Here is a 121,896-nt window from a genome sequence, read left to right on the forward strand (position 1 = left end):
AGCCAGAAGAGCCAGGAGCATGTGTCCTTTGGACCCAGGGTCCCTGTGCTGAAAAGTTCCTAGGCCAGGGAGGATTAATGACAAGGACCTTCCTCCAGTGCTGACTGAGAGAGAAAGCCTTCGCCTGGAGCTGACACCCTGAATTCAGATCTAGCCTCCTAGATTTTGAGAGAATAAATTTCTGTTTGTTAAAGCCATCCACTTGTGGTATTTCTGTTATAGCAACACCAGATAACCAAGACACTTGGTTTTAATATGTAATTGCACTTTGTTGTATGGTAGATAGTAACACTGCATGAATTTCCCTTCCTTCCTTCTTTGATTCTTTTTGCCTTTGCCTGTATTTTTTACCTGCTTTTAAGAACAGACTCATATTACTATTTATGCCCAGTAGGGTAGATAACACTGCCCTAGAGCTAGTGCCAGGTTTCAGGAGATACCAGGAATATATTCTAGCTTGTCTTTGCAAGAACTTAACTTCTCTTTATTTTGATGTACCAAATTGTTTGAGGACAAGCAAATGTACATTTTTAGGGAAACAAATGGTGGCCATTGATAACACTGCTCAACATTTGTCTGGGATAATATCTAAATTATGTATACCAAAACGTATCAAAAATATATCATGTAACACTAGACATAAGGCAAATATTGAGTGGAGGAACAAACTGAATAACAAAATTGACTGAAGAAGAAATGTTAGCATCAGGAGTTGCTAATGATCAGTTCTCTACTCTCATGGTACTTTGTTTATGCTTATTTTATGACCTACTTGAAGTCCTTGGGTGGCACCAACAGTTAACATGCTCAGCTGCTAACTGAAATGTTGGCAGTTCAAGTCTACCCAGAGGGGCTGTGGTGCAATGGGTTTCTCTTATGTTGCCTTTCAGGCCATAGTCTACCAACTGACGTGTTAGTTTGCTACCTACCTAAAAAAAAAAAAAAAGTGGCTTGCAATTCACCCAATAGGATTGGTCGGTTTATGATCCACCTAAGGGACAGGTCAGTTTACTACCCTGCTGGGAAAGCCATGCCTTTAAATTGACAAGGAGTTTTCTATATAAGCAGCCGATCTCACAGAGATTTTCTGAGGACCTCATGATCCACAAGAGCCTGGAAAGGAGCGTGTCCTTTGGACCCAGAACCCTTGCACTGAGAATCTCCTAGACCCAAATAGAAGAGCTGCGATACAGTGAAAGGCTGTAACATTGAGATGATAATACTGCAGGCTCTCTCTCTTTGTCTCTCTCTTGCCTGGCCAATTCTTACTCACCCTTCATGTATCAGACAGTTTTTGGTTTCCAGCAAAAACAAATCAATAGCTGTACTGCCACCACCATGTCTCTAATGATCCCTGAGACGTTCAAGCACATTTTGCAAGTGCTCAACACCAACTTTGACGAATGGCAGAAAATAGTTTTTGCCATCACCGTCGCTAAAGGTGTGAGGTAAAAATATGCCCATATGGTGTTGAGGAGAGAAGATATCAACCTCACCAAGAGGGCTGGAGAGCTCATTGAGGATGAGGTGGAACATGTGATCACCATTATGTAAAATCCATGCCAAGATTCCAGACCAGCAACTAAACAGACAGAAGGACGTGAAGGATGGAAAACACAGTTAGGTTATAGCCAATGGTCTGGACAATAAGCTCCATAAAGCCATGGAGTGACTGAAAAAGATTCGAGCCCACAAAGGGCTATGCCAGTTCTGAGGCCTTCGTGTCTAAGGCCAGCACACCAAGATCATTGGCCTCCATGGCCACACCATGAGTATGTTCAAGAAGAAATAAGTCTGTATCCTTGTCTATTAATACATAGTTTAAACATCTAAAAATATAAATTAACAAAAATGTAAAAGAGTTTTTATTGGGAGGATATTGGGGATAGACAAAATCAATAAGAGGTTAGACTAGTCTTAAAAAATAAGCAGGAACCAAGGATGTCCCTCCAATTTAGGAGGGCAGGACAGCAGCAATAGACTATTCTACAGCTATGGGCTTGACTATGACCTCCAACACTCCCCAAGTTCTTGAGACTTCATTTGCTTATGATGCAGAGTCTCAGGTGAGACCATGCAGTTGGCTGAGCCTAAGTCACGCACCTGTTTTCTGACTGCATTGGGCCAGGAAAGAGTAGATTTGGCCCTGAGGCTTCTGTCTGGCCAATATTACCCATCAAGACAACATACCACAGTTAATACCCCAAAGGAGATCCAGATACTAGAAAAAATATATATCCATTGTATTAAATACTCAGCTCTAGACTTGTGGTTAGCCTTGTCACCTTCTCAGGGTCTCTATTTTAAGCATGTCTAATCTTGCCGTGTGTCTTAGTTAACTAGTGTTGCTATAACAGAAATACCATGAGTAGATGGCTTTAACAAACAGAAATTTATTCTCTCACAGTCTAGTAAGCTAGAAGTCTGAATTCAGAGCACCAGCTCCAGGGGAAGGCTTTGTCTCTTGGTCAGCTCTGGAGGAAGGTCCTTGTCATCAATCATCCCATGGTCTAGGAGACTCTCTGTACAGGGACTCCAGGTCCAAAGGAGGAGCTCTGCTCCTGGCACTACTGTCTTGCTGGTATGAGGCCCCCATGTCTCTCTACTCTCTTCTTTCTTTTATATCTCAAACTATATTGACTTAAGACACAACTTAATCTTGTAGATTGAGTCCCGCTTCATTAACATAATTGCCTCTAATCTTGCCTTATCAACATCATAGAGGTAGGATTTACAACACATAGGAAAATCACATCAGATGACCAAATGGTGGACAATCACACAATACTGGGAATCATGGGCTAGCCAAGTTGACACACATTTCAGAGGGACCCAATTCAATCCATACCACCATGTGATACCTTAGGGCCCCAAATTTTCCCCCTTGCATGACTCCCTTATTTATTTAATAGCTGGCTTCCCTTTATAGACTGAAGCTCTTTGCAAATAGAAACAATCCATCCACAAAACCACTGGCTCTATTTTAAGAATAAATCCAACTACTTCTCACTACCTCCATTACTATCAACCTAATCTTGACTATGCAATACATTTGATCTTGCCTCCTCACTTTCACTCTTGGTCCTATGTAGTCTGTCTCCATATAGTTATTCTTTTAATATGTAAATCAGATCACATTCCTCCTCTGCTCAAAAGCCCCCAGTAGTTTTCTACCATAGTCAGAATAAAATTCAAAATTCTTCCTGTCAGAAAGGGCTACATGAACTAGAGACTACATCATCCTGAGACCAGAAGAACTAGATGGTGCCCAGCCATAACCGATGACTGCCCTGACAGGGAACACAACAGAGAACCCCTGAGGGAGCAGGAGAACAGTGGGATGCAGATCCTAAATTCTCATAAAAAGACCAGACAATGGGTTGGAGAGAGATGCTGATGAGGAGTGAGCTACTTGCACCATGTGGACACTTGAGACTATGTTGGCATCTCCTGTCTGGAGGGGAGATGGGAGGGTAGAGGGGGTGAGAAACTGACAAAATAGTCATGAAAGGAGAGACTGGAAGGAGGGAGCGGGCTGACTTATTAGGGAGAGAGTAAATGGGAGTATGTAGTAAAGTGTATGTAAGTTTATATGTGAGAGACTGACTTGATTTGTAAACTTTCACTTAAAGCACAATAAAAATTATTTAAAAAAAAAAAAAAAGACATTATGTATTACTAAGCCAGAGTTCCACAGATGCCCAGGTAAACCTACTGCCATTGAGTCGATTCCAGCTCATAATGACCCCACAGGACAGAGTAGAACTGCTCCATAGGGTTTCCAAGGCTGTAAATCTTTATGGAAGCAGACTGCCTTTTTTCTTCCACATAGCATCTGGTGGGTTTGAACCGTCGAACATTCCAGTTAGCAGCTGAGTGCTTAACCACTGTGCTACCAGGACTCTTTAGATGCCTCATAAACCAAAACAAACCCATTGCCATCGAGTGGGCTCTGACACATGGCAACCCTATAGGACAGAGTAGAACTGCCCCACAGGATTTCCAAGGAGCTGCTGGTGGATTCGAACTGCTGACCTTCTGGTTAGCAGCCAAGCTCTTAACCACTGCACTACCAGGGCTCCAGAAGTTGCTAAAAATCAAAACCAAACTCATTGCCATAGAGTCGATTTCAACTCATAGTGACCCTGTAGGACAGAGTAGAACTGCCCCATAGGGTTTCCAAGGCTGTAATCTTTATGAAGCAGACTGCCACACCTTCCTCCCGTGAAGTGGCTGGTGGATTTGAGCCACCAACCTTAAGGTTAGCAGCCGAGAGCTTTAACTACTATACCACCAGGGCTCCTTAGATGCCTTGCATTAGTTGCTAAATAAACGTGAATTTGAAATGACTCTGCCTAAAAGGAGGACTCAATGCTTAGAGGGCACTGAGCTTCTCCTACGGATGATGGTATTAATCTGGGTATGGATAACGATGATAGTTGAACAATGTGATCAACATAATTAATGTCACTGATCTGTACATCTGAAGATTGCGGAAATGTCAAATGCTTTGTTATATATATATTTACTGCAATAAAATAAAATAAATAAAAAATAAATTTTTCCTGTCACCTAAAAGGCCATACATGATCTGGCCCTTCTTCAGCTCCATTTTCCATCTCTTTCTCACATACTGTGTATTTTTTTATTTTCCACTTTAAAAAACAACCTATATGTTTTATGTGACATGCTAAATTAAAAGGCTATTAGATCTGGGAATTTTACATATAGCAAAGTAAAAGAACCTTTGGTGTAAATGAAACGAAAACATCTCAGCTTCATTTTATATTTTGCTATAAAAAGACTAAATATTATGTAATGTATTGAGCTACGTTAGCAAATGGACTGTGATTAATTGTGAGGGAAATCTCAATCATCAACCGCAACCACAATCACAGCCTTTATAGTATAAATTGTGGCTACTTTCAGAAGATGACTTGCACTTTAACTCCCTCCTCTTGCCTCTACTATAATCCTAACATGTCAAGGAAATTCACAGGTCATTGTTAGATTTTTTTTTGTAAGGATTCTCTAGATCCTACTGGCAGACAAATATGTTTTTTCTCCCCATCTTTCAAAAAATCCCTCTCTTCGTAATAAAATCTATTAAGAAAACATTCTGCATCCCACTTTGGAAAGTGGCATCTGGGGCCTTAAACGCTAGTAAGCGGCCATATAAGATGCATCAATTGTTCTTAACCCACCTGGAGCAAAGGAAAATGAAGAACACCAAAGACACAAGGTAATTATGAGCCCAAGAGACAGAAAGGGCCACATAAACCAGAGACTACATCAGCCTGACACCAGAAGAACTAGACGGTGCCTGGCTACAACCGATGACTGCCCTGACAGGGAACACAACAGAGAACCCCTGAGGCAGCAGGAGAGCAGTGGGATGCAGACCCCAAATTCTCCTAAAAAGACCAGACTTAATGGTCTGACTGAGACTAGAAGGACTCCAGAGGTCATGGTCCCCAGACTTTCTGTTAGCCCAAGACAGAAACCATTCCCAAAGCCAAATCTTCAGACAGGGATTGGACTAGTTTATGGGATAAAAAATGATACTAGTGAAGAGTGAGCTCCTTGGATCAAGTAGACACATGAGACTATGGGGGCAGCTCCTGTCTGGAGAAGAGATGAGAGGGCAGAGCGGGGCAGAAACTGGCCGAATGGACATGAAAATAGAGAGTGGAGGGAAGGAATGTGCTGTCTCATTAGAGGGGGAGCAACTAGGAGTATAAAAAAAAAAAAAAAAAAAGGAGTATAGCAAGGTGCATATAAGCTTTTGTATGAGAGACTGACTTGGCTTGTAAACTTTCACTTAAAGCACAATTAAAAAACAAACAAACAAACAAACAAAAAACCCTCTCTTGACTCCATTATTCCCTCCAGACTCTGCCTACAGTAAAAATCCTATACTCATTGTTTCCAATTTCTTTCCTCCCATTCTCTCTTTTACATATTACACTCATGTACGTACTCAAACCAATCCTTCAAAACTGCTAACCTCAGGTCACCAAATAATTTGCACTTTGTTAAGGCCAATGGTCGTTTCTCAGTTCTCATCTTACTCAACTTACGAGGTCTTGTCCAGTTAGTCACTTTCTCCACCTTGAGTCACTTGCTTTTCTTATCTTCCAGGACACCATTCTCTTCTAGTTCTTCTCCCATTTTTCTGGCTGTTTTTTCTCAGTCTCTTTTTCAGATTCCTCCCAATTTCTCTGACCTATAAATGTTGGGGTGCCCCCAGCACCCAGCTCAGTCCTTGGTCCTCTTTTTTGTCTACACTCATTCACTTGGAGATCCTCACTGAGTCTCATGGCTTTAAATGCCATCTATATTTAGACGACTCCCAAATTTCTATCTTCAGCCTGGACCTTTTTTCCAAATTCCAGACTTGTATACCCAGCTGTCTGCTTGACATCATCGTTTAGATTGATAATACACATTTATGAATCTGAAACTGATCTCTTGATAGCCTCTCTTCCTAACAGCATCTCCTGCCTTTTTCCCCATCTCAGTTAATGGCAACGTTGTTCTTCTAGTTCCTCGGGTAAACAAACCTTGGTTTGACTTTGTCTCATCTCAGTCGACCTTATGTAAATCCTGTCAGTTCCACCTTCAAAATAATTGGATCACTTCTCACAAACCCCACTGTCATCACCATGGTCCAGACCACTACTATCAGATGATTCTAGTAGCCTCCTAGGTGTTTTCCCCACATCTGTCCTTGTCTCCCATAGCCTGTTCTCAACACAGCAACCAGTGTTTCTGTCAAAATACAAGTCAGATCACGTCAATCCCCTATTGAAAACCCTCCAATGACTTCTTGTCTCATTCAGAGTAAAAGCCAAAGTTCCTTATAATGGCCCCCAAAGCCCTAGATGATCTTGGCTGCCTGTTACCTGATTTCCTACTATTCTGCCTCTTTTCTTTACCCCAGCTATGCTGGCCAGACATTATGTATCAGATAAGAGGAACTGAGGATTTTTTATCTGTAAAGGTCTGTTGATATCGATGTGGTGGTAAGGTTTTAGGGGACAGGAGGCATTCTGTAGTTCTATAATTAGGTCTTAGTTGTTTTATTTTTTTTAATAATATTTTATTTTGTTTTCAATGAAGGTTTACTCAACAGTTTACGTTCCCATTCAACAATTTCTACACAAATTGTTTAATGACATTGGTTACATTCTTCCCAATGTGTGAATATTCTCATTATTTCCATTCTGGTTGTTCTGTTTCCATTAATCAAGTTTCACTGCCCCTTACCTTCCCGTCTTTGTTTTAAAGTAATTGTGGATTGTTTGATCTCATACAGATGATTTTTTAAAGGAGCACCGTACTTATGGGTGATTTTCTTTATTTTGTGAGCCGGTCTGTTATTTAGCTAAAAGATGTCTTCAGGGGCTAATATTGTTTCAAGGTTTAAAGAGTATACCAGGGAAATAGCCTCAAGGAGTCCTCCAATCTCAACCAGTCCAGAAAGTTTGGATTTTTAAAGAATATAAGGTTCTATTCCACATTTTTCTCCCATTCTATTAGGATCCATTGTGGCTCTAATCAGAATGGTTGGTAGCCAGACGCCATCTTGTTCTTCTGATCTTATGGCACATGAGACAATGATTCATGTAGACTACCAGTCCTGTAGACTAGTTTCTTCTTTCAGTCTTTGGTTTTCTTCTTTTTCTTTTGCTCTGGGTAAGTAGAGACCAATAGTTGTATTTTAGATGGCTTCTCACAAGATTTTACACCTCAAACACTGCTCACCAAACTAGGATGTAGAACATAAACTTTACGAACTATATTACACCAATTAACTGAGTTGTCCCACAAGACTATGGTCCTAAGCCTTCAAACCTAGAAAACCAATCCATAGGTGTTTGGTTATGTTTAAGAAGTATCTGTATCTGTGACCCCTATGTGCTTTATTATATTTATGAATATAAATGCATACACACATACACATATATATGCATACACCTGTAGGGTTACTATGAGTCAGAATTGACTTGACGGCAACAGGTTTGGTTTTTTTTTTTTTATATACACACATACTCACGTATACATAGCTACACACATACGTGCCTACATACATACATACATATATTCCCACACATATATTTTTTGGTCGTTCTTGCTGTTGTCGCAACATTATATATGCCATAGCAATTATGAAAAGGTCCTTTTTCCTTCTGTACATCTTAGAGATATCATTTGCCTTTGCAAAACTGTGCATACTTCACCCTCATTTGGTCTTACCTTTCCCATCACCAGAAATTACTGGAGTCTAATTTTTTTTTTTTAGTATCTAGAGAGTGAATCTTCCTCTCTCCCCCACCCTCCCTCCCTGGTAACCATTAATGAACATTAGTTTCTGTATATTTATCTATTTATGTCACTTTATAAAAGTAAGAGCACACAATTTTTTTGTGCAGGTATGTGATTGACTTGTTTTGCTCAGTACAATGCCCTCCAGGTTCATCCATGTTGTAAGATGTTTTGGGAACTCGTTTTGTTTTTCTTCATCACTGTGTAGTATCCCATTGTATGTATTACCACATTTTACTTACACATTTCATCCATTGATGGACACTCAGGTTGTTTCCATATTTTTGCTGTTGTGAATAGTGCTGCAATGAACATATGTGCACATATGTCTGTATCTCTTCTATTAGATCCCTAGGATATATAACTAGGAGTGGAATTGCTGGGTCATATGGCAACCCTACCTCTAGCTTTTTGAGGAATTGCCAGACTGTTTTCCACAAAGACTGTACCATTTTGCATTCCCACCAGCAGCACATTAGGATTCCAATTTCTCTATATCCCTCTCCAATACTTATTTTTCTTTTTGATCTTATCCATTCTAATGGGAGTGAAATGGTATCTCATTGTGGCTTTGATTTGCATTTCTCTCATAGCTAATGACATTAAGCACCTTTTCGTGTGTCTGTTGGCCATTCGAATATCCTCTTTGACGAAGTGTCTGTTCATGTCCAATTTTTGATTGGGTTATTTTTCTTTTTGTTAAGTTGTAGAAGTTTTCTATATATTTTAGATATTAGACACTCTAATATCTAAAATATTTAGTGTTCCCAAAGATTTTTTCCCCAGCCGGTAGGTTGTCTCTTTACTAGGTCTCAGTTTTTTAGTGAGCCTGTACCCCTGGGTTGTGCTTGTCAGCTTTTTATTTCCTACCCCTGGGTGAGACTTTGAAACTAAAGTGGTCGAGATATTTCCTTTCTCCATATCCAGTGCTAGAGGGTGCCATACTTGAGTATTTCTCTTCCGCTATGTTGAAGAATAGGAGGGAGCTCAAGTGGGACAACTCTTCTCACCCCCGTGGAAGGCTATTTAGAGCTGAGTATTTCCCCTCCTCCAATTTGATTAAAACCCCAAAACCAAACCCGTTGCTGTGAGTCAATTCCAACTCATACTGACCCTAAAGGACAGGGTGGAACTGCCCCGTAGGGTTTCCAAGGAGCTGCTGATGGATTTGAACTCCTGACCTTCAGGTTAGCAGCTGTGCTCTTAACCACTGTGCCACCAGGGCTCCCCAATTTATTTAGGCTCTAATAAAACCCTCATTGGGTATCCACTGTCATTGAGTCAATTCTGACTCATAGCAATATAGGGCAGGGTAAAACTGCCCTATAGGGTTTCCAAGACTAAATCTTTACAGAAGCAGACTGCTACATCTTTTTCCCATGGTGCAGCTGGTGGGTTCGAACTGCCAACTTTTGGATTAGCAGCTGAGCACTTAACCACTGTGCCACCAAGGCTCTTCTCCTTGTTCAGTAGGCTCTGATAAAACAGTTTTCCTTGAATGCAGGCCATTGTCAAGGAGAACAGAGCACTATTTCAAAATAGTTACTTTTCTCTTCCTCCTGCTGGAAGCATGAGGGGATTTTTCTCCAAGCTTTACAGTGAAAAACTGGTGGGGGCTACTGGAGGTGAAACTCACAAAGATGTGCGGGCCTCCCCAAGGTTAGGCCTCTAGGAGTTTTTATCTCTCAAGGGAGTCCACACGAAGTCTCTAACAGTTAGTTAATTATTACTTATGTATTCCTACCCAACATTGGGTCCAGTAGCAGGGTAGTCTCTACTCCCCGCAAGTGGTGATTCTCCTTATTAGTCTGTATCTCCAGCTTTCAAAGTAGCGGTTAGACCTATAATCTCAATTCTCTGATGGATCAAAGAAGGGTTTTTGATTTTCAGATTTTTTTGTTATTGTTGTAAGGGCTCTGGGGATGACTTCCAAGCTCCATACATGGCAGACTGAACAAGCAACTTAATTTTCATTGAGGCTTTTTCTGACTCTGTATGCGTATAAAAATATCAAAAAAACAATCCAGAGTGCCTTCAGATACTACAAAAGAAAGATCTTTGCTGGAAACCTGAAGAAGAAAGAATCCAATGTTATTAGTCATTTTCTTATCCCTTCCTAGGTCACTACCAGTGATTCCTACAATATAATACTAATAATGTTTACTCTAACATGGTATTACGATTATAAAAGCTACCTTTACATAATAACCTTAACTCTCTGAGGAGTCAAGAGCTGAGAAATATTTTTAGAGGGCATTATCTGCAAAAAGATTTTTTCTTATGGCTACTGAGAATGCCATGTTAGCAAAATTTGACTGAGAGAAACAAATTTTGAAGGATGCTCTATAAGGACCTGAAGACCTGAAAAGTCCAAATGATTCTGCCAGCGAGAGAGAAAAGGAAAGTTATGGTGAAAAAGACAGTTGCAGATTAATAGCATTTATATTAAAAGGATTTAAACAAACCAAACCATACTCTTCTATTGGTACACATAAATGATAATGGTGATTGTAGCAAGTGCACGGGGGAGCAGTCTCTCAGAAAGATGGTGGATTTCACGTTTTCTGTATTCTTTGATTCTATGACTTGAGAACATACTTAAGTATTCATGGAATAAAAAGATACAGAGAAAGACTTTCCACATGATTATAGAAGAAATGCAAAATGAGTCGAATAATTAGCTTTAAACATCTTTGAAAGGGGTTTTAAGGAATCAGTTTGGAAAGCTGTTGAAATGTATATGTGCTTTGCAGGCCATTTTTAACTAATCATTGTGCTTTGTATAAATTATCTCATTTAAGTTTCCACAAGAATGAGGCAGATAATATTATTTCCTCTTTACAAATGGTAAACTGAGGCTCAGGAAAGTATCTGACTTCCAAAGATCGCATAAATATAAAGGGAGTTAAATTTAAGAATTAGAACTCAGTTCTTTCTCCAAAATTCATGCTCTTTCCATGGGATCAAATTGCCTTGAGTAATTTTGCCAGTTTTCTTCTGTGACTACCTACCAGGACTTCTTTTCATTTTTAAGAATTTTAATTATTTTCTTATTTTAAAGCTATTATTCTATTACAAACAAATAATTCTATTATTATTTGATTCTTTTAGGTCAAACCAAATGTATTTAACAAATGTTCTACACATTCATTGTAGAATATTTGTAGAATAAAAAAAGCTAAAGAAGTGTAATAGTTAATTTTACCCGCCAACTTGGCTAGGTTCTGGTGCTGACTTGTTTAGTTACACACTTGTCTAGATGTTGTTATGAAGTACCTACATGTGATTAAATATTTGGCTATTTGGCCTTAAGTAAAGCGGATTACCCTCCATAATGTGAGCAGGCCTCCTCCAATCAGCTGAAGGCCTCAAGAGAAAAAAAGATTTCCTGAGGGAGTATTCTGCCTCGAGATTATAAATAGACATCTTGCCTGAATCCCACTCATTTCCCCACATCCTGACCTATGGGTTTTGAGACACAACACTGATAGAATCTCCAGGCTACGGACTGAGCTTCAGATCTGGGGACACAAGACTGCCAAAACTTCCAGCCTGTCACCTGACTTTATAGGTTTTAGACTTGCCAGCCCCCATAATTGTGTGGGCTAATTTCTCAAAAATAAATCTGTCTATCTGCTTGCCTGCCTGCCTACCTGCCTGCTCTGACTAAAAAAAAGAAGGAAACAAAAAGTGTACACGATCATACCATTCGGAGGTAACCATTTTGTCTCTTCAAGGTCTCATTGTACATATTGTTTTGTAATCATCTTTCAAAACTTAACCATTCAACTGGCATTAATTGAATGCCTGAAATGCATTATCACATAACAACACAGTGTGTAGATTTTCTCATCATTAAACATCTTCTCTGGTCATACTTCTACCACTCATCTGTCAGCTTGATGTAATGTGGTGGCTTACATGTTGCTGTGATGTTGGAAGCTATGCCACCAGTATTTCAAATACCAGCAGGGTCACCGATGTTGGACAGGTTTCAGTGGAGTTTCCAGGCTAAGACAGACTGAGAAGAAAGGCCTGGTGATATACTTCAAAAAATTAACCATGAAAATCTGTTGGATCACAACAGAATATTGTCTGATATAGTGCTTGAAGATTAAGCTCCCTGGGTTGGAAGACACTGTACAATAACTGCAATAATAAACTCAAACATACTAATAATCATGAAGACAACACAAGACTGGGCAACATTTCAGTCTGTTATACATAAGGTCACCATGAGTCAGAGCTGACTCAACATCAGCTAACAACAGCAATAATGATTATACTTATTACATCGTAGAATTCTAAGATCTCCATCCTTTTGCTTATTTAATGGAGGATATGAGCTGATATTTTTGCATTAAATGAAAAACTCCAAAAAATTATGGTTTTATTCATTGTGTTATAATAGTCACCATCTGTCATAACATAATGCTATTTGTTTTATCTGCTTTGAAGCCATTTCCTAGCGGGATTGTATATGCCAGGGTTGGCAACCTATGGCCTGTGTGCCAAATCTTGTGCACTGCCTTTTTTTTGAAATTTATAAAAATACTATGTTTTATATAAACACAGCCAAGTCATATGGTTAATTATTGTCTATGGTTTTTGTATGTGTGTGTGTTTGTGTGTGTGCTACAAGAGCAGCTTTGTTGGTTCACAGAGGCAGCTTAGCCCCAAAAGCCTAAAATATTGATTATCTGTTGTCGTTGTTAGATGCCTACAAATCACCATATTTTTGTTACTACAGAGGTGAATCCAAATGGAATTTTCAGGTCTGGAGGATAATAGCAGATGCCAAAATCAGAATCTATCTAAAACCAAAAACCAAACCTGATGCCATCGAGTCGATTTTGACTCATAGCAACCTTATAAGACAGACTGTAACTGCCCCATATGGTTTCCAAGGAGTGCCTGGTAGATTCCAACTGCTGACCTTTTGGTTAGCAGCTGTAGCTCTTAACCACTGTGCCACCAGTGTTTCCCTATAGATATAAAAAAAAAATAAAAAATAAATTTTAGGCTCCCCAAAATCCATGAAATCAACAAAAAGTGCAAATAATATCATACATGACTCAGCCTTCAGCATTACTAGGAGACAGGTAATAACTCAAATGTTAAATTACCTGTATAATGAGACATAAACACCAAATTCCAGCAAAGCTCCTCCAAGGCTGTGGGTGCTAAGAATGAGGAGAGGGAGGCTTAAGCAACTCCATGTAAAAGAAAATATGGGAGCAAAGGACTTAAACAAGTCATAGACAAAAATCACCCCAGCAAGAAACTGTCAAAAGATGTGTCTGCCAAAGCAACGTTGAAGAAGAACAGAGTAGGTGGCCTCACACTTACCAATCTCAAAACATAATATACAGCTACATCAAATGAAATGGGCTGGTACTGGTTCAATGATAGACACACAGACCAGTGGAATAGAAGCGAGAGCCCAGAAATAAATCCATCCATCTTTGGACAATTGATTTTCAACAAGGGGTCAAAATCCATTCAATGAAGAAGAAACAATCTCTTCAACAAATGATGCTGGAAAAACTGGATATCCACATGCAGAAATATGAAACAGGACCCATACCTCAGATCATACAGAAAAAGTAACTCAAAATGGATCAGAGAACTAAATGTTAACGCCAGAACTATAAAGTTCTTGGAAGAAAACATAGGGACAAAACTATGGGACCTAGTTTTTTTTTTTTTTTAAGATAGATTATCGAACACAACTACAAATGCATGAACAGTAGAAGGCAAATTAGATAACTGGGACATCATAAAATTAAGTATTTATGCTCATTTAAGGACCTTATCAACAGAGTAAAAAGACAACCTACAAACTGGGAAAAAATAAGGGTCTGTGACGGTTAAAGTTATGTGTCAACTTGGCTGGACCAGGATTCTCAGTGGTTTGGCAGTTCTGATGCAGTTTGGCAGCTATTTAATGATGTAGTCACTCCCCATAATGAGATCTGCTATAATGTAATCAATTCCACGATGAAATCTGCTATGAGAAACAATCAGTTGAAAGAAAGCTTCCTTGGGAGTGTGACCTGCATCCAATATATGTGCACTTCCTGGCAAGGCTAGCTGGCATTTGCTTATTCAGGATCCTGCAGCTGGCTCCTGTTCATCGGACCTCTGGTTTTGGGGACTTGAGCTAACAGCTTACCTGCCAACCTTGGGATTCCTCAGCCTCTGCAGCCTGTGAGCCAGTGGCCTGCTATTTGACCTGCTGATAATGGGTTCACCAGCCCCTGCAGCTATGTGAGTCAGGAGAAGCCTCCAGCCTGATTCATGGACTTGGAACTTTCTAGCCTCTACAACCGCATGGCCGTTTCTTTGATATAAATCTCTTTCTCTCTCTCTCTGTATATATGTTCTGCCTAATAGTGACCCCATGTACAACAGAATGAAACACTGCCTCGTCCTGTGCCATCCTCACAGTCGCTGTAATGCCTGAGCGCATCATTGCCACCACTGTGTCAATCTATTTCATTGAGGGTCTTCCTCTTCTTTGCTGACCCTCCAAGCATGAGGGACTGATCCCTCCAGATAACACATCCAATGCATGTGAGACATAGTCTCACCATCCTTGCTTGTCTAGAGAACCCAGCCTAAGACAGGGTCTAATTTTCAAAATAAATATAAAACTTCTAGAACTTATTAACAAAAAGGCAAATAACCCAATTTAAAAAAAGGATGAAAGACATGAACAGACACTTCACCAAAGAGGACATTCAAGCAGCCAAAAAACGCATGAAAAGATGTTCTCTGTCATTAGCCATTCCAACCAAAACCAAAAACTCACCATCATCAAGTCAATTTTGACTCATAGTGAACTTTAAAAAAACTACAGAGAGATACCATTTCATTTCTGCTACAATGGCATTGATAAAAACAAAAAAACAAAAACAGAAAACACCAAATGTTGGCAAGGATTTGGGGAGATTGGAAACTTTATCCACTGCCAGTGAGAATGTAAATTGTATAACTACTATGGAAAACAGTGTGGCAATTCCTTAGAAAATTAAAAATAGAATTATTTCAAAAACCAAACCTGTTGCCATTGGGTCAATTCTGTTTTACAGCTACCCTATAGGATGAAGTAAAACCGTTCCAAAGCTGTAATCTTTATGGAATCAGACTGGCATATCTATCTCCTGTGGAGTGGCTGGTGGGTTCAAACTGCCAACCTTTCAGTTAGCAGCCAAGCACTTAACCACTGTGCCACCAGGGCTCCTTAGAACTACCTTATGATCCAGCAATTCCACTTCTAGGTGTATATCCTATAGATATAATAGAAGAGACAAAAACAGACATATGCACACCTATATTCATTGCAGCGCTATTCACAATAGCAAAAAGATGGAAGTAAACTAAGTGCCCACCAATGGATGAATCGGTAAACAAAATGTGGTACATACATACAGTGGAATACTACACAGCCATTATGGAAAATGAGTTCCTGAACATCTTGCAATGTGGATGAACCTGGAGGACATTATGCTGAGAGAAATAATAATCAAACAAGGACAAATATTGTATGATATCATTTTTATAAAATGACAAGAATAGTTCTATATGCAGAAACCAACGTGCATTGGTGGTTACCAGGGTGAAGGGGTGGCGAGGTGGAATCATTCTCTAGATAGAAGTCACTTTTTATATATGGTGATGGGAAAGGTAGCACCAAATTTGGATGAAGTATGCACAGCTTAACTAAGGTAACTGATGCCACTAAGTTGTATACAAGACAAAGGATGTTCTGGAAAATGCTATGTTTATATAATTACAATATTATATAAATTATATATAATTTTATAACAACAATCAAAAATGCATGTGTATGCATACATGTATGTGTATATATATAATAAATAATATAATAAAACAAATAGGAACACAGGTACTGATACTTTTTAGACATAACCAATCACTCATGGGATTGGTTTTCTTGGTTTAAAGACTTAGGGCTGCAGTCTTGTGGGACAATTCCATTGGTCAATTGGCATAATATAGTTCGTAAAGTTTATGTTCTACATCCTAGTTTAGTAATAGCGTCTGGGGCCTTAAAAGCTTGCAAGCTGCCATCTAAGATACAACTATTGGTCTATATTCAAACTGAGCAAAAGAGAAGGAAGGAAACTCAAGATTTGAGAAGGAAATCATCTACAGGACTACTTGTCTGCATAATCATGGCCTCATCTACACTGAGACCAGAAGAAATGGATGGTGTCCAGCTACCACTACCAATCGTTCTGATCAGGGCCACAATAGATGGATCCTGATAGAAATGAAGAAAAATGTGGAAGAGAGCTTCAAATTCTCAAAAAGTCCAGACTTACTGGACGCAATGAGACTGAAGGAGTCCTCGGCCTGAGATACTCCTTAAATTTTGAGTCAAAACTATCCCCTGACGTCTCCTTTTAGCTAAATAGCAGGTTAGCTCACAAGGTAAATATCATCCTTGGGTACTATGCTCCTTAAAAAAAATTATCTATATGAAACCAAATGGTGAACAATTACTGTAAAGCATAGATGAGAAAGTTGGGGGGTACAACTAGAACAGAAATAAGAAGAATGTTGATGCAGTGTGACAAATGTAACCAATGATACAGAACAATATATGTAGAAATTATTGAATGGGAACTTGTTTTGCTGTGCACACTCTCGCCAAAAATACAATAAAATATTTTTAAAAAGAATTGCAAAGAAAAAAAAAAAAAAAAGAATGATCAGGAGGCCAAGGGCAAATACCCAAATAAAAAGTTGTGCTTGAGGGAAAAAAAAAAACAAAACAATATGTCTGGGACTTGATTGTTCATAGCAATAGATACATGGAAGATTCTTGAAATAACTAGGACTGGAGGCAGCAGTCTTAAAGAAGCTTTTCTTTTGAAAGAGAATCATATAAATAGAGACACCCTGATGAAGGTAGAGGAAGAAGTTAAATTAAGAATACTGAAAAATAAAACACGCCAACTTCTCTACTCTCCAACATTACCACAAACTCATTTACTAGGAAACTGTACTTCTATATTCTGGCTGAGTAGAGCATTCATAGTGTCCATAAAATGCCTGGGAAAAGCAAAAAAAAAAAAAAAAAGTAATATTTTTAGCTCATGAAAATTCTTTCCTCAAAACCAATCCACAAGGCAGAACACTGTAATACAGAATTCTACATTGAATTACATATTCGCAAACAAGCATATACAGATATTTTTAAGCCATTTAGAATTATAAATTCAAAAACTAAGAAGAGATATTGAGAAAAAAAAAGGCAGGAAGAAATTCAACAAGAGTTGATTAAACTCTGGAAATTAATTGAATGAAAAGGTATAAGCATCTAAAAACTGAAAAATAAACTCCAAGATGTACAAAGTAGAGGAAACTCAAATAAAAAATTTAATAAGGGATGTCTTAGTTATCTAGTGCTGCTATAACAGGAATACCACAAGCAGGTGGCTTTAACAAAAAGACACTTATTCTCACAATCTAGGAGGCTAGAAGTCTAAACTCAGGGTGCCAGCTCCAGGAGAAGGCTTTCTGTTTCTGACAGTTCTGGGGAAAGTCCTTGTCATCAATCTTCCCCTGGTCTAGGAGCTCATCAGTGCAGGGACTCCTGGGTCCAAAGGTCGTGCTTCATTCTTGGTGCTTCTTTCTTTGTGGTATGAGATCCCTCTCCTCTCTGCTTGCTTCTTGTTTTTGTATCTCAAAAGAGATTGACTCAAAATACAAACTAATCCTATAGGTTGAGTCCTGCCTCATTAACATAATTGCCTCTAATCCTGGCTCACTAACATCATAAAGGTTAGGATTTACAACACATAGGATAATCACATCAGACCACAAAATGGTGAACAATCACACAATATTGGGAATCATGGCCTAGCCAAGTTGACACACATTTTGGGGGACAAAATTCAATTCATAACATTCCACCCTTTGGCCTCAAAAATCCATGTACTTGCCACATATAGAACACATTCACCCCATCATATTATTCCAAAATCATATTATCAACTCCAAGTCTAAAATCTCATCCTGGGGAAAAATTTCTCCTCATCTGTGAAATCTAGAATACAAGTAATCTGCTTCCAATGTACCATGGTAGAACTGACACAAGGTAGACATTTCCATTACAAATGGGAGGAACTGGAGGAAAAGAAGGGATAACAGGCACTAAGCAATTCAGAAGAACACATTACATTAGCTGTCAAGGCTTGAAAATAATCCTCTATTCTCTAGGATCGTTTAGACAATGACCCTGCCCTTCAGACTCTGGGTGTTGGCCACATTCTCCGGATTCTGGGTGCAAGCCCCTCTGCCTGGGCCCACTGGGACAGCAACTGTGCTCCTTCAGATTTGGGTGGTCCCATTCTCCCAGTTCATCTAAGTGGTGACCCTACCCCCTCAGCCCTGGCATGTCCTGTTCTTCTGACCCTTGGGCATGGCAGCCCCACCCCCTCAGCTTTGGGCAGCAGATTCAGCCCCATCCACTGGCACTCATGAGATGCAGCCCCACATTCTGGAACTGAGTTGGTGAAGATCTGACTCTGAAAACTAGGAGGCCATGGCCCCACCTTTTGAGACCCAGTAGGCCATAGTTTCACCCTTTGAGACCCCAGAGGTTGTGGCCCTACACTTTGAGAGTGAGATGCTCTGCTTCCAGTACTCCTTATCTCTTCAGCTTCTGCTTCCTTGTTCGTTGGCTTCTTGGCCCTTCAGCCCTCTTTGGCAGATCCAGCCTCTGCCCTGCTCGAGTAAGTGTTCCAAAGCTCTTTAGCCTCACTAATAAGTGCCTGGAGGACCCCACTCTGCCAGTACACCTTGGCTGGAAGGCACCCAGCTCTCTCACTCCATGTGTCGGTTACCACGTTGTCTCACACTGGTCTCCTGGTTCTGCTCCTGCCATTTCTCTGCTGCTGCTTCTTGCCTTCTGCACTGTCTCTAATGTTACAGTTCTCCTCACTTCCTTCTGAGTTGTCATCAGAATTGTCTTTGACGTCCATAGTTCCACCAACAGTCTCTTCAAGGCAATCTAGGCTTTTACTATTAGGCACTTTAAAATTCTTCCAGCCTCTACCCACTCACAGTTTCAAAACCACTTCCATATTTTAGGTATCTGTTAGAGCAGCACCCCACTCTTGGTACCAGCTCCTATAACAGAAATATCACAAATGGAATGCTTTAACAAAGGAAAATTTATTCTCTCAGAGTCCAGGAGGCTAGAAGTCTGAATCCAGGGGAAGGCTTTCTCTCTGACAGTTCTGGGGGAAAGTCCTTGTCATCAATCTTTCCCTGGTCTAGGAGCTCATCAGCGCAGGGACCCTTGGGTCCAAAGGATGTGCTCTTCTCCTGGAGCTTCTTTCTTTATGGTATGAAGTACCTCTCCCCTCTGCTCAATTCTCATTTTTATATCTCAAAAGGGATTAACTCAAGATACAATCTAATCCTATAGATTGAGTCCTGCCTCATTAGCATAACTGCCCTTAATTCTGCCTCATTAACATCATAAAGGTTAGGATTTACGACACATGGGATAATCACATCAGACCACAAAATGGTGGGCAACCACATAATATTGGGAATCATGGCCTAGCTAAGTTAACATACATTTTTGGGGACCACAATTCAATCCATAACAAGGGAAATTAAAGAAAGTCAGTAAAAACCAAGAGAAAGAAACAGAGATTTAAAAAAAAAGTATATGAAAAGGAATCAGAGAGAATGTGATGGTAATGGAAAACAGGTAAAACGCACACACATACACACACACAGCAAAAATACACATACTTGGAGTCTGAACAAAAAAGCATAAACAATGGAACTGAACTAATGTTTAAAATTATAACTCAGGAATCTCCCCAGAAATGAGAACACTTAAATATAAATATTAAAAGGCCTACCATATACATGCAAAAACTGACCTATTATGATCAACTCTGAGGTACATTTTAGAAAAATTACCAGCTTGTAAAGTCAAAGTAAAAATCCTTAGAATCTGTAGGCATAAGAATCAAATTACATGTAATGTAAGAAAATTAGGCTGACATCAGACAAGAGAAACACACAGGCTTTCAAAAGTTTCAAAGCATAACTTCCTGCCAGAACAAATCCAACCCTCCTTAGGAAAAGGTAACAAAACAAAACAAAACAAAAAACTAATACTCAACAAAGTAACATTCAAAATACTCAACATCCAATTAAAAACTACTAAATATATAAAGAAGCAGGAAAATGTGATTCATAATGAAAGAAATACTGGTCCAATTGCAAAAGACTCAGAAACGATGTGGAATTAGCAGATAAGTCATTCAAAACATCTTTTTAAATAAATATGTTCAAGGATGTAAAGGAAAATATGGAGGTAATGAGGTGAGAAATGGAAGATATAAAAAGAATAAGCCAAATGGGAATTCCAGAGTAGAAAAAGACATCATCTGAAATGAAAAATCTGCTGGGTAGGATTATCAGCAGATTAGACACGGCAGAAGGAAAAGATCAGCATGCCTAAAGACATAGCATTGAAATATCCAAAGAGAATCAAAGGAGAAATAAAAAGAGTGACAGAGAAAAAAAGAATTGCACTTCAGTGACCTCTGGGACAATATCAAATTGTGTAATTGGAATCCCAGGAAAGGGGGAACAGAAAATATTTGAAGAAATAATAGCCACAATATTATCTAATTTGATGAAAACTCGAAGCAGAATCAAAACAAAGAAAACAAGACCAAGTTGTGTCATCATCAAATTGCTAAAAAGTAGTGATATGAGAAACTTTTAAAAGCCATTGGAAAACAAAACCTATTAAGTACAGTGGAAAAAGGTAAGACTAACCAAGGACTATTGTCAGAAACAGTGTAGCCAGAAGATAATGGAATGATATCTTTTATTTGCTGAAAGGAAAACTTTCAATTTAGAATTTTATACCCAGCAAAAGTATCTTTCAAAATCGAGGCAAAATGAAGACTCCTCAGACACACAAATGCCAAGAGAATTTTTTTCCAGGCAAATTTGCACTGACTAAGTATTTGTGGAAGTTCTTTATGCTTAAAGGAAATTATACCAGGTAAATGTCACCCTGCCAAAGAAGGAGAATAAGGAGAAAGAGGAGAAGAAGGCACATAGGAAGAGAAGAAAAAGAAGAGGAAGGAGGAGGAGAAAGAAGATGAGGAGGAAAAAAAAAAAAAGGAAGAGGATGAGAAGAAGAAGCAGAAGCAGAACAAACCCTCTGTTTTTGTAAATAAATAGGCCATGCCCATATGTTTATGTATTGTCTATAGCTGCTTTCACACTACAATAGCAGAGTGGAGTAATTGTGACAGAGACGACATGGCCCATGAAGCCAAAAATATTTACCCTCTGGCCCTTTGCAGGAAATTTTTTGCCAAATCCTGATCTATACACTCCAATTAAAAGACAGATTATCAGACTAGATACAAAGGTCTTATTGGAGGTAGTAAAAATAGTATTATTACTGTGAAAATACTGTAAGTATTTTGTAGGATAAATCAGATAGTTATGTAAATGCTGTTAGGAAACAAGATTTTTAGAGTAAGGAAAAAAAAGACAGTATAAAATCAGAGAAATTAAGTCAAACCCCTGTAATCTTAAATTTAGGAGCCCTGGTAGTGCAGTGGTTAAGCACTAATTTGCTAACCAAAAAGTTGGACGTTCGAACCCACCAGTCACTCAGTGGGAGAAAGATGTGGCAGTCTGCTTCTGTAAAGATTACAGCCTTGGAACCCCTGTGGAGTCAGTTCTACTCCTACAGGGCCACTATGAGTTGGAATCTACTCAAGGGCAATGGGTTTGGTTTTGATAATCTTACATTTGAACTGGAAATGTCAGTATGGATTCAAGATTTTTTTTTCCTCTTGAAAAAATGACCTATTTCCTAGCTCTGTCCTTTGGAAAGACCTACAAGCAATGACAATCCAGTGGCAATGAGTACTTCTGATTGTGGTTTCTAACTATAGCTTCCTACTAAAAAGAATCAGGGAGCAGGAAATGTGTAAGATGAGCCTGGGCCATCTTGTCCCAGAAAGGAAAAAAAAAATTCTCAAAGATAAGAGAGATCACATCTAAAATATATAGGAACCAACTTAAAGAATTTCTCACTAGCTGAAAATGGGACAATTTTAGCATCAAAAAGAATAATGAGTACGATGGATTAAAACATTTCAAAGATATGAAAATCCATGCATTCACAATAATTTTTTTAAAAAGCAATCTCATTAGTTACACCTGGAAGCTGCTAGGGCACCAACTCATTATTCTGAAAATTGATAAATAAAAAGAAACAAACATTGATCCTACCTTTCATCTATAAATTGTATTTCAGGGTAACCGAAGAGTTACCTGAGTTGATACAAAGTTCTTTGAAGTAGAATTCTAGCTAATAAATTGAGAAAGAACGGTAGAATTAGAAATTTGTTATTTTGCAAATTCTAAATGAAATATTAGACCCAGTCACAATCATCAATGGATGTTAAAACAATCAAATGAAAGCTTGATGAGAAATTTTATAATGTAAGGATCAGGCTGGCAGCACCTGAATCCATGAACAATATTTCCTCATTAAAAATGAAACTACCGGACATTCACATTACATCATGATGTGATACAATGGGAAGTATACAGCAACGCCTAGTTTTACCTAAAAAATAGACCCTGGATCTAATATAAATCCTAGATGTAACTACCTACCTACAGAAATAAGAGGAATATCATGAGACAGCTATAAACTAAGTCCAGAATATGGGACATCTTACAATACAAATGACCTAGTTCAATGGTATGAAAAAAAAAAAGGATGGAGTTCTGCAACTGAGTAAAACAAACTTAAGAAGCATTATGACCAAGTGCAATACGCAGGCCTTGTTCAGCTCTGGAATTGAATAAAGTAACTATAACAGAATCTTTGAGACTACAAAATTTTTTTTTACTACTTGCTGGTTGATGGACAGTATTGAGGAAATTTTCTTTATTTTGTTGGGTGTGCTAATGGCATGGTGAATGCGATTTTTTAACAAGTCTTTACTTACACTGAAGCTGGGGTATGCTTGATAATACTTTAGCAAAAAAAAAAAAAAAAAAAACAGGCAGTGAGAGGGAGAGGGAGAATAAGAGTGTGAAAATATCAGTAATTGTTGACATTTATAATTTTTGAATAAATCAGGGTTGAGGTTGATTGTACTTATTTTTTCTATTTTTGTATATGTATAAATTTTTCTGAGTCCCTGGGTAGTGCAAATTGTTAAGCGCTGGACTACTAACAGGTTGGCAGTTCAAACCCACCCAAAGGTGCCTCAGAAGTGAGGCCTAGTGGTCTACTTCCAAAAGGTCACAGCCTTGAAAACCCTAGGGAGCGCAGTTCTACTCTGCACACTTGGAGTTGCCATGAGTTAGAATCAACTCAACGGCAACTAACAACAATAAATTTTTCTACAATGAAAAGTTAGGAGAAAAAATGTTGTAACCATCTCCAGCCTGAGTTGGAATAAATTATTGATTAAAACTACAGTAAAAGTTGATTCAATATTAAGGTAATGTTTGTTTGTTTTTTTAAGTCAGTATAATTATAGTAACACATAATACATAGTGTCCAATGTTTACAAATAATTTAAAAATTCACTATAATGAGTGATGGTTGCAAAGTTTTATGTTATACTTCTTGAGGTGAAATGATAAAATTTTAAGTGGCTTGGTGGGTAATTTTAGAACCATAAACTGATAAAGTTGCATGATAGACAAATTTCCTGAATATACGGAAAGTCTGTTTAATTATTTTCTTTTCCTAAGGAACCAGTCTTAGTAGAAAGTAAAGCCGGGTCCATATACATGTGGAGCACACGGATCATATGTGCATCTGGCAGAACCCCTAGTACAGAAAAGAGCAGGTGCTATTTCCCAATGACACCTACGTGCGCATGTCCCAATACTATAGTTAGAAAATGGCTCAGATTTTTAGTTTCTTTTCCCAGAACTCAAAGATCGTCTTCCTGTTTATCTTGGTGGAATGCCTATGTTACACTTGCGATTTTTCTGTTCTCTGTAACTGATTAAAACAAGACTGTCACACATAGGGAAACGCGAGGTCATTAGTTAACAATCAGATATCTGATTTCCTGAGTAGAATAGATACACTGTTGTAAATTTTAAAAACATTTTTAAAGGAGGAATAGGGTTAGTTCCTAGAAGGTAAATTATGTTCACTAGGCTTTCCTCAAGAGCCAAGACAGTCATTTCTAAATTCATTTCCTTATTTAACTCTGTCCTTTGCATTTTATCTCAGCTTTGCCTTTATCTTTTAATGAGTCCCTGGTCAGTTTGTAGTGGCTACCACTTTATAATTTAAGTAAACACTACCAGAAGAGGAAAAACCAAACCAAACCCATTGCTGTCGAGTCGATTCGGGCTCGTAGAAGGGGAGCCAAATAGGTGGTACATGAACTCTGGTCAAAGTTGGTGTGATGTGAAGATAATAGCACTTTAATTCATCCTTCAGTTTCTGGAACAGTTGATCTTCATTAGGTTAGAGTCAGGAAAAATTTCTTACAATTTGTACTTTGGCAAACCCAAGCCTCTGATACACCTCGGAGTGTTAGGTAACTCATCTGCCACTAATCATAAAACCTGAGGAATTGGAAAGGACACTGATTACTTCACCCTCTATTTCGGTTTCACCTTCTACAGAATGGGCAAAATGATGGTACCTACCTCATACCACTGCTTTGAGGGTTAAATAGGTGGATATTTGTAAAACGTTTAGAAGAGAGATTGGCACGTAATAGTAAGTGCCATATAAGTGTTTACAAAATCTTGTACAACAGTGTGAATCCTTTCTATAACATTTGAATAAGTGGCAACTGCTACAATGCTGATGAATTTCCAGAATCTTGTTAATGAACTTTTTTTTTTAAATCATCGGCTCTTGCACTGCCAGCAGATGGTATGGTGAGACCTCCCTGATTTGGAATTAGTTCCCAAATTCTTGAGCCTGAATAAGTGAAAATTCTGCAATCATGAATCTTAAGAAATACTTGAAATCAATATTGTGTATTTGACTGTTCCATTCATTAAAACTTTGAAAGTATCATATTTAATTAAAAAATTTTGAGATACACCTATTTGTGATTTTGTATACTTAAATGGAACAAAATAAAAACAATAAAGGTGTTTATGTGAATATATATTCTATTCTTTTGAATAGATTTAATAAAAGTATACGAGCACAGAGATGTAAATACGTTTGTTTGCGTGCCATAGACCCAAAGAGCAATTTTAAAAGAAATTTGTGTACTACTTCTAATACCTCCAAATAACTAAATTTAGAACCAAGTGTTTGTGGAGTGTTGCTGAGTAAAGTTTCTGCCCTTGTGAATAGTGAAGAATCACTTATAATTAGTACAGCAAAAGGAGGCCTAAGAAATATTAGATATTACCTGCATTTGAATTATGCTTTTATACCTTCTGTTTATAAAGTTCGCTTTCTTAAACCATTAGATAGCTATAGCACCTTTACATCTTAAAGAAATTTCTGATTTAATTTGCTTGGAATCTTGAATATTGCAAAGGACAGAGCTATCAATTTCTTTTCTTGTGTTCCCATTCCAATCTGTCCATCCCTCTCTTAGGGCACTCTAAACTTTGAGTTGTAATTAGTTTTACATATCCTCCTGCACTGGATTGTGTGCCTCCTAGTGCATCATAACTAATTCAGCTGTGTGACAAGGACAGTCTGGCACATAAACAAACAAACAACCCATTGCCGTTGAGTCAATCCTGACTCATAGCGACCCGATCGGACAGAGTAGAATGGCCCGGTAGAGTTTCCAATGAGTGCATGGTGGATTTGAACTGCCAACCTTTTGGTTAGCAGCCATAGCTCTTAACCCCTACTCACCAGAGTTTCCATCTGGCATATAGTATGCTCTTAATATAGCTATTGAACAGACTAATTAGTTAGTCAGTAAAAAGACACTTTACTGCATTTAATAAAGTTCTAGAAAAATTGGATACACAGATAGATCCGGGTCTTGCTTCTTTAGAGAAAGAATTTCTGGATTTTTAGTTTGGTTGGAATTTGAAGCTGTGACTCTAGTATTTGTTTACCAAAGGACAAGCTAATTGGAATTATTTTCCTCTTTCACCAAATTGGATCCCCAGTTTGCTGTTTATTCATCTAGTGTAACTCAATGAAAGTTTAAAATTTTGTACAGTTGAGGAACAGCTTTTATGTTTTTTAATTCAGGCTGGGTTTCAAAAATATTCTGCCAAGTGGCTTGTAAGAATTTCCTTACGTTCTCCTTTCGACCTACACATTTCAGCTCGTTTGGCAGTCTGGAAGGCTATTTATTACCTCAAGGACTGCAGTCTATTCAGACGGTACACAAGCCTAGCACAGCGTTTTCCACATTAGATGTTGGATAAAGACTGAAAATCTAAATCACAGCCCTTTTTATTGTTGAGATAAATGGCAGGTGTAAAGAAATACGGTTGGCTTATTTTTGCCGAGGTTTTTATGTTGTTTTTGTTTGTCACTATTATCTTAAAAGTTATTAATCTAGTAATGCTCACGAAACACTAAAAACCACTTCTGAGGAGTAGATCCATTACTTTGCATTTAAGCGCCTGAATATGGAAATTGGAATGAGCATTGATTATTTAATTTGGTAACCGAAAAAATTCTCCTCAGGGGTTTTAAACTGTGCAGAATTTCACAGGGCTTAAAAATTGTAAAAGCACATCAAATTTTAGTGCCTTGAAATTAAGTTGAAATGGGGCACAGTGGCTTGGATTAACACCACAGTAGTACTTATTTTTGTTTTTAACCATTTCAGGCCTTTTCGAAACACAGCCTGTGTGGCGTAGCAGAAAAAAACTCAAGTTTTGGAATCTGACAGTCCAATTCCTGGATTCAGTCCCAGTTCTACGTGACCTTGGGCAAGTTACTTTACTTCTCTGAATTTCCGTTTCATCATACGCAAAACGAGGATCGCAATAGCCACCCTGCAACTTTGTCTAGAACTGTGCCTAGAACGTACCCGATAGGCCTAAATAAGCAGCAGCCATCATTACTGTTCGGCCCTGCTCCGCACCCATCTCCCAAACAACCATCTCCCAGCCGGCTTTATTTCCCCCAAGCAGGTGTAGGCACTGTGTGGGGGAGACCGGGCTGCGGACAGGAGGCCCGGCTTTTCGAATCCACCTGGCCTTCCCCTCGGCGTCGCCCGAGCAGGCCAGGGCGAGCGGTCGCAGCTAGCCAGACTCTCGGCTTCGCGGGGGCCGCCAGGGCGGAGCAGGCGGGGGAGGGGAGGTGCGCCGGGTCCCGAGGCCCGGCCCGCCGAGCCTGCGGGCAAGCGGAGGCGGCCGCACAGCGACCAGAGCCGCCGCCCCGCCGCCCGAGCGTGTGCGCGCGGTCGCGCCCGCCTCCTCGCCTTCCCTCCCCTGGTCCCTCCCTCCGCTCCCCCGCCCTTCGCACGCCCGCCCGGGTCGCGGCAGGGCCGTGGTGTACGTGCAAAGCGCGCAGAGCGAGTGGCGCCCGCACGCCCTCGGCTCTCCCGAACAGGCTGGGCCGGGCGGCCGGGACGCAGAGGCGGCAGCGGCGGCCGGTCTCGCGCGCCCGGGCCCACGCGCAATCCGCGCCAAGGTAGCCCTCGGCCGTAAGGCCGCGCTCCCTCAGCCGGCGGCGGCGGCGATGAGGCGCTGAGGCGGCGGCCGCCGGCGCTGCGCGGCCCGGACCGGAGGACTAGGAAGCGGACCGGGCCGAAGCGCGGCGGGGGACGCCGGCCGCCTCCCTGAGGCAAGAGCCGGGCGCGTGCATGGCGCAGTAGCGGCCGCGGCCTCTCACCTCCGCTCCCCCGGCCCTGGGCGAGGCCGTCTGGCTGTTACCCCCTCCTGCTCGGCTGCCGCCGCCGCCGCCATGGCCAATGACAGCGGTGGGCCCGGCGGGCTGAGCCCGAGCGAGCGAGACCGGCAGTACTGCGAGCTCTGTGGGAAGATGGAGAACCTGCTGCGCTGCAGCCGCTGCCGCAGCTCTTTCTACTGCAGCAAAGAACACCAGCGCCAGGACTGGAAGAAGCACAAGCTCGTCTGCCAGGGCAGCGAGGGCACCGCGGAGCCCCGGAGCGCCCACGGCCACGCCGCGGCTCCCCACTATCCCCATCCTAACTCCGCGCCGCCAGCCGCCGCTGCGCCACCTAAGTCCGGCAGGGCTGGGACCAAAGAGGTCAAGAATGCACCGCCGCGTCGGAACGCGACCGCCGCAGAGACTCCAGGCCGGCCAGCTGGAGACGCGACGGCGACCAAGGCAAAACCGGAGTCCGCGGCGGCGTCCCCGCCTCTTGCGGCCCCCGGCAGCCAGGGGCCGGCGGCGGCCGAGGCGGAGCCCGGGAAGGAGGAGCTGCCGGCCCGCTCGCAGCTGTACCAGAAGTCCAACATGTACCCGCCGAGCAACTCCCCCGGCGAGGGGCTGAGCCACGGCGGCGGGCTGCGGCCCAACGGGCAGACGAAGCCGCTGCCGGCGCTGAAGCTGGCGCTGGAGTACATCGTGCCGTGCATGAACAAGCACGGCATCTGTGTCGTGGACGACTTCCTAGGCAAGGAGACCGGCCAGCAGATCGGCGAGGAGGTGCGGGCCCTGCACGACACGGGCAAGTTCACGGACGGGCAGCTGGTCAGCCAGAAGAGCGACTCGTCCAAGGACATCCGTGGAGATAAGATCACCTGGATCGAGGGCAAGGAGCCCGGCTGCGAGACCATAGGGCTGCTCATGAGCAGCATGGACGACCTGATCCGCCACTGTAACGGGAAGCTGGGCAACTACAAAATCAATGGCCGGACGAAAGTAAGTGTGTGCCTAGGGTTTGTGCAGGACGGCCCTTACTCGGCGGGTGGCCGCCTCCCCGCGACGCGGCTGCCTAGGGTCAGGAGCAGCATTTCTGATTTCTCGGTATAAAAGTAATTTCCTTCCTGTGTAGCTGGCTAATCCTCAGCACCCGATGAAGGAAAAGGATATAACCCGTAGACAAGTGTTTCTCTAGTTAACCCCTATCTCTGTGTCCACTTTTTCCATTTACTGTCTGCCTACAAACTTTGCCAGCTGATCGCATGGTTTTCCGATTAAACATAGGCACTACACTCTCCCTTTTACTTTGCTATTTTTTTTTCCTTCCATTGCACTATCAGTCACAAATCAACCTTATTGGAGTTTTAGCTACCCAATGGGGGGTATTAGAGTGCTACCCAAAGCAGGTGCTGCTGTTGATCTGCCTTGTGTTTACATAAGCTCTTAAATTCCCTGTAGTGTTTGACTCATTCATCAGATTCTGATTAAGAGTCAAAGGCTGCGTGTTTAGTTAAGAATCTGCCAAACGACCACAAAAAGGTAAATCTAAAATAAGCATTTAGTGCAAAGACTGCTTATATTCAGGAAGAGCTCGGCAGCACCCCTCCCCCTCTTGTATAGCTCCATCATTCACCCTGTCCCTTTGGTTGAAACCCACTACAAAACCGGGAAAGAAGTATTTCCGTTTCCAGATCGCTCAGGGTAGGTAGGTTACATTTTTAGCATAGGTTTCCTTTATTTGCCTTGTTAATATAATCCCTATGTTGAAAAGTAGCTGTTTTGTAGCTTCCTGGAAAAATACATGCAATTGGAGCAGGAGGACTCCTTTTACCATCTCAATTTAGTGAGATCTTTTTGTTTTCTCTTTACCATTGCAGTTTTCCCTAACAAATTCTTCAGTTCCTACCGAGTCTAGTCCTCCTTCCTCCCTCCCTCTCTCATTATGATAAACACTAAACTTTTCCTCCTTCATGCACTCTCTCTTGCAGATCTTTTCCATTTTACTTCCCAGATCTTGATCTCTTCTTTGTACTCACCTCCTCCACACCCCGCCCTGGTCCACCCTCCTCCACCATCAATCTCTGCCCAATTTTGCAAGTTTTGAGATACTGTCTTGCGAGATTATTGCACATAGGTGTTTATGCATGCAGTCTGATTCTTCCCAGTAGTTCTTTTGTGCGGGGCAGACCATCTAACAGTCACTACGTGTGACTCCCACACTGCCTGAAAGGCTGAGCGTAGGCAGTGAGGAAAGTGCTAAACATGAAAATTTTGTGGGGAAAAAATACAGGGCAAAGTCTCGTTTACATATTGCCACTTCAGTGCTGTATGAAGGCACTTGTCTTAATGTCATGTAGTCTCAAGTAAATGAACAGTTGCTAAATATTCAACTGATAGAAAAAACAGGCCTGATTAAATATCAGCCTTGATGGCCTTTAATAAGATTTTCATTTATATAAAAAATATTTTGTGATGGATCAAATCTGAATATGGTCCTGATCCCTAGAGGTGATGGATCAAATCTGAATATGGTCCTGAACCCTAGAGCAGGAAAGGAACTAGCTTGTGAGAATATTAATAAAGGGCTGTGAAGGCTGACCAAGGTTTATAGTTGGCACATAAGCTTAAGATGGAGCCATGAAGAAGATAATCTCCTAAGTCTTCCTTGATCTTCTTTCCTTAGTTCATTTAGCCTTCCAAGTTAAGCTGAGTCCTCTTCTCTCTCCTATAGGGTCGCTATGAGTCGGAGCCAACTTGATGGTAGTGGGTATCTTCCTGTTTCCACCTGTCCTTCTTAGGGAAGAGACAGCAGTCAGCCTGACTTTACTGGTGTTGCTTCTCATGGAGAGACTGTTAGAAAATAGCCACCTCCTTCCTCAGGAATCCCAGTTGCTGAAGGCAACAGTAGTTAAGGTTTTTAATCACTTGACTACACATATCATCATGTGGTAAGGGGCTAGCAAAAGAAAGGATGAATTTTAAACTCTTGACATTTTAGCTTATGCTTGCATCAGTTTTAGAATGTGAATGGTCTCAGGGAATTCCTTTCATTGTACTACTTTGCTGAATGAATTTTTGGTGATCATGTTTGATTGTGTAATTTAAGTATTCCTAAAGAGACCAGGGAACCTGCTTTGGGAGAGTGAGAAGGCCGTCAAAACACCAGCTACCATATACTGAACAACCATGGCGTGCTAAGGACTGGATTAGCCTGGACACAGACATGATCGCAGTAATCTTAATAATCCTGTGAAGTAGGTAGTATCATTCCTAATTTACATTTGAGGAAATTTTAGCTCAGACTTGGCCGGGATCTTCCCCTTCAGTTAACCTAGCTGGGATTCAAATTTAGGTCATTCAGATAGATATCAAGCCCCATGCGTTTTCCTATCAGGCTAGATACAGGTAGGACGTTAGATGAGAAGATGTAGATTACTTGGCATACTATCAGAACTAAAATTTTGGTACACATATTTTGTTGAGGTGGGTGAATAACATTATCATCGTATGCGAATAATTGTCCTTTATGGATGAGCCGGAAACCCTGGTGGCGTAGTAGTTAAGAGCTACAGCTGCTAACCAAAAGGTCGGCAATTCGAATCCATCAGCTGCTCCTTGGAAACTCTATGGGGAAGCTCTACTCTTTCCTATAGGGTTCCTATGAATCGGAATCAACTCTGGCAATGGGTTTGGTTTTGGTTTTATGGTTGGGCTATATAAACTTTTCTGTTAGGTGACTATGTAATGTTTATTTCAGGTGGTAGTGGTATTAGATGCTGTTGAGTCGGTTCTAACTCACAGCGACCCTGTGTACTACAGAATGAAACACTGCTGGGTCATTTGCCATCCTCACGATTACGTTAAAGCCCACTGTTGGCAGCCACTGTGTCAGTCCATCTCGTTGAGGGCCTTCCCCTTTTTTGCTGACCCTCTGCTTTACTGGTCCCTCCTGATAACGTGTTCAAAGAGTGTAAGACAAAATCTCACTATCATCACTTCTAAGGAGCATTTTGGCTGTACTTCTTCCAAGACAGATTTGTTCATTCTTCTGGCAGTCCATGGTATATTCAGTATTTTTTGCCAACACCATAATTCAGAGGCATCAGTTCTTCAGTCTTCTTTGTTCCTTGTCCAGCTTTCACATGTTTATGAGGCAATTGAAAATACCATGGCTTGGGCCAGATGCACCTTAGTCCTTAAAGTGATGTATTTGCTTTTTAACACTAGAAAGAGGTCTTCTGCTGTAGATTTGCCCAATGCAATATTTCATTTGATTTCTTGACTGCTGCTTCTAAGGGCATTGATTGTGGATCTGACTAAAGTGAAGTCCTTGAAAACTTCAATATTTTCTCCGTTGATCGTGATGTTGCTTATTGGTCCAGTCGTGAGGATTTTTGTATTCTTTATGTTGAGGTTTAATTTGTACTGAAGGCTGTAAGTGCTTGAAGTCCTCTTCACTTTGAGCAAGCAAGGTTGTTTCGTCTGCAGGTTGTTAATGAATCTTCCTCTAATCCTGATGATGTGTTCGTGTTCATATAGTTCAGCTTCCTGGTTTATTTGCTCAGCGTATAGATTGAATAAGCATGGTGGAAGGGTACACACCTTATTTCAGGTTGTTGTTGTTGTTAGGTGCTGTCAAGCCGGTTCCGACTCATAGTGATGCTGTGGGACAGAACAGAACTGCCCCATAGGGTTTCCTAGGCTGTCATCTTTAGGGAAGCAGACGGCTACATCTTTTTGCTGCAGAGTAGACTGGTGGATTCGAACTGCAGACTTTACGGTTAGCAGCCGAGCAGTTAACTACTGCATCACCAGGGCCACTTTATTTTTATTCACCTGAATCATACTCATTTCAGTGTAACTCTTAAGAAATAGTAGAATATGTGCGTCATGTGTGATTGCAGATAAGGTCTTAAGTTAAAACATTTATTATCCTTAACAACATTATAACATTATACAGATTTAAAAAGTTACTTGCCTCAAGGTAGGCACCAAAACCGGTTGCTGTGGGGTTGATTCTGACTCACGGCAAGGCCACGTGTGTCAGAGAACTGTGCTCCAAAGAGTTTTCAACAGCTGATCTATCAGAAGTGGATTGCCAGGACTTTCTTCTGAGGTGCCTCTGGGTAGACTCTAACCTCCAGCCTTTTCAGTTAGTAACCGAGTGCATTAACTGTTTGTACCACTCGGGGACTCCTTAAAGTAGGTAGTTGGTGTATTATCCTTGTATATGGATTAGGAAGGAGTCCTTGGGTGGTGTGTGTGGGCTGTAAGAAATCATAGATGACTTGAGGATAGAGGAAGAAGGGGAATGTAGAGGAGCGAGGATTATGGACAGATGTTGTACTCTTCTGTTGGAGTTTCTTAGCCACTCTGCAGGAAAAAAATTGCCCGTTAAAATAAAAGTGCTGGGATCGAATACATATTATTTTTGGAATTTAATTTGAAAGGTATTCTGTTCAGTTAAAATGTACATAAAGAAAAGGAGTAATAAAATAGTTTGAGACCAATAAACAGCAAATTATATTCCTAAGATTTTTTTTACTGCAATTGCAGTTTTTATTGCAATTAATTAGTCAGCCCTGGCTGATGATGGCTTTTGGAGCAAAAAATAGGATGAAGAAAATCCAGTTGCTTTATTACCAGCTACCGTAGAGGGAGGCTGACAGTCCTCTTAGACGTTAAAAACGAAGCCAAACAAAAATTGCCTAACTACTTCTGCCACGTTCTTTGTGCTATTCGCATCCAAGGTATACAGACTGAAGCAGCTTGTTTAATGGTTTAATGAGTTTATCAGAATTTAAGATCACAGTCAGCTGTTCTGTGTGCCAGAAGGTTGAAAATATTGTAACGGCAGTAGTTCTGTCAGCTATAAAGGAGGTACTTGTGGACTGAAAGGATAGTCTTAATAGGTTGCTATGGAACCAAGTTCAATTTTGTAGGAAGACATTTTGTATAGTGAGTTAGTTTAATTCTAAAGGCATTTTATTTTAAATTTGAAGATTTTTTTCATAATTCAGATTTACAACTCTTTATTAATCTATTGCCTAATATGCCACACAAATCCTACAAAACCTGTTCCAATGGAGGAAGACTTGTTAATGTAGAAGGATAATGACTTTGCTGCTGTTAGATGAGTTGGATCCTGGGTCCTCCACTGGTTCTGTGTCCTTGGACCAGTTGCTTACCCTTTCTGAGCCTCAGTTGCTCCTTTGTAAACTGGTGTTAAAGGATGCCTGTCTTTTCTGTCCCTGGGCTTGCTGTGAGGACTCATGATCATGCTTGTGAGAGCACTTTTGAAGTGGTGAAGCATTATGCAACAATGGTGTTACTATTACTGTCCTCATTTTTTCAGCTTTCTATTTGTCTGATTCCTTATATCAGAGTTCTGTGCTTTCCCGGCCTTTTATTCCGTCTTATAAAATGGAGAAAAAAGACTTAGAAGACCAAAAAAAAAAACCCAAACCTGACTCATAGTGAAGACTTACAGTGCTCACCTATTTTTTGGTCTAACCACCACCTCCCTTCCAGCCCCACCCCATACACGTACCTGCACTTTTTTTTTAAAAAAACAGGAAATTAGTCCCAGAGAAGTTAAGTGATTTGTTCAAGGTCAAAGAGCTGGTTATTGACAAAACTGACAAGACAGTTAATTCAGCTCACCCCTGTGTCTACAGTTCATGCTGCATCTCATAGAAAAATTACGTATTCCTACTTAATTAATTTTGGTATATTTAATGCTGTTTTTGAGGTTATACATGAACATTTGTGACTTCCTTTTACTTCTCCCTTTTACTGCCTTTGTGTTTCTAAGCTTTGGCTTATCTGACATTCTAGTTTACATTTTCCTCCTTTAGATAATCCCTCCCTAATAGATGTTCTTTATTCACCTCCTTTTCTTTCCTCTCAAATTAAAGTCATTTTCCCTGAAAGTAGGCTTACTCTCTTTTGTTTCTTAAGTAGGAACTGTCTTCTCCCTCTGTGTTTTTGATTTACGTATTTTTCTCTGTTTCCCCCACTCTTTTTTCCCCTTTTCAGGCTTGAAATCTTTGTTCCTTTTCTTCCATGTTTTCTGAAGCCTGTGCTGTTCTGGTAGGCCTTTGGATTGATACTCCCAGCTTAGCAGTTATTATTTTAAGTTTTCACTTAGGCCTTTAAAGCTATACCTACTGATTGCCTCAGTCTCTCTTTCATTCTAGCATGGTCTTTATGTATGCATTTTACTACTCTGCTTGCATTCTACCTCCTCTTCCACAGTACCGTTGTTTCCACATTTGAAAGATTATCCATCACTACAGGACTGCATTCAGTTTATTGGGCCATGTTCATGTCTTTGTGTCTTATTACAGCTAAAACCCTTCTGTTGTAAAAAACAAAACAAACAAAAAATTGATAGTGAACCAAAATCTTCCCTCACCACAGTTTGCTTCGCATTTGTATTTCCTAGTCCAAATTCTGAATTGTTCTGCCACCTTTATTGGAATGTTTTGTATTTCATAATTACATTTTTCCAGAACCAAGTCACAATTAGTTTTATTTCTGAAGTACATGGATAGTATCTGTAGTCCCTGTTTGCTCATTGAAATCAACATAAAATTTTCATGAGTTTGGTCCTCATTTCCCTTATTCAGTGTCCCAGATCCAGTTCCTTTACCAAAACACCATATATGTACTCTTGGTTTCTCCTCGCATTCTCTTGAGTCCTATTTTGATAACTTTCACATTCATTCATTTATGGAGATATGTGAAATGAGTACCTTCCATGTGCCAGGTACTGTTTTAGGAGCAAGAGATACTTGAACAACAACAACATAGAAAACCCCTGTTCTTATAGAGTGAAATTCTCCTTGGGGTAGGTGAGGAGTGAGGAGAGAGAGTCAAACAGATACATAAGTAAATGTGTAATATGTTAGGTGGTAAATATTAAGACCAAAATAAAACGGTGTGGTGACAGAGTGACCAGAGGATATACTCTTTTAGATGAAATTGATAAGAGAGTAAGATGGTATTTAGGTAGAGACTCAAATGGAGCAAGGAGGTGAGTTACATGAGTATATGGAAGAAGAGTACTCCAAGTAAATAGCAAATACAAAGGCCCTAACGTGGAATGTGCTTGGTGTCCTGACAGCTAGGAGGCCACTGCAGTTATAGTCGAGTGAATGAGGGAGTGTGATAGGAGATGTGATCAGTTGCATAGTGGGATAGGAAATGAGATCAGTTCATATAAGGCTTTGCTTTAGAAGCCATGGCAAGAACTCTGGGTTTTATCCTGGGTAGTATGGGAGGCCATCGAAGAGTTTGTTTTAAAAGATTACTGTGGCTGCTGCGTGGGAATAGACTATAGGGGAATGAGGGTGTATGCAGGAATAAAAAAATACCAGTTAGGAAATTGTTGCAATAGGTGAGGCACTAGATACTGAAGGCTTAAATTAGAGTTGTAGCTGGGGAGGTGGTAAGAATTAGTTGGACTCTGGATATATTTTGAAGGTAGAGTCAATGAGATGTGCTAATGGATTAGATGTGAGGTGTGAGAGAAAGGAAGGAATCAAAAATGACCCCAAATGGCACCTGGCAACCGTTACTGAACACATTGATCAAAGATTCTCTAGAATTCTGATCAAAGGGGAAAAAATACAGAATAGAATTTCATAGTTTCGTGGACTCCCTGGACAGAGTGGGGAAAAAAATATAGAACAGAATTCAAATTCCCCAAAAAAGACCAGACTTACTGGTCTGACAGAGACTGGAGGAACTCTCCTTTATGGCCTCCAGACACTCTGGTAACCCAGAATTAAAACCATTCCCAAAGCGTACTTTTCAGACAAAGATCAGACAGGCTTGTAAAACAAAAAATAACATGTGAGTAATGTGCTTCTTAGTACAATCAAATATCCAAGACCAAATGGGCAACTCTTGTCCAAAAGCAGGATGAGAAGGCAGGAAGGGATAGCAACTGGATGAATGGGAACCCAGGGTAGAGAGGAAGAGTGTCCTGTCACATTATGGGGACTGCAGCTAATGTCACAAAACTATGTATATACATTTTTGAATGAGAAATTAACTCAGGCTGTAAACTTTAAACTATAGCAAAAAAAAAAAAATTCACAAGGACACCAGACTTTCTGGAGCCATGGAGGCTGGATGAACCCCTGAAACTGTTGCCTTGAGATAATCTAAACCTTAAACCGAAAATATACCCTGAAGTCTTCTTAAAACCGCAACAGTAGTTTAGCTGAACTGGTAAAGAATGTCTGCCTTGAGCATTGTGCTCTTTCAAGATCTATCATTATGGGACCAAACTGACAACAGCAACTAAAAAGATTAGGTAGGAAACTTATGGAGCAATGAGTTTATGTTAATTGGGGTGGGGAGGGACAGTTTGGAAAAGGAGGATGAGAATGGTTGCACAACTTGAAGAATGTAATCAATGTTACTGAATTGTACATGTAGGAACTGTTGAATTGGTATATATTTTGCTGTATACTCAACAACAGCAACAAAATGACCCCAAGATTTTTCTCTTAAGCACTCGGAAGGTTATAATTATTATCTTACCTTGCCCTAACTCTTCTGCTTTTTTTCTCTTGTCCCACTTTTTCAGAGTCTCTATTTATAGCAGATTACTGATGATTATTTCCTAGCCAAAGAGGCAGGAAAAAAATTCTATGCTCCGTATTTCCACATTCTTGCAAATTGGTTGTTCTTGCTGCCACTGCTATTGACCTTATAGCCACATCCTTTCTTCTCCTGGGCTTTATGGCTTCTTTGCACACTATACTGTCATCACCTGCACCCTGGGCTGCCTGTAGGAATTACTGTAAGAACTCTTACAGTCCTTCTCTTGGTGTTGCCAACAAGATGTCTGCTTTCTTGCATGACCTACTTATTTAAGATGGTTTGTGGATATAAAGCCACATGGAAAGAAATATTATTGTTGTTACCGTTGTTACTTGTTATTGATTTGATTCCGAAATTTCAGATTCTGAAACTTAGGGAAGCATTGGAGAAAATTGATGGTTCAGCATGAGACAAGCATAGATTTATATTCAGTGTCAAAACAAAGTCAGAAATAAAACATCTTCACTTAAACACGCTGAAAATAAAACTACTACATAAAAATTGGGAAGGGTGGAATGACCATAAGATATCAAAAATAGTTCCATTGAGTAACAGAGACAAATGAGTATGTGATAGCTTCCTGAAGTAGTAAAGAAGGACAAAGTTAATTATGATTTGCTGTTGTTAACTGCCATTGAGTTGGCCCCCGACTCATGGTGACCTCATGTATTACAAAGTAGACCTGCTCCATAGGGTTTTCTTGACTGTAATCTTCATGGAAACAGGTTGTCAGGCCTTTCTTCTTTGGAGCTGCCGGGTGGGTTTGAACCACCAACCTTTTGATTAGCAGCTGATCACAAACTACTTGTGCCAGCCAGGTTCCTAGAACTGTAGTTTAAGGACCATATTTGATGGTCTGAGAAGATATCAGAGAAATATGAACTCTTTATCCCTTTCATGTGGAGCCTGACCCTGGAATTACAAATGAAAGTACCAACTGTCAAATGGGAACTGATAATATTAATTAGAATATAGTATCCAGGAGTTTTAAGCATAGGAAGCCATGCTTTTGACTCCAAAATGAGGGAGGGTCCAAAAGTATGGGTAAACATTAGGTTATTGTTTATGAGATAGTTTGAAAACATTAAAGCCTCGAAGGTCAAACGTGAGCTATGGAATCCAGGAACCTGTAAGCTCATCCTAATTCAAACAGCCTAATTTTAATACTGATTTTTGTGGTATAAAACCTGATAGGAAACATCAAGTCTAACTAGTATATGGAAAAGAACTAGTCAAGTTTGGGGAATTAAAAGATTGACCATTCATCTGAACTTTTTCTCATCAGTGTTGGTACTTTGAACTCTGATCTATAAGTGGTCACTAGAAACTCTGATTCTATAGTTTTGTCATATAAACCATTATTCTATCTCTAGGAATTTTTAAATTTTCTCTTAGAAGTCTTCTGACTTGCTAGCACTAATCTGAAATCAATTTCTTGAAAATTACTTTTTAATTATAAAGTTTAGCAATTTTTTTTCCCCTTAGACCCGGTCTTGCTGCTTTACCAGCACTGTCAACTACCCACCCTCTAAAATATTTGGCTACTTCTTTATTAGCCTGGGTTCTAGCCTTAGAATTATTTTTCCACATTGTATTTTTCAGAGTTTCCCTTCTTTTCTAAACTTCTAACTGGTTATTTCTTAAAGCTTAGTTGTTAGCTTTCTGCTCATCACTGTCAGAAGACACATGCATGTTGGGAGAACTTGAAAAATCTGTATTTCTAGACTTTTCTTCTCAGCTCGTATTAGGTATCTATTGCCATGTAACAAATTACCCCAAAACTTAGTGGCTGAAAACAATACATACTTATTATCTCACAGTTTCTGTGGCTCAGGAATCTGGGCACAGCCTACCTGGGTCTCCTGCTTTACCATCTCTCACCAGGCTGCAGTTAAGATGTTGCCCTCCTCCGAAGGCTTGGGTGGGAAAGGATCTGCTTCCAAGCTCACTCAGTGGTTATTGGTAGCATTCAGTTCCTCACAGGTTCTTGGACTGAGGGCCTCAATTCTTGCAGTGTGGACCTCTCCAACATGGCAGCTTGCTTCATCGAAGTGTACAAGCCAAGGAGGCCCTAGAAAGTCTATTAGCAAGACAAGTCCCTTTTGTAATCTAATCACGGAAGTGACATTCCATTAGTTTTCCTGTATTCTTTTCAGCCCACACTCAAGGGGAAGGAATTACACAAGGGTGTGAGTACTAGGCAATAAGGATCATTGAGGGCCATTTTAGAATGTTGGCTATCCCACAGCTCAAGTGCTACATTTTCATTTGCCTACTGGACACCTCCATTTCCTTATCTGGATGTATATTCAATCTGTCTACAACAGCACTACAAAATAGACATTTCTGTGATGATGGAAATATTCTGTATCTGCATTATCCAATATTGTAGCTCCCGGTTTCGTGTGGCTATTGAGATTTTGAAATGTGGCTGGTATGACCGAGGAGCTGAATTTTTTTTATCTTATTTAATTTTAATTTCAAATTGAAATTTAAAGTCACACTTGAGGAAGGGTGGTGATCACAGACACATTCTCTGATAGTTCAGGTCTAGAATAGTGAATCCGTAAAGATTTTCTCTATTTCTTATTTCTTCCTTACCCACTAGAAAAGGCTTGCTTCTTTTTACTATCTCTTTCTTGAGTCATATTCATTCTCTTAAACACAGTGGACATCATCAGACTCCTTCATTGTTTTCATTTAGTTTGTTCTTAAGCTGTTTCTTCCATTGCAGTGTCTGCCCCTTAAATGTTGCTGTTCTTTATGGCCTGTGGTTTGTCTTCTCTTTTCTGTCTAGTCTACAATTTTTTCTTCTTGGGTGAGCTCTTGTCCTCGTGGAAACACAGGTTCTTAAGTTCATTTGCCTGTTTTCAAACCCTTGTTTTGCTACTTAATTGCTCCCTGATTTTGGGGAAATTTTCTAACAATACATCAGGTTCCTTGTCAGTATAATAGGAATTAATAATAGTACCTAACTCAATAAGGCTTGAGGACAGATGAGATAATACATGAGAAGTGACCAGCAGATAATTAGTGCTCAATAAGTATTAGCTATAATTATAATAATATTGATAAAAGTAGTAGTGGTAGTAGTAGGAGGTGCAACCATGACTTCAGTATTAGAATTTGTTAATGACCCATTGATCTGTCTCTCACTGTGACACCCTTAGAGGACAAATGGATATCTTCACCTGAATGATCTGGAAATATTGCAAACTCAGCATGATTAAGACTGAAGCTTCCCCTTGGGGAGAGGAGGGATGAGTATTGGGAGCACTATTTGGTTGGAAGGTAGGGGGACAGGTTTAAAATTAGTGCTTCACCTGTCTGTGAACTCCATTTATTTATTCAACAACTGTTCACAGACTGTCTGGTATATGCCAGGATCTGTGCTAGGCATTCAGGATACCATGGTGCCAATGTCAAATTAATTCTCTCTGACCTTCTGGAGTCTTATTTTCTGAGGGGAAGACAACATTGAACCTGTAATTCCAAGTGTGTTGAAAGTTTATGAGATATACAGATGTACAAATGTGATGAGATGTTTATGAGAGGCTGTGGGAGTATATTACCTAACTCATTCAGCAGGCCAGGAAAGATTTCCTTGAAGAAGCAGTCTTTTAGGCTGAAGGGTGAGCTGGAGTAAGTCCATTTAAAGTCTCCAAGTATGGAAAGAGCATGATGTTTTAGAGGAACATACTTTCTCTTATCAGTATGAAAAAAATCAATATGTAAATTTTACTCATTAAAAATTATTTCATGTATGTCACATTTTTTATTGTGGTAAGTATATATGTAACAAAACATGTACCATTTCAACATTTTTCATTTGTACAATTTGTGTCATTATGCTTATCATGTTGTTCAGTCATCACCTCAATCTATTTCCAAATTTTTCCATCACCCTTAACAGAAGCTCAGTGTATCCTACACAGTGAGTCTCCCTTTCCCTCCTGCCTGCCCCTGGTAACCACTAGTGAACTTTCATCTCTAAACATTTGCCTATTCTAGATATTTCATGTAAGTGGGATCATATAATTTTTGTCCTATTGTGACTGACTTTATTCACTCAGCGTGATGTTTTCAAGTTTATTTGTGCTGTAGCATGTATCAGGACTTCATTTGTCTTTATGGCTGTGTAATACTCCATTGTGTGTGTGTAGCAATTTTATCCATTCATGTATTAGTGGACATTTAGTTCATTTCTGCCTTTTGGCTATCGTTAATAGTGTTGCAGTGAGCATTGGTGTACAAGTATCTGTTTGTGTTCCTGCTTTCATTTCTTTAGGATATATACCTAGGAGTAGAATTGCTGGATCATATTGTAATTCTGTGTTTATCTCTTTGAGGAACTGCCAAACTGTAAACTTTTTGAGTTTTTATAACAGTGGTCTCATACAATATTTGTCCTTTTGTGAATGACTTATTTCACTCAGAGTAATACTCTCCAGATTCATCCATGTTGTGAGATGTTTTGCAGATTCATCATTGTTCTTTATCATTGCATGGTATTCCTTTCTGTATATGTACTGTAATTTGTTTACGCGTTCATCTGTTGATGGGCACCTAGGTTGTTTCCATCTTTTTGCTATTGTGAATAATACTTCAGTGAACATGGGTGTGCATATGTCTGTTCCTGTGACAGCACTTCTTTCTCTGGGATATATTTCTAGGAGTGGAGTTACTGGCTTATGTATTTCTATTTCTAGCTTTTTAAAGAAGCACTATATTGTTTTCCATAGTGGTTGTACCATATTACATTTCCACCGGCAGTGTATGAGAGTTCCAGTTTCCCCACAACCTTGCCAGCATTTATTGTTTTCTGAATTTTTAATCAGTGCCATTCTTGCAGGGTGAGATAGTATCTCATCGTGGTTTTGATTTGCATCTCTCTAATGGGTTTTTTTTTTTTTTTTAATGGGTAATGATTGCAGGCATCTTTTCATGTATTTGTTGGTCACTTGAGTGTCCACTTTGGTGAAATATCTGTTCATGTCCTTTGCCCATTTTGTGATTGGGTTGCTTGTCTTTTTATTGTTGAGTTGTTAGAAATTTTCTGTATATTTTAGAGATTAAACCTTTATCAGATATGTTGTTGCCAAAGATTTTCTCCCAGTTTGTAGACTCTGTGTTTACTTTCTTGGAAAAGTCTTTCAATGAGCACGTATATTTAGTTTGTAGGAGGTCCCAGTTACCTAGTTGATCTTCTGGAGTTTGCACATTTTTAGTTATGCTTGATATTCTATTTATACCATAAATTAGGGCACTTAGTTTTGTCCCTATGTTTTCTTTCATGAGCTTTATAGTTTTAGGTTTCACATTAGGTCTTTGATCCATTTTGAGTTAGTTTTTGCATATGGGGTTAGATATGGATCCTGTTTCATTTTTCTGCAAATGGATATCCAGTTTTGCCAGTACAATTTGTTGAAGAGACTATCTTTTCCCTATTTAATGGACTTCGACCCTTTGTTGAAGATAAGGTGTCCAAAGGTGGATGGATTTATTTCTAGATTGAAAATTCTGTTTGTTCATTTAAGTGTCTGTTGTTATACCAGTACCAGGCTGTTTTGACTACCGTAGATGTAGGTTCTGAGACCAGTAATGTGAGGCCTCCTACTTTGTTCTTTTTCACTAATGTTTTAATATCTTGGGACTCTTTCCTTTTGGTGGTTAGCTTTTTAATCTCGTGTCCCTCTAAGTTGTTGGAACTTGGATTGAAATTTCGTTGTATCTGTAAGTTGCTTTGGGTAGTATTGACATTTTCACAATGTTATGGCTTCCTGTCCATGAGTATGGTATGTTTTTCCATTTATGAAGGTTTTTTATGGCTTCTTGCAGTAGTATTTTGTAGTTTTCTTTGTATAAGTCTTTAATACCCCTAGTTAGGTTTATCTTTTGGGAGACTATTATAAATGGTATTGTTTTCCTGATTTCCTTTTTGGAGTTATCTTTGTTAGTGTAGAGGAACCTACCTGATGGTTGTATGTTGATCTTGTACCCTGCCACTTTGCCGAATCCTTCTACTAGTTCCAGTGGCTTTCTGGGATTTTCTGTGTATAGGATCATATTGTTTGCGAATAGGGATAGTTTTATTTCTTCCTTACCAATTTAGATGCCCTTTATTTCCCTTTCTTGTCCTACAGCTCTAGCTAGGACTTCTAGTACAGTGTTAAATAAGAGTGGTGATAAAGGGCATCTTGTCTGGTTCCCATTCTCAGGGGGAATGCTTTCAGTCTCTCTCCACTGAGAATAATGTTGCCTGTTGGTTTTGTGTATATACATTTAAGTTTGTTGAGAAATTTCCCTTCTATTCCTGTTTTGCTGAGACTTTTTATCTGAAAAGAACGTTGGATTTTATCAAATGCCATTTGTGCGTTGATTGACATGATGATGTGATTCTTTTCCTTTGTTTTATTTATGTGGTGGATTCCCTGATGTTATCTTCCCAAAGCACAGATCTGATAATGTCATTTTCCTGCTTATAAATATTTGTTGCCTCCAAAGTCTTGATATGCAAGCTTTTTTTAAAGGACATTTTATTTCCTATCAGAGCCTATTTGTGGGTTTCTGAAACCTGCATTCATTATCTACCTCTGTGGATTTCTACAGTTCTTTCCATGTGGAAAGGTGGCAGGGAGGTTTCTCTAACTTGCTTCTTGCCCCAGTCCCTCTAAGCAGGATTACAGCTCCATCCTATCTGTTGCGGTGGTACTTCTCTCACTGATAGAACACTTTTCACAATGGTGGGTTTCCTTCTTCATTTCTTCTAATTGTGAGCCGCTTGAGGATAGGAATTTGTTCCTGTTGGTATACTCAGCTTTTTGCATTGGACACTCCGTACTATATTTGATTTTTCATTCAAACCTTAATTGAGATTTAATCACTTTATATCTGGATTGTTACACGCTGTTATTTTTTCCGCTTAATTTAGTCTTCTCATTGTACCATCCATATCTATCTTATATAAATTTACCGACACTTAAAGATTTACTCAAAAATGTTCAGAGACTTATTTAAAGGATTCAATGATTCTAAGGCATTTAATCCTTATCAGCTGGCCATCTATCCATTTTTATTTGTCACTGCATTTTGAAATACAACCACTGTTTCAGCCAGACTGTTTTCCTTCTTACTGCTCCTCTCTGCACTTCTGCCAACACATCCATGGTTTCTTTGACTGGCTTATACTCCTACACCCCTACTCAAGCAATTCAAATCTTAAACATCTTTTAGGATGATCTCAAGTACCATCTCCAAATACCTACCCAAACTCTGAACTCCCATTGATCTCTTTTCTTAAAAACTGTATACCTTTTATTCCTGAAGTGTTTTCTCTAGAAAGTTATAAGGGCAGGGGAAATGTTTTGTACTATTCTGTCTTGTGCAAAGTATTTTTGTTATGTATTATTTGTATAGTAACAGTTGTTGAATTGCCCTCAGCTGATATTTTCTTCCTTACCTCACCTCTGCTTCACCACTTTTCCATCTGCCAATTCTAAATTGCAGTAGGATTTTTTCAAAGGCTGTGAGGTTTTGTGTCCCATTGTGGTCACTCCTCCTTTCTGTGTTTACTGTGCTCTTCCTAGTCCCTATTTTCCAGATAAAAATAACCCAGGCCAACATGGCCTAAACTATTTTTAACTCCAAGTTCTGGGAGAAGGATATGTCCTGAAAGTGAAATGAAGTTTTATGGCATTGTCTAGGCCGAAAGTCAGTTGATCAGGCTATGAATTATGGTAGAACTCTGCCCATCCATTAGTCTCAAGGTGACCTGCCTCACTCCCCACCCCACCCCACCATTAATGGCATGAGAATTCCCAGGGATCATGTGTCATTTCAAAATGAAGCAACATAGTAGGCATGATACTTAAAGTGATCTCTTATATCCTACATGACCTAGAAGAGAAAAGCTTGTGGCTAGCAAGCAGACACAAGCTCAATATTGATAACACATGATTGATACGCAAAGTAAAATTTTCAAGAGTCAAAATTTTAAACTTCGAAAATTATTATAGTTTTGAGTTAGTTTTAGAACTGAAATTTATGCAGAATTTGTAATAATATAAAAGGAGGGTTTAAGATTTATGCTTCCAAATGGGGGTATAGATTTTAAAAAATGAGAAATATTTCTGTTTTTAATTGGAAAACGTTTTGGCTTTAACCACATTTCCAGGTTCAAGCAATTATCAACTTGGGAAAGACAGTTGATTTAACTGTGTTAAAAGATGACATTGGTAGTGGAGATGATAGAAAACTGAGGAGTGTAAAGGTATTGCAATTTGGTCTTGGAATGCAGTCAAACATTTTTACCTTCCCACTTAGCTTAATTTCGATATTTAAAATGTATTTTTTACTGCCTGAGGACAGAGTTTTTTAGTTGGTAAGGAAAGTGGCTGAGATTGAAAATTTACCACATACAGTTTATGTATAAAGAATTGTTGTAGATTTGGGTGGTTACAACCCAGTCTTTTGGAATCAAATTTCTTGAATAGAGGAATTAAGGCTGTTTTGGCTAAAAATTATGTGTGATAATAAAATAGTGCCGACACACACACACACACACACACACACACACACACACACACACACACACACAACACAGCTGCTAGTAAGTTTGTTTTCCAAGCAATTATGTAAGCTACTGGCTCGTAATTTTTTTTTTGCTTACAGGCTCCTTTAGGAATCTAATGAAAGCTATGGACCTTTTTTTCCTAAAAAATGAACATATACCCAAAGTTTTGCTTATAATAAAGCCCGTTCATAGACCCTAAGTTAAAAATTCCTATTCTAAAAAGCAAAATGAGGAGTTCTAAAAAACAAAACAAAACAAGAAACATTTTTAACCATTTCATAATCAGGTTATGGTAGAGTGAGGTTTCTGTGAATACTCAGTTGCTATTCTCTTACCTATATCTCTAGAACTAGGCTTTGAGTTTCCCCCCCTCCATGGTGGTAGTCATTTACAGAGTTATAGAATAGAATATAAAATTCATAACTTAATATTATTGGTATGTATAGAGAGACTTCTGAAAGATGTTTGCCTTGTACCATCTGGCTATAGAACAAAACAAAGTTAACTTATTATTTGTTGTTGTTAGTTGCCTCTGAGTGGTTTCTGACTTATGGTGACACCATGTATGCAGAGTAGAACTGCTTCATAGGGTTTTCAAGGCTGTGGTGACCTTTCGGAAGCGGATCTCCAGGCCTGTATCCCAAAGTGCCTCTGGGTAGGTTCGAGCCGTCGACTTTTCAACTAGTAGAGGAGCTAGAGTGCTTAACTGTTGGCACCACCCAGAGACATCAGTTATTTTAGAGAGTATCTTTAATGTATATAAGAACGATTTGTACATATTGCCAGCTTTCAGGGACTGATGGTACTTTGGTGTTACATAGTAACTTTAAGGTTTTTCTTTAACACACACCTACTCTAAGATTCTTGTAGGTGTTTCTTTTGTGTAGAATTCTAGGAAAAGGGAAAACAGTGGTTTAAAAAAAGTGATTACTGACAGAAGCCAGGAATGGGACTAAGACCTGCTAGTATTAGTTTCGATTCCTGTCATCTGTTTATCTTAGCAGTGAGCAAGTCGCTGAGCACCTATGCCAGCCTCTTTATCTATGAAATGGTAATAGTGCTGACCAATGAACACAAGAAATGGTGAATAAATGATTATTGTAAGAAGCTTAGGAAAAAAGTGAGAATATTCTTAGCTCTCAACAGATGCATTTTCAGATTATTAGGGCTTGGCCTCATTGTTGTCGTGTCATTGAGTCAATTTTTGACTCAGATTGACCCCATGCGACAGAGTAGAACTGCCCTATAAAGTTGTTTCCTAGGCTTTAATCTCTACGGAAGCAGATTGTCAGGTCCTTCTCCTGCAGAGGCGTTGGGTGGGTTCGAACTGTCAATCTTTTGGTTAGCAGCTGAGCTCTTACAGCAACTGAGCTCTTAACAGCACTCCATAGGACTTAGCCTTTGTTGCCACTTAAACTATAAACATTTCCTTCTGTGCGTGATGTTGTTTAACATTGGCATCGCAAGTTAAAATTCAATTTTAGGTTCAGAATTCTTGACTTGCCTTTATTGGGATTTTAGAATCTTGATTTAAGTAAAACGAATCTATTTTTGCTTAGGTAGTTGGCACATAGCTTTGGCACTGTGAGAAAGGAAACTCTGGTGAGTTGATAAGGGCATCTTGAACTGAGTTTCAGATAGTTGTGTTACATCATGGGTAATGAAATAACTCGGACTCCGGAATACCTTGATCAAAGAATTCCTTAGCAGAATGAAATCAAATGGCAATAAGTATTTTACTTATAATCATAAATCTAGTACTTAGGCACACCTTTCCTGATTGGTTTAAAGTCAGGAAAGGTGTGCACCAGGGTCGTATTCTTTCACCCTACCTATTCAATCTGTATGCTGAGCAAATAATATGAGAAGCTGGACTATATGAAGAACGGGGCATCAGGATTGGAGGAAGACTCATTAACAGCCCGCGTTATGCAGATGACACAACCTTGCTTGCTGAAAGTGAAGAGGACTTGAAGCACTTAAAATGAAGATCAAAGACCACAGCCTTCAGTATGGATTGCACCTCAACATAATTGCACCTCAACATAAAGAAAACAAAAATCTTCACAGCTGGACCAACGAGCAACATCATGATAAACGGAGAAAAGATTGAAGTTGTCAAGGATTTCATTTTACTTGGATCCACAATCGACAGCCATGGAAGCAGCAGTCAAGAAATCAGAAGACACATTGCATTGGGTAAATCCGCTGCAAAGGACCTCTTTAAAGTGTCGAAGAGCAAAGATGTTACCTTGAAGACTAAGGTGTGCTTGACCCAAGCCATGGTATCTTCAGTCATATCATATGCATATGAAAGCTGGACAGTGAATAAGAAAGACCGAAGAAGAGCTGACGCCTTTGAATTGTGGTGTGGGCGAAGAATATTGAATATACCATGGACTGCCAAAAGAATGAACAAATCTGTCTTAGAAGAAGTACAACCAGAATGCTCCTTAGAAGCAAGGATGGCGAGACTACATCTTCCATAATTTGGACATGTTGTCAGGTGGGATCAGCCCCTGGAGAAGGACATCATGCTTGGCAAAGTACAGGGTCAGCGGAAAAGAGGAAGGCTTTCAGGGAAGTGGATTGACAACAGTGGCTGCAGTGATGAACTCAAGCGTAACAACGATTGTAAGGATGTGCAGGACCGGGCAGTGTTTTGTTCTGTTGTGCATAGGGTCGCTATGAGTTGGTACTGACTTGACGGCACCTAACAACAACAACACAGTATTTAAGCTGCATTTTAAAATTTGGAACCCTTAGACTTTAATTTTTAAAGCTAGCTGTGCATACAAATAAGCAAATACTTGTAAAATGATTGGATCAACTCTCACACAAATGAATTTATACTTATTTTATAGTTCTTAATGATATAAACATAGATTGTTTCATAATTTGTTGATTTTACTTAGCTTTTTTTTTTTTTTTTTTTTAATTTACCATGTGGTCTATAACTTAGCTAATAGGAGGCTTTTAAAATAAAGTCCTGAAAGTTATTTCTTCCTTCCCTAAAAATAGAGAGTGAGGAATTAGGAACTTTGCCTCCTTTTCAGTCATGCTTTATGGTTTCTTTACCCTTAATAGTGTCTTTCTGTGACTATTACCAGTTTGTAGAATTACTTTGGTGTCTGTGCTGTTGAATTTGACTTCTAATAATTGTGCTTATAGTGAAAAATGAAGTTTTAAAAGCTCACGTTTCCTTTGATTTAAGAAATTGCATGTAGGTTCCATACTTTGTATTCATAAAATTGATCACTCTTAACATTTTAAACAGTTTGTCAAAGAGTAATAAATGTGTACTCTATTGAAGTAAAAGGAAGGAGATTTCATGAAGGTTCGAAAACGGTCCTGACTGGGAAAATCTGATCTTACAAAGTGAAAAGAACACCCTGAAGGAGGGGAGGGGAAAAGGGTATATTTTATGATAAAATCAGGAACTAACAGTGCCGAATCGATGATTGGTGCTTGGTGAGGTGAGGTAGTTGGAGGCAGGGTATTTTGAAGTGGAGAACCACAGGGGATTGGTTAAAAAGGATCATTGTAGAAGTAGTGACTGTAGGGGTGTACCGGTGGCCACAAGAGGATTACAAGGTATTTCTTCCCAAGGACATTTGGTTTAAAAAATAGTTAGGGTAATAGTATATTCCTTGAGGGTGGTTGGCTCTAGACATATTTGATAAGCTTAGGGGTGTCAGGACCCTCGCAGAAACATTGTTCCCTTACCCTTGGCTTAACTGTAAAGAAAAACTGTTTCCTAGTTGCAGGCTTTTATGTCTGCATAAAAGTCACTGAATGTTAGAGAAGTTAGCAAGCATTAAGATGGAGTCCAGGCCCAGGCCCAGACTAGCCATTTTAATAGTGTCAAGTGCGTCAGTTTTGGGAGCTCCTACACATTGCCTCCTTTTGATCAAGGATTTTTATGAAAATCCTCTGATCGCTATTTTTAAGAATATTTTCTTCAGCATAGACTGGATAATTATTATTATCCCTTAGGTAGCAGCTTTTTGGTAAGCTTTTAAGACTCTGGATGCTACTGTTCAAGTAGGCAGACATGACCTACCCTCTTTACCATGCGGTGGCTTAACATTCTGCTTCCATGATTTTTAATTGGGAATCTGTGTGGAACAAGGTCAAGGTCATATTTGGGGAACAGCTTGACTTTTTTGAAAGACTAGTGTAAAGTGTTAGGCTTCTCCAGTTTGTTACTGAAATGAATTTCATCTATAAATACAGTTCTCCTCATAGGCGTTATGTTGGTTCTTTGAGCCAAAGTGTTGGACTTAACTTTCATGCAGCATTTGATTGTTTCAATAATTACAACAACAGTAAGTATCATTAGCCCAGTTAGCAGTGTAGATCTAATCCAGGACCCTATCCTGGAAGGCAGCCAACTGAAAATATTTAGGAAGGGATGGGCTATGCATAGGAGGTATTTGAAGCCAGGCAGCATTCTGATGAACTTGTCTGATGCCTTGTTCTATTTATTATGGAAACCCTGGTGGCATAGTGGTTAAGAGCTACTGCTGTTAACCAAAAGGTCAGCAGTACAAATCTACCAGATGCTCCTTGGAAACTCTGTGAGGCAGTTCTGTCCTGTCCTATAGGATCACTATGAGTTGGAATTGACTCGATGGCAACGGGTTTGGGTTTTTTCTTTTCTTTTTTTGCCCAAGTGTAACGAGAAATTTGGTATACGTGCAAACTCCTCCTTGCTTGTTGGACTAGAAGAAAATCAAGGGCAACCCTGTGGTCTATTTTAACGTTAGTTAACAATCCAGGAGAATGCTGTAGTCTAAAAAAAATGTATGGCTTGTTTAAAGGTGATGTTGAGGTTAACAGTAGCATTGGGTATAAAACTATAATCCAGTACAGGGGTTGCTAATGGATCTGAATTTTCATGTCCAGATTTTGGAGTATGATGGCAAATTTGTCAGTCAAATTACTGGCATTAGCCACTGCTTGGGATCATATGACAAAGGCATTTTCATGCCATGTATTAGCAAGAGTCACGATCTATGATAAAAGAATACTTAAGGTTTCATAATGCAAAAATACTAACCAAAAATAATACAATAAGGCAGATACCATAAAAATAATGTCAACAATAAAACAAGTTCTTTCTTCTGTTACTTGCATGGGAAAAACAATATGTTGAAACATGGGATAATACCACAATAATGCAATACAGCAGTTAACAAAAGAATGGCAAATACTATGAAACAAAGTCCAAAACTTCAGTAAGCTGCATAAGGTGATTCTTTTTTTTTAATTGAGCTTTAAGTGAAAGTTTACAATTCAAGTCAGTTTCTCATACAAAAACTTACACACACATTGTTATGTGACCCTAGTTGCTCTCCCTGCAATGTGACAGCACATTCCTTCTCTCCACCCTGTATTTCCCGTGCCCATTCAACCAGCTTCTTCCCCTCTCTGCCTTCTTGTCTCACCTCCAGACAGGAGCTGGCCACATAGTCTCACTCCTCACCAGCATCATTTTATGTCTCATAGTCCAGTCTAATCTTTGTCTGAAGAGTTGGCTTTGGGAATGGTTTTAGTTCTGGGCTAACAGAGAGTCTGGGGTCCATGTCCTCTGGGGTCCCTCCAGTCTCAGTCAGGCCATTAAGTCAGGTCTTTTTTTACTAGAATTTGAGTTCTGCATCCCACTTTTCTCCTCCATCAGGGGTTCTCTGTTGTGTTTCCTGTCAGGGCAGTCATCGGTTCTGGCCAGGTACCATCCCGTTCTTCTAGTCTCAGGCTGATGGTTTATGTGGCCCTTCTTGTCTCTTCGGCTCATTTTTTCCTTGTGTCTTTGGTGTTCTTCATTGTCCTTTGCTCCAGGTGGATTGAGACCAATTGTTGTCTCTTAGATGGCCACTTTGCTAGCTTTTAAGACACCAGATGCCACTAACCAAAGTGGGTGCGTAAGGTGATTCTTAAATAATACAGTATGGTTATTAAAAATGTAACAGTGATAAGGATGACTAATGTCAGAAGGAGAATCATCAATACGCACTATAGTCCTGAATTTACCTTACCAATCAGTTAAGCCAAATTGATAAAACAAAGCAATTTCAAAAGCAGTAAACATCAAGCAAAGTACAGCAAGTTCAAGAGCTTGCATGAGATCTTGTTCCATGATCTTGAGGGAAGCCGTCTACTTTGGATGTCATCTGCGTCTGGCTTTTAGGTCATTTAAAGATCTTTCCTTGTTTGTGCTGCTAACAATAATTTGGCACCTAGAGTCTGCAGTGTATGAACATTTTTCTCTAAAGTAAAAATGTGCAAATATCAACAAGAAAGCTTAACATATGTCTATATTTTGGTATAACAAAATGAGACAATGTACTAAAAATATTTAAAATATATTATCTATTTCCATGACTTGTACTGTCTCTTGTAATTATACTACTCATGGTCAGTCTGAGTTTAATGTCATAAACAGTCTGAAGCTGCTACTGGAAAGTTAACCTTTTAAGTGTTTAATTTCATTTTCTGTGGCAGAATCTGAGTCCTGATATTCATATATTGTTAAATTTTTAATTTTAAATTATCTATAAATTTGTAGTCTGCTTTGCTGCCTTTTATGATCTTATTATTTTCATGGCTGTTTTCTTAGTTCCTTATTTTAGCTGTGTTTTTTGTTTACTTAGACCTTTTTTCTTCATTTACGTAAACCTTCAGCTACTTACATAGACTTTCTACAACTTGTTCTGTACCCTCAAGTTTGGCTTTTATTATCTTTCATGTTCTGGCTTATGAAAGACAAAACTATTTTCTTTTTCTCTGTAAATTTTTTTTCTCATGAAGACTCTCCGTTTCTCTTAAAAAAAAAAAAATACTTATTACTAGTCATTTTTCCTTCTTTCTTGCTGGGCACGCTAAAACTTTTAACTTAGTTCCTAAGGTGGTTAAGTGTTTTTAGTAAATCAGTAAAGTAGAATTTATCTGTAAAGGAAAATTTAAAAATATCCATGATTAACTTATAATAATTCTTAAAAGTGGAAGACTTGATGGGAATTATGAAAGTAATGCAAAGCCAAATAAAGTCAATTTAAAATAAAACTTTTAGATAAAAATAACTTTTTAAAAATTTTTATTGTGCTAAGTGAAAGTTTACAAATCAAGTCAGTCTCTCATACAGAAACTTATATACACCTTGCTATATACTCCTAGTTGCCCTCCCCGTAATGAGACAACACACTCCTCCCCGCTTTCTATTTTCATGTCCATTTGGCCAGCTTCTGACCCCCTCTGCTCTCTCATCTCCTCTCCAGACAGCAACTACCCACATAGTCTTCATGTGTCTACTTGATCCAAGAAGCACACACTTCACCAGTATTATTTTCTTTCCCATAGTCCAGTCCAATCCCTGCCTGAAGAGTTTGCTTTCTATCTTGGACTAACAGAAGATCTGGGGACCATGACCTCCAGGGTCCTTCCAGTCCCAGTCAGACCATTAAGTCTAGTCTTTTTACAAGAATTTAAGATCTGCATCCCACTGCGTTCCTGCTCCCTCAGGGGTTCTCTGTTGTGTTTCCTGTCAGGGCAGTCATCGGTTCTGGCCAAGTACCATCTCGTTCTTCTGGTCTCAAACTGATGTCATCTCTGGTTTATGTGGCCCTTTTTGTCTCCTGGGCTTACAATTACCTTGTGTGCTTGGTGTTCTTCATTCTCCTTTGGTCCAGGTGGGTTGAGACCAATTGATGCCTCTTAGATGGCTGCTTGCTGGCGTTTAAGACCCCAGACAGCACTCTCCAAATTGGGATGCAGAATGTTTTCTTAATAGATTTCATTGTGCCAGTTGACTTACATGTCCCCAGAAACCATGGTCCCCCAACTCCCGCCCCTGCTATGCTGGCGTTCCAAAACATTCAGTTTATTCAGGAAACTTCTTCGCTTTTGGTTTAGTCCAGTTGTGCAGACCTCTCCTGTACTGCGTGTTGTCTTTCCTTTCACCTAAAGTAGTTATCTACTATCTAATTAACGCATACCCCTCTCCCTCCACCCTCCCTACCCCCTCTTGTAACTATCAAAGAATATTTTCTTCTCTGTTTAAGCTATTTCTTGAGTTCTTATAATAGTGGTCTTACACAATATTTGTCCTTTTGCAACTGACTAATTTCACTCAGCATAATGTGTTCCAGATTCCTCCATGTTATGAAATGTTTCACAGATTTGTCACTGTTTTTTATCGATGTGTAGTATTCCATTGTGTGAATATACCATAATTTATTTATCCATTCATCTGTTGATGGGCATCTTGGTTGCTTCCATCTTTTTGCTGTTGTAAACAGTGCTGCAGTGAACATGAGTGTGCATACATCTGTTCATATAAAGGTTCTTCCTTCTCTACGATATATTCCAAGGAGTGAGATTGCTGGATCGTGTGGTAGTTCTATTTCTAGCTTTTTAAGGAAGCACCAAATCAAATTCCAAAGTGGTTGTACCATTTTACATTCCCACCAGCAGTGTATAAGTATTCCAATCTCTCCACAGCCTCTCTAACATTTACTATTTTGTGTTTTTTGGATCAATGCCAGCCTTGTTGGAGTAAGGTAGACTCTCATTGTAGTTTTGATTTGCATTCCTCTAATGGCTAATGATCGTGAGCATGTCCTCATGCATCTGTTAGTTACGTAAATGTCTTCTTTACTGAAGCGCCTGTTCATATGCTTTGCCCATTTCTGAATTGGGTTATTTGTCTTTTTGCAGTTGAGTTTTTGTAGTATCATGTAGATTTTAGAGATCAGACGTTGATCGGAAATGTCATAGCTAAAAACTTTTTCCCAGTCTGTAGACAATCTTTTTACCCTTTTGGTGAAGTCTTTGGATGAGCATAGGTGTTTGATTTTTAGGAGCTCCCAGTTATCTAGTTTCTCTCCTGGTATTTGTGAATTGTTAGTAACGTTCTGTATACTGTTTATGCCATATATTAGGGCTCCTAGCGTTGCCTTTATTTTTTCTTCCATGATCTTTATCATTTTTACATTTAGGTCTTTGATCCATTTTGAGTTCCTTTTTGTGCGTGGAGTGAGATATGGGTCTTGTTTCATTTTTTTGCAGATGGATATCCAGTTATGCCAGCAACGTTTTTTAAACAGACTGTCTTTTACCCATTTAACTGACTTTGGGCCTTTGTCAAATATCAGCTGCTCATATGTGGATGGATTTATGTCTGGATTCTCAATTCTGTTCCATTGGTCTGTGTATCTCTTGTACCAGTACCAGGCTGTTTTGACTACTGTGGCGGTATAATAGGTTCTAAAATCAGGTAGAGTGAGGCCTCCCACTTTGTTCTTCTTTTTCGGTAATGCTTTGCTTTTAGGGGCCTCTTTCCCTTCTATATGAAGTTGGTGATTTGTTTCTACATCTCATTAAAAAATGTCATTGGAATTTGGATCGTAATTGCATTGTATCTATAGATCACATTTGGTAGAATAGATATTTTGACAATGTTAAGCCTTCCTATCCATGAACAAGGTATTTTTTTCCATTTATGTAGGTCTCTTGGTTTCTTACAGTAGTGTCGTGTAGTTTTTATTGTATAAGTCCTTTATGTCTCTGGTAAGATTTATTCCTAAGTATTTTATCTTCTTGGGGCTACTGTAAATGGCATTGATTTGGTGATTTCCTCTTCGATGTTCTTTTTGTTGATGTAGAGGAATCCAACCGATTTTTGTATGTTTATCTTGTATCAAGAGACTCTGCTGAACTCTTCTATCAGTTTCAGTAGTTTTCTTGAGGATTCTTTAGGGTTTTCTGTGTATAAGATCGTGTCATCTGCAAACAGAGATACTTTTACTTCTTCCTTACCAGTCTGGATGCCCTTTATTTCTTTATCTAGCCTAACTGCTCTGGCTAGGACCTCCAGCACAATGTTGAATAAGAGTGGTGATAAAGGGCATCCTTGTCTGATTCCCAGTCTCAAGGGGAATGCTTTCAGACTCTCTCCATTTAGGATGATACGGGCTCTTGGCTTTGTATAAATACCCTTTATTATGTTGAGGAATTTTCCTTCTATTCCTGTTTTGCTGAGAGTTTTTTTATCATGAATGAGTGTTGAACTTTGTTAAATGCCTTTTCTGCATCAATCAATAAGATCATGTGGTTCTTGTCTTTTATTTAATTTATATGAAGGACTACATTAATTGTTTTTTTAATGCTGAACCATCCCTGCATACCTGGTATGAGTCCCACTTGGTCATGGTGAATTATTTTTTTGGTATGTTGTTGAATTCTATTGGCTAGAATTTTGTTGAGGATTTTTGCATCTAAGTTCATGAGGGATATTGGTCTGTAATTTTCTTTTTTGTGGTGTCTTTACTTGGTTTTGGTATCAGGGACATGCTGGCTTCGTAGAATGAGTTTGAGAGTATTCTGTCCTTTTCTATGCTCTGAATTTCCTTTAGTAGTAGTGTTTTTTTTTGTTTGTTTGTTTTTGTTTTAGTGGTGGTGTTAACCTTTGAAAGTTTGGTAGAACTCTGCCGTGAAGCCTTCCAGGCAAGGCCTTCTTTTTTGTTGGGAGTTTTTAAATTACCTTTTCAATCTCTTCTTTTGTTATGGGTCTATTTTGCTGTTCTACCTCTTTTATTTTTACCTCTGTGTTAGTTTAGGTAGGTAGCGTGTTTCTAGAAATTCATCCATTTCGTCTAGGTTTTCAAATTTGTTAAAAAACCAAAAACCAAACCCATTGCCGTCGAGTTGATTCCGACTCATAGCAACCCTGTAGAACAGAGAACTGCCCCACAGAGTTTCCAAGGAATGCTTGGTGGATTTGAACTGCCAACCTCTTAGTTCGCAGCCGTAGCACTTAACCACTACGCCACCAGGGTTTCCACTACAAACCTGTTGCCGTGAAGTCAATATTTCAAATTTGTTAGAATACAGTTTTTTGTAGTAATCTGATGTGATTGTTTTAATTTCAGTTGGGTCTGTTGTAATATCGCCTATCTCATTTTTTATTCAGGTTATTTGCTTTCCTGTTTTTGTCATTTTGGTCAATGGTTTATCAGTTTTGCTAATTTTTTCAAAGAACCAGATTTTTTTCTTGTTAACTCTTTCAGTTGTTTTTCTGTTTTCTATTTCACTTAATTCTGCTCTAAAGTTTTTATTATTTGCTTTCTTCTGGTGCCTGAGGGTTTCTTTTGTTGCTGTTGTGTATTTGCTTGTCAGGATAATTCTTTGGTTTTGACCCTTTTTTTTGTATGTTTGCATTTATTGATATAAATTGACCTCTGAGCACTGCTTTTGCTGTGTCCCAAAGGTTCTGATTAGGAAGTGTTTTCTTTCTCATTGGAGTATATGAACTTCTTTATTCCAAACTTAATGTATTCTATAACCCAGTCATTTTTGAGCCAGGGTATTGTTTAGTTTCCAAGTGTTTGATGTCTTTTCCCTGCTTTTTCTGTTTTTGATTTCTACTTTTATGTCCTTAGGGTCAGAGAAGATGCTTTGTAATATTTAGATGTTTTGGATTCTGGTAAGGTTTGCTTTATGACCTAATATGTGGTCTATTCTAGAGAGTGTTCCATGTGTGCTAGAAGAGAAAGTATACTTGGCTGCTCTTGGGTGGAGTGTTCTGTATATGTCTGTGAGGTCAGGTTGGTTGATTGTGGCATTTAAATCTTCCATGTCTTTATTGAGCTTCTTTCTGGATGTTCTGTCCTTCACCGAAAGTGTCATGTTGAAGTCTTCTACTATAAATGTGGAGCTATCTATCTCACTTTTCAGTGCTGTTAGAGTTTGTTTGATGTATCTTGCAGCCTTGTCATTGGGTACATACATACTATGGTTATATCCTCCTGCTATGTTGTCCCTTTGATCATTATATAGTGTCCTTCCTTATCCTTTGTGATGGATTTAATTTTAAAGTCTATTTTGTCAGAATTTAATGTTGTCGCTCCTGCTCTTTTATGATTGTTGTTTGCTTGATATATTTTTTCCATCCTTTGAGTTTTAGTTTGTTTGTGTCTCTAAGTCTAAGGTGTGTCTCTTGTAGGCAGCATATAGATGGATCATGTTCTTTTATCTGTTCTGCCACTCTCTGTCTCTTTATTGGTGCATTTAGTCTGTTTACATTCAGCGTAATTATGGATAGGTCTGAGTTTAGTGCTGTCATTTTGATGTCTTTTTGTGTGTGTTGTTGACAGTTTCTTTTTCCCACTTAATTTTTTGTGCTAAGTAGTTTATCTTTATATATTGTCTTTTCTTCATATTTGTCGTCGTTGATTTTGTTTCTGCTGAGTCTGTATTTTTTTCCTTGTATTTTATTTTGATATGTAGGATTGTTAGTGTCCTTTGTGTTTACCTTAATATTTACCCCTATTTTCTAAGTTTAAACCTAACTTTTATTTCTTTATTTCTCCTTGTCTTCCTGTGCATATGAAAGATCTATGACTACATTACTTAGTCCCTCTTATTTCATGTTTTCTTCTTTTACATAATGACATCTCTGTTTCCCCGTTTTGTGCATTTTTTTGTCTTGATTTATTTTTGTGATTTCCCTGTCTGGTTGGCATCTGATTGCTCTTTTCTGTGTTCTAGTCTTGGGTTGATATCTGATATTATTGATTTTCTAACCAGAGAACTCCCTTTAGTATTTCTCGTAGTTTCGGTTTGGTTTTTACGAATTACCTAAATTTCTGTTTATCTGGAAATATCCTAATTTTGTCTTCATTTTTTGAGAGACAGTTTTGCTGGATATATGATTCTTGGCTGGCAATTTTTTTCCGTCATTGCTTTATATAAGTCATCCCTTTTCCTTTTTGCATACATGGTTTCTGCCAAGTAGTCTGAGCTTATTCTTTTTTTTTTTTTTTATTAACTTTTATTGAGCTTCAAGTGAACGTTTACAAATCAAGTCAGTCTGTCACATAGAAGTTTACATACATCTTACTCCGTACTCCCACTTGCTCTCCCCCTAATGAGTCAGCCCTTCCAGTCTCTCCTTTCGTGACAATTTTGCCAGCTTCCCACTCTCTCTATCCTGCCATCCCCCCTCCAGACTGGAGATGCCAACACAATCTCAAGTGTCCACCTGATATACTTAGCTCACTCTTCATCAGCATCTCTCTCCCACCCACTGTCCAGTCCCTTTCATGTGTGATGAGTTGTCTTCGGGGATGGTTCCTGTCCTGTGCCAACAGAAGGTCTGGGGACCATGGCCGCCGAGATTCCTCTAGTCTCAGTCAGACCATTAAGTATGGTCTTTTTATGAGAACTTGGGGTCTGCATCCCACTGATCTCCTGCTCCCTCAGGGGTTCTCTGTTGTGCTCCCTGTCAGGGCAGTCATCGATTGTGGCCGGGCACCAACTAGTTCTTTTGATCTCAGGATGATGTAGGTCTCTGGTTCATGTGGCCCTTTCTGTCTCTTGGGCTCTTAGTTGTCGTGTGACCTTGGTGTTCTTCATTCTCCTTTGCTCCAGGTGGGTTGAGACCAATTGATGCATCTTAGATGGCTGCTTGTTAGCATTTAAGACCCCAGACGCCACATTTCAAAGTGGGATGCAGAATGTTTTCATAATAGAATTATTTTGCCTATTGACTTAGAAATCCCCTTAAACCATGGTCCCCAAACCCCCGCCCTTGCTCCGCTGACCTTTGAAGCATTCAGTTTATCCCGGAAACTTCTTTGCTTTTGGTCCAGTCCAATTGAGCTGACCTTCCATGTATTGAGTGTTGTCCTTCCCTTCACCTAAAAAGACACCCTCTCCCTCCCTCCCTCCCGCCCTCCCCACCTCGTAACCACAAAAGTATGTGTTCTTCTCAGTTTATACTATTTCTCAAGATCTTACAATAGTGGTCTTATACAATATTTGTCCTTTAGCCTCTGACTAATTTCGCTCAGCATAATGCCTTCCAGGTTCCTCCATGTTATGAAATGTTTCAGAGATTCATCACTGTTCTTTATCGATGCGTAGTATTCCATTGTGTGAATATACCACAATTTATTTACACATTCATCCGTTGATGGACACCTCGGTTGCTTCCAGCTTTTTGCTATTGTAAACAGAGCTGCAGTAAACATGGGTGTGCATATATCTGTTTGTGTGAAGGCTCTTGTATCTCTAGGGTATATTCTGAGGAGTGGGATTTCTGGGTTGTATGCTAGTTTGGTAGTTCTATTTCTGACTGTTTAAGATAACGCCAGATAGATTTCCAAAGTGGTTGTACCATTTTACATTCCCACCAGCAGTGTATAAGAGTTCCAATCTCTCCACAGCCTCTCCAACATTTATTATTTTGTGTTTTTTGGATTAATGCCAGCCTTGTTGGAGTGAGATGGAATCTCATTGTAGTTTTAATTTGCATTTCTCTAATGGCTAATGATCGAGAGCATTTTCTCATGTATCTGTTAGCTGCCTGAATATCTTCTTTAGTGAAGCGTGTGTTCATATCCTTTGCCCACTTTTTGATTGGGTTGTTTGTCTTTTTGTGGTTGAGTTTTGACAGAATCATGTAGATTTTAGAGATCAGGCACTGGTCGGAGATGTCATAGCTGAAAATTCTTTCCCAGTCTGTAGGTGGTCTTTTTACTCTTTTGGTGAAGTCTTTAGATGAGCATAGGTGTTTGATTTTTAGGAGCTCCCAGTTATCAGGTTTCTCTTCATCATTTTTGGTAATGTTTTGTATTCTGTTTATGCCTTGTACTGGGGCTCCTAGAGTTGTCCCTATTTTTTCTTTGATGATCTTTATCGTTTTAGTCTTTATGTTTAGGTCTTTGATCCACTTGGAGTTAGTTTTTGTGCATGGTGTGAGGTATGGGTCCTGTTTCTTTTTTTTGCAAATGGATATCCAGTTATGCCAGCAGCATTTCTTAAAAAGACTATCTTTTCCCCAATTAACTGACACTGGTCCTTTGTCAAATATCAGCTGCTCATACGTGGATGGATTTATATCTGGGCTCTCAATTCTGTTCCATTGGTCTATGTGCCTGTTGTTGTACCAGTACCAGGCTGTTTTGACTACTGTGGCTGTATAATAGGTTCTGAAATCAGGTAGAGTGAGGCCTCCCACTTCTTCTTCTTTTTCAGTAATGCTTTGCTTATCCGAGGCTTCTTTCCCTTCCATGTGAAATTGGTGATTTGTTTCTCTATCACCTTAAAAAATGACATTGGAATTTGGATCGGAAGTGCGTTATATGTATAGATGGCTTTTGGTAGAATAGACATTTTTACTATGTTAAGTCTTCCTATCCATGAGCAAGGTATGTTTTTCCACTTAAGTATGTCCTTTTGAATTTCTTGTAGTAGAGCTTTGTAGTTTTCTTTGTGTAGGTCTTTTACATCCTTCGTAAGATTTATTCCTAAGTATTTTATCTTCTTGGGGGCTACTGTGAATGGTATTGATTTGGTTATTTCCTCTTCGATGTTCTTTTTGTTGATGTAGAGGAATCCAAGTGATTTTTGTATGTTTATTTTATAACCTGAGACTCTGCCAAACTCTTCTATTAGTTTCAGTAGTTTTCTGGAGGATTCCTTAGGGTTTTCTGTGTATAAGATCATGTCATCTGCAAATAGAGATAATTTTACTTCCTCCTTGCCAATCCAGATGCCCTTTATTTCTTTGTCTAGCCTAATTGCTCTGCCTAGGACCTCTAGGACAATGTTGAATAAGAGCAGTGATAAAGGGCATCCTTGTCTGGTTCCCGTTCTCAAGGGAAATGCTTTCAGGTTCTGTCCATTTAGAGTGATATTGGCTGTTGGCTTTGCATAGATGTCCTTTATTATGTTGAGGAATTTTCCTTCAATTCCTATTTTGGTGAGAGTTTTTATCATAAATGGGTGTTGGACTTTGTCAAATGCCTTTTCTGCATCAATTGATAAGATCATGTGGTTTTTGTCTTTTGTTTTATTTATGTGGTGGATTACATTAATGGTTTTTCTGATATTAAACCAGCCTTGCATACCTGGTATAAATCCCACTTGATCATGGTGAATTATTTTTTTGATATGTTGTTGGATTCTATTGGCTAGAATTTTGTTGAGGATTTTTGCATCTATGTTCATGAGGGATATAGGTCTATAATTTTCTTTTTTTGTAATGTCTTTACCTGGTTTTGGTATCAGGGAGATGGTGGCTTCATAGAATGAGTTGGGTAGTATTCCGTCATTTTCTATGCTTTGAAATACCTTCAGTAGTAGTGGTGTTAACTTTTCTCTGAAAGTTTGGTAGAACTCTGCAGTGAAGCCGTCTGGGCCAGGGTTTTTTTTTGTTGGGAGTTTTTTGATTACCGTTTCAACCTCTTTTTTTGTTATGGGTCTGTTTAGTTGTTCTACTTCTGAATGTGTTAGTTTAGGTAGTTAGTGTTTTTCCAGGAATTCATCCATTTCTTCTAGGTTTGCAAATTTGTTAGAGTACAATTTTTCATAATAATCTGAAATGATTCTTTTAATTTCAGTTGGTTCTGTTGTGATGTGGTCCTTCTCGTTTCTTATTCGGGTTATTTGTTTCCTTTCCTGTATTTCTTTAGTCAGTCTAGCCAATGGTTTATCAATTTTGTTAATTTTTTCAAAGAACCAGCTTTTGGCTTTGTTAATTCTTTCGATTGTTTTTCTGTTCTCTAATGCATTTAGTTCAGCTCTAATTTTTATTATTTGTTTTCTTCTGGTGCCTGTTGGATTCTTTTGTTGCTCACTTTCTATTTGTTCAAGTTGTAGGGACAGTTCTCTGATTTTGGCTCTTTCTTCTTTTTGTATGTGTGCATTTATCGATATAAATTGGCCTGTGAGCACTGCTTTTGCTGTGTCCCAGAGGTTTTGATAGGAAGTATTTTCATTCTCGTTGCATTCTATGAATTTCCTTATTCCCTCCTTGATGTCTTCTATAACCCAGTCTTTTTTCAGGAGGGCATTGTTCAGTTTCCAAGTATTTGATTTCTTTTCCCTAGTTTTTCTGTTATTGATTTCTAGTTTTATTGCCTTGTGGTCTGAGAAGATGCTTTGTAATATTTCGATGTTTTGGATTCTGCCAAGGTTTGTTTTATGACCTAATATGTGGTCTATTCTAGAGAATGTTCCATGTGCGCTAGAAAAAAAAGTATACTTTGCAGCAGTTGGGTGGAGAGTTCTGTGTAAGTCAATGAGGTCAAGTTGGTTGATTGTTGTAATTACATCTTCCATGTCTCTGTTGAGCTTCTTACTGGATGTCCTGTCCTTCTCCGAAAGTGGTGTGTTGAAGTCTCCTACTATAATCGTGAAGGTGTTTATCTCACTTTTCAATTCTGTTAAAATTTGATTTATGTATCTTGCAGCCCTGTCATTGGGTGCATAAATATTTAATATGGTTATGTCTTCCTGATCAATTGTCCCTTTTATCATTATGTAGTGTCCTTCTTTATCCTTTGTGGTGGATTTAAGTCTAAAGTCTATTTTGTCAGAAATTAATATTCCTACTCCTTTTTTGCTCATTGTTTGCTTGATATATTTTTTTCCATCCTTTGAGTTTTAGTTTGTGTCTCTAAGTCTAAGGTGTGTCTCTTGTAGGCAGCATATTGACGGATCGTGTTTCTTTATCCAGTCCGAAACTCTCTGTCTCTTTATTGGTGCATTTAGTCCATTTACATTCAGTGTAATTATAGATAGATAAGTGTTCAGTGTTGTCATTTTGATGCCTTTTTATGTGTGTTGTTGACAATTTCATTTTTCCATGTACTTTTTTGTGCTGAGACGTTTTTGTTAGTAAATTGTGAGATCCTCATTTTTGTAGTGTTTGACTTTATGTTTGCTGGGTCGTTATGTTTTTCTTGGCTTTTATCTTGAGTTATGGAGTTGTTATAGCTCTTTGTGGTTACCTTATTATTTACCCCTATTTTTCTAAGTAAAAACCTAACTTGTATTGTTCTGTATCGCCTTGTATCACTCTCCATATGGCAGTTCTATGCCTCCTGTATTTAGTCCCTCTTTTTGATTATTGTGATCTTTTACATATTGACTTCCGTGATTCCCTGTTATGGGTATTTTTTTTTTTAATTAATCTTAATTTGTTTTTGTGATTTCCCTCTTTGAGTTGATATCAGGATGTTCTGTTTTGTGACCTTGTGTTGTGCTGGTATCTGATATTATTGGTTTTCTGACCAAAGAATATCCTTTAGTATTTCTTGTAGCTTTGGTTTGGTTTTTGCAAAATCTCTAAACTTGTGTTTATCTGTAAATATCTTAATTTCGCCTTCATATTTCAGAGAGAGTTTTTCTGGATATATGATCCTTGGCTGGCAGTTTTTCTCCTTCAGTGCTCTGTATATGTCGTCCCATTCCCTTCTTGCCTGCATGGTTTCTGCTGAGTAGTCTGAACTTATTCTTATTGATTCTCCCTTGAAGGAAACCTTTCTTTTCTCCCTGGCTGCTTTTAAAATTTTCTCTTCATCTTTGGTTTTGGTGAGTTTGATGATAATATGTCTTGGTGTTTTTCTTTTTGGATCAATCTTAAATGGGGTTCGATGAGCATCTTGGATAGATATCCTTTCATCTTTCCTGATGTCAGGAAAGTTTTCTGTCAGGAGTTCTTCAACTATTTCCTCTGTGTTTTCTGTCCTCCCTCCCTGTTCTGGGACTCCAATCACCCGCAAGTTATCCTTCTTGATAGAGTCCCACATGATTCTTAGGGTTTCTTCATTTTTTTTAATTCTTTTATCTGATTTTTTTTTTAGCTATGTTGGTGTTAATTCCCTGGTCCTCCAGATGTCCCAGTCTGCATTCTAATTGCTCGAGTCTGCTCCTCTGACTTCCTATTGCGTTGTCTAATTCTATAATTTTATTGTTAATGTTTTGGATTTCTACATGCTGTCTCTCTATGGATTCTTGCAACTTATTAATTTTTCCACTATGTTCTTGAATAATCTTTTTGAGTTCTTCAACAGTTTTATCAGTGTGTTCCTTGGCTTTTTCTGCAGTTTGCCTTATTTCATTTCCGATGTCTTGAAGCATTTAGTTTTTTATATTCTGTATCTGATAATTCCAGGATTGTATCTTCATTTGGGAAAGATTTTGATTCTTTTGTTTGGGGGGTTGTAGAAGGTGTCATGGTCTGCTTCTTTATGTGGTTTGATATCGACTGCTGCCTCCGAGCCATCACTGGGAAACTAGTTTTTCCAGAAAATCCGCTGACTGGGTCGCTGGCTCCAGGCTCCGAAAACAATCGCTGCTTCCCCGTATTTGTTCGTTTCCCGTCTCTAAATCTGTGTTTGTTGTTCAGGGTTTGTAGATTGTTATGTACTTGATCAATTCACTTGTTTTTCCGAATCTTTGTTGCAAGAGGGATCCAAGGTAGTGTCTACCTAGTCCGCCATCTTGGCCCCGCCTTGAGCTCATTCTTATTGACTGTCCTTTGTAGGTGAGTTTCGTTCATCCCTAGCTGCTCTTAAAATTCTGTCTTTATCTTTGGTTTTGGCAAGTTTGATGATAATATGTCTTGGTGACTTTCTTTTAAGATCTACCTTACGTGGAGTTTGATGAGCATCTCGGATAGATATCTGCTTATCTTTCGTGATATCAGGGACGTTTTCTGCCAACAAATCTTCAGTGATTTTCTCTGTATTTTCTGTTATCTCTCCCTGTTCTGGTACTCCAGTCACTCGTAGTTTATTTCTCTTGATAGAGTCCCACATGATTCTTAGGGTTTCTTCGTTTTTTTTTTAAATTCTTTTATTTGATTTTTTTCAAAATATATTGGTCACAAGTATTTTGTCTTCAGTCTCACTAATTCTGCCTTCCATTTCCACAATTCTACTCCTCTGACTTCTTTTTGAGTTGTTTAATACTCTAATTTTGTTGTTCATCTTCTGAATTTGTGATTGCTGTCTCTCTATGAATTCTTGCAGCTTATTAAATTTTTCATTATGTTCTTGAGTAACCTTTCCAATTTCTTCGGCTCCTTTATCTGTGTGTTTCTTGGCTTGTTCTACGAGGTGAGGACCATGTTTAAAAGGCGAAGTGGTGTCAAACATCAAAAACCCACCTCTCCACTGCATAGCTGAAACAGTTGCAGCCTGTCAGCAAGGATCTATTCTCCTGAAATAGGCCCACACAGTTCCATGTGGGGGAAAAGGTATTCAAAGTCCATGGACCGTTTATGCCTCGACAGGAGCAGCTTCTGGTCCTGAGCCCCCCAGGTTAGTGGAGCTGGCAGATTATCTTTTCCCCCAATTGTGACTTTATTCCTTCTCCAAGGCTGGGAGAATGGCTTAGAATGCTGAGCAGGGCCTATCTTAGGCCCAGGGAAATCGACAGCCACTGAAGCCGGCTTGGAGCCTGAGGGCACAGTAAAATGTATGCAAGTACTTAGCTTTTGCCGAGAGTGCCGTTCCTTTCCAGTTCTGGAAGTGTGAGTAGACTGTGTGGCTGGTTGTTTCTCCCTGAGGGAACTGCGGCTGAACGCTACCACCAGCTTGCCGCAGTCACTCCTGGGAATGGTGCCTGAGGGTTCCTGGTGATTCAGGTCCAGCAATTTCTCTCTGGTTCTGAACCGTCTCTCCCTGCCCCGTCACTTAGTCAGTTTTCTGACTTTGCCTTTGATGTTCACGGCTCCTAGTTTGTCATAAATATAATTGTTTCACTTGTTTTTTCGGGTCTCTGTTGTAAGAGGGAACACCAGAAACCTCTGACTACTCTGCCATCTTGGGTCTGCCTCAAAAATATCTTTAAATGTTATGATTAACCTTATTTTTAAAGAGCTTTGAAAATAACATGTTATAATCTTAAGACATAATATTAAATATGATATACTAAGAATATCAAGTTTCTTAACATGTGAATAGTAATAAAAATTCTATGGGTAAACAGTGATTCTTCAGTTGGAACTATTGGCTTTCATGATGTTAAATTTGAAGCAACCAAAGCTGCAATCAAGTTAAGAATTGAAAAATTATGGCATAATTTTGGTGTGCTTGTTGTCTAGCATCAGGCAAACATTACCTCTCCTGATTTGACAACATGCTTCAATTCAGAACATATCAAATAAACTTTTTTAGTACTTTGATTTTTATAAGAGAGAAATAAGTCTTTTACAGCTTTCCTAAAAATCTTTGCAAGTGTCAGGAGTTTATCAGTTTATCATGTATCACCAAGGAACAATGCTTATTTAATCAAAGATCTTAAAGGTAAAAACTTTGGCTTTTTCTGAAGCCAAGCGGCTTTGTTTCTTAGTCAAGGACAAAGAAGTTAAATAAACTCAGAGACACAGAACTTTTGCTTCCTAGGCAGATTACATGGAATAAACAGTAAATTAAGGAACCAGGACTATTAAAACCAAGCAGTCTTCGTTAGGATTGTAACATATTTGATAGGTTTTTAGAGTCAAGGATTTATTTTGTCAAACTCTTGCCTTCAAGGTGGATTGAATAAAGAACAAAATTAACTCTTTAATCCAGTAATCAAAAAAATTTTTGTATCTTAACAGCAAGAAATTTAAGTCTTTGCTATTTGACATTAAAATTTTTTAAATTCTCATAAATTAACACATTATACTTTTAGCTTATAGCAAATAAGAACTTTGTACGAAATAAATTTTCTTTTAGTAAACCTTTAAAATTTTTTTTGTTTGTTAACATATCTCTTATAGCACAACCTTTTAAGTGGTAAAAATGAACACACTTATTACTAAACTTAAATATCAGGATATCTTCGTGGCATAAAAAGCAAGAGCCTATAAACTTCAATTATAACGAATATCTGTTAATTCAATTTGATATCAGTAAGTTATTTAAATAGGGTTTGGTTTTAGAATTTTGCTTTGAAGGTTGACATAAATACAAAAACTGTTGTTAGACCAAATTTCATTAATTCCTGGGAACATTAGGGCCATTTTGTTTATATATGTGCTTATTCATTCTTAAACAGAGTAAGTTCTTGGAAGAAAAAAAATCTTAATTTAATAATATTATCTGGAGGTAGGAAATTGTATTTCTTTAACCCTGTCTCCTGCATTCTTAACCAGATCCTTTAGAGAAGTGATTTAGAACAATTTGTCCCTTTTTAGGACTTTGTAATACCAATCAGCCTAAGCCATTCATCCTTTTTCAGTTCACTTTTCATATAGACTGATTTATATCAGAGTTTCTGAAAGTAGCTACTAGAAGCCTAGGTGCAAGAAGGCAGTTTTTTCTTGGAAGAGAATAGAATTAAGATTTTAGAAATTTCCTTAAAAAATATTACCATATCCTTCAACTTGATGTAAGATAAAAACTTAGACATAAACACTTTAAATTAGAGCTGAACTTCTCAGAACAAATGAAACAAATAAACTGCATAAACTCACCAATCTGTGAGGCTAGCTCAAAAACCAGGCTTATATGATACCACATAAGACATATGAGGAGCCCAGTTTCTTAAAATGTATATAGCAATTCTCTGGTAAGATCAGTTCAAAGCAACAGAGAAACAGGTCCTAGCTAAACTTATTAATTTGCCAGAGTCTCAAATGGAGTGATATCAGACCCTTTGAGAAAACCTGAACATCAAGCAGAAGTTCCCTAGAGGAAAAAAAGACAATGCAAATGGGAACTCATTTTCCAGCTTAAAAACTCTGGGGTTTCTTTGTAACAACCATAGAGAGCCTGATTTCATTTCTTTTGAATCTGATTTATTCTGCCAGCTGGAGACCTATTGTCTTATATTAAACATACTAGTTTCTCTAATTGGAAAGTATGGTTAGTATCTGATCGAGGACAGATTTGAAAGGGCATTTTAGATAAAGGTTTCAAAATAGGATGTATAGAAGAGGCACTTACAAAACCATGGCGGGCATAGGAGCAAAATTTTGGCACTATAATTCTTTGTTCTGCCTAGTCAATTTAGATAGAATGTCCTGCAAGGAGGCAATTTGTTATTTAGCTGTCTTTTAGAAGCCTCTAAACACCAATCATAATCCTGTTGAGGCCATTTAACTTTGGAGTCTCATTTTTCTAATTTATTGAGCAGGAAGATTAAATTGGAAATGTTCAGAAGATTCCCAAATTGACCAGTGATTTTAATTGAACATACTGTAAAATCTGTGTGTGCACTAAAGCCTGAATGTGCATTGAAACCTGAATGTGCACTTTAAGAAGAGAAAGTGTGTTCAAACTTAATGGGCACAGATCTTGGTTCTCCCAGAAAATCTGCTAGATTAGACCCGGGAGTACCACAGTAAGTCACTCCACACTTACTTAGCAATGAACTCAACAAAATGTTCAGAATGTGAACTGAAAATGAAAATATAAAAGAGAAAACACAAACAGATAACAAACAGTAAATCTTGAAGAACTCAACACAAGGACATGCAGTTTGATTCGAGAGGCTGTTTACCTGGCGTGGCTCCCAGGAACCTGGGGAGACAAGAGGGCTTCAAGGGGCCTGCGCTTGGGCCATGTTGTCTGGCACCATTAAATGTGAAAGTGTAACGAACGTATACTCTGTTGAAGTAAAAGAAAGGAGATTTATTGAAGGTTTGAAAACAGCCCTAACTGGGGAAACTTCTGATAACACAAAGTGAAATAAACCCACCGAAGGGGAATGGAAAAAGGGTACACTTACGTGATAAAATCAGGAACTAACAGTGGAAAATCTGTGATTGGTGCTTGGTAAGGTAAGGTAGTTGGAAGCAGGATATCTTGAAGTGGGGAACCAAAGGGGATTGGTTAAACTGCATAATTGCAGAAGTAGTGACTATGTGGGTATACAGGTGGCCACGAGAGGATTACAAATTATGTCCCTCCAAGTACATTTGGTTTAAAAAATAGCTAGGGAAAGAATATATTTCTTGAGGGTGGTCAGCTCTGGATATGTCTGATAAGCTGAAGGGCATCAGGACCCTCACAGGAACATTGTTCCTTTATCCTTGGCTTAACCATAAAGAGAAACTGTTGCCTAGTTGCAGGCTTTTAAGTCTGTGTAAAGGCCACTGAATGTTGGAGAACTTAGAAAGCATTAAGATGGAGTCCAGGCTCAGACCCAGATTAGCCATTTTAATGGTGTCAAGTGTCTCAGTTTTGGGGGCTCCCACACAAGTTGAGACATGAAACTGTTAAGATAGGAACACCTTTACTTATGTATCATAGGAACTAGCTTTTTATCCAGTTTACTCTGGAAAAAATTATCTGAAAATAAGGAATTTGGAAAATTAACCTACATGTATCCATCCATAGCTGTATTTTTCTTACAGAAGTATGTGCTATCTAGGTATCTATAGAAGAGTAATTGCTTTGAACGCTGCAATGTTTGAGTAATGTAATAGTGTAGCTTGCATATATATTTTAGATGTAAAAACCTTACATGTCACAGAAAAGAGGTTGCTACTTTGCTTATGGCTCACTATGTTTTCTAATTATAAAACTAAATGCTCCAAAATACATGTAGCAAAAACTGACAAAATAAAAAGTACAATATATAAATCAGCAATTATAGCTGGAAATTTCAATGTTTCATTTGCAGTAATTGTTAGAAAAAGTAGACAGAAAATAAGCAAAAATATAGAGGACTCGAACACTATCAACCAGCTTGACCTAATTGACAACTATAGAACATTCTACACGATAACAGCATAAAACATATTCTTCGCAAGCACACGTGGAACATTCACCAGACTAGATCACGTGCTGACCCACAAAACAAATGTCAATAAATTTAAAAGAATTGAAATCACACTGAGTATGTTCTTCAACCACAAAGGACTTAAATTAGAAATCAGTAATAGAATTCTTGAAAATTTCATGTATGGGGAAATGAACACACTTCTAAATAAAGAAATAGATATGGACATACAGATGAATGAAACAGAATTGAGTCTAGAAATAGAACCACATTCACAAGAGCAATTGATTTTTTTTTTTTTTTAACAAAGATGCCAAGGTAGTTCAATGCAGAAAGGATAACCTTTTTCAGTAAATGATGTTAGACTATGCGGCTATCTGTGTGGAAAAACTAAACCTTGGCCCTTACCTCACACAATGCATAAAAATTAATTAAAATGGATCACAGACCTAAATGTAAGAGCGAACACCATAAACTTTTAGAAGAAAACATAATAAGATCTTTGGGCCATTGAAATTGGTAAAGTTTTCTTAGGACACAAAAAAGTATGAGCCATACAGGAAAACATGGATACATTTGTTTTGGCCAAAATTAAAATCTTTTGCTTATTGAAAGACAGCATTAAGAAAAGGAAAAGACAAAGCCTTTTAGGAGAAAATGTTAACAAAACATATATCTGACGAAAGACTTGTATGTAGAATTTATAAAGAATTAGAATTCTTATAGCTCAATAATAAGAAGAGAAACAACCCAACAGAAAAATGGGCAAAAGATTTGAATAGATATTTCACAAAAAAGATGTATGAATAGCCAACACATGCATGAAAAGATTCTCAGCATCACTGGCTATCGTCGTTGTTGTTAGGTGCTGTCAAGTCATAGTTCCAACTAATAGTGACCCTTTGTACAACAGAACAAAACACTGCCCTGTCCTTACGCCATCCTCACAATCATTGCTATGCTTGAGCCCATCCTTGCAGCCACTGTGTCAGTCCATCTCGTTGAGGATCTCCCTCTTTTTCCCTGAACTCTACCTTACCAAGCATGATGTCCTTCTCCAGGGACTGGTAGGAATAATATCTCTGATGGCTTATAATGCTGAGCATCTTTTCATGTGTTTGGTGAAATGTCTATTCAAGTCCTTTGCCCATCTTATGATTGGGTTATTTGTCTTTTTGTTGTTAAGTTGCTAAATTTTTATATGTATTTTGGTTATTAGATTCTTATTGGATATTTGGTTTCTGAAGATATTCTCCAGTTGGTAGCTTGTCTTTTCATTTTTTTGGTAAATTCTTTTGGTGAACAAAAATTTTTAATTTTTGTGAGGTCCTGTTTATTTTGCCTTTTGCTGTTTGTGCTTTTGGTATTATGTTAGATAATCTATTGTTAAACACAAGGCCCAACAGCATTGACCCTGCATTTTCTTCTAAGATTTTTATGGTTTTAGTTTGCAGATTTAGGTCCTTATCCATTTTGTATTTTTTTTTTATTTGAGTATGATGTGAGGCATGGATCCTGTTTCATTTTTCTGCATGTGGAAATCCAGTTTTCTCAACACAATTTATTGAAGAGATCTCTTCTTTTCCCATTGAATGTACTTAGTGCCCTTGTCCAAACTCTGTTGACCAGTATGTAGTACTGGGGAAGTCAGCATAACTTAACCAAGGCAAACTCATAGAAACCTTATAGACACCTTCCGGCTCCCTGAGGGACCAAGTTATAGGGCTGAGGGCTGGGGACCATGGTCTCGGGAAATATCTAGCTCAGTTGGCATAACACAGTTTATAAAGAAAATGTTCTACAAATCCTACTTAGGTGAGTAGCGTCTGGGGTCTTAAAAGCTTGTGAACGGCCATCTAAGATATGCGTACTGTTCGCACCCCACATAGAGCAAGGAAGAATAAAGAAAACCAAAGATACAAGGGAAGATTCGTCCAAGCAAGATGTCACTTTAAGGACTAAGGTGTGCCTGACCCAAGCCATGGTGTTTACAGTCATCTCATATGCGTGTGAAAGCTGGACAGTGAATAAGGAAGACTGAAGAATTGATGCTTTTGAATTATGGTGCTACAGAAGAATACTGAATATACCATAGACTGCCAGAAGAATGAACAAATCTGTCTTGAAAGAAATACAGCCAGAATGCTCATTAGAAGCAAGGATGGTGAGACTTGGTCTCATGTACTTCGGACATGTTATCAGGAGGGACCAGTCCCTGGAAAAGGACATCATGCTAGGTAAAGGTCAGTGAAAAAGAGGAAGACCCTCAACCAGATGGATTGACACAGTAGCTGCAACTGTGGGCCCAAGCATAACAAAGATGCTGGGAATGGCTCAGGACTGGGCAGTTCTTTTGTACATAGGGTTGCTATGAGTCGGAACCGACTTGACAGCACCTAACGACAATTCATACAACGGTCTTAACCTCTAATTTGCTGATTCTTTCTCCTGCCTGATTAAATCTCTTGGTAAGTCCTTCGGTTATGTTTCTCATTTCAGTTATTATCCCTTTCAGTTGAAATATCTTTTTTTAGACCCTCATTTTGTTTTTGCATTGTTTTCCTTATTTTAGCTCTTTGTATATTCCCTTAAGTCTTTAATTATGTTTAATGTTGTTATATTCCTCCATTTTTTTCATTATTTAGTCTCCCCGAGATGCGCCTCCACTTCCTCCAACATGCTCGTTGGGTGAGCTATTGTTTCTCTTTATGTGTCTTGTGATGTTTTGTTGCGGCATTGGAATTTTCAAGGGTGTTAATTTTCTCAGAGCTCTCCTATACTTGGGATTTTTGCCTGCACTAATTTCTGCAAAAAACTTTTAGGCAGGCAGTCTTTGGCCTTTGCTCACTGTTTTCTCTCCCTGTCTGTGAAAGCTCCTTCTCACTCCTTTGTTTAATTAGGATTCAAAAGTTCCAAATCTCGGTTTTCAACTTTTACTGGCTCCCAGACACACCAGAGAGCACACTGTAGTCAGTCTGTCCACCAGCAGGACCACCACTCAGGCAAGATCTTGTACACTAATCAGTCTGTCCACCGGGGGGTGTGGGGGGGGGTGCAGTTCTCTCTCTCTGTTATTACTCCCTTCCCTTTTCTGTTTCTGCAACCAGGTTTTCAGTCAGAAAAGCCACACCCAGCGAGTCTCCTTCTGGGCTGGGTGTTTCTGTCCAGTTTTACCTGACACTTTCTTCCCTGCTCTGTGGAGTCTGTTTATATCTTAGCTGGCATTCAGGGGAAGTGCAGGCAGACTTTCCCCGTTTCAGGAGGAGGAGGGGCTGGCACTCCCCAAATGCACCTCTGAGAGATCTGTCTTGTTGGTTTCGGAGCCCTAGTGGCCTTGTGGTGATTGAGGGTGCAGTCATCACTTAGGTGACCTGCCTCCTAGCTCCACTGTAGGGAACATTCTGTAGGATTTCTTATCAGTCCAAAAACCAAAAAAAACAAACCCTTTGCCATTGAGTCATTTCCAACTCATAGCGACCCTATAGGACAGAGTAGAACTGCCCTATAGAGTTTGCAAGGTGTGCCTGGTAGATTCGAACTGCCGACCTTTTGGTTAGCAGCTGTAGCACTTAACCATTGTGCCACCAGTCCAGCAACTGACAGTTACCCATTGAGGTAGGGGTTGTCAGACTCCAAACAGACCCTCAAGGAGGTCTGCCTTTTGGCATCAGAGCCTACCCCATAGTGTGTTGGGTGTGGGTGTAGCCTCCGTTCAAGATGCCTGCTTCCTAGCACCCAGCAGCCTCAGTCAGCAGTCCTCAGTGCCTACCAGAAGGGGGAACATGCAGACCTAAACTAACCCCCAGGGAGGTATTTGTCCTCTTGGTTTCAGAGGCCTTAGCTATGGGGTACGCAGGGAGGCAGGTAGAGTGTTGACTATTGAAACAGACTCCACTTCACAACCCTTCTCTAGCAGTTCACAGTAGGCTTGCAGCCAGCCTTGTCTGGGTCGGGGAGGTGCTGGCACACTCCAAAGGGACCCTAGGGGAGGTCTGCCTTGTAGATTTTAGAGCAGAAGCTTGGAGCCCTGTCTCTTTAAACAGGCAAGGGGTGTGGTGGTTAGGGTAGGTGTTTCTTTTGTTGGGACCACTTCACCAGGTTAACACCAGCCGGCAGGGACAGTGGGAGAATCAATTTTCCTGCTGTCTGCGACTCATTGTTGATGTATTGATTCTTGCCTGTCTGCAGTTCCTCGAAGCTTTCTTCTGCTCCCATTTTGAGTCCCTCAAAGCCCAGCATCATTTCCTTGTTGTATTTCTTGTTGTATTTGTGGGGGAGGGTAGGATTGATGGTCTGTTTACACCGCCGTCTGTCCCAGCAGTCTCTGTGCCTTGTTTTTTAAGGTTGCATAATATTTCCTTGTGTCAGTGTATTGTACTGTAAATTTTTTAACTAACTCATTGTGGTCGTAGTTTGGATTATTTCTAACTTTTTACTGTTACAAATAATTCTGCATTAGGCATTCTTGAAAATATATCTTTGTGTCCTTTTACAAGTGTTTTTATTAGAAAATTTTTTAGAAGTAGAATTATTGACTTAGAGAATATTTTTATATGGCCAACACTTGTTGAGTGCTTATATACCAAGGACTGTTATAAGCACTCTTTCTACCCAGATTATCTCATTTAATTCTTACAACAGCTACATGAGTTGGTGTTGCTAGGTGCTGTTGAGTCAGTTCCAAATCATAGCGACCCTGTGTGCAACAGAATTAAACACTGACAATCCTCAACAATGGTTGCTGTGTTTGAGTCCATTGTTGCAGCCACTGTGTCAGTCAGTCTTCTCGAGGGTCTTCCACTTTTTCCCTAACCCTCCACTTTAGCAAGCATGATGTCCTTATCCAGGGACTGTTCCCTCCTGATAACACGTCCAAAGTACATGAGACCGAGTCTCACCATCCTCACTTATAAGGAGCATTCTGGCTATACTTCTTCCAAGACAGATTTGTTTGTTCTTCTGGCAGTCCACAGCGTAATTTAAAGGCATTAGTTTTTCTTCATTCTTCCTTACTCATTGTCCAGCTGTCACATGCATATGAGGCAATTGAAAATACCATGGGTTGGGTCAGGTACACTCTAGTCCTCTAAGTGACATCTTAGCTTCTTAACACTTCTAAGAGATCTTTTGTAGCAGATTTGCCCAATGCAATGCAATAATATGAGGTATAAAATATTATTTTTCTCATTTTATGGTTGGGGAAACTGAGGCATAGAGAGGTTAAAAAAACTTGTCCTAGATTACACAGCTAGGAATTTACACAGTCAGAACACAAACTAGGATAGTCTGATTTGAGAACTTGACCTCTTAGGTAAGATATGTGAAGTTTGTTTCCATATATGGATATTTTGAGGGAGTTATATTTATTTTCAGGTCTCCTACTTGGTCTTGCTATATGCTTTAGAGAAAATTTCTTAATATTAAAAAGTTGAAGATAAGCCAAATATTTATCAAACGAGTCTCTCTGACCTTACTGAAGTAATTTCAGAAATGCACCATCAGCATGTTTTTTAGTTTCAACAAGGACGAAATCACTGTCAAGAAAAGTCGATTGGATACTTAAAGGAACATTCTTCTTTTGTTAACATACTGTCTTTGAGCAGGTTAGTTTTTTTAACTTAAATCACACAAGTTATTGGACAAGTAGTAAATTCGTGTTTACTTTAAACGCACTATTTTCAGACAACTCTGGCAGTGTAGGCAGGAGGTATCAGACTTCTAAGTCTGTGAGCTCTGCATCAGAATCACAGTAATGCCAGGGTCCCACTACAAGACCTTCTGAAACAAAGATTCTGACTCCAGAATGAAGGCCAGACAGCCTCTTAAGACTTCACAGATGATTCCAGTTCACAATTCGAACTGAGAAAACTGGTACAGAGCATACTTTGACAGGGAAAAAAAAAGTTTTACATGTGATATCTGATACAGGCATTCCCTGGGATATGAACGAGATCCATTCCTAATGGTGCTGTTAAGTTGCATTTGTAAGCCTGTAACAGGTGCATATGGTTCTTATTTAGGCTTACTTTAGTGCAAGTTAGAAACCCTGGTGGCGTAGTGGTTAAGTGCTGTGGCTGCTAACCAAAAGGTCAGCAGTTCAAATCCACGAGGTGCTCCTTGGAAAGTCCATGGGGCAGTTGTACTCTGTCCTACAGGGTTGCTATTAGTCAAAATCACCTTGGTGGCGATGGGTTTGGTTTGGTTTTTAGTGCAAGGCTCGAAGCCTTTTCAGTGATTGAAAAACTGCATGTGCAGCAAGTGAAGGTGATTGTGATGAAGAATTTGTTGCAAGTAGGGATTGGTTCAATCGTTTCAAAGTCAGGACAAACTTACATACCATCAAAGGGCAAGTAGGAGATGTCCTTAAGTCGGACATTCACTTTCGCAACCCGGGACTGCCTGTATACAAAGGAACTTTATTGAGTAACTCTGCAGAATACCTCTTACAACCAATAAGTTTGCAAAAAGAAAAGACCTTTTATTAACCAGAACAACTGATTTTCTTGATTGCATTAATCCTATAAATTAATATTCTTTTGCCTTTTTCTCCATGACTTTTAAAAGTATGTGATACCGTGCACCTTTAAACCCCCTATAATATGACATGTGCCTTCAAATCCTGGTCTAAAACTATGTTTTCAAAATTATTAATCGAATCCTCTACTTAAAATAAGATCTTAAGAGCTTTACTGCTAACCAAAAGGTCTGCAGTTCGAATCCACCAGCCGCTCCTTGGAAACCCTATGGGGCAGGTCTCCTCTGTGCTCTAGGGTCGCTATGAATCGGAATGGACTCGACAGCAGTGGGTTTGGTATGGTATAAGAGGATCTGTCCTTTTCTTTCTCCAGTAATTTTTCTTCTTACCTGTTCTGTAGCACCTGACACTGAGGTAGTGTGGTGTACTGGCTAAGAGTTACAGGATGTGGAGTCAGGTTGCTTGAATTCAAAACCCGGCTTAGCCATTTGCTAGTTGTGTGATCCTAGGAAGTTAGCTGCCTTGTGTTCACATTTGTTTCATGGGATAACAATAGTATTTATGTCATAATTGTTGAGAGGTTTGAATGAGCTAATGTTTGTAAGCACTGTACGTGGTACAGAGTAAGCAATCAAAGTTATCGCTTATTGTTATTCACCACCTACCCTTTTTTTTTTTTTTTCTCTTAATTCTCTTCCCTTGGTTTACAGGATACAACACTATGGTGGCATTCTGTAATCTCTTAAACCATTCCTTTTCTGCTGGCTTCCTGTCTTTTTCTTACTAATTTAGATATTTCTTCTGGTTATGATGTCGGCATTCTTTTTTTTACATGTAGTGTAAACATAAACCACTGGCTTCGGTATCAAGTAGCCCAGGGTTTGGATTCTAATGTTGCCACATATCCCAAGTTGTATGACCTCAGAATTTAACCTAAATCTTTTCCAAGCTCAGGTTTCTGAACTGTAAAATAGGGCTGATTCCTTCATTGCAGGATTTTGGGGGGGATTAGTGGTAAAGTGTCGAATGCGGGGTCTGGCACACTGTAGTTGCTGGGGTTAATGGGATCTGCTGCTCCTGTTGATCTCATCTACCTCAGTATCTCAGTATCTTCAGGTACCATCACCGAACTGTTGATTCTTAACTCTTACATTTCTCTAGGTGGATTTCTTTCTCATACTGTTAAAGGTGTACTTAAAACTGCCATTAGATAGCATCCACGTCTTACTGGTATTTTAGAGTTTTCATATCTGATATTAGATTAATTATGCCCACTCATCTTCCTTCTGAAACCTGCTGTTTATCATGTGTTACATATTTTATTAATGTTCTTCACATTCTCCCAGTCATGGTGCCTTAGCATTGAGTTGATTCATTCACAGTCTTATTGCAGTCTGCCTCTACTTTCTCTGTCATGCTTACTTACAAACACCCATCAATTCTCACTACAGTCGTCCCTTGGTATCTGTGGGAGGATTGGCTCCTGGGACCCCCCCCCCGCCAAATACCAAAGTTCATGGATGCTTAAGTTCCTTATATAGAATGACATAGTATTTGCATGTAACCTATGCAATCCTCCCGTATACTTTAAATCATTTCTACATTACTTATAATACATAATATAATGTAAATGCTATATATATAGTTGTTTTATCACAATTGATGACTTGCTCTGGAAGATAGCCTTTCTCTTTTATGAGTTTCTTGAGCTCCTCTGGGAACGTTGATGCTGTCTGGGCATTCGCCCATGATCTTGACTTCTGGAGGCTGTAGCACTTTACAGAGCTAGCCAGCCAGCCCTTACTAGCCTGAAACTCCTTCCCCTCACTCTCTGCAACCCCCTCACGCTTAGCCTTTGAGGGAGTGCTCTGACCACTTCATTACTTTTTAGGAGCCATTTTTTCACACACACAAAGGGTGCACACAACACAAGTAGCAGGCAAACAAGAGTTGAGGCGAACAATTCTCAGACAGTGAGTGCTGGAGAGAGACAGAGGATCTGTGAAATGGCAGGAGGCTACAGCAGGGTTTTGTGTACACATCACTTCATTCACGTGGATTCAACATGGTGCTCCATGTAGCAAATTCAAAACCTGCATTTTGGAACTTTTTTTTTCCGAATGTTTCTGATCTACACTTGTTTGAATCTGTGGATGCAGAATCCCCGATACAGAGGGTTGACTGTACTGTAGTTTAGACCCTCATTAACTTTTTGGGTGTTTTTTCCTAGTAGCCATGAATGTCAGCTCGTTGCCTCCAATATTCCTTATTCTCCTTAACTTATCCTTTAGATATATCTTTCTCTTGTCAAATTCATCTCCTTAAAGTAAGGGTTAGCAGACTTTCCCAAAGGGCCAAATAGTAAATATTTTAGGCCTTGCGGGCCATACAGCCTCTGCTGCAACTAGTCAGCGCTGCTGTTACAAGAGGAAAGCAGCCATAGGCAATATGTAAATGATGAGTGTGACTGTGTTCCAATAAAACTTTATTTACCAAAACAGGTGGTGGGCTAGATTTGGCCCACAGCTGTAGCTTGCTGACCCCTGTCTTTAAGGACAGCTCAGATCATATCAGTACCAGCTTACATAACTTCAGGTATTCTACAGCTTGAAAAACTGAGTAAATTCCTTAGTATAGCATTCGAAATTTTTTTTTAATGTGGCCCCAGTTTACCTTTCCAGCTTTAATTTCCTCTACTCCTCATGTATTCACACATTATTAGGGAATCTCATGGTTCTTTTGTTAGTTAAGGTCTTTAAAGTACTCTGTGTGTCTTTTTAAAATTTATGTATTTCTTTTTTTCTCTTCCTTTTAAATTACCACTTCATATAGTTTTTCTTGGAAGAACTATTTTAAATTGACTGCAGGGTGGGACAGTCTTCCTAGCTCCCCAATTTCCTACTCCTATGTAAAATATTTTCCTTTTAAGTGTTTGCTTCTCATCATTTGGAGAAGTACAAATATGCAATTACAAAGGTTCCAGAAATAGTAATTCTCTTAGTAATTGCCCCAAATCATAGTTCCTAACCCTTTCTTGGATGCTACTGGATGCATGTGTTAGTGATAGAGTGCTATACTGAGATCCTTTGGGAAGGCAGCTTTAGGTATGATTGGCTTATCAATATCTTCAGAACCTGTCTTGCCCTATGTAGAGTAGTATTCCATTTCACTTATCTCATACTTTTAGATTTCACTGAATAAAGGAAAGTCTCTACTCAACTTTTTTGTATTTTTCCTTAGGGTTTTGAGTTACTGTGTATAAACTTTTTGGACGCATCCTTAGGTGCTGTGCCCTTGGAGCTCTTCCCAGCAGCATTCTAATTTAAGTTAACAAATATGTTAAGTTCTAATTTAAGTTAACAAATATGTTTATCTTCTCTAGGTCTGTGCTTGGGACATAAAGACAAGTAAAGCAGAGCCCTAGCCTCAGCAATCTTCATGATCTACCACAGGGGTCAGCAGACTTTTTCCCAAAGGACCAGAGAGTAAATATTTTAGATTTTGCAGGCTATATGGTCTATGTTGCAACTACTCAACTCTGCTATTCTATTGTGAAAGCAGCCATAGACAATATATAAATGATTAAGCTTGGCTGTGTTCCAATAAACTTTTATTTACAGAAAATAGGTGGTAGGTCAGAGTTAGCCTGGGGGCTATAGTTTGTGGACCCTGGTCTAGTGGCAGTGTGCCAAGGGATATTTGAAGCCACAGAGTAACTAGAGTGTCTTCCTTAAGTGTCAGTTTTACTCAAAGTTATTATGTGGAAAAAATGAAGTAGTTTAATTGTTAAGTAATTTAAAACATCCCTTTACTAACACAAGTGGTAATCTATGGAATAGAAAATTAAAATTGAAGTGATTATTTAAGATAAAACTGAGCCTTGGAAGAAATGTTTGTAGTGAGCTTCTTAGATCTCTATCTACAAATTATGCCATTTATTTGAAAAGTTTGAGAAGCATTGCTAGGCACTGGGAGCCATTGAGGGATTTAGAGCAAGACAGTGACACCAGATTTGAATTTTACAAAGTTAACTTGGGTGGAGTGTGGAGAAAGGTTTGCAGCAGGGCAGGGCGATTCTGGAAGCGGGGAGCCGAGTTAGGAGACTGTTGTAGGAATTCAAGCTAAACATAAGGTCTTTTAAAATAGAGGTAATAGGGACAGGGGAGATACAGACAGATTGGAGAGATAGCAGGATATTTGATTTGATTGATTTGCATAGGGCAAGGGAAATGGAAAAGGCTCAGTCAAGTATAATTTGTTTATTTTTCTAGAGAAATTGATTGAACAAGGATGCCATTCAGTAAAGACTAGATGAAGCAGAGCAGCTTGGAGGCCAGGGAAGACAGGCAAATGAGCTGTTTTGGAACTCCTGATTAATATAAAAATTGGTCTTACGGGTCTAAGTAAGGCTCTGGAGAGTGACCTGCATCTGCACCATGGTGGTCAGCAAGTATGTAGAAGTAATTCAAACCACAAGATTGAATCAGTCCCCTGAGGGAAAAGGTTTGCATAGCAGGAATAGTGCTAATTCCAGAAATCTTGGGGGAAAAAACCACTCTGCACTGGTGGAGAAAGGGAGGGGGTAAAGTGTATTGAAAGAAAAGGAAGAAAACCAGAAAACAGTGGTTATCTTAAGAAACCAAGAAGCATAGAGGTTCAAGAAGAAGAATAGTATCAATCTGCAGAGAGAGTCAATTAGGATTAGAACCGAAAGACATTTATTGATTTTATTAAAAAAAAAAAAAAAAGAGGTAATTTGACATTTTGACTGGGAGAATTTCATTGCAGTTGTGGGAGCCAAAGCCAGAAAGCAGTGAGTTGCGTGTGAATGGTAGGTGAGAAAATGTAGGCAGGGAATGTTGACCAGCACTTCTCAAACTTTAATATGTTAGAATGACTTGGAGATCTTGTTAAAATGGCAGTTCTGAATCAGTAGGTTTGGATAGATGCTAAGATTTTACATTTCCAAGGCCCTCCCAAGCCATGGGGATGCTGCTCTTCTGAGGACTACCTGGACCCGTGGTCCCCAAATTGTGCATCAGGGTGACCCAGAGCGCTGTAGCAAATTCATAAGGGTGCACTGGAATATTTTAAATTTCAAGGTGGATGCCGCAATATTAGATCACTACATTCCTTTCCATGATGTCATATCTTTGGGAAGGTGAGTTGTCAGTGCTTGCTCCGAAAATCAACGTCAGACAGGAAATGAAATACAATACTGTTAAAAATAAAACTCACCGAAATTTGAAAATAAGATTGAATTCTGAGCAGTTACTCTGTATGCGTATAGGAAGGCCATTTTGATTCCAGAAAAACACATGGTTCGAAAAAGCTAGGTACAGTGGGGCTTATAAAGAGAAAAAACCCAAAACGATTCAGACTCATAGCGACCCTATATGAGAGAAGAGAGAAATATCGAAGATCAACCACTGGCTAGTCTTAATGTGATTGATTGAACCCTGCCTTCCATCTTTCTTGAGATCCACTGATACCAGGTTACCTCTGGCCTGGCTGCTAATAATTTGGCCCTCCACCCACCCATGGAAACCCCGGTGTTGTAGTGGTTAAGCGCTACGGCTGCTAACCAAGAGGTCGGCAGTTCAAATCCACCAGGCCCTCCTTGGAAACTCTATGGGGCAGTTCTACTCTGTCCCATAGGGTCGCTATGAGTCAGAGTCTACTCTGTGACAGTGGGTGACCCACCTGTAGCCATGAGGCTTTTTGAGATTTAAATTAGAAAGTAATGGTTTGACAACTATTCTAACAGGGTAAGACAAATTTATGTTGCTATAGAGCAGTTTCTTGCAGGTTTTCCAAGCTTGGGTCAGGTTTTTTTTATGATTAATATTTGGTTTCGTGGATAAGAAAAACCTTAAAAAGAAAATAAGTTGTCTGTTACTAATTTCCCTATTCAACAATACTAAGTCATTTGGACTTTACTACATAATAAAGGGAACAATTAGATATTTCTTTTGGCCTCAGAGTGCCATGAAAAAATTACTGAGACACTAAGGGTTCTGTGAGCCAAGAAAGCTTGGGAACTTTTAAAGTAGACTATTCTTCATAGAAACTTGCCTGTAGAACCAAGTGGCTGACAAGATCGGATGGTAGGTAAGAGTGGAACAAAGGAGAATTTGTTTTAAAATAGAAAATACATGTATGTTATAGGTAGGGGAAGAGGCAGCTAACAGAGAAGCAGATTTTGAAGAGATAAAGGTGTTGACTTATAGTAAAAGGTCTCTGAGGAAGTAAAGGATAGAATCTAGACTCTTGCTATCTAAATATTGCACTCAAACCAGCAGTATTGGTTTATTGGAAGAAATACAAGCTCTCTTGTACCACTCCAAATCTATTGAATCGCAGTCTGCGTTTTTAAAAACAAGACTCCCCAAATGATTTGTTATAATTTCAGAAGCACTAAAGGAGGGAGGCAGGATTAGCCTTACATAGGAGAAAGAGCATCTCTTGTTTTTATTTATTTCATCACTATATTGTGTACCTTCTACATACCAGCCTTTCTGACTGAGGGAAGTGAAAAGATAGGAGTTATAGATACATTCCAGAATCAGGGGGTGAGAAGTTGAGAAAGTTTCCACCTGGATACCTCAGCTGTCTCAATTGGTAAATAGGAAGTATCTCCACCCAATGACTTAGAAATCTGTGACTGAAATAGTGGCTGGGAGGGTGGGTAGGTGTTGGAGGTTAGGAATAACCATTTTAAAGAATGCTGACAAATTTGCTCAGGGAATATAGAAATTGCCAACCAGTCCTGAATATATCAATCTGAGGGTGAAGACATCTTTCAGTGGGGCCAGCCTGTGTCATTGTAACTTTTTCCAGGGGTGTTAAGTAGCTTGTATGTTGGAACTGCAAAGATTGAAGTCCAAATTTGTTAGTTTGCAGGATGAGGTTAAGGAAAAAATAAGGGCACCAGCAAAAAAAAAAAAAAGCAAAAAAACACTATCCTAACATTGGAAAGAAATAAAGCCACAAGGAGGAAAAGATGAGAAAAAGGATGGGTAAAATGAAAAAAACTGGAAGTCTCCTTGAAAGCCAATAAAAAGGTTGGAGGAATCCTGCCCCTGTTTTTATCCACCAGGGAGAGGAAAATTCTGTCTTGCTCGGCTAGAGATTTAATAGGACTTAGTGACTTGATTAGAGCTCTGGTGACACAGTAGTTAAGCATTCAGCTGTTAACCAAAAGGTTGGCAGTTTGAATCCACCAGCTGCTCCTTGGAAACCCTGTGGGGCAGTTCTACTCTGTCGTCTAGGGTCACTGTGAGTTGAAATCAACTCGACGGTACAGGTTTGGTTTTTGGTTTAGTGACTGATTTGATAAAAGGAAAAGAAGCCTTAGCCTAGGATGGCTCCTAGGTTTCTGGCGTTAGAGAATGTTTGGAACATAGTATTATTAATAAAAAATATAAGAAGCAGATTTTTTTTGGAGGGGCAGAGGGGATGATGGAGAAGTGGGGAGGTGGGTAAAATGAGGTTTGGAAATGTTGAGTTTGAGGTTGGTTAGAAGAATGTCCAGATGAAGATGGCTGTTTAGATGGATGGAAAGAAATATGGACGTGGAACTCAAGAGAGGTCAGAGTGAAGATTGAGTTGAGAGTCAGTGATATAATAACAGCTTCACTAATTGAGTATTTACTCATTGTTAGATGGAAGACTGAGTAGGTTATATGTATTATCACATTTATCCTCTTGTCAACCCTTTGAGGAAGGTATTAAACCATTTTAGAGAGGAAGTATGGTTAGAAAGTATGTGACAGGTTTTCCAGTGTCGCATATCTAGTAAGTGGTAGAACCGGAATTAGAAACTAGATCTCTCTGATTGAAAATCCATGCCCTTAACTACTAAGCATTAGCTTCAGGGTGGTGATCAATACCAGGATGTATTAAATCTTTTCGGATGCAGTGACCAAATCAAAACCAAAATTCCCTAAAATGGGCTTAAGCAAACCAAAAGAGAAATTTGTTGGTCCCTAAACAATAGGTCTAGCGATAGACCTTTCTGGTGTGGTTGGAGCCAAGGGCTCAAACTTTGTCATAAAATCTTGGTGTCTCAGCTCTTCTTTTCTATGTTAGCCAGTCTCATAAGTTCTCCTCATGTGACAACAAGATGGCACCCAGTAGTTTCAGACTTACAAACTGGAGATATATATAGAAAGAGCTTCTCTTTACCAGGGATTCCAATAAAAAGTCCTAGAGTTGGCTCTTACTGGCTCTGACTGGCTTGAATCATGTGCTCATTTCTGAACCAGCCACTGGCCAGGCTTGAAACACATGACCATCCTGGAGGGTAGAGAGTGAACCTCACCCTAACAAATGGACTGTGGAAGAGAGATTGGGGGTTCCCCAAGGAAGTGAGGCTAATGTGAAGAGAATAGGGGGAATAGATACTGGGCAAACAAAAACTGATGTCCATACAGGGGCTTGGATAAAATTTTATCGTTCTGTGACTGTGAGCAATGTCGAGAATAACAATAATGATAATAATAGCTAACATTTATTGAATGCTTACTGGGCACCAGGTGCTATGCTAAACAGTCCTTTACAGCCATTGTATTTAATCTTCACAGTAGCACTTTAAGGTATAAAAGAAAAAAAAAAAAACACAAGGTATACAGTGTTTTTATTCCCACATACAGCTAGTAAGTGGTGCAGCTGAGATTTGAATCCAGACTGACTGGCTCCAAAGCTTAGTATACTTAACCATTATACTATAAGTTGTTTTACCCCCTCTACTCTGCCCTGTAGGGTTGTTATGAGTCAGAATCAACTCAACAGCAATGGTTTGGTTGTGGTATACCACCATAACATTTTATTTGTAGTTTTCTCATTGTATTCTTCACTTTTTGTCTATGGAGTTATAGTTGTTGAAAGCATGGTGAATCAGAGACCTGGGTCACCATTTGTTCTGTTTAGTATGCTTAATAAATAATTGTTAGTATGATTTAAGAAATTTTACCTTAAATATTATCTTGTAGTAGAAATTTCTGAGTTTTAAAATAATTTTTTTGTCTTAAATGTTTTGTGCTTTATATTTGAATCTCAAGTAGCTTGTTGTATTTAGCCCCAGAATTCTTTTTTTCTAAGACTTCTTATATCATTCTTGAATATGTAAAATTCTGGTAGGAATGTTTCATTTTGGCATGCCTCTGGAGATTATAACATTTTTTTGCTCATCTTCTTAGCCTTTGTAACAATAATTTCAAATCTTATCTAGTATCTCTGTAAATGCTTTTTTTTTTTAGCTAATAATGCAAGTTCAAGGCTTTTATTATCAAAATAATTTATTCTGAGATTGCCCAGTTTATTTGTTAGAATTGGGTATTGACAAAATAAAAAGATAATATCTTAATGCGACCTTATTTAAGATGCTTGTTTGAAGTAATAAAACCTGATGTTTTGTAGTGACTAATAAAATTTGAGTTCAGAGTGATAAAAGTTACCAAGTACTGTTTTATTTTGGCATCCATTATTTTGGGCTTTGTGATGCCAGTTATATATATGTTTTTTTTTTCCCGCCATTGAAGTAAAGTTCCCTTTTATTTATTCATTTTTTTCCTTTCAGGTCTGACATTTATTTTTAACAAGGGATGAAATCATCTGAGAACCAAACGGGATACCTGTTACTTTATGTCTGTTTAATTTCTTAAATGTGAGTTTGATTTCACACAGTTTTGACATCGATCCTTCATTAATAATCCTTACGTAATTATAACCTCAGAGTGTGCCCTGTGATTGCAGCATTCACTTCTCATTAGCACAGAGTCTCATGGCAAAACCAGAGTCACTCTAGGATGGGAGAGATATCCATGTTCAGACGCCCACGGTCAAAAAAAAGATCCAAATGCCACCTCAGCAACAGCAGGAAACCATCTCAAAAAATACAAGGGGGAGGCCTCTTGGGGGTCTCCAGCACAAGGATGGGATGGCTTGTAGTCAGCTATGAACAGTTACATATTTTTTAATCCTGTCTAGTTGAAATGTCTTCTTGTCTCTTCCATGGTTCTATAGAAACACTCAGCTAATTGTGTTTCCTAAAGGAGGACAAGGCTTCGGTATTAAGGAAGCAGTGCAGGAGTGGAAATCAGAGGACCCAGATTTTTGTCCTTTGGGATTCCTTTTCTCTAAGAAAAGATTCAGATTAGATCTTTATGTGGTTTTTCCCAGTTTTAAAATTCTATAGTTTTTTTAAGTCTTTGCTGTATCAGAAGTAACAACTCTGGTGGGGTAGTGGTTAAGTGCTATGGCTACTAATCAAAAGGTCGGCGGTTTGAATCCACCAGGTGCTCCTTGGAAACCGTGAGGCAGTTCTACTCTGTCCTTTAGGGTCGCTATGAGTTGGAATCAACTCGACGGCAACGGGTTTGGTTTGGTTTTATATCAGAAGTGCTGCCTGATGGATCAGTATACTTTGAGAGCTGGAGTGGGAGATTATATAGTCCGACTTTCTTGCTTTAGAGATGAAGAAACCTGGTCCAGATGGTTTGGCCCAAGATCTTACCGCTACTGAGTGGCATAGCTACATTACATTCCTCTTTCCTTAGAACAGTTGTACCAGGTTGAAGACAGCTCACATTCATTTTTTTGATTAAAGAAGCATTTATTGAATGTGTTCTATATATGAGGCATTTTTCTAGGCATATCGTTAGCTACAAAGATGATTAAATGAGGGAATGTACAGGTAGTCCCCGGATTATGAACTAGTTCCATTTCTAAATTTGTTTTTAAGTCAAATTTGTATGTAAATCGAAATTAGGTAGTTTTGTATCTAATGTCAGTTAGCCAGATGTTTGTCTTAGTCTATATTGTACCTTTGTATGCATAAAAAACGTCAAACACTTGCAGTTACACTAAAATATCTTCAACGTAATAATACAGTGATAATAATGTTTGATATGCATCGCAAAGTAGTTCCCATTTGTTATTACAAACCATTGTATGTACCTCATTTTTAATATAATAGGCTTAACGGGTTGATTAGTTACTATGGGTTATACCCAGGGACTACCTGTACATGAAAGGCCATGTAGTAGGAAGGCCAGAAACCAGGCTGTGGAGTCAAACAAAGTTAGGTTCACAATCTAGCCCACCCCATAGCTATGTGACTTCAGATAAGTTAGCCGTTTTAAACCTCAGCATCCTTATCTGTAAAGTGAGGATAATAGTTGGCATATTATACCGTTGTTGTGAGGATTAAGTGAGATAATAAATATTGTACTTAGCTTGGTGCCTGTCACATAGTAGGCTCTGTCAAACATTATAATGAAGATGTTTACGAAAGGAGAAGGAAGTTAACTTTCCTATATTGTCTTGTTTAACTCGCACCCCTTGAGGTAGATGTTGTTGTTATTAGTTGCCGTTGAGTCTAATCCGGGTCATGGTGACCCCATGTACAGCAGAACGAAACATTACCTGATTCTGCACCATCTTCATGATCATTGATAGGCTCATGTCCATTGTTGCGACCACTGGGTATTTTGAGTGCTTTCCAAACTGGGGCCCATCTTCCATCACTTTATCAGACAATATTCTGTCGCGATCCATAGGGGTTTATTGTCTAATTTACAGAAGTAGATCGTTAGACCTTTCTTCCCAGTATGTCTTAGTCTGGAAGCTCTGCTGAAACCTGTACCCTATGGGTGACCCTGCTGGTATTTGAAATACCAGTGGCATAGCTTCTTGCATCACAGCATCCTGCAAACCACCACAGTACAACAGACAGACAGACGGCGGTGGTTGAGATAGACAGTGATATCCCAGTTTTTCAAATGAGGAAACTGAGGCATTGAAGACTTGAGACTTCTCTAAGATACCATAGCTATTAATAATAGCTAACGTTAAACACCATCTGTGTGCTAGGCACCATTTTAAGCACTTTTTATGTACTAGTTTATTTATGAAGGAGCCCTGGTGGAGCAATGGTTAGGCATTCAGCTGCTAACTGAAAGGTCAACAGTTCGAACCTACGAGCAGCCTCGCAATAGAAAAGACCTGGCAATCTGCTCCTGTAAAGATTTCAGCCTAGGAAACCCTATGGGGCAGTTCTACTCTGTTGTATAGGGTTACTATGAGTTGGAATTGACTGTACAGCTCACAACAACAGTTTATTTATGGCCATGTAGATGGTATACTATTATTTTCACCTTACAGATATGGGAAGTTAGGCACAGAGAGGTTAAATAATTTGCCCAACATGACACAGCCAGTAAGTGGCAGGGCCAGGGTTCAAATGCAGGCAGCCTGCTTCAGAGCCCACTGTTTTTAATCTCAATGTTCTTTCTTTCACTTCGTGCTGCTTTTTGTGAAGGTGAAAGTAGTTTTCCAAACTCTAAAGCACTACATAGAATGTGGTGTGTTACAGTTATGTGACATATGTTACAATGATTTGACTTGGCTCCTGTACTCTGGAGATTACGGTCCATCACTAGGCTAAACCTACTTCCTGCCACTGTTTATTAGTAGACCTTCCCCTCACCATTTTGGTCACTTTTTTCTTTTAGTGCTTGTTTGTCATTATCCTTCCTCATATGTATCCTCAGAAATGGCCTAATTCAGAATCCAGTGGAACTATTTAATTCAGCTTAATGCTGCAGTCACTTTTTAACAACACAGTGGCTGATTTATGTTCAAACCAAAACCAAACCTGTTGCCATGGAGTCGATTCCCATTCATGGCAACCCTATAGGACAGAGTAGAACTGCCCGTAGGGTTGGTTTCCAACGAGTGGCTGGTGGATTTGAACTGCCAAGCTTTGGGTTAGCAGCTGAGCTCTGAACCATTGTGCCATTCCTAGTTCTTTTTCTTTTTTTTTAAGATGTCTGTTCTGACTATGCTATGAGTAGGAATCGACTTGATGGCAATGAGTTTGGCTTTTTTGTTTGTTTATTCTGTCCAGCTATCTTACCTTCGTTGTATAGTTTATTGTGCAAGATGAGAATAATACTTACCTTCCAGGGTTTGTTATCATTAAATGAAAGAATGAATGTTAAGTTCTTAGCACAGTGATTGGCATATGTAGTAATATCTCATAAATGATTGTTGTTATTTTGTATGGTGTTCGTTTTTGCCATTTTAAAAGTAAGATTTACTTTTAGTCATTTGAAATTTATCATGTTGATTCCAGTTGAGATCGCATTGTATCTTCTTTTATTTGTGATACTGGCTACCTTACCAAGCAGTTACATGAGCTATACATTTTCCTATTATTTATCTAAGCTTTTCCTATTCATAAAAGTTACATTTAACAAGTTCCTTTATTTACGTGATTCAAAATCATTGATAACAATGTGGATTTCCTAAAGGCTAAAGACAGACTCTCCTACCAGGCTGCCACAGAGACATGGGTGTGTGAATCACAGAGAAGCAGACCTGCTATTAGTTTCTTTATGTCATCAACCAAATATGAGAGAGGTTTTATTTGTTTTCAAGATCCTTTAAAATATGCTTACTTAGGTCTTTCCTTACACTTAATTTACTTAAAATTCTCTTGTTAAATACAAATTGTGGAGCCTCAGCTTTGGTACTCCACCTAAGAGCTTCTTGCAGCATTCTTCTCAAATCAGTCGTATCCTTGTAGTACTGGTCCTAAATTTTTTACTTACGGCCCGTCAGATCACTTTGGTTAGAGTCACTGTCCCATCACCCACTAGGATGAAGACAAAACTTCCTCTTTTATCAACAGGATATTTATATATAACATTGAATAACAATCTGTAAAATTCTGCTTTGAGTAGATTGACATGTAATATTGAGGTCCCTCGGTGGTGCAAACAGTTAATACTCGGCTACTAACTGAACATTGGTGGTTCGAATCAACTCAGTGGTGCCATGCAAGAAAGCCTTGGTGATCCGCTTCCGTAACATTACAGCCAAGAAAATCCTGTGGAGCACAGTTCTGCTTTGAAGAACGTGGGGTCACCATGAGTCTGAATCAACTCAACTGTAATAGGGTTGGCCTTTGGGTTTGTTACTGAGTCTGATGAGCAGGTTAGATCAGTCATTAACAGATTTCAACAAACATAATGGGTTTCAAATGTCAAAAATTAAGCCTGGGCCAGCAGAAAACTGTAGGTCAAAGAATTAGGTGGCTTTGAAGAGTTAGGGGATAAGTAGCACAGTGGCATAGATGCTTGTCCCGGTGTGCAGCGGGAACAAGGGTTTGAGAGAAATACTGGATGTCAGGAGTTATTGGTAATATGCCTGAAGTCACTGATGTTGTTGTTAGGTGCCGTGGAGTTGGTTCTGACTCACAGCGACCCTATGCGTAACAGAACAAAACACTGCCAGTCCTGAGCCATCCTCACAGTCGTTGTTGTGCTTGAGCTCATTGTTGCAGCCACTGTGTCAGTCCACCTCATTGAAGGTCTTCCTCTTTCCCACTGACCCTGTACTCTGCCAAGCATGATGTCCTTCTCTAGGAACTGATCCCTCCTGACAACATGTCCAAAGTATGTAAGATGCAGTCTCACCATCCTTGCCTCTAAGTAGCATTCTGGCCGCACTTTTTCCAAGACAGATTTGTTCGTTCTTTTGGCGGTCCATGGTATATTCAATATTCTTTGCCAACACCACAATTCAAAGGCGTCAGTTCTTCTTCAGTCTTCCTTATGCATTGTCCAGCTTTCACACGCATATGGTATGATTGAAAATACCATGGCTTGGGTTAGGCACACCTTAGTCTTCAAGGTGACATCTTTGCTCTCCAACACTTTAAAGAGGTCCTTTGCAGCAGATTTACCCAGTGCAATGAGTCTTTTGATTTCTTAACTGCTGCTTCCATGGCTGTTGATTGTGGATCCAAGTACAATGAAACCCTTGACAACTTCAGTCTTTTCTCCATTTATCATGATGTTGCTCATTGGTCCAGTTGTGAGAATTTTTGTTTTCTCTGTGTTGAGGTGCAATCCGTACTGAAGGCTGTGGTCTTTGATCTTCATTAGTAAGTGCTTCGAGTCCTCTTTACTTTCAGCAAGCAAGGTTATGTCATCTGCATAACGCAGGTTGTTAATGAGTCTTCCTCCAACCCTGATGCCCCATTCTTCTTCATATAGTCCAGCTTCTCGTACTATTTGTTCGGCATACAGGTTAAACAGGTATGGTGAAAGAATACAACCCTGATGCACACCTGTCCTGACTTTAAACCAATCAGTGTCCCCTTGTTCTGTCCGAACAACTGCCTCTTGATTTATGTAAAGATTCCTCATGAGCACAATTAAGTGTTCTGGAATTCCTGTTCTTTGCAGTGTTATCCATAATTTGTTATGATCCACACAGTTGAATGCCTTTGCATAGTCAATAAAACACAGGTAAACATCCTTCTGGTGTTCTCTGGTTTCAGCCAGGATCCATCTGACATCAGCAATGATATCCCTGGTTCCATGTCCTCTTCTGAAACTGGCCTGAATTTCTGGCAGTTCCCTGTCGATATACTGCTACAGCCATCTTCGAATGATCTTCAGCAAAATTTTGCTTGTGTGTGGTATTAATGATATTGTTCTATTATTTCCACATTCGGTTGGATCACCTTTCTTGGGAATAGGCATAAGTATGGATCTCTTCCAGTCAGTTGATAAAAATCCAAAACCAAACCCGTTGCCGTCGAGTTGATTCCAACTCATAGCAACCCTATAGGACAGAGTAGAACTGCCCCATAGGGTTTCCAAGGAGCAGCTGGTGCACTCGAACTGCCAACCTTTAGGTTAGCAGCCAAGCTCCTTAACCACTACCCCACCAAGGATTTAGAGAACCTGATGACATTCTTAAAAATAAGCTCTGCCTACAGCTGTATGGTATCTCTAGGCTCAGTTTTCTCATCTGTAATATGAGCATAATGATAGTTCCAATAGGATTGCTCCTTGGATTCCAGGAGCTGGGTGCTTAGGTGGGAAGTAGTGGTGTCCTTAGAAGGCCATGCCTCAACAAAGGCCTTGGGTTGCTAGCATGGGGACGCCCAGCCCTCCACCTGCCACCAAACACTTGAAATAAACATTGCCGTTTCTCTTGTGAAAAAAAAACTGCCTGAGACCGAAGTAATATCACATGGTACTGAATGAAAACCAGTCTGTCGGCATAATTTAGTAACTCTTCCCCTTTATTTTTTGGCATATATATTGTGTATGTGTATATGTATGTGTGTTATGTTTGCCATCCCATACAAGTGGAATGTGGAACTTTTTTCTTAATGAAGAAATAGTAGAGACGTTCTACGTAATTTATTTGCCACTCACCCTTTCCTCATTTTCCCCTGAAGGCACTAGACTCCTGAAACCCTTCATCCCAGACTAGGATTACTGTTATTTCTGCCATCAGAATGAATCAAACCAGTACACATCTTCACTGTCTGTGCTAAGTGCTGCACAGATCATAGGGAAGGTGCAGTTGTCTGTACAGTTCTGTAGAAGTTCAAATGGAATAAGTTTGGCAAAGTGAAAAAATACATTAGAGACTGGGAAGGGTAATGTAAGTAAGGCTTGATGAAGGAAGTTAGTTTTAAGCTGGACCTTAAAAGGGTGAGAAAAGAAGTTTTAGTAGGGAGATCACTTTAAGTAAATGAAATGTCCTGAGCAAAACGGGAAAAGAATGAAGACTAGACATATTCGACTAACAGTAACCTAGTTTGATAGAACGGAAAACTTAATTAAGTTGAAGTGATAGGTTGATTCCAGATGTTATAAACTTGAAATTCTTGGGTAAAGAGTTTGGATTTTAACTTGTGGATCGTGGCAACTTTGTTTTTGAGCAGAATAGCAATACATTGAAAAGACCAGTTTTTTAGAAGATTAGTACTGGCAGCATGCAGAATGGATGGGATGGTAGAAGATAGGAAGCGGAGAAATGTTTGACTTTGGAGTAGTCACAGTCTAAGGCAGTGAGAGTTTGAACTAGTTTGTAAGAGTAAAAGGGAATGGATAGTGGTGAGAAATACTGAAGGAATTAGATGTGAGAAGATGATTTTGAGGATTTGAGCCCTAAAGATTGGGGCTACAATTAGCAGAAAAAGATGAATTTTGGGTGGAAACCTCCTCACACTCTTCCAACACTATTACTTGTGTCAACTCTTAGTCCATTTATATTCTGCACAGTTCAACTTAGTGCTTGATACTTCTTTCAGAGTGCTAGTGTTCATCCTTTAGATTTATGTATACCATCTTGAGGGCAAAGGCTCCTTCTCCCTTTGTTCTGTAGTTCAGTGCTCATTACGTACTTGGTGCTTTAACTTGCAAATTTCCTGTCGTTAATCTGATTACTTGGGAAGAAATCTCTAGGCTGTCCCAACATAGAGGACATCCATAGAAATAGGTTTAGGCAGAATAGATCCACGAAATATTGGACCAAGACTTTTAAGTGGACAGTTCTTGAAATTCAAATTCATTTCTAATAATCTAACAATACTTCCATGAACCTTTGGCATAAGATGGTAAAACTCATCTTCTATTTTTAAATTGTATTATAGATGTTTACATTCTCTCTCTGATTTATTAAAAAGATATGAGTACCTGTGTTTGACACGATGGATATAAAGATAAATAAGACCTGGTTCATGTTCTGTAGGAGTCCACAGTCTGGTTGGGGAAACCCAGGAAATATAAGGGTGTCAGGGTATAGCGATTTATAAATAATTAAACAGCTCTTCTAAGAAACTTGTAAAAAATCAAAGAACATTAAACCAACCTTTGAGCTACTGTTGGGTGCTTAAATGTTTGTGCTACCTAGGGTTTTAGGATTCAGCTTAACCTAGTCAGGATCAGACAACAGAATTCCCTGCTGTTGTTAGGTGCCATCAAGTTGGTTCCGTTTCTTAGCGACCCTGTGTACAACAGACCTAAACGCTGCCCGGTCCTGTGCCATCCTCACGATAGCTGTTAATGTTTGAGCCCATTGTTGCAGCCACTGTGTCAGTCCATCTCATTGAACGTTTTCCTCTTTTTTGATGACCCTTACTTTACTAAGCATGATGTCCTTGCCTAGGGACTGTTCCCTCCTAATAACAGGTCCAAAGTATGTGAGACAAAGTCTTGCTGTCCTCACTTCCAAGGAGCTTTCTGGCTGTACTTCTTCCAAGACAGATGTGTTCATTCTTCTGGCAGTCCATGGTACTCAGTGTTCTTCATTGTAATTCAAAGGCATCAATTCTTCATTGGTTTTCCTTATTAGTTGTCTAGCTATCGCATACATATGAGGCAATTGAAAATACCATGGCTTGGCTCAGGCACACCTTAGTCTTCAAAGTGAAACATTACTTTTAAAGAGGTCTTCTGCAGCAGATTTGCCCAATGCAACACCTCATTTGATTTCTTGACTGCTGCTTCCATGGATATTGATTGTGGATCCAAGTAAAATGAAATCCTTGACAACTTCAATCTTTTCTCCATTTATCATGATGTTTCTAATAGGTCCAGTTGTGAGGATTTTTGTTTTCTTTATGTTGAGGTACAATCCCTACTGATGGCTGTAGTCTTTGATCTTCATCAGTAAGTGCTTCAAGTCCTTGACTTTCAGCAAGCAAGATTGTGTCATTTGCATATTGCAGGTTGTTAATGAGTCCTTCTCCAATCCTGATGCCGTGCTTTCTTCATAAAGTCCAGCTTCTTGGATTATTTGCTCAGCATAAAGATTGAATAAGTATGGTGAAAGAATACAACCCAGACATACCTTTCTTGACGTTAAACCACAAAGTATTCTCTTGTTCTGTTCAAACAACTGCCCCTTGGTCTGTGTACAAGTTCTTCATGAGCACAATTAAGTGTTCTGGAATACCCATTTTTCAAAATGTTATCCATAATTTGTTATAACCCACACAGTTGAATGCCTTTGCATAGTCAATAAAACACAGGTAAACATCCTTCTGGTATTCCCTGCTTTTAGCCAAGATCCATCTGACATCAGCGATGATATCCCTTGTTCCACATCCTTTTCTGAAACCAGCTTGAATTTCTGGCAGTTCCCTGTCAGTGTACTGCTGCAACTGCTTTTGAATTATCTACAGAAAATGTTACTTGCATGTGATATTAATATTGTTCTATAATTTCCACATTCTGTTGGATCACCTTTCTTTGGAATAGGTACAGATATGGATCTCTTCTAGTCAGCTGGCCAGGTAACTATCTTCCAAATTTCTTGGCGTAAACGAGTGAGCACTTACAGCATTGCCTTTAATTGTTGAAATATTGGTTTTCTGTCAGTTCCTAGAGCTTGTTTTTCACCAATGCTGTCAGTGCAGCTTGGACTTCTTCCTTCAGTACCATCTGTTCTTGATCAAATGCTACTTCCCGAGATGGCTGAACGTTGACCAATTCATTTTGGTACCGTGACTTTGTGTATTCCTTCCATCTTCTTTTGATGCTTCTTGTGTCATTCAGTATTTTCCCCGTAGAATCTTTCAGTATTGCAACTTGAGGCTTGAATTTTTTTCTTCAGGCCCTTCAGCTTGTGAAACGCCTAGGTGTTCTCCTCTTTTCGTTTTCTAACTCCAGGTGTTTTGTACATTTCATTTTAATACTTTGTCTTCTCGAGCTGCCCTTTGAAATTGTCTATTCACCTCTTTTACTTCATCAATTCTTCCATTTGCTTTATCTGCTAAACACAGAACCAGCAGGAATCCTAAGGCCTAGGGACAATCCCAAACAGCATAGGCCACTGGATTTGCTACATTTTTATATACCCCTTCATCCAGTAAAGGCCATGTTTGTATACCAATATAGCCAAACCACGTATCTTGAATACCACTCATTTCTAGCACTACAGTCTTTTTCACATCCATTTCGTTCTTACCAAACCCTCTGGCTTTGAATAAAGATAGTTGAGTATCTCACTGGAGTGAAGCTTTTGATTAGAAGCTTTCAGCACTAACCAATGATTGTATATACACAGCCATGGTTTTGCAAATGTTAACTGCTCCAGGATAAGTGTCAGGAATCTCTAATCGACACCCTACAGTCCAGTGAAACAACTATTTCACTCTCCAGGCTGAAATAATTTAATTTCTTCTAGACTCTGAAGGAGCCCTGGTGGTGTAGTGGTTAAGCCCTTGGCTACTAACCGAAAGGTTATGGTCCACGGGAGAAAGATGTGGCAGTCTGCTTCCTTAAAGGTTACAGCCTTGGAAACCCTATGGGGCAGTTCTACTCTGCCCTTAGGGTCTGAATGGACTCAGTATCCATGGGGTGGGGCTCTAGACTCTGGCATTAAAAACAAGTGTTTAACTTCAGTCTTTGTATCCCCATGCCTAGTGTACCGCCTGGCCCAGTAGACCTTGATAAGTGTTTTTGTAATATTAAGTGACTGGGTTTTTTGTTTTGTTTGATTTAATGGTAACTTGCAAACTGTGCCAAGGAGTTATATTAGTAGTATGACAAGTTTGGCATACACGTATGAATGTGTGTCTTGGGATCAATATCTCCTTGCATGGGATGGAATGAGACCCTATAGCTCCCTTGGGTGGGTGTCAAGGTGAGGCCTGCTCTGGATTGCTACTATCTTTTTGGTGAGAGGTTACTCTCTTCTCTTCCTGAAGTTTGCTGTTGGTGAGTGAAGTGAATAGAGAGCCCTGCTTGGGAACCTAAGGAAGAATTGTGTAGAGCTGGTGAGATTGTAGCCCAGGTTGACAAGTTACAGGTCTCAGTTCTGACCAAACCCGTTGCCGTCGAGTCAATTCTGACTTCATCACGACCCTATAGGACAGAGTAGAACTGCCCCATTGGGTTTCCAGGGAGCGCCTAGTAGATTCAAACTGCTGACCTTTTGGTTGGCAGCTGTCCTCTTAACCACTGCGTCACCAGGGTTTCCTCTGTTTTGACAGCAGATCTTAAAAAAAAAAAAAAAAATTGCCATGGAGTCTGTTCTGATTCATAGTGACCCAGAGTAGAACTGCCGCATAGTGGTGGATTTGAACTGCGTATCTTTTGGTTAGTAGCCAAGCTCTTAATCACTGCGCCAGCAGGGCTCCAACAGCAGATCTAGGCAGTGCAAATATAAACTGCTTCACCGGGTGGATTCCTAATTTGTAAGTATAACTTTATGAATGTTACCAATTTCTTGTTAAAAGGATATAGTGCAGTGAATTCATTTATGTGGCCTTTTGCCTTGGTTCTTTGGAAAAACAGCTTGAGAGATTTTTCTCCTAAACCCTGAGGAGTTACCTTTGCCCTTGTCTTTGGAGGAAAAACCTGGGGGACCTCCCAGGTTGCTTTCTACCCCCAGAGCATTGTTACTTTTGTCCAAGGGAAGAGTCTCTGCCAGCAGAAAGTGCTAACTTTTGTACAGGACCTGAGTTGATTGGCATCACATGGGTAACTGGGGATTGGTTGAATTCTGGTCTGGTGAGGGAGGCCCTGCCTTGTAACTGATGAGAACTAGGGTATGTAAAGAACTGAAATGCAGAGGTTTTCAAGGCCTTCTGGTTGACAGGAGTGGGGGAGGGAGCAGTGTGTGGGGGTCACAGAGGCCCCTACCAAGCCTGGTTTAAAAAAAAAAAAAAAAGCAGCTGAGAGCAGCCAGTTAAGAGCTAGGCTGGTTAGCTGAAAAAAACTGCAGTTGAGAGAGCTGGTGGCATGATGGTTAAGAGCCAGGGCATGCTATGGCTGCTAACCAAAAAGGTCAGCAGTTCAAATCTACCAGTTGCTCCTTGAAAACCCTATGGAGCAGTCCTACCCTGTCCTATAGGGTTGCTATGAGCGGGAGTCGACTCAACAGCGTGGGTTTGTTTTTGGTTTTTGAGAGAGCTTCTGGCTAAGACCCAGGCTGGCAGAGAAGCAGAAGCACATGGGAGCAGAGTGGTCCCAAAGCTGCTACACTGGCTATTAGCTGGGCCAGTTAGCAGTGGAGAGGCCAACGGCAGATAGTCTGACGGCATGGTGCCCAGTGGCAGAGAAGCCCAGTGGCAGAGAGCTGCTGTTAGGAGAGCAGCAGCTGAGAGAGCTGAGCAGGCTGCTATGCTGGGTATGAGCTGGGCCGTTTAGTGGCAGAGAAGCTGACGATGAAGAGGCCTACACAGAAGAGAAGCCATGCCCGCTGATCACTTGGCACTGGCCCAGAACATCTGAGAGCTCTTCCAGCAGAGAGCTTATCTGTTGCATGAACCTTTTTGCTCTGAGAACTGTCCTGCACTGAAGGAAGGGATGTGCTGTCCACTTCAGGGACCCTTTCAGACCTTGCCTGTATACTTCCTGACACTGATCCCAAGTTGTTCCTATTACTTCCAAGATGATCCTGATCCTGAGTTGTAGCTTGTTACTTCCCTAGTAAACCACGTAACTGTGAGTATGGTCTGTGAGTTCTGTGTGGCTGTTAGAATGAATTATCCAACCCTGCAGAGAAGTAGAGAGTGCTGTGGGGAGAGCAGCTGCTATCAGAAATAATGAGGAAGTGGGAAGGTGAAGATATACCTGACCTGTGCCCCATAGGAACCAGCTTTGTGCTTATCCTGATTCTTTTCCCTCATGAATTTAGACAGTTCATTACACTGTTAAAAAGGGAAATGGAGAGTTGTAAAACATCGTTAAATCTGTTTTCATCTTACTTTGTGATAATAAAACCAGTGTTTTCATAAAGTTATATCCTTGGTGGGGATGGGGGCTTCTGTTTAATGCACATAATATCTCTTTTTATATCTCTAGATTACACCTGTTGAGAGCATTACCTTTAAGCAAGCTGATTTTTAAATGTGTATTTAAGGTTGTTTTGTTTTTTCTCTTGGGCTAAGATTAGGGCCCAATAAGGAAAGTAGTTTGTCTAATATTAGATTAAATAATCCACCATTTTTAGGCCATCTGGGGAGAGGTTTGAACCAATACTGTTTATTATCTTTCCTTTTTTTTCCTGCATTCTTCACATTTCTATAAATATGGATATAAGTGGCTCTTGGACTTTTAAAACTTTGATTTATATTGATAATTAACATAGTCATACTCTACCTTCTTGCTGAAATAATAAGTAGCTTGTAATAAAATATTGTACAGAAGCATAGTAAAAATGTTGGAATTACTGTGTGACATGACAGACGCTAAAGAACACTTCACCTATAGAAGGATGCACAACCTAATAGTTAAGTAGGTAAAAGATACGAATAAACAACTAACAAAAGAAGAATTAAATGGCCAAGAAGAGTATGAAAAAAAGTTTCCTTTCACAAATATGAGATGTAAAATTAAAACAATAAGATAAATTTTTACCTATCAAGTTGAGCAATCTTTAAAAAATAAAATTTAATACGCAGGATTGGCACATAAGGGCAAGTTGTGTGCACTCATACAAAGCTCATGGGAGTATGCCCAGTGTAACCATTCTGGAGAACATTTTGGCAGTAAAAAAAACTTAATCTTATATTGTAGTTTTACTTCTAGGAATTTAGTTTTAGGAAGGTATCAAGGATGTTTACAAAGATAGAGCTCCAAAACTTGTTGATTACAATCACTAAAATTAAAAACAAATTTTTTTCAAGAAAATAACTTAAATGCCCATATAAGTCCTGTTTTATAGTATGTGTTTATCATTTATAATTAGTCAACTTTTAACCAGTTATTTAACCATTTTTCTGTGATCAGGAAAGCAGCAAAGTTTAATGAATTCTTATTCTAAATGAGTTTCTTACCGTTTTTGATACATCCCTGTCCTTTGCACTAACTGTGAAAGCACTTGCCAGGTTCTTCCACTTCTGCCCTTCTTAGAGCTGTCAGGCCAATTATCCCTCCGTATCCCACTCCCCCGTGACTCTTTCGAAAACCTTCTCCTCTGTGTCAGATTTTATTTCTTTGTTGATTGCAGTTGTGTTCTGTCTGGTCTTCCCAGTGTCATCATTTCTCCTACCCCCTTTCCCAAATCGTCTTATATTGTGTTTCTGAAGCACAGTTCTGATTGTGTTGCTCCACTGCCTAAAAACCAGGGCTTTCCTCTGTCTAGATAAAGGCCATACTCCTTCAAAAGGTATCAAGTCCTTCCAGTCTGGCTCCACTTACCTTTGAGATGTCTTCTCCCATCTCAAGAACTTTGTGCTTTAGCAAATCTGAATATTCCTTGTCAAATGTGTTCTGTATTTTTTTGGCCTTGAAATTATGCTTATGCAATTCATTATTTGAAATGCCCCTTTTTTCCCCAACTTTGTATATTTCTTTTAAGCTTAGCTCAGATATTATTTTTTCCATGGAGTCTGCCATAACCTGTCATAGCATATTCTCAGTACCCGTTTTTATGTTCTTCTCTTTCTACTTGTTACGATCTTAATACTGATCTTCCTGAGTCATCTGTATTGCCTCATGTGGACCAGAGAGGGACTTGTGCCAAGAGATACTGCACTCATCCTTATTGCTGTATCTTTTGTTCAGTGCTAGTTTGATTTTCACCACTATATCATAGATTTAAAATTTTCACCTACCAAGAACATAAAGTCTGAATTTATTTATGATAATTTATAACATCAAGTCTTAGCACATAAATAAAAGGATTTAAAATTTAAAAATGCGTGTAGATTATCCTCTCCCATCACCCCCATTTAATATGCTAGTGCAATGAATAAAATACATACCTTCTTCTAAAGTTCTTTAATTGCATATTTTAGGAAATGAGATTTACCTAAACTAAGCAAGTATACCACCACTGGTCTGTCATTAGTGGATAGCGTGTTGCTATGATGCTGAACGGGCTTCAGCAGAGCTTCCAGATTAAGATGGACAAGGAAGAAAGGCCTGGTGATCTACTTCCAAAAATCAGCTAATGAAAACCCCATGGATCACAGTGGTCTAATCTGCAACCAGTTGTGGGGATGGCGCAGGACTAGGCAGCATTTCATCCTGTTGTGCCCGAGGTCGCCATGAATCAGAGACCAACTCAATGGCAGCTAACAACAAGCAAGTATAATTAAAACCTGCCGTTTTTAAAATTAGATTGTTCTCGTAGTAAATACCAACTTGCTTCTCTTAGTGCAGTTCTTCTGATGACTTATTTCTTCCCATGTTTGAGCTAGATTTGTGTAAACTTCAGCGGCCAAGTCCTCTGGAGGTGGTGATAATCGTGGGCATGTGAGCTTTGGAGTGGGATGGGGAGAAGACTTAAAAGGTGTATCTGCAGAGTTGGAAATTAGCTTATGCAGTACATCTTTACATGGGAGAATTGAACATTATGCATGAGTGTGTGTCACTATAGCAGGTGATGTGTCACTTAGGAACCTCTCTGCTACCTGTTCATCTGAATTCATCATCAGACTAAACAAGCCTTACTAGAGTGAGGAACTGAAGAATCCAGAAGCAGGATATTTACCCCTCTAGACCTACTCAGTTCCTAACTCTCTTCTGCTGCATAGAATCTCTGTGATCTTTGGGAAGTTTTTTATTCTCACCATAGTTCAGTTTTCTAAATTATAAAATGAGGAAATTAATAGGACTACCATGCCTGGGTTATAGATCTTAGCTCTCAATATATACAAAGGGTATAGTGTTGTATACCTGAGACATAAAATTTCAGATAGTAAACCTTTTCCTCTCATTCAGGATAAAAATAATACTTTGATAGCCCATAAAATTTTAATTCTCTTAGCTTTGAATCTCTGTTTTAAATTAATTCCCTTCAGAAAGGGGAAAAAAAGTGTTTCCTGGTTGAACTTCATTTGAATACAAGCCTTCCAGTGCCAGAAATAAATTTCTTCAGATTCCAAAGAGGTATTGCAAACCTCTTCCTTCCTTTCATTCTTACAGTAAAAAACAAATTTATGATGTTTTCTATATTAAGAACATCCTTAATCATGTATATTTTCATATCAAAAATGGAAAAAAAAAAACATTCTGTTTAAATAGGTTTTTCCCAGGGGAAACTTAACATATTTAAAGTTAGTGTCTGTAAGAGATAGTAGAATAGGAAGCATACCTCAGAATTACAAAGCGATGGCATTGTTTCTTTTTCAGGCAAGTGTCCAGACTCTTCTGCTGCCTTCCACCCCAACTTTATAGGAATACATAGTTGAAAGACATGTCTAGTCCTGCTCCGTTTTTTAGGGAGGACAGAAGGACAACCAGGGAGTATCACCTCAATCCCTAACAAATCTCTAGAGATAGAGATGTACCCATTCCTCACTTATCAACATGGTTAGGTTCCAAAGACTGGGTCGTCATGCAAAAGTCGACATTATGAGCAAATGGAGGATGCCTGCATCGGATCACAAAATGGAGGATGACTACATCATTACATAACTGCCACATGGTGTCATTACATAACTAACTGCCAAACCACTGAGAATCATGGCCCAGTCAAGTTGACACATAACTTTAACTATCGCAGCCGGCATTGCTCTCACCTTGTGCCTCACCATTTGTTACTGCCAAATGTATGTCATTAATGTGCAGAATTGTTGGATAGCAGATTTTTACTAGTGTTGTAAATACTAAATGTCGGATAATGAGATAGTAGATAAGTGAGGAGTAGGTGTATTTTAGCTCTTCTTGATAGATTTCAATGTATTTCCTTATCCTTAGAACCAGTACATACAACACCAGTCTCTTGGAACAATTTTACCTTTTATTAGTGTGCTTATCTTACAATTTTCATGTGAATTTTAGAATAAGAACACTGCCTTCTTAAAAGCTTTCCCTGTGGCCACCCCTACTCAAGGACTGCAGTGGCTCACATTTGCTGATTCTTTCATATTCAGCTTATTTTGCTTAGTTTTCAAGATTTCGTCCAATTTCTACCAAATTAACTTTACCTATTAGTTTCTTTTTTAGTGACAGACCAAATGGTCATAAAATTACCTCACTGTCACTTACCTGTTCCTGTATTTGTTATGCTCATTTGTATCATTATGTGCCTTCCCTTCTTCCGTTCACCTTTCCAAATTGGATCTATCCTTTAAAGATAAGCTTACGTCTTACCTATAGATCAAAGCCTTGTCCCATTATTTTATTCCACACTAATAGTTTTTTTTCTCCCAAAATTCTTTTTGTATTTGTTACTTGCATTACTTAGCTTATTGTTTGTTTTGTGTGTGCCTGTTTTTTGTTTGTTTTTTCCTTTCTAGGTAGTTAATGGGTCTCTTCAGAACAGGTGCCGTATTGACCATGATGGGTAGTCCATAAATCTTATTAGTGACTTGTAGACTAATAGTTTGGCAGTTTGAATCCTACGAGCACTATGAGCCACTCCTTGGAAACCATATGGGGCAGTTCTACTCTGTCCTATAGGGTTGGTATGAGTTACAATCAACAGCAGCAGGTTTGGTGTTTCAGTTATTGTGCACAAGGGTATGTCAGAGTCTTCTGCATATTTAAAGCAAACAAAATAAGAATGGCGGTATCGTTCTTTTTTGTACAAATTATACAAAGTACACAGGAAAACAAAAATTACCAATTAAGAGATAAAGCATGTCACTTAATGCCCACTAAGATGAGTGTGATTAAAAAAAAAACAAAGCAACAGGTGTTGGCAAAGATGTGAAGAAATTGGAACCCTAATGCATTGTTCGTGGGATTATAAAATGATATAGATTCTGTGGGAAACAGTCTAGCACTTCTTCAAAAAGTTAAACATAGAATTACCATATGACCCATCAGTTCCACTTCTAGGTATATATCCAGGAGAATTGGACGCAAGAGCACAAACCTACCTGTATGCCAGTGTCCATTGCAGCATCATTCACAGAAATCAAAAAGTGGAAACAACCTAAATGTCCATCAATAGATGATGAATGGATAAACAAAATGTGGTACATACATACAATGGAATACTACTCGGCCATAAAATGAAGTGACAGTCTAATACATGCTACAACATGGATGAACCTTGAAAACATTATGCTGAGCAAATTAAGTCAGCCACAAAAGGACAAATATTGTATGATCCCATGTTTCTGAAAGATCTAGAATAGGGAAGTGTATTCTAGACCAAAGTTTATTAGTGGTTACCAAGGATGGGGAGAGGGAGGAGGAAAGGGAGACTCATTACTTAGAAAACACTGAGCTGCTTTTAAGGGTGGTGGCAAAATTTGAAAACAGGTGATGATGATGGTTGAACAGCATAATGAACATAATGATACCAAATTGCACATGTGAAGAATGTTGAAATGGCAAATGCTTTGTAACATATATTTTACCACAATAATATACATGTATGTATATATTGGAAACCCTGGTATTGATGTGGTTAAGTGCTACAGCTGTTAACCAAGAGGCTGGCAGTTCAAATCCTCCAGGCACTCCTTAGAAACTCTATGGGGCAGTTCTGCCCTGTCCTATAGGGCTGCTATGAGTCGGAATCAACTCGATGGCAGTGGGTTTGGTTTGGGGTATGTAGATATTACTGTGGTAAATATATATATATGTATGTATATATATATATATATATAGGTTTTAAACAATAGCTGCCAGATTTATTAAGACTTATAGAAATACCTTTTTATGTTTTCTAAAATCTAAATAGGAAGGAATCTTTTATTAAATGCAGTTTCACTATATTATTATTAGGCCACACAGTTCTTTGAATAAATTCATGATCCTTCCAAATCTTTGAAGTTTCCTACAAAATTTCTCTTTCTCCAATATTTGTGGGGGTCTGGCTCTTTTAGGTCTCAGATTTTCCATGGCAGTATATTCTTCCTGGGTTTTCTGAGCTTCCCCTTTCTCCTCTGCAGGTCTCTAATAGGGAAAGAGGGGCCTCTCTGTTTTCTAGGACTTGTTCCTCCAGAGCAGCCTTGCCTTACTTCCCTCTCATTTAGGAAACACGCTTACTGCACGGCCACCAACACTTAACTGCGACTGTTGATAGTCTTTGCAGTTTGCTGGGTTGCACTGATGTTTTTTACTTTATCCTTTTTGCACTTCTAACAACGCATTGCTGCCTTTACTAGGGCTGGTGTTGACAAGTTAACTGAGAAGGCAGATTAAGCATGGGCCCTGCCAAACACTCATCCCTCTTCTTCTTTCCTTTCTGTTTTCCAGGGTCCCTCTCATCACAGCACAGCTAAAGGGACTAGGGTGTACCAGATAAGACTAAAGTCATAATGGCTACTCTTAAAATAATACATTTGTTGTTGTTGTGTGCCGTCAAGTTGATTCTGACTTGTAGAGACCCTATAGGACAGAGTAGAACTGCCCCCACGAATTTCCAAGGAGTGGCTGGTGGATTCGAACTGCTGACCTTTTGATTAGCAGCCTGAGCTCTTAACCACTTTGCCACCAGGGCTCCAGGTAGTACATTTAGATGAGGGTAATGGAGCTATATCAGGGATTGTAAAATGTAATTAACCCAGTTGTTTAAAAATTTTTTTTATTGCATCTTTTATTTGTTTCAAAAAATATTTGTGTGGAATTAAAATATAGGAAACAAGATAAAAGCTGCCCCTGGTTGAAGGTTGGGATGAAACCTTGTTTGGCTCCTTCTTGTTTTACTTTATCCTCTAGCAGCCCCCACCCCTAGGTAACCCTCAGGCTCCTAGGAGAGCAGTTTAGAAATGACTAATACAGACAGACCCCTTGTTGGGTCATAATCCTAGTATCCTTGATTTTGTTCTTTTCTGGGGTCCTGCTTCATGACCATTGCTTTCCTACCCTGTGCATATTATTAAAACTGCTCCTTCGCCTAGTCTTTCCCATTTTAGTAAATGGTAACTCCGTTCATTCAGTTATACAGGCTGAAACCCTTGGAGTCATCCTTAACTCTTTTTACTCTTCACTTTAATCCATTAGCAAATAATGTAAGTTTTACCTTAAAAATACATCCCAAGTCTAACCACTGTGCAACCCCGGTCCCAGTCTTCTTTGTTTCTCTCCTAGAAACTGCAATAGTCAACTAATCGTCTTCATTTTCACTCTTTACCCCTATAATCTAGTGGCTAATTACATGGTCTGGAGTCAGATTCCCTGGGTTCATACATGCTTCTACTACTGTGTGACTTTGAGAATATTAATTAACCTGTCTGGGCTTTAGTTTCCTTAACAGTGAACTGGATGAAGATGAGGAGGATGATACCATTTACCTCACAGGGTTGTGTCGGATGAGTTACTGCACACAGAATAGTGCTTGGCTAGTAATAAACATCCAGTAAATGCCAGGTGGTGGTGACATTGCGGTTACTATGTTTTATTCATACAGAATTGAAACTGACCTTAGAACATTGATCAGATGTATTCTCCATTGGCTTCACGTCACTTTTAGGACACTCTCCAAAGTTCTTACTATGCCCTGCTGTTCCCTACATTACCTAGTTACCTCTCCTGGTCTGTTATTTGCTGTTGCTCATTCTGCTCCAGCTACTTGGCCTGCTTGTTTTTCCAACCTGCCAAGCCCATTTCTGCCATTGCACGCACATTTCCTGCCACCCGCTATGTTCTTCCCTTACATATATATGTGATTTGCCACTCTCTTCATTTAAGCCTCTGCTAGAATACCAACTCCTCAGAGAGCACTTCCCTGACCACTTTCCTAGACTGTCATGCCATCATTCTCTATATCCTTGACAATTTTTGATAGCACTTATCACAGCCTCACATTAGATTATATACCTGTTGATTGAATGTTTATCCCACTAGACTAGCTTCCATAGTAAATGAAAGCAACGGGCTTTAGTCTGCTTCATTCATTGTTTTAGTCCCAGTGTCCTTCATATACATAGTGAGTGCTCAAGAACTGTTTGTTAAATGGGGCGATGAGATGGGGTAGGTGAATGGAGAAATAATGTACCCTTCATTCTTTGCACAAGAAATGCTGTTGTTCTTGGATAGTTAAAGAGGTCCGGATTAACTTTTTGAGATGAGATTGCTTTAGGGAAGGGTTGAGATTTTTGCTTTTTTAAATTCTTACTGTGGATAAGAACGTAGTATGTAATTTACCATAATTGTCTCAGTTAACCACAAATGAACTAATTGTGTTGTTAAATTAGTACCTACTGATAGTTATCGTGGGAAACCCCGGTGGCGGTGGCGTAGTGGTTAAGAGCTATGGCTGCTAACCAAAAGGTTGGTGGTTCGAATCTACCAGCTGCTCCTTGGAAACTCTACGGGGCAGTTCTTCTCTGTCCTATAGGGTCGCTGTCAATCGAAATTGACTCAACAGCAACAGGTTTGGTTTTTGGTTTGGATAGTTGCTGTTGAAGGTCTGCTACACAAGCCTTTTCCTGGCAGCTAGTGACAAGGAAATTATTCTGATTTATCTTTTATCGAGTATTTTTAAACCCACTAAACCTATGTTCGGAAACCCTGGTGGCACAATGATTAAGAGCTTTGGCTGCTAACCAAAAGGTCAGTAGTTAGAATCCACCAGGCGCTCCTTGGAAACCCTATGGGGCAGTTCTCCTCTGTCCTATGGGGTCGCTATGAGTCGGAATCGACTCGACGGCACTGGGTTTGGGTTTGGTTTTTTGGTAAACCTGTTATTCCCCCTGTTGCTACCAACCTCAAGTCCCTAAAGAAAGAGTTTGTTAGTGGTTCTGGAGTCAGGAAAAATGAGACATATGTGATGTTCACCAATAAAGAGGATTAGGTCCAAAATGCCTAAGAAAATGTAACTTTTTTTTGTTTGTTTTTTAAGGATTCAGGATTAAAATGCTTCCTAGTCTCTCAGAAGTGAAAAAAAAAAAAAGTAGTTCAGAAGTAGAACCACTTAATTACTTTTTCACTAGTTAATTGAATATGAATTTTAAAAATTAGCATTTGTTATTTATCTTAAATAATGATGGTAGAAAAATACAATTAACTATGTGATAACTTAGTACTGATTCATTGACTTTAACTCAATACTGATTCATCACTCTAATACACGAATAAATCGGAAAAATGAAGGATTTCGACAGTCGCTGGTAATCTTGAGCATTCCACCTGTCTAAAACTTGGTTTTCTTCATAAGTCCTGAGGATTTTTTTTAAATCACCCTTAACAAATTTCATTTGATTATCATGTACTGCACTCCTAGACCGTGTAAGTTATTTGGTATTTTTTGTTTTGGGCCTCTCTTCCACCTTCATGCTTAACACCTACTTCCATGGGTTTGAAATGGAGTTATATTAGGTCACCAAACGATCTTCTGAAGTATAAACCCACAGCCATCAAGGCGATTCCAACTCTTAGTGACTTTATTGGACAGAGTGGAAGTGTCCCATAGGGTTTCCAAGGTTGTAATCTTTATAGAAGCAGACTGCCACATATTTCTCCCAAGGAGCAGCTGGTGGGTTCATACCACCAACTTTTCGGTTAGCACCCAAGCATTTAACCACTGCGCCAGCAGGGCACCTATGTCTCATTATAATCTGAGCAAAAAATGACTTTCTGATGTGAAGAGGGGTTAGTCATATGCTAATTTTTCACTTCGCCTTTTTTCCGAATTACTGACATCGAACGCGTTAATGTTTGACACGGGCTAATCATTTGGAAACCCTGGTGGCGTAGTGAATGTAAGCTAGATGAGGCAAAATCAGAGATCAGTTTTATTATCTGTTTTCCCTTTTTACTCATACGTGGACCTTTTTTATTTTTGTTATTATTACAGGCCATGGTTGCTTGTTACCCAGGCAATGGAACAGGTTATGTGCGTCATGTCGATAATCCAAATGGAGATGGAAGATGTGTGACATGTATATATTACCTTAATAAAGACTGGGATGCCAAGGTATGCAACTTAATCGAGGTTTGTTTTTTCTTTTTTTTTTCTTCACAGGTTTTTTGGATATTTCTTCCAGGTATTTGGGGCATTCTTCACAGGTTTTTAACACATGGAACAGTAGAAATTTCTCTCTTAGGTATGTCAGTCTCAGGTATTAAGAGTGGGTTTTTGTAAAGTGAAGCAGATACTAATATATCTCAAAAAAATGAATTTCGTTATTTTCAGATATTGAAACATTTATCCCCAAACTTAACTTTTACAAAAAGCAGCCTATATTAAGACATCTTCCTTTCTATAGTTTTTTTAAAACCACAACCTTTTTATAGTTTTTATTTTTAAAAATTCTGAGAATTGATTATTTCACAATGGCTTTTGGGGAAAATTACGTATAAATAACTTTTATGGATTATTTTCTACTGCATTTTCTTCTTTGCATTATTGTAGAGATGTTATTTGGCACTGGGTTGCTGAATGGAATATTGAAAGAATTATGGAAAAACAAGAAGTTTGTTAATACTGACAAGTCCTGTAAAACTAATTAGAATATACAGTATATTTAACCTTTTTTGTTTTTAAAATATGTATTTTCTTAATATTAGCTTGAGTTTCATTTAAATTTAAATGATTTTTTAAATGTATACCGTGGATTGGAGGTTGTATAGACTTTTTTGTATTTGTTGTTGGTTTTTGAAAATCTTAAACTTTTTATTGAAGTATAACATTCAAATAGAAAAGTGAGCACAGTCTACCACTCAGTATATTTTTACAGAAAGAACACATCTACGTAACCAGGGTGATTTTAAAAATCAAACAACCTTTGAAATATCCCTTCCATACACACACACACAAATGGAAATCATCCAAGTCTTAAATGTACAAAAAGCTAATCCTACCTTACAAGGAGTTTTAAATTTAGGATATGCTCACATGCTCCAGTGATCTTTCTCTATCATAGTGACAAAGAATTCATCTGTCGTAGTCCAAGTTCAAAAAGGAGGTAAGTTTTACTGCTAAGTAAATTAAGACGCTATGATGAACAAACAAGCATGGCTTTTCTATAGCTTTCAAAGTTAGAAATGGAGAAATAAATTTGGTAATTCACCTTGACTGCAAGGCACAAAACAAATTAGTGTGATTTTGGCTAAAATTTTAAAATTGATTTTTTTAAAAGGTTTTGTGAATAGCTGGAAAGTTCTAAATATGTTTAATCAACTTTTAACTTCTGGATTTTGTTAGGCTTTTTTCAGGGCGATCTTTTAATTTTGATGTGACCTAGCCAAGGTCATTAACAGACAGATTTTAAATTAGTAACCAGGCAGAAAAAAGTCCCTCGTTTATGTGTATGTAGAGCTGAAAACTTCCGTTGCAAGACTGCAGTGAGTGTTCAGTGCTGGGGCTAGAGCAGAAGTGGAAATAGCCCTCCTAGAGCTTTGAATCTTGGAGAGTACAGATCAGTGGACTGTTTCAATTGATTGTGCCAGATTGCTATGACAACACATAAGAAGACCACCTAATTTCAGAGGTCAGGGAAAGTTTTCCAAAGGAAGACTGAAAACTTTATCCATTTCTCCTTAAACATTTTCAGCAGATCACCTGTGATAGTCCCCATGACTGTAGTCAGAGGAACCCATGAAAACCCAAAACTGGTGCTGTCAAGTCGGGTCATGTTCTTACTTACAATCTAGAGGCTCTCTAGATGTTTACATGGAAATCACTCCGAACAGCACTGGAACCCGAGTACGGCCGGCAAGGGCACCAAATAGCTTGAATTTAACTGTGCCTGAGGATGAGCCTGACAAACTCTCTATCTATGGTTTTAGATATAGGCTCAGCTCCCATGATGTTTTGATTAAGTATTAAAGTTCCTTTGAATTTTAAGAGTATACCTGCTCAGGGGTTTAGTTGGGTGGGTTTTGCCTAGCTTTAATCCTCACCAGATTATAAATGCCATGGCATGTCTGTTTTACTTTCTACTCTAAATCTGGAGCCTACCACATTTCCAAGTATAACAGATGCTCAGTCAATATTTGAATGAATAGAGTAATCCATTTTAATCCCAAATGATATACTTAACTAGATAATAATAATCCTTTTTGGATGGAAATGAGTTTTATAAACAGAAAGTCATCAGTATGTCAGGCCAAGTCTAAGGGAAGACTACGTTTCTAATAATGACCATGGCAATGATGATAAATGATGACAATTTCTACTGAGGTATCGAATTCTTTAAATAGCAAGATGTTAAATTTGTGGCAGTGCTTTTGTCTGTTGAACTTTAAAGTATAATAAACTATTTGACATATTCACCATTTGTTATAATTCAGTCAAGATGATTTGAAATAAATCAGTTTTAAGAGTAAGTTAAGCATATCATTAGCACATATATATGTGTTAATTTTTTTTTTTTTTTTAAATACAGTCGGCCCTCTATATCTGCAGGTTCCACATCCAGGGATTCAACCAACTGCAGATTGAAAGTATTTTTTTTTTTTTTAAGTGAAAGTTCCAAAAAGAAAACTTGATTGCCACCCAAGCACTAGGCTGAATCCACATGAATGAAGTGATGTGTAGGCATCCCCTGTTGTAGCCTCCTGCTGTTTCACGGATCCTCAGTCTTGCCCCAGCACTCCTTGTTGGGGCATTATTCACCTAGCTTCTTGTTCATTTGCTATTTGTGTTGTATGTACCCTTTGTTTATGTGAAAAATGGCTCCTTAAAGACAATGAAGTAGTTAGAGCAGTCCCTTAAAGACTAAATGTGAGAGGGTTGAGAAGAACAAGAGAAAGGAGTGTCAGGCTAGTAAGGGATGACTGGGTAGCTGTATAAAGCACTACAGCCTCAAAAACTTCAAATCACGGGAGGATCGGCATCGACTGATGGCCAGCCAGCACCAGCGTTCCCAGAAGAGCTCAAAAAACTCAGAAGAGAAAGGCTACCTTCCAGAGCAAGTCCTCGATTATGATGAAACAACTATTTACATAGCATTTACACTGTGTTAGGTTTTGTAAGTAGCCTAGAGATGTTTTAAAGTATATGGGAGGTTGTGCGTAGGTTATATGCAAGTACTGTGCCATTTTATATAAGGGACTTGAACATCCATGAATTTTGGTATCCATGGGTGTCCTGGAACCAATCCCTTGTGGGTACCGAGCAGTGGCTGCCTGTATATATAAAACGTTTGTTGGCTTTACAACCTTCAAGCACCATTTCAGGACTTTTGAATTCAGATAAGATTCATCTGTTTCAGCAAGTATTTACAAAAATAATTAAAAGAAGAAATGAATTTTTCCTTGTATCAGTGCGTGTACTTAGACTCTCAGCTCACCTTCATATGTTAATTGACATGTAATTATGAAGAATCCAATGAACTGTTCTGATTCATTGGACTGGTCTTTTTTTCCTCCCTAAATATGATTTTGTAGTGTTCTTGGTTACTCATATTTACATTTTTTGGCCCTTGTCCTAGGTAAGTGGGGGTATACTTCGAATTTTTCCAGAAGGCAAAGCCCAGTTTGCTGACATTGAACCCAAATTTGATAGACTGCTGTTTTTCTGGTCAGACCGTCGCAACCCTCATGAAGTACAACCAGCATATGCTACAAGGTAGTATTCGTTTTAAGAAAAAAATTGGTAAAGAGCATTGTAGGACAGGAGAGGATAGGTATAAATTTGAAAAGTTTCAAGTCTTCCTCTTTTTCAGATACTTTTATCATCATGTTCCACAGTCATAACTGTTTAAATTGAGTAGTTTTAAAAATTGTCTACATATAGTAAAAACATTTAGTTGCCGTTTGTGTGTAAATGTTAAATAATCCTTTAGCATTAATAATAAGTACCTGTTTCACTGTACTCTTTTTCTACAAGGCTTAATATTGTTAACCTATTGTTTACTGTATTCTTTTAAATGTTGTCACCATTTGTCATGACTCAAAATATTAAGATTGCTAAAACAGTAGATGTTAGACATTGTTATGAAAATAAATATTTGTACAAATACAGTACTATTTTAAAAATATTCCTTCTATCATATGAAGGACTTTGAACATTATGATAGTGAAGTACCGGCATTCAGGCTTAGCTATGCAGTGAGGTGAGCTACGATGAGAGAAAAGACACACCTTTAGATATACTGGAAGAAGAGTTGACTTTTAATGATGATGTTAGAGATAGGAATCACCTTTTGATGAGTTTCTAAAGACTTGGTCATCAGCTCTACCTTTTTTCTTTCTTGTTTCTGAGCCATGTTGCTGTGAACCCTAATTCACATAGTGCATAGCATGCTGAGCAGTATGTGGCCAGAGAGCATAGAAGTCATGATGGAGACCAGAGAGGCTCCTTTCATCTAATGTGATAGGCCTCCCCTCAACCTCTCATTTCTCCTTTCAACATTCCAATGCTGTCTGTGCCCCTACTGCTTCATTAAAACCTTTTCTGACCTAGGAAATGCTTCATAGAGCTTCCTTTTTAATGGAATCTTGAGGTGGTTTGGTTGTATCCTTTCTAGGTGAAAAAATAATGAGCATTTTTGGGTAGTAAATAAATGCCGATAGACAGTGAAGTTAAGTGCTGTAGGAGTTCAGAGGAGGGAGATCCGTTAAGTTGCCATCGAGTCAGTTCCAACTCATAGCAACCCTAAAAGACAGACTAGAACTTCCCTATAGGGTTTCCAAGGAGTGGTTGGTGGATTCAAACTGCTGACTTTTGGGTTAGCATCCAAACACTTAACCACTCTACCACCAGGCCCCAGAGGAGGGAGAACGCACTTTAAATGGGAAGAGATGGAGAAAGTATCACAGTGAAGACAGAAGTTCAGCTGGACCTAGAAGGAGAAGCAAGGAGGATAATAGTGTTCATAAAGCCCTGATAGAAAAGGGCAAGGTTGTTCAAGTTATAATGCAGAGACTAGTGTGAGGAAAAGGATTCTTGAAATAGCTCAATGGGAAATAAGTCTGGAAAGATAGAATGACACATGGTAGTTTAAAATTGTGTTCTGATAACTCTATAGAAGGGAGTGGATCCAGATGTTAGACTCTGATCACTAAGTAGCTAAGTAACTAAAAGTTTGGGCCAAAAGAATGAAAAAATTAAGTATCTGTACTTAATTACCAAGGCCACTAGAAAAATTGAAGAAGGTATGTGGTAAGAAAGGTGGTGGAACCCTGGAAAGAACAGTCTAGGAGTCAGGAGGCCTGGACTTTGATCTTGGCATTGCCACTTGCCAGCTGGGTGATCTGTGGGCCTCAGTTTCCCCAGTTGTCCAAATTCCCAGACTTTGTAACTCTACTCTGTATTTGACTCTTTACTTCAAAATATGTTACATGATTCAGTTCTATAGCATTTACTGGTTTCTTCAGTATTGCTGTTTTCCACACGACCAATAGCCAGAATCTGCAAACTATTTTCATTAATTACTGTTTTTTACTAAGGCATTAGCGATTTGCGATTTGTAACATGCTTTCACTTCCTATAGTGCGTGTACATTTTCCGCATTATTGGTACCAAAAGCTACAATTGTGTGCATTTTAATAAACCAGAGATGCCTCATTTATTTGTAGAATGGTATAGTCCAAATAAGTGTTATTTTCAGAAAAATGGAGTTTAGCTAAACTTTCAGCATCAAAAAAAAAAAAAAAAATTTTTTTTTCTTTGTTTTAATATAATTGTTTTGGCAAGAATCCTAAAAAAAAGTCTTAGCATAATTTAACTTTTTTTGATGACTCAAAGTTGTTATTGTAAACATCCACCATTATTTTTCACTCTGTAATATAGCCGTGTCCTCAGAGGCCCTCGAGACTATTTGTTCTTCCTTCACTAATGGGCCCGGGCTGCTATGACTTGAGTCCTTCTGTCTGTTGTTTTAGTGTACTCATGCTATTGATAGTTTGCTTTTTCTGTAGTAGCCCTTCTTTTACTTTGTTATTGTCTGTTTCTGATCTGCTGTGGGCTTGCAAAAAATACACCCAAGTGTGTTAACTTAGGTATTAAGAAAGTCATAAAAGCTCATCAACTTTTCGACCTCAGTTTTAGCCACTCTTGATTCTCTGCTATTTTCTTTAGCACTGAGGCTACTGGATGAGTGAGTTGTTACTGTACTCATTTATCCTTTGATGAGGATTTATCCTGTAATTGTAATTTAGGCTAATTTTGGCATTACTATTTTTAATATACCATTGCAACAGCATACCATTTTTTCCCCTGCAGTGTGATCATTCTTACCGTATTCTAAATTTTCTTTTAGGTACGCAATAACTGTTTGGTATTTTGATGCAGATGAGCGAGCACGAGCTAAAGTAAAATATCTAACAGGTAATCATCATTTTGGGCTAACGTGTACTGGAAAAGAATTATCCTGCTAACGTGTGCTGCTTTTTCAAGCATAGTCCTTAACGCCATGAAGACGTCTTCCTTGTTTTTGTCAGATTTCTTAATTCCCCTGTTTAAAAGTAGACTTCTGTTAGGTCATCTTCGTTTAACCAACATAATTGCCCAAAAATTAGCAAAGTTTGAGACAAATAAGCCTGAATAAATTATTCAAATACAAGCTGAGGTTTTCTGGGATTATCCTTTTCAATCATAAGGTGGCTTAACTCTTGGTAATTGCCATCTGGCTTCCCCTTGTTCTCTCCTTAGAAGGAAGTTAATATCCTTTCCTTTTTAAACTTACATACCCTAAATGGAGTGTCTCAGATCTTCCACGTTGAATGTGGATGTGAAGGAAACTAACACCAAGTGGATTAACTGAAATGCAGACACCAGCCAGGCATGTAGATCCAGTTGCAGATCTACAGAGCCTTCCTGTGCCATCCTCCCCCGTGCAGTAGGGACTGTTGCTCCTAGACCAGCGGGTCTTAGTTTCACATCTGATGGACCACGAACTTGTCTTTTCTTTGACCCTACTTCGTGTCTCTCAAAGTCTGCTCAATTGTCACATTATCAGTTAACTAGCTGTATTCCCATGAGCCATTGATAATCCCACATCAACCTTTTATAAAAACATGAACATCGTATATTTTCCATGAATTTTTAAAGCTGATACTTGGGGCAGATGCCCAGTAGTGAGCTTTCAGTGATGCTGAACACGTTACTGTTTCACAGCAATCCAAATTTCATTTAAAATGAAGGTGCCCGAATCATTCTCAGCGTAGAGAACAGTTTTGGCCTCTGAATGCCTGCTGTTTCAGAGTAACGCATTCATCCTAAGAGAATGCCGAGGGTAGTAGCATTTGGAAGCGCAAGCGTGATTGTCTTCAGATGAGGTTTGCAGAGTTGAAATATTGCCCATAATGTTAGGAATTAAGTGGGAGGAAGCAGTAGCAGAGGCTCTTCGGTGCTTAATGAATGTTTTCTCCCCCCCCCTTGCAGGTGAAAAAGGTGTGAGAGTTGAACTCAATAAACCTTCTGATTCAATCAGTAAATACGTTTTATAGAGCCTTTGATCCAGCAATACCCCCACTTCACCTACAATAATTGTTGACGCTATTTGTTAACTTGTGAATACAAATAAATGGAATAAAGAAAAATAGACAACCGGTTGGCATTTTAATAAGGAAAAAGAAAACTATGTTTTGTGTTGCATCAAATGGAAGATTTTGACTGCCGTGGCTTTGTACTGCATGACCGACTGCAAATCTCACATTGCTTATGGGAAGAATATAAGCTGTCAATTGAAAATGATATTTACATCTGGACACGAAATAAGTGCCCTGTGTAGAATTTTTTCATTCTTATATTTTACCAGATCTGACATCTAGCTGAATTCATTTCATCTCTCCCTTTTTTATATAGTCAAGTTTGAATTTTGGGTAATTTTTGTATGATCAGGTACAATTTATCAAAAATGAATTGAAAAAAATTGCAGTTATTATTCCCCCAAAATAGCATTGATCTATTTTTGTAAACTTCATATTATTAAATTTTGCCCTAACAGACCTCTTACAATGATTGTTGCCAGTGACTGATGATTACTTTAATTTTCCTTGTACTTAAAATAAGAAAAGGAGCACTTTAATTACCAACTGAAAAACCAGATTGTTTTTGTAGTCTTATCTTACACTAATTTGAACTTTTAAAGATTGCTGCTTTTATTGACATTGTTAATAATGAAACATAACAGGAAAATAGTCACCATTTACTACCAATAACTTTTAGTTCGTGTTAAAAAAAATAGTAAGAAGGATTTAGCTTTTTAAGTTAAATATTTTTTAAAAAATTAAAGTGACTGGCACTAAATGAACTTGAGGTTAGCCTTAGACTCAAGTTCCTAAGATAAAGGGCTTTCTTATGCTTTCAGGTAGAGCTAGGAGTTAATGTCTTCTTTCCTACGACTTTTCCTTTTGCTTCTCTTCAAGTTGGTTTTACTTGCAAATTTACTGTTATGTTTTCTAATACTATGACCCATCTGTTCTGCAAATTAGAACCTTGTTTCTATTGAATAGTATCAAGAGGAAATTATACATGAATTGAGACAGAAATGTGTTTTACGGACTTAATGTTGGGTGACTCTCATACTACAGTGGAGGCGTTTCCCAAGTGTGATGCTGGCCTTTTATCAGTACTGCAAGATCTATGTTTAGTTATTAAAAAAGAAAAGAAACACCAGATAATCTTATCTTTATGTTCTTTTTATGTTCTAAGAGTTTTCTTTTTTACTTTTCATAAAAAGAGGGAATATTGCAAAATCACACACAGCCTCCCAGATTTCTGTTATGAAATTGGGATGGGTGTCTTAGTAGACTTCAGTTTCCTAAGTTCTTTAGCAAAGCCCAAAGGGTGGTATCCCATATTTTACATGAATTATGGGTGTAAGACCTTGCCCACTTAAGTTTTCTATCTCTATCCTTGATCTTCTTTGCCAAAATAATGTGAGTGTACAGAAATACTTCTGTATATTTCAATTTTTGACAGTTGTAGCATCTGTATAGGTAGTCATCAATTAGAGACCTTTTCTATGGAAAGCTCAGTAATTTTTATTAAAAGATTGCTATTGTTCATGTAAAACATGAGAAAAATTGTTTAGTGAAACTGACAGTGTGGACTTAGGATGGGAATGAAATCTTCAGTATTGTGATGTCATTTTATCGTGACCTTGCAGGAGAAAAATGATAGTCGACTGCTGTTTTCCCTTGGCTGCATTCAGTCTGTTTCCACTCCTCTCCTTCGTTCCAGACAGTAACACTTAACATCTCTACAGCAAGTGCCTCTGCCTGCCTGGTCCCGGAGGCAAGTTGTCTTTGCATCTGGTCAGCGGTGCAGTGCATGGCCTTAGGCCACAACTCCAAGTGCTACCGTTGTTAGGGTTAGGAGAAATTGTATTATGTTGATAGCAGGCTTGTTTGATCTTCAAGATGTACAGCAACAGCCTTTTAATTTGGGAACCCCTGTGTTATCCAAGTGTATACTCCAGCGGTGGTGCACAGTATCAGATTCTACTCTCTCTGGATTGTGCTGGCCAGACAGGTCTTCAGTGGTCTTTTTTTTGTTGTGGTTAAGTTTATATAATTTCTCAGAGATCATTGTGAAAGGGTCAAACAATCGGGGTAGCCATTTCTTTAATATCCATCTCAAATCCGTTCACTTCATGTTAGTGTGACCGTTAACTTATCCCTAAGCAGGACTCTCTTTAAAACAGAATTTAAACTGTTTGTGTCCTATATGTGTTAAATCCTGGTTACAGATAAAACTTTATTATGCTGTTTTTATTCAACACATTAACCAGCTGTAAAACACAAACCTTTATCAGTAGCAGGCAAAGAACTTCAGGATTCATAAACAGATAGCTTATAAAGTTATGTAATTTGAAAAACAATGTTTCATTATGAAAGAGCTCTCAAGTTGCTTGTAAAGCTAATCTAATTAAAAAGATGTATAAATGTTCTTGAAAACATTATGGTTGTTATTTCCAGTTGTTTTTTGTTTTGTTTTTGAATCCCCTTATCATATCATTGGCTTTCTTAACAGGCCCTTTTATCAGATCATGTGTTTCTGTCACACATCTCTGGCTCAGTCCAGAACATTTGGTGTTACTTTTTGTAAACTATAATGAGGGAAAGAAAGAACAATAAACATAGGTGTCCAGCAGTTTTAGAAACATCCTTGGGGTAATTGGATTGCCCCTGGGATCAGTAAGCTCTGTATTTGGATTCTTAGCCTTTTAACAATTACTTGAACATTCATAGCTGTTGACCATATTTGTGTCACCCCGTCTACCGTGAAAAGGAAGAGGCATTAGGCGTTTATCTCTAATTGTCACGGGTGCCCTATTATGTGTATGCAAGAATATTTTAATTTGTGTGGCATAGACTAAAATATAAGAGCTCTTATTACAATGTGAGATCAGTATAAATGTTCATATATTGTGCTTATTTTTAAGCAGTTTTTAGTGTAGTGCTGTTATTTTCATGTGCATCTTGGGATATTTGAAGAACTATGGTGGGATACTCAATTATAGCTGGGAAGGGCCCTGGTGGTACAATGGTTAAGTGCTTGGCTGCTAACCAAAAAGTGGTGGTTCAGACTCCCCACCCGTTGAGTGGCTCTTCAGGAGAAAAACGTGGCAATCTGCTTCCTTAAAAGATCGCAGCTAAGAAAACCCTGTGGGGCAGTTCTCTGTTACATGGGGTTGCTATGAGTCAGAATTCACTCAACAACAATGCAGCTGGGAGGATTAAAGGAGAAGGCAAACAAGTTAAGAGATCACCACTAAACTAGGCAGTGTAATAAAAAGAGCACAGTAGGTAAAAGCACATTGAGCATAGTGGGCCTTCAACAAATAATATTCCCTTAGCCTTTAACAGTATGATAGTATAGTTGCAGAGAGAACTGGGTTAACAAGCTTTGAACAACATCAATTTATCAAGTGTAAATGTTAATGACTTGGAAGCAGTAATGTGGTCGTTGCTTTCCTTATCAATGATAGGTCTTTTGTGTGTATACCTTAGATTAAATTAAATCATCAGTGCAAGGTGTTTTGTCAGATTATTTCCCAAAGTGCACAGTGGTCCAAGTATGGACTGCAATGATACATATTTATATTACATATCTAATAATTGTATATTGAATTTTTTTCCAATTAGTTTATAAGCATTCAGATGTCTATAGCCTCCATTGCTTCAAGGATAATGTTTTGGACTTCTAAGGCCAGAAATACATCCCCCAGATTCTATTTTTGTGCTGCAGATTCTTTTCATGATTTCAAGCAAGTAAATTTCATCTGAAATATGGTAATGCTCAAGGATATACCACTGGAGAAATGAGATATATAAAGGGTGTGGCCTCATGAGCTGGGAATGGTGTCTTAAGCAGAAAACACTTAAACCACTTCACAAAACAGGGAGACCGTAAACACCTACACGTAGCTGAAACTCTATTTATTGAATGGGTAATTTTTTTTTAACTCTGAGCAAAGGGTTAAAAAATTATTAGATCTTTCCCTCATTAAGATTAGAACTTTTTCTGCCAAAATTACTGTATTTCTATAGTGCTCTACAAAATCACACGTTTTTTTTTCCCCTCAGACATGTAAAGTAAGCTGAGCAAACTTATCTCTGTTTATAATTAAAACAGGATAAGGGAAGTGACTTGCTCAAGGTCACATAGCTATGAAAGCTAGGACTTGAACATGCACTTTCATTTTTTGTTTTAATCAAAGTTGTACATATAGCTAAATCAACTTGTTCTATAAGGATTGTTAATAAAAAATAGCAGTCCCTCAAGTTCTTCCGAGAAAACAAATTTCAACTTTTGAGTGATTCTTTGGGTATTTACCCCCATTGGATGTAAATAATAATGCATTGCTACATCTTAATTTTTCCATATTAGCCATTAACTATTCTCACATGGAAGATGAGAACATCTCTTTCCAGCCCTCTTCCACCATCCCTACCACACATACACAAGCACACTTGCATGTCCCCTGACCTTCCTTCTAATTGTGTTGTAATTTAGATCAGATTA

At 38.9% G+C, this 121,896-nt stretch overlaps 1 protein-coding gene across 1 annotated transcript; it reads left to right on the plus strand.

Moving 5' to 3' along the window:
* Window positions 1-28,054: 28,054 nt before the first annotated feature.
* EGLN1 (egl-9 family hypoxia inducible factor 1) lies at window positions 28,055-121,492 on the plus strand. The gene is made up of 5 exons (XM_049868661.1): window positions 28,055-29,188; window positions 109,831-109,950; window positions 113,411-113,547; window positions 116,183-116,250; window positions 117,307-121,492. The coding sequence occupies exons 1-5, from the start codon at window positions 28,265-28,267 to the stop codon at window positions 117,369-117,371; spliced, it is 1,314 nt and encodes a 437-aa protein (XP_049724618.1). The 5' UTR covers window positions 28,055-28,264; the 3' UTR covers window positions 117,372-121,492.
* The last annotated feature ends 404 nt before the right edge of the window (window positions 121,493-121,896 follow it).

The sequence above is a fragment of the Elephas maximus genome, chromosome 24 (genome assembly GCF_024166365.1).
Source record: "Elephas maximus indicus isolate mEleMax1 chromosome 24, mEleMax1 primary haplotype, whole genome shotgun sequence".
NCBI lineage: Eukaryota > Metazoa > Chordata > Mammalia > Proboscidea > Elephantidae > Elephas > Elephas maximus.

What these genes read in the sequence shown, in the direction of transcription:
- EGLN1 (XM_049868661.1), top strand. Translation starts at nt 28,265, where the DNA reads ATGGCCAATGACAGCGGTGGGCCCGGCGGGCTGAGCCCGAGCGAGCGA. An exon ending in AAATCAATGGCCGGACGAAA is followed by an intron (nt 29,189 to 109,830) that starts GTAAGTGTGTGC and finishes TTATTATTACAG; the next exon opens with GCCATGGTTGCTTGTTACCC. An exon ending in ATAAAGACTGGGATGCCAAG is followed by an intron (nt 109,951 to 113,410) that starts GTATGCAACTTA and finishes CCCTTGTCCTAG; the next exon opens with GTAAGTGGGGGTATACTTCG.